We start from the raw sequence: 144179 nt of genomic DNA on the forward strand, positions 1-144179 counted from the left end.
GGATCGTGATTCGTGTCGGACTCCGCGATTGCCAGGTGGAAAGCTCGTCCACATGGACAATGACATGGAAATGATCTGGCACATACGTCTTTTATATAGCTTTGACTGTTCTATGGGACCTATCGAGTGTCGACCATACCGACCAGGATTCGGGAAAAATCACATACAAAATTCCCTATAGGATATATCATTCAAAATAACCGGCATGTTTTGCATTTTAACTCTGTTTTCTTAAATTTTCCAAGTGGGTTTTCGCCTTTTCCTCTCTTTTAATTGGTTTTTCAACCACGAACATAGATACCACTAAACTAGACCCCATTGCCATTTTAAGAGTATGACAACATCCAAAAGGACAACTTTAGGGTGCGTACGAGCCTTTAGCTTATGAAGCGTGCATACAGGATAATGCTTACAAAGTTAGCAAGATATCATGTCTTCGTCAGCCCCCCCTTGCCAACGCCTTCAGCTCCCATGGAAGGCAGGGCTTGCAATCACAAAAGAAGGGCTTCTTGGTAGGTGGATCAACGGAAGCAATCCATTTAGATGCAAATTTGTCTTCTTTTATGAGGTTTGCATCATTGTTCCTCTGCTTTGTTATACGAGGGTGTTACTCGGAGTGCTTTTCTTTAGGTATCTTGAATTCTATGTTCCCTATGCTTTTTTCAGACTCCTCGGTTTATCTATTCTTTTCGAATGCTTCAAACACACATGGGTGGCTTCTGCCGTCTTCTTGGTCCTTCTCTGTTCCATTCCGCTGGGTGCCTTCCATGTTCTCCATGTACCGCGTGGCCTTCTTTGTAGCGAATGTCAGGCCTAGGGTAAGGCCGGGCAAGTCAAGGGTGAGAGCAGACATGCACTACAGTGGGTCCCTATTATTAGCAAGACAGGGCCTTTATAGGGCACGGTTGGGTGGAAAGTGGCATGCTCTAGTCCCTAGTTCTTACATTCGTATCAGAGCTTAGGGGAGGGGGAAGCTACTGAGAAAAGAAGAGTTGCTACCTTGAATGGCTTAACATATGCCTGACGGGAACAAGGTGACTTCTTTGATTTTTTATCACTTAATATATTAAGCATAGATGATGCATATATGCAAGGTTGCCCAATAGTAAGGCAAGTTCAGACAAGACCTGTTGCTAGGAAAAGGCATTCAACAAGGCATACCATTAATTAAAATTTGAAGAAGTTGTCAAGCAAGTTTTCTACACTATAAGAGGAGTTGTCTATAACCGCTAGCATTGCCGCGGAAAAACATAGGAAAAAGGAGAGAGAAAAATTTGCATGAGCGGGAATAACCGCGGCTATGGACGCCGTGTCAAGAAGTGCGCAATGCGACTAGGAAAGCGTCGGGCCTCTGACTGTGAGGATTCGTAGCCAATTGAAGCAAGGCATTATAGATTATTTGAAGCCAAAAATACACTTAAAAAGAACAAAACTCCAGCCATGAAAGCTCCACTTTGAAAATGAGCCAAGATCAACTCAAAATTCTTATGTGTGTGAAGATTAGGTGTAGCCTCTCTCCCAATTGCACATATGCAGTGCTCATTTATGCTTTGACCCTTCGTCGTGACCATTTCATGGAAGCTTCAGTACTTCATTGGAGAAGACCAAGTAGTTATTTGAGGAGGGGAAACCCTAATTGGAGGCCTCATAGCCTCAACCATGTAGTGGAAGCAACACGGGACTGTAATAGCACCCTGTAAAGGAATGGCTATATCTCCTTGCTCATGTGCCCAAATGAGATGATTCTTGGCCCTAAAACTTTCCACACAACTTCAGCATCGATGACATCATCATTGATGTGGAATTTTGAGCTATTTGTAGGCTATTTTTGACCATTTTAAGGGCATTTCAATCATTTTTGCCAAAAAATACCTCTTTTTGTCCGTAGAAAGTCCAAACGAGCTAGGAAAAATCCCTAAATATATGGAAAAATCCCATTGGGCTCAAATTTCATGTTGAATGTCATTGTTTCACTTGGTAAGCACTTTGGACACGTCTTTTACACCCGCGCATGAAACCTTCTATTTTTTGCCGAGATTGTCCACATTGAACTTTCTAGGAAAAACGAGCGTGCCACTTCGAAACACTTGCATTTGTACACTTCTAAAGCAAAATAGGCATGCTTTAATGTGTTAAAACATGTGTCGATGCCACGTCCCCGGACTCGTCTACCCGACAAAGTATGTATACGCGTGCAATTACGACAACCGTTTCCCCATATATCACACTATGTACATCATAGCATTTGGTCCCACATAACAAAAGCATTGACAGTGAGGTAGATATTTTGATTTCACATTATGGATGTGCCATGGTACGACATCCACCCCCTCTAAATTTGCACATCCTTCGACATGTGCCACACATGTCTTTTGCAGGTTCAATCTTCATTTAAGTCAACATACATATCAATTTCGTCATCACTTGCAACGAAATCTAACGCATGATCCTCTCGTTCTTCATCCACATCCATAACAGTTTCATCAAAGCCTTCATTCTGACTTTCCTGTGAATCAAAGGGATCTGTATCACCTCTTCTTTTGAATAACTTGACTCTTTTCCCTGCGATGGCCGGAATCTTTATTTTTGTCCCATCTAGTTCATGCAAGGTGTAAGTCGCATTCCCATGTACATGTTGAACCACATAAGGACCAAAACATCTCTTTGAAAGCTTTCTTATTGTTGAATGTTGGTTGTCAAGACAACTGTCATACACCAACACTCAATCACCTTCCTCAATAGCTTTAGGTTTGAGCCTATGCCTCTTACCAAATCTGTCTTTATTCTTTAACCTTGCATCTTTCAATCGTGCTACTGCATTCTCAATATCTTGAGGCCTTATTTCTAACTATTGTATGCGCAAAGCAAGATGGTCTTCCCTACTCATTCCATCTTCCCAAGGCAAAACATTCCGTGTGTGAATTACATCCTCGATTGGCATTATATGTTTCTGACCATACATCAACTCAAAAGGCATATAACCAATAACTGAGATATGAGTTGTAAGATCAGCCCATAAAGCATACGGCAATAACCTAGGCCACTCTCCCACTTTACCTTTGCAGGCCTTAGCCAAAGATTTAATAATAGGAGGATGCTCATGCTCTGATTTACCATATCCCTCAGGATTATATGCAATAGTGAGAGCAAGCTGAATTCCCAACCTAGAGAAAAACTCCCTTTCTTTGTCAGCATCCAACTCACTCCTGTCCGCTGTTATTTTCCCAACACAGCCATAGCGGCTAATTAATAATCCAAAAGGAACTTACATATCCCTTCTGTGCTTTTTGGTCTTAGAGCACGATCTTCAATTTGGTTGGTTGAATCTTCCCGTGCAAGCACTAAGTATCTCATTTGCCATAAGCCTAATGGCATTGTAACTAAATCTACTACGCACTTATAATGCATGGCCAATGGGTAAGTAGGGTGCAACCCATCACTATGACGTTGTCAGGCAATTTTTGGATCAGTACAAAAGCCATAAATGATGCCAAAAAAACTTGCTGACCACCCTCATGTATATATGTACATAGTGCTTCCAGCTTTGAAAGTGTCCATGTAAAAAACCTTGTACAAAGGCTTGGTTTTGGTCAAGCTGTTGGTTGAGTTTTGGGTTGGTTGAGCATTCAAAAAATAGTTTTTAATGAGCATTCCTAGCCGTGCTTGATATCTTGCAAATCAGACTCCGACGTCATGGGTTACACGCACTAGAAGTGGATGGTTTTTCACTTAAAAAGTGGCGGTGGATGCACGTGGGAAGACGGCAAGTGGGCCGACTTGATGGTTTTTTTTAGCAATGGTATGTTTAGAAATTTCTGGAGTTAGCCGGGGTAATAAGCTCCAAGCCATGCTTTACGGCGCTATATTTGGTGGTCGGGGTCACCCGCTACGCCTCCGAGAAAATGGCTCAAGTTGGGGGCAGAACAGAAATTTCAGGTTTGGACATGGGGAAGGTGGGAGGATGGTGCTATGTGGCAATAGAATAACCCCACATGGGGGGGAGCATGTGAAAATTGGAGGGTATAAGGGGGGGAGTGGGTACCCCTAATGGTGTATCAAACGAGCTAATGCAGCTTCTTGGCCTTGCTTGTGAAGGATCGTGGACTTTGGGGGAGAGAGGGGGCGCCATTTTCAGTCCACACCAGCTGCCCAGGCGCCTGGCCACTTTTTTGGTCCACCGGACATTCCCTTTCCCCACTTGCCTTGGTCAAAAAGTGGCCGACAGTTCATTTTTTACCCAAAAAAGGCCAAAAATGGACCAATAAAAAGGTGCCTAAAGAGGGAAATGAAGTTGGCTAAGAAGAGAGAGAAAATCCCTTGGGATAAGAACCAAAAGAATCCCCCTTTAATAGCTGTATTTTCTTGCACATCCTTTTTTGCTAACAGAGACTTGTTTTTTGGAGCTTTTGAGAGACCTTCCATCTTCAAAAGCTTGTAACTTTCTCGTCGGTTATCAGAATCAAGCATATGGATGCTCTACGGAGATCCTCACAACACAAGATTCGTGTTCATGGTCTTGGTTTTCTAAAATTTTAGCCATGGTTTGAGTTAGAGCTGTTTCTCGCTCATGTTCACAGGTGTTCGACTTTGGTGGTTTCTACCGTCATACAAGGTTTCTTTCCAGCGGTGTGACTCGTGCAGAGCTATAGAGGCACTTGTTTTCCTTGTCGTTTGCATGCTAACATCATTTTGGTGCCCCCACTGAGGAGAAATCCTCGTGTGCTCTAATTTTTACGAAATTCGTATACCATGTAGACAGAAAATGTAAATGGGATGTAGGTCCTCATGGGCAAAAGCCTATGTATGTGCTATTTGTGGACAACAAGTGAGATGGTCGTTTAATTTGGATTGCAGCCTTTGTGAGGGTCGTGAGGTTTTGTGAAGCCGAGCACTGGGGGCCGGGTTACCTAGTGTGAGGTGGATTAGGTACTGGAGCGATCCATCGACATCCCTTGCAGTTTCGATGTCACATGTAAGTGTTTGTGTGGAAATCAAACATGGCAGGCGAGTTTCCTAAGTTTCATTGATTGCCTAGTGAAAATGCGCACTCTTTTATTGAGAATTTGGAAGTTACTTGCTTGCATCGGGGCATACAGGATCCGGCTATACTGTTACGGCTGTTGCAATACAGTTTACAGGATGAAGAAAAAGCTTGGCTACAAACTTATGGAGAGGCGGCACAGGCACAAACGCCAAGGATTGTGTTGGACTATAATTATGTGAAGCTGGCATTTTTGGCACAATACAGGAATGTCGAAGCACCTAATGAAGTTTGGCATGAGATTTTGGGCTACTCTCAGAGGGCTAATCAAAGTGTGGATGATTTTGTCATGCATTTTACCCGCCTTTGGGATAAATGGGCCCGAGCATTGGGAAATGAAAACCCTCCCGCCATGTTTAAAAAGGACCGTTTTGTGGCAACCTTGAAGGAGAGTTTGAAGTTTAAAGTTGAGTTGAAGCAGCCTACCACTTTTAAAGAAGCAGTTGTAATTGCCAAGGGGAAAGAATGGAAAGCTCAAAGACTTAACGAGTATGGAAGAGTGGTCCATGGACAGGTTAATGGTGGCCAAAATGAGAAAAGCCAAATAGAGGCTGGAGTTCAACCTATGCGACGGGCTGTAGAAGACTTAACGAGTATGGAAGAGTGGTCCATGGACAGGTTAATGGTGGCCAAAATGAGGAAAGCCAAATAGAGGCTGGAGTTCAACCTATGGAGTTCAACCTATGTGATAAGGCTTTAGACGCCATCCATTTGTCCTGGTCTTGTGCACTTTACCATCAATGTCTTGAAGTCTGTAAGAGCCATTTTTGAACTTTTTGGTGACCAAGAACGGGCCTTCCCATCGGAAAAGAAACTTTCCATCCTTACGAGTGTCGAAGCGATTGTCATATCGAAGCACTAGAGATCCCTTTTTGATGTCTTTGGATGATAGCTTTTTGTTGAACTTTTCTCTGCGCTTCTCTGCTTCTTGAGAATAGTGGTTGATGGCTTCTTCACGATCCAATTGCAGCCTCTCTAGATCCATGATCCTTTGATGTACTTTCTCCTTTTGAGAGCCTACCTGGCTACCCAATATTCGAAGACTTGTTAACTTCACTTCAATGGGCAAAAGCGCCTCCTTTCCATAAACCAAATGAAAGGGTGTGTACCCTAATGTGGTTTTGAAGGAGGTTCTATAGGCCCATAGAGCTCCATTCAGGTGTTTGTCCCAATCTTGGCGCCTGGCATGTACCTGTTTGGTGAGAATTTTGCAAATGATTCCATTTACTTTTTCCACCAAACCATTGCACTGAGGGTAGTAAGGAGTAGAGTGTTGATGCTGAATATTTAGCTTCTTCATGAGTTCTCCTACCAAGTCTGCTCTAAACCCTGGTCCTCTATCAGATAGTATTTCAAGAGGGGTGCCAAACCGGCAACAGATGTGGTCAAAGATGAACTGACTCACATCCTTAGCAGTAATTCTATTGGTCGGCATAGCCTCAGCCCATCTAGTCATGTAGTCTACTCCCATGATGATGTACTCTTTACCTGACTGAGTGCGTGGTAGAGGCCCTATGGCATCAATTCCCCACTTCTCAAAGGGCCCATATACCTTTATTGGGTTCTGAGGTTCATCTATGAGCCATCGTGGTCCTGCTTTCTGACATTCATCACATGTTTGACACCAGTATTTGACATCACGATGAAGACTTGGCCAAGTAAACCCAGCTTGTAGAACCTTTCTACTAGTGACGTCGTGTGCAAAGTGTCCTCCGCACATATCATCGTGACAAGCTTTTAAAATCTCTTCAATTTCACTCTTCAAAGGAACTCTCCTAAGCACACCATCCTTACCAAGACAATACAAGTCATCATGTACTATGCGATACCTGGTAGCCTTCCTAGCTAACCATCGCCTTTCCCCTGCATTCAAGTGTTTAGGAGCCTCTCCTTGCTCCAGAATGTGCATAATATCTTCCAAGTCCTCCTTGCCTTGCTGAAGTGGAAGTTTGATGGCCACTGCTCCCACTATTGACTCATTTAACTTTCATGATGCTAGGTGGTCTGCATCCTTGTTCTGGTCTCTTGGCACATGATGTATTTGTGCCTCCCTAAATCTCCTCATAAGAGCTTTTGCTTCTCTCATTTTAGTAGAGAGACGGGCATTTTTGCAAGCCCATGTACCTTGCATTTGCCTTACCAAAAGCATGGAGTCACCAAAAGCGTTTAATCTCTTAATTAAATTATCGAGGCACCAACAAAGGCCATGAATTAGAGCATGATATTCTGCTTCATTGTTGGAGTGGACATCTTCTAGAGTGATCCCTTCACCATGGATCCTCTCTCCCAATGGGGATAAGACCACGATGCCTGCAGCTGCCTTATCCTTGGTTCTCTTGTATGCTCCATCAAAGTAGAGGCTATAAGCATTGACCAAAACCTCTAGAGCTGGAGGTGGTGGAAGTTCCTTTCTCTTCAAATGGAAAACTTTTTCATAGCACTTGTTTGTTAAAATGTCGGCTAAGCATGCTCGAGTTGTTCTTTCAACCTGTATTGTATAATCAAACTCTTGAAGTCGCACCACCCACTTTGCTATTTTGTTAGAGATTTCCATATGTTGTAGTGCATAGGGAAACATATCCTCCACAGTGATAATTACAAACCTCTTCGGCAGCAAGTATGGCCGAAATTTGGTTACCGCAAACATGAGAGCTAACACTAGCTGTTCCATCAGGGTGTAGGCCTTCTCTGTGTTTTCCATGAGGCGGCTAGCAAAATACACAGGCCTCATAAAGGAGGTTTTTGGATCTTTTTGTAGGAGGGAAGCACCAATGGCTTCTTCTCCCACACTAGGGTTTACAAAGATTGTTTCTTCCCAACAAGGTTGGAGGATTACAGGGAGTGACCCTAACATTTTTTTAATCTCTCTAAAATGCCCTTCACTTTCTTCACTCCAAACAAGCGTCTCTTGACGAGTCAGCTGTTGTAGAGGAAATATCACTTGGGAGAGTAAGTGTATGAATCTACTCAAATATCTTAGCTTTTGCAAGAAGGAGATTAATTGTTTGATGGAAGTTGGGGAAGGTAGATTTAGCAATGTTTCTATCTTTTCAGGATCTACCTCGATTCCATCAATGGACACTACATGCCCTAATAGTGTAACCTTGCTTTCCCCAATGTGACATTTGTCCTTGTTTAGTTGTCCACCCAGCTTAGCTAAACGAGTAAATCCTTCATCAATCTTGCCGAGAAGCATACGTTTGGAGCTGTAAATACAAAAGTCATCTATGAAAACCCTTATGGACTTACCAAAGTAAGGTTGGAAGACCATGTTCATGAATCGTTGAAAGGTGGCTGGAGCGTTGGTGAGACCAAAAGGCATGACTCGAAATGCAAAACATCCCCATGGTGTGATGAAAGTAGTCTTTTTCTGGTCCTCCTCTGCAATGCGTATTTGAAAGTAGCCAGAGTAGCCATCACACACTGTGTATCTCTCATGGCCTGCTACTTCATTTAGAATCTCATCTTGAAATGGGAGAGGGAAGTGGTCCCTCTTTGTTGCAGCATTTAGTGGCTTGTAATCCACGCACACTCGCCATTTACCATTCTTCTTTGGCCTCACCACTACTGGGGAGACCCATTCTGAATCTTCTACTGGGTATATGAATCCTGCTTCTAAGAGTCTCTTCACCTCAGACAACAGTGCATTTTGTTGCACAACTCCTAATCTTCTTAGTTTTTGTACTACTGGCTTGCTCCCTTCTTTTAGATGGATATGATGCTTCACTGCAGTGACACCTGTAATGTGAGTGTAATCAGAAATAAACAATGATGCATGCTTCTTGAGAACATTTACATAACCCTCCTTTTCTTCTTCCTTTATATCCTTGGATAATATCTCCTCTAGGCTGGCATCCCACACATTCTCCATTTGGATCCTTGGGTTGTCTTCTGATGAGGTAGTTTCCTTTATGGTGACGCCCATGACTTCAAGAGTGCTATCACTCTCTTCACTTGAACTCTGTTCCTCGTCCATGGATGAGGAGCATCCACTTGAGCTCCACTCATCAACTGACGTCTCTAGTTCAAGGTTCTCTTGTCGCCCATTCAAGAGGTACATTCTGTCAAAAGCAATGAAGATGAATGTTCCTTTTAAAACCATCTCTAGAGGAGAAGGAGAGAGAGAGAGAGAGAGAGAGAGAGAGAGAGAGAGAGAGAGAGAGAGAGAGAGAGAGAGAGAGAGAGAGAGAGAGAGAGACTTTGGAGACTGCAAATGGAGTCTGCACAGGCTAATTGCAGGGACTTTGGAGACTGCAAATGGAGTCTGGACAAGCTAATTGCAGGCAGATCTCTCTCTCTCTCTCTCTCTCTCTCTCTCTCTCTCTCTCTCTCTCTCTCTCTCTCTCTCTCTCTCTCTCTGTGTGTGTGTGTGTGTGTGTGTGCGTGTGTAGCGAATGTCAGGCCTAGGGTAAGGCCGGGCAAGTCAAGGGTGAGAGCAGACATGCACTACAGTGGGTCCCTATTATTAGCAAGACAGGGCCTTTATAGGGCACGGTTGGGTGGAAAGTGGCATGCTCTAGTCCCTAGTTCTTACATTCGTATCAGAGCTTAGGGGAGGGGGAAGCTACTGAGAAAAGAAGATTTGCTACCTTGAATGGCTTAACATATGCCTGACGGGAACAAGGTGACTTATTTGATTTTTTATCACTTAATTAAGCATAGATGATGCATATATGCAAGGTTGCCCAATAGTAAGGCAAGTTCAGACAAGACCTGTTGCTAGGAAAAGGCATTCAACAAGGCATACCATTAATTAAAATTTGAAGAAGTTGTCAAGCAAGTTTTCTACACTATAAGAGGAGTTGTCTATAACCGCTAGCATTGCCGCGAAAAAACATAGGAAAAAGGAGAGAGAAAAATTTGCGTGAGCGGGAATAACCGCGGCTATGGACGCCGTGTCAAGAAGTGCGCAATGCGACTAGGAAAGCGTCGGGCCTCTGACTGTGAGGATTCGTAGCCAATTGAAGTAAGGCATAGATTATTTGAAGCCAAAAATACACTTAAAAAGAACAAAACTCCTGCCATGAAAGCTCCACTTTGAAAATGAGCCAAGATCAACTCGAAATTCTTATGTGTGTGAAGATTAGGTGTAGCCTCTCTCCCAATTGCACATATGCAGTGCTCATTTATGCTTTGACCCTTCGTCGTGACCATTTCATGGAAGCTTCAGTACTTCATTGGAGAAGACCAAGTAGTTATTTGAGGAGGGGAAACCCTAATTGGAGGCCTCATATATAGCCTCAACCATGTAGTGGAAGCAGCACGGGACTGCAATAGCACCTTGTAAAGGAATGGCTATATCTCCTTGCTCATGTGCCCAAATGAGCTCATTCTTGGCCCTAAAATTTTCCACACAACTTCAGCATCGATGACACCATCATTGATGTGGAATTTTGAGCTATTTGTAGGCTATTTTTGACCATTTTAAGGGCATTTCAATCATTTTTGCCAAAAAATACCTCTTTTTGTCCGTAAAAAGTCCAAACGAGCTAAAAAAAATCCCTAAATATATGGAAAAATCCCATTGGGCTCAAATTTCATGTTGAATCTCATTGTTTCACTTGGCAAGCACTTTGGACACGTCTTTTACACCCGTGCATGAAACCTTCTATTTTTTCCCGAGATTGTCCACATTGAACTTTCTAGGCAAAACGAGTGTGCCACTTCGAAACACTTGCATTTTTACACTTCTAAAGCAAAATAGGCATGCTTTAATGTGTTAAAACATGTGTCGGTGCCACGTCCCCAGACTCGTCTACCCGACAAAGTATGTATACGCGTGCAATTATGACAACCGTTTCCTCATATATCACACTATGTACATCATAGCATTTGGTCCCACATAACAAAAGCATTGACAGTGAGGTAGATATTTTGATTTCACATTATGGATGTGCCATGGTACGACATCCACCCCCTCTAAATTTTCACATCCTTCGGCATGTGCCACACATGTCTTTTGCAGGTTCAATCTTCATTTAAGTCAACATACATATCAATTTCGTCATCACTTGCAACGAAATCTAATGCATCATCCTCTCGTTCTTCATCCACATCCATAACAGTTTCATCAGAGCCTTCCTTCTGACTTTCCTGTGAATCAAAGGGATCTGTATCACCTCTTCTTTTGAATAACTTGACTCTTTTCCCTGCGATGGCCGGAATCTTTATTTTTGTCCCATCTAGTTCATGCAAGGTGTAAGTCGCATTCCCATGTACATGTTGAACCACATAAGGACCAAAACATCTCTTTGAAAGCTTTCTTATTGTTGAATGTTGGTTGTCAAGACTACTGTCATACACCAACACTCAATCACCTTCCTCAATAGCTTTAGGTTTGAGCCTATGCCTCTTACCAAATCTGTCTTTATTCTTTAACCTTGCATCTTTCAATCGTGCTACTGCATTCTCAATATCTTGAGGCCTTATTTCTAACTATTGTATGCGCAAAGCAAGATGGTCTTCCCTACTCATTCCATCTTCCCAAGGCAAAACATTCCGTGTGTGAATTACATCCTCGATTGGCATTATATGTTTCTGACCATACATCAACTCAAAAGGCATATAACCAATAACTGAGATATGAGTTGTAAGATCAGCCCATAAAGCATACGGCAATAACCTAGGCCACTCTCCCACTTTACCTTTGCAGGCCTTAGCCAAAGATTTAATAATAGGAGGATGCTCATGCTCTGATTTACCATATCCCTCAGGATTATATGCAATAGTGAGAGCAAGCTGAATTCCCAACCTAGAGAAAAACTCCCTTTCTTTGTCAGCATCCAATTCACTCCTGTCCGCTGTTATTTTCCCAACACAGCCATAGCGGCTAATTAATAATCCAAAAGGAACTTACATATCCCTTCTGTGCTTTTTGGTCTTAGAGCACGATCTTCAATTTGGTTGGTTGAATCTTCCCGTGCAAGCACTAAGTATCTCATTTGCCATAAGCCTAATGGCATTGTAACTAAATCTACTACGCACTTATAATGCATGGCCAATGGGTAAGTAGGGTGCAACCCATCACTATGACGTTGTCAGGCAATTTTTGGATCAGTACAAAAGCCATAAATGATGCCAAAAAAACTTGCTGACCACCCTCATGTATATATGTACATAGTGCTTCCAGCTTTGAAAGTGTCCATGTAAAAAACCTTGTACAAAGGCTTGGTTTTGGTCAAGCTGTTGGTTGAGTTTTGGGTTGGTTGAGCATTCAAAAAATAGTTTTTAATGAGCATTCCTAGCCGAGCTTGATATCTTGCAAATCAGACTCCGACGTCATGGGTTACATGCACTAGAAGTGGATGGTTTTTCACTTAAAAAGTGGCGGCGGATGCACGTGGGAAGACGGCAAGTGGGCCGACTTGATGGTTTTTTTTAGCAATGGTATGTTTAGAAATTTCTGGAGTTAGCCAGGGTAATAAGCTCCAAGCCATGCTTTACATCGCTATATTTGGTGGTCGGGGTCACCCGCTACGCCTCCGAGAAAATGGCTCAAGTTGGGGGCAGAACAGAAATTTGAGGTTTGGACATAGGGAAGGTGGGAGGATGGTGCCATGTGGCAATGGAATAACCCCACATGGGGGGGAGCATGTGAAAATTGGAGGGTATAAGGGGGGGAGTGGGTACCCCTAATGGTGTATCAAAGGAGCTAATGGAGCTTCTTGGCCATGCTTGTGAGGGCTTGTGGACTTTGGGGGAGAGAGGGGGCCATTTTTAGTCCACACCAGCTGCCCAGGCGCCTGGCCACTTTTTTGGTCCACCTGACATTCCCTTTCCCTACTTGCCTTGGTCAAAAAGTGGCCGACAGTTCATTTTTTACCCAAAAAAGGCCAAAAATGGACCAATAAAAAGGTGCCTAAAGAGGGAAATGAAGTTGTCTAAGAAGAGAGAGAAAATACCTTGGGATAAGAACCAAAAGAATCCCCATTTAATAGCTGTATTTTCTTGCACATCCTTTTTTGCTAACAGAGACTTGGTTTTTGGAGCTTTTGAGAGACCTTCCATATTCAAAAGCTTGTAACTTTCTCGTCGGTTATCAGAATCAAGCATATGGATTCTCTACGGAGATCCCCACAACACAAGCTTCCTGTTCATGGTCTTGGTTTTCTAAAATTTTAGCCATGGTTTGAGTTAGAGCTGTTTCTCGCTCATGTTCACAGGTGTTCGACTTTGGTGGTTTCTACCGTCATACAGGGTTTCTTTCCAGCAGTGTGACTCGTGCAGAGCTATAGAGGCACTTGTTTTCCTTGTCGTTTGCATGCTAACATCATTTTGGTGCCCCCACTGAGGAGAAATCCTCGTGTGCTCTAATTTTTACGAACTTCGTATACCATGCAGACAGAAAATGTAAATGGGATGTGGGTCCTTATGGACAACCGCCTATGTATGTGCTATTTGTGGACAGCAAGTGAGACGGTCATTTAATTTGGATTGCAGCCTTTGTGAGGGTCGTGAGGTTTTGTGAAGCCGAGCACTAGGGGCCGGGTTACCTAATGTGAGGTGGATTAGGTACTGGGGCGATCCATCGACATCCCTTGCAGTTTCGACGTCACATGTAAGTGTTTGTGTGGCAATCAAACATGGTAAACGAGTTTCCTAGGTTTCATTGATTGCTTAGTGAAAATGCGCACTCTTTTATTGAGAAATTGGAAGTTACTTGCTTGCATCGGGGCATACAGGATCCGGCTATACTGTTACGGCTGTTGCAATACAGTTTACAGGATGAAGCAAAAGCTTGGCTGCAAAATTATGGAGAGGCGGCACAGGCACAAACGCCAAGGATTGTGTTGGACTATAATTATGTGCAGCTGGCATTTTTGGCACAATACAGGAATGTCGAAGCACCTGATGAAGTTTGGCATGAGATTTTGGGCTACACTCAGAGGGCTAATCAAAGTGTGGATGATTTTGTCATGGATTCTACCCGCCTTTGGGATAAATGGGCCCGAGCATTGGGAAATGAAAACCCTCCCGCCATGTTTAAAAAGGACCGTTTTGTGGCAACCTTGAAGGAGAGTTTGAAGTTTAAAGTTGAGTTGAAGCAGCCTACCACTTTTGAAGAAGCAGTTGTAATTGCCAGGGGGAAAGAATGGAAAGCTCAAAGACTTAACGAGTATGGGAACCAAAGCGGTTCCCCGTGGGCGAGAGAGGGGGGGGGGGGGGGGGGGGGGGGTTAGGGGGAGCGATGGCGCAATAGGAGGGGCACAGGGAACCGCTTTGGTCCCACGGGGAACCGCTTTGGTCCTCTTGAGTAGGAGGAGCCCCCTACGCCAGCCTCCACCTCCGCTTCACCCTCGCCAGCCGCCCCACCTTCAGTTTTTCCCTCCTCCTCCTCATCCCCTCCCCCGCCCTCTGCTCCCGCCCACTCCCCACCTCGTCCCGCTGTCTCTGTCTACCCGCCCTGTTTCTCTTCTCCTCCGCCCCCCCCCCCCCCAAGCCCCTTCTTCCCCTCCTCCTGCTTCAGTACCACAGTCGACTCAGGAGACTGGTCCCTCGCTGGCGGCTAGGAGATCTCTTGGCAGCGCCTTTGCCACGAGTCGCCTAGTGAGAGAGGGTCAACCCTTCTTGCGGCCCCCTCTGCAGATTCAGACATCTTCCCTTGCAGCTATCCCTCGTGTTCTGATGAGCATTGACCTCCAACGCCGCTGGGATTTCTTCGATTACGGTTTCACTCGCTTTCTCAGCGATTCCGCAGCAAACCACGAGGCATCCTGCTTCAGGTTCCACGCTTTGTTCCTCACCGCTAGGGGGACAGAGGCCTTGGACTCAACAGTTGGTTTCTCCTTCCCCCTCTGTGGTAGGACCAAGATAGAGTGGTCCCTCGACTCAGTGGTGGGATGGTTGCATACACAGGTTCTCGAGTTCTCTCACCACATGGGAGAACTTGGAGTTACAGATTTGGTGCAAACTTTGTGGCCACTGGCCAAGTTTGTGGTGACACCCCCAGACTCAGCAAGATGTAGGCACATTGTGGTGAACTTTTTTGTTGATAGGCAGTGTTTGCCTTGCTATGTATACATTCATGAGGACACCTAGACAGAGGAGGTTGAGTTACACACGGCTCGCTCTGCTTGGGCTTAGGCCAGGCACTCGCTGCAGTCTCGCCTATCTAGAGGACGCTCGGATGCCGATTACTCCCCATCCAAGCCCGCCTCGAAGATAGCCCGTCTTGCTGCTGCGGCAGCATCTATTCTCTCTCGCTCCCCATGAGGATCGTCTCGTGGAACGTGCAGGGACTACGTGGGCCCCAGTTTTAGCGACAGCAGGGCCGATTGCGTGAGGAGCTTTAGCATTGCCTTGTGGGAGGAGAGATTGATCTCCTTATGCTTCAGGAGCACCATTTGTCTGAGAGCTGCATTCGGCGATGTGGTCAGATTTTGCGTGGACGTTATGATACCTTTTGGTCAGCTGCTTTTAGACCTGAAGGCATCCAAGGTGGGGTATGTATGACTATTGCGGACTAATTGTAGCAGGCCATTGTGGGCAGAGGGATTATTGTACCAGGTAGGGCTCAGTGGATTACTATGCAGGTTCAGGGTGGCCTTTAAGGCTTCCTGAACATCTAAACGCCCAATGTGGCGAGTGCTCATGCAGAGTTTTGGTCACAGATTGTTGAGTCTTTGCCACAGGTTGACCATTGGTGTGTAGGAGGGGACTTCAACATGTTGGAGGACCCTTTTGACAGGATCGGAGGCAGCCATGCTACTGTGCATGGAGTCGAGTTAGCAGCTTGGGAGAGGTTGTGTATGACTTTGAGGGTCTCGGATACATGGAAGCATTCTGGCTTTGTGAGGCCTCGAGAGAGTCTTGTCTTCTCTAGATCGGACCGCAGAGTGGAAGAAGTGAATCTATCGCGGTTAGATCCCTTCTACACTAGTGACCACTTCAGTGACTTGGGGGGATCAGTGGGCATCCTAGCAGGGACATCCTTCTCGGACCATGCACCAGTGATCCTCACAGTGGCAGACAGTCAGAGGAGTGGAAGCACGATGCCTCACATCCCAGAGCGGGTATTGTTGGACTTAGCACTCAGAGAGAGGGTAGAGGCTCTCTGGACAGAGGGCATGGACAGCCATGCTCTACATGCAGACAGAGTGTCCTTAGGCCTAGCTCAGCTAAGCCACTTTTTTCTCCAGGAGTCTATGGCTTGACGGGCTGCAGCGAGAGAGGAGGAGGAGCGTCTCAGACGAGGCATTGCTTCACTACAGAGGATGCAGGAGCAGCATCCAGACAGTCCATGGTTGGAGGAGCAGTTATAGCAGGCTGGACAGGAGCTTGCTTGCATGGAGGAGAGGCGCCATGAGTTTGCCTTTCACCGACAGGCTTCTCAGTGGACTCAGGTGGGTGACAGAGTGACCGGTGCTTTCTTTGAGACAGTGGGACCTCAGCACTTGCATGCCAAGGTTAATCAGTTGAGGAGACCCGATGGGTCAATTGTTTGTGAGCCCGAGGATATGCGTGCAGTTGCTACTGACTTTTACCGTGAGTTACTATCGGCTGAGCCCCAGTCAGAGAGACATGATGCATGCAGGGAGCAGGTTTGGGCACAGATGCCTTGTCTTGTGACTGAGGAGATGCGCCAAAGGCTAGAGATACCTCTTCAGCTTGAGGAGCTACTCACGGCTCTTAGGGCCCTCCCCCGTGGTAGCTATCCAAGTGAGGACAGGCTAACTCCCAGCTTCTTCTTGGAGTACTGGGACCTTCTTGGCCCAGATCTTTGTAGTGCCTTTCAGTACATTCTGCACATAGGAGTGATGCCAGATAGCATGAGTGAGGGCCTGATTTACCTCATTCCAAAGGAGGGTGGCTCCTTGGATGAGATTCGACAGTGGCGCCCCATCACCATCCTCAACTCAGCCTACAAAATTCTTGCCAAGGCTCTGAGTTTTAGGATTCAACCACTTTTGGAGAGCCTTATACATGGGACTCAGACAGGTTTTGTCAAGGAACGCAGTATCCTTGACAACATCTTCACTTTCTGGGAGGCTTCTGCCCTAGCACGACCCCTTGGGGAGGACCTTGTGATTCTTCTTCTCGATTTTGAGAAGGCATACGATAGAGTTGATTGAGACTTTCTAGATGGCAAGCTACGCAGGATGAGCTTCTCAGATGCTTGGATCAGAGGGGTGTCAGCTTTGTACATAAAGGCTCACAGTCAGGTGCTTTTGGCAGGAGGCAGAGGTGAGCGCTTCATGCTCACACGATCGGTCAGACAGGGATGTCCTCTTGCCCCCTTTCTCTTTCTGTTCTATGTGGAGGCGATGAGCAGATTTTTGGTGTCACAGCAGGTTGGTCTGAGGGGCTTAGCACTCCCTGCTGCTCAACAGCCTTCTGGACGCTGAGTTTGCCGATGACTCAGCCTGGTACTTAGAGGGCGAGGAGGCCAATTTACACAGATGTGATCAGGCTTTGGAGACCTCTGCTGTGCATCGGGCGCACTGATCAACTGGAGAAAGACAGTGGCTTTCTCGGTTGGCAATGCTCTTGTGCCAGATTGGATGCCAGGAGAGGGTTTCAGGTGGATTCCTCCAGGGACTGCAGTTCGCTACTTGGGTTGTCAGGTTGGTTTGGACTTGTCCCCCGAGCAGCAGATTGCTCTTGTTCTTGAGTCCATCAGGAGAAAGCTGTTACATTGGAGCTCAGCACGACTTTCGCTGGCTGGTAGAGTAGTAGTTGCCAACCAGGTGTTGTTGGCGACTATGTGGTACATCACTTCTTGCTGGATCTTCTCGAGTTCTTGTATCAGCCAGGTAGAGAGGCTGATCAGGAACTTCTTTTGGTCAGGTCGCAACACTCAGATTGCCTGAGCCAAGGTGTCTTGGTCGGTCATCACACTTCCTTGTTCTCAGGGAGGGCTTGGGATCATTGATCCAGCACAGCAGAGTAGATCCCTTCTTGGGAAGTTCGTCGTCAGAGGACTTCTTCCAAGCGAGGAGCCCTGGAAGGAGTTCTTACTGCAGAGGCTTCGTGCCAGGGTGCCTCAGTCAGGAGGCCCCTTGGTAACCTTCGACCAGATGGATATTTACAGAGTTGCGTAGACTTGGTTTGAGCAGGAGACTGGAGGACCGATTCACTGCGAGTTTGCTTCGATCTTGGGAGCTCTTACGGCGTGGCCTAGAGCAGAGACAGCCGACGTGCACGGAGGAGCGCCTACGGCAACCCCTCGTCTGGAACCCCATGGTTGTCACTCAGAGAGGCCACTTGGTTGTGAGTCCACCTCATGTTTCTTGGGGTCCCATGGCAACAGGTCCAGCGCGTTCTCCAGGTGACTGGCTAGAGTTCACAGGTTTGTCAGAGGAGGTGCAGGCTGTCTAGCTACTACAGGGTATGAGAGGGGTGTAGAGCATGTGTCAGAACATCTCAGAGTCAGTTCCAGCTGAGTGGCTCATGCCTCTCGAGCCAATAGCACCCCGGTGGATGGGAGCCTTCACACGACTGGATGTTCTCATTTCAGTCAGAGCTTGCTCAGAGACTGTCCCAGTGTTGTTCTTCGAGCTTCAGGGTGGGGGACGATTACAACGAGTTGCATTAGAGGCCCTGCAGGTAGTAGAGTGCTGTTTCTAGAGGATCGGAGTTGTGGGCATCTGTGGGAGGACTTGCGTCATAGACCCTGACCCAGCAGCTCTTGAGACAGGTAACTCAAGGCTATGGGCTTGGGAGTGTTGTCCACTGGCAGACAAGTACAGTGGGATTCTGGTGAGTGGCTATGGAGGGACCCCTTCTCTTCTGCAGACCGCCCAGGAGTCCCCTTCTTTCAGTACATTGTTCGGCTTGGACGTCATGTACTTGCAGCACAGAGAGAGGCCCGCCCCGCTGCAGCACGTCATTGGCAGGAGGAGGGCCTCACAGTCGAGTTCTTGGCAGCTTTTTGGCAGAGGCTGTGGGACTCACACAGAGCCACAACAGTAGGGAGCTGGCTTGTGCATAGTGGTCTCTCGGCGGCATGTGCAGCCTGTGACCAGTTGGTGGAGAGTCAGCGTCACTGTCTTTGGGATTGTCCCTCGGCCCAGCAGGTGTGGCTACGAGTTCTTCGGTTGATGCCTGCCCTCTCCACGGCTCGACAGGTCTAATGATTATGCCTTGGATATACGAGAGGATCCTGGTGCTGAACAAGAGAATCAAGCTTCAACATCAGGTGTTCATGTGGGTATTGTGCAAGTTGAGAATAAAGAGGCAGATATGATGCCATTGGGGAAGCGGGAAAGGGCACCAAATGGTGTTGTCCCTAGCAAGAAGAAAGGGAAGGAGAAAGAGGGTAAAGATGCAAAGACCAAGAAGAAAAGGAGACCTTGCAGGAAGTTTGAAGTAGCGGATTTTCCATTGGGAGAAGAGGATCTGATTGGGAGGAAAGTTAATTGTACTTTTGGACAGTTGATGAACATGGTACCCAAATTTAAGAGGCAGTGGAAGTCGTTAGTGAATCCTATTGAAAAAGAGCCGAAGCGTGGTCATGTCAGAGTGTTGTCTCTAGAAGAGTTACCCGACATCCGTCCTATGGTGAACGCTTGGCAGAAAAGTGTGGGCATGGGAGAGGCCTACATTGATGAAGGTGCGCAAGTTTGTGTGATCACATAGTCATGTGTCAAGAGACTTGGCTTGATCATGTCTGGAAGCTTTGGGTTCAGGATTCGACTAGCAAATCATGCCAAAGATAAGTGTTTGGGACTAGTCAAAGGTTTGGAGATTGATGTTTTTAATGTGAAAGTTATGGTGAACTTTCACGTTATGCCAGCAGGTTTAGGAGCTTTTCCTCTCATATTGGGACGACCTTGGTTAAGAGCTGTTGGTGCTGTACAAGATTGGGGCAAGGGCACAATCACTGTGTATAGCAAAAAGGGAGAGAAGAGGATGCTTGATATGATTACCAAACAGCCTCTGGCATTAGAAGAGGTGTCTGAAGATGATGAATCTGAAATCACCAGTGAGGGAAGTTCAGAGGATTTAGATATTAGTGCTACTTCGAGTTCCAGTGATGACGAGGGTGAAGTGTCCTTTTTGTTACTAAATGAAGAGGAGAAAGAAGATGGTGAAGTGTTGCAGATTTCAGAGGATAGAAATGCGTCAAGTCGATTGGAGCAGCTTGAAGAGTTAATGCAGCCCAAGCAGGAGCTATTAGTGAAGAAAGGACTTGTTCAAAATATGCTAAGTAAAGATTTGTCACCAAAAGAAAGGGTAGAATACTTGAAGATGCTGGACAAGTTTCCGAATATTTTCATTACATCATATCAGGGGTTTTGTTGGGGACCCAGTGAAGATTGACTTGATAGAAGGAGAAAAGCCAATGAGACAGAAACTAAGAAGAATGGGTAAGGAGCAAATGAATGATATAAAAGAAGAAGTGGATAAGCTTTTCAATGCAGGGTTTATTGTTCCAGTAGATAATGTTGAGTGGGTCAGCCCTGTAGTGGTCACTCCCAAGAAGGATGGGCGTTGGAGAGTTTGTGTTGATTATAAGCCGTTAAATGCAGTGACCAAAAAGGATCCTTACCCATTGCCTTTCATTGATCAACTCTTGGATACAGTGGCTGGTTTTGAAAGGTATAGCGTTTGTGATGGTTATTCAGGATACTTTCAGCTTATCCTTGCTCCTGAAGATCAGAAGAAGACTACTTTTATCACTCCATGGGGTTGTTTTTACTTTCTTTTCCTTCCCTTTGGGTTGACAAATGGGCATGGGGCTTTTGAGACAAAGGTAGATTGGGTTCTTACCCCATTCCTTGGGAAGTTTGTCAAAGGGTTCATAGATGATTTTTGTGTATACAGCTCACGCAAGGAGCATGTTCAAAAGCTTGAGATGACTTTTGCAAGGTATGATGAATGCGGGGGTCAGTTAAACCCTAAAAAATGTCATTTGGCACAGCCAAGGGTGAAGCTTCTTGGGCATATAATCTCTGAAAATGGAATTGAAGCAGATCCACGAAAAGTAGAAGCTTTGCTATTGCTGTCATCCCCAAAGGATACAAGACAATTGGCTACTTTCATTCAGAAGGTCAAATATCTGTCTCGTTTCATAAATTTGGCATGACAACTGTTGTATCCTTTGCAGTAAGTGGTAAAAAATGATCCTTTGGAGTGGACACGTGACTGTGAGTATGTTTTTGATAAAGTTAAAGAAGTGTTGAGCACCTTACCTGTTATGCAGGCCCCTGATTGGGAGAAGGAGTTTTATGTTAACCCGTCAGTTGGAGAAGATGCTATTGGGGCTATGTTGTTGCAAAGAGGGAAAGAGTCTCAGTATATGAAGCTTGTTTATTATGCTAGCAGGGTGAAAACTCCTCATGAAAGAGAGTACTCAGAGGTTGAATTGGTGATGATTAGCATGGTCTATGCTTGTAGACGGTTTAGACATTACTTGTTGCAGAAACCGTTCACCTTTATCACCAGTTTTTCATTGCTTCCTCAATTGTTTAATAACTCAAATATATCAAAGGCAGTGATGAAATGGGTTATTGAGCTGCAAGATTTCCAATTCACTTCTCTAGTGGAAGAGAGTACGTGGGCTACTTTGGCAGACTTACTCACTTATAAAGAGACTCCTGTTTTGGTTAAAGAGGAGGCGGTGAAAAGGAAAAAAATAGAAAACCTTGCTATATCAAATGCTTCACTTCTACATTTTGACGACTCTTATCGAAGAAGTCATGATGCTGCTTCTGGTGGGGTTGTTATTTATGATGCGCAGGGAAATCTTGTGAGGAAGCAAGGGTTAAAACTCAATGCAAAGAGTAATAATGAAGCGGAGTATATGGCTCTTGAAGGCGGGTTACACATTTGTCTACAATTGGCAATCAAACGTTTACAAATCAAAGGTGATGCATTGTTAGTGTAAAGCAGGTGTTGGGAGTATGGAAGAATAAGAATCCTAGACTGAAGAATCTATGCTTCAAAGTGAAATCACTACTCAAAAATTTTGAAGCATGGAGCTTGCAACATGTCAAAAGGACTCAAAATGAAGAAGCGCATGAGGCCGCACAAGCAATGACTACTTGTGTGTTTGTGTTGAAAGCGGATGCCCCTTTGCATCATGGAAGAGAGGCCCCCTGGATCCCACACGAAAACACTTGGCATTCCTTGCATCAAAAGATTAATCAATTTTACACCTGGTTCCCAAGGAAAACCTGTAGAGATGCCATATATCAACTTTGCATCAAAAAAATCATCAATTACTTTGGCATAGACCTGCATGTGCAAATATCTCTCCTTCTCCATAGCTGAGAGGTCTCCACTAATCATTTGTGTCATCAATTCCTGCTTCTTTGACAATTCAACCTTGGTTTGCATCAGCCCTTCCATCACTTCATAAGGCCCTTCACTTTCATCCTCAACTTCATTTGCAAATGCGACTAAGCCAGACTCATGGATTTCTTTGTCCATCAAAAGAAATGCAACCTCAGCATCCTCATCACTGCTAATAGTGCTATCACTGTCCTTATCAGACACTGTGGAGAAGTCTTCATCACTAGACCCATCTTCATCTTCATAAAGTTCTTCCAATCGTTTCCTTGTATCCATATTATATAGCTTCTTGGCACCTGTCTTTCTTTAGAGGCTAATCGTACCACGTCGCCAATCTTGAACAGCTCCAAGTGCACGTAACCATGGTCTGCCCAATATAATAGGATATGCTCCCAACCCCGCTCGCATCACATGAAAATCAACCACTGCCTTTGCATCATACGCCTCCACTTCTAAGCTCTTTACAACACCCAAACATTTTACTTTTTGATGGTTTACTAATCTGATCCAGAAACCTGACACCCCAGTCACTGTGAGACCCATCTTCTCAACGCATGAGTGTGCTATCACACATATTTGGGCTCCACCATACACATAACCTTGTCCCAAAATTTTTCTTTTGTGCCACACATCTACTATTGGACAAATGTCTGGTAGCTCATCCATCGCCAACACCTTCACTGAACCTCTCTCTGGTTCTTTCTCCATTGGGTTAACCATCCTCTTCCACTGTCTCTTTAGCTTAGGCACAATCTCTATAAGCTGCCCAAAAGTAACATCTGCCTTCCTACTTGTCAGATCCTCCCTAAAGTCATAGCTTAATTGCCCATCCCCTAGTGGAAAATCCGAAACATGAAACTTGCGACGAGCCCTCAGTTTCGTCTTGGCCTTGAAATCCTCGCCTTCATGGCTCTTTCCCTTCTTCTTCCTAGGACCTGGGGCACTTCTTCCTTCCTTTTCCTCCGCGGTCCTCTTCCCAATAGGCATCACTAATGTATCATCTAGCTTTGATGCCTTCTCCAAGGTGACTACACTTAGCACTTTTGTCTTTCCCTTTTCCTCCTGGGTTAATCCACTGGTTCCTTCATCTCCCTTAATTTCAATGCCATAATCATTTGACCTAGTTAGCACCTATCTTGGCAATGGATACATGTCTCCCTCCATCCTTGGTGGCTCATCACATTGCGGGCTGATGCGGCCCAACTCTCCACAATTATAACATGTGGGCGTCTGCCTCCAGAACCTACCATTGCTTTGTCCACCACCATTCCTGGGTCTTTCCTCACCTCCTCGCTGATTTGCAAACCTCCCTCGACCTCGATTGTTTCCCACTTGACCTAGCATGTTTAGGCTGAGATTCTTCATTAAATCTACCACTTGCCTCATGTTTTGCCTTAGCCCATCATCTTGCACTACTATAGTGACCATTGCTGGCATAACCTGAGGAGTAACAGAAACCACTAGTTCATGATGAACCCGACCTTGCAAAGAATCCATAGGTTGAAATTCAGACCTCATGGGCAAAGACTCAACCCCTAGCTGGCTCATTTTTCTCAGCTTCCACTCTTTGTTCCTTGCTACCTCTAGTGCATCTTCATATGTCCTAGGCTTCTTTAGCTCCACTCTCCAACGTATATTCTCCCAAAGACCAGCCAAGAACCTATCCTTCTTCATCATGTCAGGTGGGGGTACCTGTGGTGCTAAGGCCTTGCACATCCTCTCCCATGCCAATGAGAACTTACGTATGTATGCATCTACTGGCTCACCTTCCTTTTGCACTAAAGCCTGTACTTCTTGCCACACTTTGTCAGGATCTTCTATCTTCACAAACTCCACTTCCAATCCATGTCGTAGATTGTCCCAACTCAATCTTACAGGTGGATCAACCACACGCAACTCCTCTTCAAATGCTTTGGACCAAACTCGTGCATCACTCTTCAAACAGATTTGGAGAAGGCGTAACATCTACGTCGGGTCATGAATCTGGTTGCTAATGCAGGCAACCTCCATCTTTTCCAAAAAGTCTTCCACATCCTTATCACTTCTTCCATGAAACTCCGGATAAGAGAAAGCCATGGCTACCCAAGTTACAATGCTTTGAGAACCCCTTTGAACACACGTGCAAGAACCCAAAACTGTTACTGACTCAATTCCCAGAAACTTCAATGGAGCTCAACTTTAGATAAGGACACACATGCACATCAAAAGAGTTCTCATAGTTGATCATCGGAATTACAACAGGCAAAGGACATTCCAGGATCTCTCTTCATCTTCTTGGCCCGAACATAAAGACTATGCGCTGCTGGAAAAAAATCTTCCTAGACACATGAACATTTATCTGGATTCTTTGAGTAAAATGAAATGGAGTGAATTGAGGGCCATTTTGATCATCCATTAAAGCCAACCATGCAGCTCCCAAGAAGGCACACGTGACTTATCCTCTGATTGTGGAAAAATTTCAGCAACATAACAGCATAAATGGCTCAAAAGACCAAGAAACCAGCCATCATAACTTGGAAAATTTTTGATAGAGTTTCCCGAGAAGTAGAGCAGTGTGAACCCAGAATATAAACTGTATATGTATGCATAAACTGTCAGCAATAGAACCCGAGCATCAATTAGGAATCACTAGTTCATAGCCTATGGCAAGGTTACGAAAAGGGTGCTCCAGCTACCTGTATCACCGAAAGGATCTCCACATTTGAGAATCCCCCAGCTCAATAAAACCTCACGCTATCGACCCTCACACGAAGGCTAATGCAAATCGCGTATAGTCAAGTCTCAGAAATTACTATCTTCCAGACCAAGTCTCAGAAATGGATGGGACTGCCAAATAAAACCAAGTATGGTTCCACAAAGACATACAATGGCAGTTTCCGCAAGTAACGTACAATCTAGCAGACAATGCGCTCAAACAGGCGCCAAGTGATGCATACTCACAACAACTGCAAGTGACATCGCTGCTAGTATATCACTGTACTCCAGCTACCTGTACCTGTGTGAATCACCTGTACCTGTACCTATCCCTGTAACTTGTAACCTGTAACATGTAACCTGTAACCTGCAACCTGTAACCTGCAACCTGTAAGCCCGAATCTTGAAGCTTGAAGCCCGAATCTTGAAGCTTGAAGCTCGAAGCAGAAGGTACTTGAAGAAGATCCTCCATGGGGACGCCAAAAGAATGTGAGCGGGATGGAAACACACAGAACGCCTCTATAATGACCCGACACACACTCTTGGGAAGATACGCACACACACAATGGGGCACCACTCGGCTTACACAATCCACCTGGCCGAGACAGGGAACACACTGATGGAGTGAGAGGAGAGAGACTATCCACTTGCCCACTCCACACAGAAAGAGAGAGACACACACACACACCCAAAAGCTCAGCTCAAAAGAGGATAATTTCTGATGTTTAGTTACAATAGAGCTTGGGCCAACACCAATGGAGAAAATAGCTCACACAATATGGGTAAAATGTACCAGATACAATCACAAATTGGAGCAGAAGCTTCGCTCATAGGAGAAACTTACACAGCCAAAACAGCAGTAAGATAGTGAGGAATTTGGAAAAATGGACAGCGCCATTGCGTCCGAAACGGCCCAAAACCCCAGTCTACAATGTCAAAGTGCTCAAATCCTACCTCGGCCAAAAAAGCCTCCAAAAACCCCAAAAAACACAGTTGCGTCTGTTCCTCCTCTCTTCTCCACGTTTTTTCTGCTCTTATCTCTGGTTTTTCAGTTCCCACACTTAGCTTTATTAGTTGGGCACCCTTGACCTTTTAGATGACCTCAAACGGACCTTGAACAAGCCAAAAACTGACTCCGTAGTGCATAGTTGTCACCTTTTTGCATCCATCTGCACACCTGGCACTCAACTTTTTCCAATAATGCATCCTGCCACCACGTGAAGTGGCCCCAGAATATGGTCCTCATGATGACCTTTCTGCATAATTATCCACGTACTTCTCCACGTGCAAGTATTGGCCCCATTCGCCCTCCTGACGCTACTAGATGCCATCTGACGCACCTGCTTACCTCATGTCGTCGGCCCGCGGATAGCTTCCTCGAGAAGTTTTACACGCTACCAACTCCTCATTATTATAGAAAAAACACAGTGATACTGGTAATAGTGAAAATCGATGCACTATGTACATGCTGCCCTATCTGTACACATGTGGGCCCCACGTAACCACGTGGCTATGGAAAATGGGCAATCATTTATTCGATGCACCATGCATATGTATGTACATATGCGCAATCCCTTGCTCCAAAATACTCCTGACATAATTTGCCCATCCCCTAGCCTGTTAGAGCATTCATGCTCAGCAGCAGCAAAAAGAGATGCTCATTCCACCTAGATCCCACACGAAAACACTTGGCATTCCTTGCATCAAAAGCTTAATCAAGGTTCCACCTGGTTCCCAAGGAAAACCTGTAGAGATGCCATATATCAACTTTGCATCAAAAAAGTCATCAATTACTTTGGCATAGACCTGCATGTGCAAATATCTCTCCTTCTCCATAGCTGAGAGGTCTCCACTAATCATTTGTGTCATCAATTCCTACTTCTTTGACAATTCAACCTTGGTTTGCATCAGCCCTTCCATCACTTCATAAGGCCCTTCACTTTCATCCTCAACTTCATTTGCAAATGCGACTAAGCCAGACTCATGGCTTTCTTTGTCCATCAAAAGAAATGCAACCTTAGCATCCTCATCACTACTGGTAGTGCTATCACTGTCCTCATCAGACACTGTGGAGAAGTCTTCATCACTAGACCCATCTTCATCTTCATAAAGCTCTTCCAATCGTTTCGTTGTATCCATATTAGTATAGCTTCTTGGCACCTGTCTTTCGATAGAGGATAATCGTACCACGTCGCCAATCTTGAACAGCTCCCACTGCACATAACCATGGTTTGCCCATTATAATAGGATATTCTCCCAACATGGGGGGGAGCATGTGGAAATTGGAGGGTTTAAGGGGGGGAGTGGGTACCCCTAATGGTGTATCAAAGGAGCTAATGGAGCTTCTTGGCCTTGCTTGTGAGGGCTCGTGGATTTTGGGGGAGAGAGGGGGTGCCATTTTCAATCGACACCAGCTGCCCAGGTGCTTGGCTACTTTTTTGGTCCACCGGACATCCCCTTTCCCCACTTGGCTTGGTCAAAAAGTGGCCGACAGCTCATTTTTGACCCAAAAAAGGCCAAAAATGGACCAATAAAAAGGTGCCTAAAGAGGGAAATGAACTTGGCTAAGAAGAGAGAGAAAATCCCTTGGGATAAGAACCAAAAAAATCCCCCTTTAATAGCTGTATTTTCCTGCACATCCTTTTTTGCTAACAGAGACTTGTTCTCTAGAGCTTTTGAGAGACCTTCCATCTTCAAAAGCTTGTAACTTTCTCGCCGGTTATCAAAATCAAGCATATGGATGCTCTACGGATATCCTCACGACACAAGCTTCGTGTTCATAGTCTTGGTTTTCTAAAATTTTAGCCATGGTTTGAGTTAGAGCTGTTTCTCACTCATCTTCATAGGTGTTCAACTTTGGTGGTTTCTACCGTCATACAGGGTTTCTTTCCAACGATGTGACTCATGCAGAACTATATAGGCACTTGTTTTCCTTGTCATTTGCACGCTAACAAAATACATTTGAATACATTTGACAGGTTTCACAAGACTCCACAAAGTGAGATACATCTTTATACATGCCTTTACACCAAAAGTGCTCAATGAGCAACCAATCGATCACCTTGATATAGGTCCTCTGTAAATGACGCAAGTGTATTTGACAGGCAAACATGGTCACCCTTGGCATGAGAGATTCTATAGAAGTGTGTGCCTATATCATCACCCTCGACAACCATGTCTTGTTCACTTTCATACCAACCTCCTGAAAGGATATCTGCAACTGGATTATCTTTCCTTGCAATATGCTTAAATTCTAGTGAGTGGCATAAAATGATAACCATATTTTTGCAACATTTTTCAACCTACTCAACGTCCTCTTCCTCATATGTGTATATATTTTTCTACGCTATTAAGTTATCTAGAGTAAATTCCCCCTCTTCGTTTAACCTTTGTGGCGACACATACATTGTACTCTTCCCAAAAATGTCACCTTAGTCATATATTTATATTACCACCCTTTTCTTTTTTGCTTTGTAAATAAAAGTAAGCATACAATAACCAACTATCTACCCCCAAACTTTCTTACCTCTTGTGAATTAGTAGTAGAAAAATAATATATCCATCTTCTATCCCATATACATAAATTACCATGGAAATCAGCCCTCCACTTGTCTTTACCAAAGATTATGGTCCATCTCTACAAGTCTTCTATGCCCCCTACATAGGTGGCCCAATATCTCTTAAGAATATACATATAGTTTTTCTCCTTTCAAAAAGACTCCAATTGTATATTATTTTCACAAGAAAATAATATTGGGCCCTCCTCTATTTGTTTAAGCATCATACCCTTTTGAAAAAGCATGATACCCCTTGGATGCATACAAGCAAAGGGCCCATACAAGAAGACTTGGAAGCAAAAGGTTCCCTAGCCTAGTGTGGATCTTCCAAACAGAATTCCTTGGTGCATGGGCGTGACGAATAGTCCAAATTCATATCAAACATGTTGAGAAGGTCAAATTTGCCTTTTGAAGCATGTCATTCCGAGCTACAGGTAAAAAGTTATGGTCAAAATAGTGTAAATCTATCAGATTCGCAGCAAAAGGGAACTGTAAATCAAGTAAATCAAGAGAGTGAGATCTTATTTTTCCCCTACTCATCTTCTAGAAGAGAAATGAGTGTTCAAGGTCACTTGCATGTGATGGGACCAACCTAAAGATGCTTTCTAAATGCCAAGACAAACAAGTTGAGATACCCCGCAGGAGCCACCCGTAGGGCCTCATGGTGGGGCCCACCTACATTATGCACCCCTATGGAGCCTTCACGGTCTAAAATGATATTTTTGGTGAAAAAATAGTCCCTTTTATGTCCAATATATAATGAGTGTTCAAAGGACACTTAATTAGGGCTAATCACTCACCCTAATTAAGTGTAGCATAATCCCACTCCTACACAACTATAAATAGCCCCTCTGGAGAGACTCAATGACACACACCTATATTTTCAACTTCATGTTGTTTCTTCAACAATAGTAGAGAAAACCCCAACTCTCCCTCTTTCACATCCTCCCTCCTAACCCTCCTCTTTGGAGGAAGTGCAACTCTATCCTCCTCTCTTTCTATTCTACAATCTCTTACTCCATCAACCCAATAACATCATTTGTAGCACCTCAATAACTTGTAAATACATCATGATCTCTCTCATGGTTATGTTAGTGATCATTAAATCATCTTCAAAACTTTCAAGTGTCGCAATTTGTGATGGTTAGCCAGCGTCTATCCTCCCCTTAAAAGGTGTGCGAGAAATCAAGTAAGTGTTCTATTCTCAATTTACCATTGGTTTGTTTCTCCACACTTATTCAATTGGTCTAAAGGAATTTCTCACTCCAACTCTCTTTTGCTTCATTACATATGCATGTGGTTACCTCTCATGGTGATTTTATTTGTGTCACGGCATTGCATAGATGGAGATGAGCTCTCTATGCAAAGTGTGTTAGTTCGATGTAGGTGATTGTCTAGTGTATTTTTTGAGAGGCAGGTCTTGTGCGCATGATTTTTTGATGAGTCCTTGAGAGAAGAGGAGTTTGGATGTATCATGGGTATTCTTATGGGTAGAAGGTGAATGCTATTTCACAAATTGCATATTTACATTTGATGCACGGCATTGGGTTGCATAATCGTTGATGGTGTCAAGTGTCCAAAGTGTACATAGAGTAAGGGTTCTCAAAGTGTGTTGCTTGAGTGGGTGAGTGCAAATGTTATTTTGATTGGTTTCCTTCTCCACTCCCAAAAGAAGGTGGTGCCCCAAGTAGTGTGCGTACCTCTTTACGAACATTTTGTGAGGGTAGGCCCATTGGTTTGGGTTTAGAGGCCCCATTTCAAAAAGCTCGCCCTCATAAAAGTGGTGCCCCCACGGAGGAACATATTTCCAAGTTACCTTCAAATTTTTTAGTGATGAACAATGGAGTTCCCATCTATCCATTTCATTTTGCACAACACATTAGAGTAAATGTTCACATAGATAGAAAAATCTTTTTCTAGCAACGCATTGTTTTTATGTTTGGTGCAGAAAGACTTAGAGAAATACTGGCATCACCCAATCCAATTATACTTCCAATCATCAATTATGAAACTTCTTTTGATGTTCACATTTTCATTTTGTTTTAAAGGCAGGAACAAGGAGTGGTGAAGGGGTGCTCAAAGGCCATATGAAGGAACGAGGTCTTCAAACCAACAACGAGGAGTAGCACATGAATCACGATCAAAACAATGAACCTTTTAAGCCTATTGCTCGGCAATCCATTCATATAATCATTGCAACTAATTTTAGGTTTCAATCTATCATAAGGAGGATATTTGGATCCACTCGCCTCAATGAATCAATGCTTCAATTAATCCATTTATTCTACCTATGATAAAGTACGAATTAACAATGGATGTGTACATCTTCATTTTAATGTAATCAGATTTATAGTGTCAACAATCTTGTGCGGCCCGTAAGAGAAAAGTTTCTTTTAAAAAAAGAAATTTCAAAAAGTCTAAACAAAATGTCAAGTTCTTTTCCCACGTTCTATGCAAGAAGTGGGGAAGATGCGCAAGAGTTTCTTGACAACTTGGAGATGGCACATCTCATATCCGGGAGAGATGAAGAGGAAGTAAAGCTACGAACCTTCCCGTTGGTTCTAAAACCAGAAGCTAAAGCATGGTATGAGACCTTGCAACCCCAAATCAAGTCCAACTGGGAGAGACTGCGAGCAAGCTTCCTCTCCAAGTTCGGGCAAGGTGATACTTCTGAAGGACTATGGAAATGTCTTATTGGACATAAGCAGGTATCACTTGAAGACTATCCCTCTTATGAAGCAACTTTTGTCAATCTATGGGGTAGGTGGGAGGCTACATTAGAAAATCATGATGGTGCACCTAACTTTCTAAAAAAAGAGAGATTCATGGTTGGCTTGTATCCACTTTTAAAGGCTAAAGTAGAGCTAAAATTCCCATCCACCTTCGAAGAAGCACGTGAGGTAGCCATCATCAAGTTTAGAAAACTACACTTCCAAGCACATAGAGCAAGGGGTTTGAATGAAGTGAGTGAGAGGGAGTCTTCACAAACCACGGAAGCACCAATAAGGGCCCCTCTTGCACAATCTTCACAAATAGGAGATAACTCTCAACAAGAGGTTTTACAAAGGCTAACTCAACAGCTTGAGAACCTCACTCTGAATATAGTACAGGGCCTACCTCAAGAACGACAACCAAGAGAAGGGAATCGCAATCAACGAAGACAAGCTCAAGAGTTGCGATGTTGGAATTGCAATGAAATGGGCCATGGCATGTACAATTGTCCACATCCAAGGAGACTTCCGGGAGACATATATCCCCCCAAACTGCCTCCTCTCACTGTGCAGCAAGAACTAGCTCAAGGCCCACAAATCCTTCGTCGACCACCACCACCAGCAAATATACCTCCCGTCCCACATGAGGAGGAAGAAAGAGAAGTCAACATCATCAAGCTAGAAGAGGTAATAGATGAGCATACTCTAAACTTTGATGTTATGCCGACAGAAAAACGCACAAGAGCACATGATAAGGATGAAGACATGAGAAGTGAAGGAACAAATTCAGCCAGAAGGGACAAGAAGAAGAATTCAAAGATGGAAGAAGCTGAAAGTAGCAGGAAGAAAAGATCAAAGCGAAGGGAAATTGGTATCAACGACTTCCCATTGGGAAAGGAGCTAGAGCCCTACAACATCCTGGAGGATTTACAAACCCAAAAGCCAAACATTTCATGGCCTCAACTTCTACACCTATCAGCCAAAGTAAGAAGGCAATGGCCAAAGTTGGTAAGTACAAGAATTCCAAAAAAGAAAGCAAATTTTTCCATTAAGGTTGTGGCCTCAAAGCTACAAAAAGATGTGGAACCCATTGTGGATGCTTACATAAGGGGTAAAAAGGTGTCTAATGTATATGTTCATGGTGGAGCTCAAATGTGTGTGATCATGGAAAAATCAATGAACAGGTTAGGGCTTGAAATTACAAAGTCCTCTAATTGTCAAGCTAGGCTAGCCAACAACTCAAGTGTGAAGTGTTTGGGGATCATTGAAAATGTAAAAGTCTCTGTATGTAACATAGATGCACGAGTGGATATGTATGTCATGTCAGCTAAGGGGGAGGGCTATCCCATCATCCTAGGGAGGCCTTGGCTCATTGCTGTGAATGCAGATCAAAAATGGGGAAGTGGTCGTTTGATTCTTAAGAAGGGTCAACCGGTGGTGTATGATTGGAGAGAAGGAAAGCAACTAGATATCGACTATGAAACCACGGCAGATGAAGAGAGCGAGGAGGAGAGTCCTTACTCAAGTGATGAGGAAGCATCAACCAGTGCATCAACCAGTGAAGAGGAGTCTTCTTTGGAGGTAATGGGAATTGTATTCAACGCCAACACCCAAGATGTTTCTGTAGAAGAAAAGCCAACACACAATCACACGCGAGGGGATGAAAGATGCCACCACCTTGAAGAAGGATTTGAGAAGATGCTTGAAAAAGATCTAACTTGTGAGGAGAAGAGGTCCTACATCAATATGTTAAGGAGGTATCCCAATTTGTTTATCACTGACTACTCACAAATAAGAGGTGTAGATGTAATAGAGCATCGAATTGAATTGAAACCGGGGACCAAACCCGTGGCTCAAAAGTTACGGCGACTAGGATCTGTGCAACAAAAGGCTCTCCTACAAGAAGTGAATCGACTCTTGAAGGCTGGCTTCATCTATCCAGTATCCAACTCCGAATGGGTATCACGTATTTTAGTCACTCCCAAGAAGAATGGTAAGTGGAGGGTCTGCGTGGATTACAAACCCCTCAACGCTGTGACAAAGAGGGACCATTTACCTCTCCCTTTACAAGATGAAATTTTGAATGAAGTAGCAGGTCACGAATGCTACACTGTGTGTGATGGGTATTCAGGATATTTTCAAATTAGAATAGCATAAGAGGACCAACCAAAAACCACCTTCATCACACCTTGGGGATGTTTTGCATTCAGAGTAATGCCTTTTGGGCTCACCAATACTCCTAGCACCTTCATGAGATTCAAAAATATTTTTATTTCAGCCATTCTTTGGAAAATCTATAAGAGTCTTTATGGATGATTTTTGTATTTATAGTTGTAGATCACTTCACTGCCAAAAGGTTTAAGAGGGGCTTAAGAGCTCCATCAATTTGGGGGACAACTCAACCCAGAGAAGTGTCATATCGGTGAATCTCAGGTGGTTTTGCTAGGCCATGTGGTTTCTTCACAAGGAATTCAAGTGGATCCCTCTAAAGTAGAGGCCCTTTTGTCATTATCTCCACCAACAACAACTAAGGAGCTAATGACCTTCAACCACAAAGTGAGGTACATGTCTCGCTTCATCCATCTCCTAGCAGAAGCCATCGCCCCTTTGCATAGGTTGGCAAGCCAATCTACATTTGAATGGGGGAGGGAACATGCAAAATGTTTTGAGGAAGTGAAGGGCATTCTTAGGTCTCTCCCAATCCTAATGCCACCAGATCCAAAGGAGACCTACTATATCACTCCAAGTGTAGGTTTCGAAGCAATTGGTTTTGTTTTGATGCAAAAAGATCCTAAAACATCATACATGAGGCCGATCTATTTTGCAAGCAAGTTGATGACTCCGTCCGAGAAGGGATACACTGAAATGGAGAAAGTGGTCTTTGCAATCTTGTTTGCGGTAAGGAAGTTTCGATCATATCTTCTCCCTGTGCCATTTGTTTTTCTCACCTTAGAGCACAATCTACCATATGTAGTACAACACATGAGCCTCTCATCTAGAATAGCAAAGTGGGTGCTTGAACTCGAGGAATTTGAATACACTTTCCTTGTAGAAGATAGCACAAGAGCAGGACTTGCTGACATTCTCACCTACAAAGTGAGAGAAAGGGAAGGATCACGACTACAAAGAGAGGAAGGCTCAAAGCAGTTCAAAGTGAAGGAGATTGATAATGCCCATACTTTATGCTTTGATGGAGCTTATCAATGCCAACAAGACAAAGCAGCAGGGGGGATCATCATTTTAAACCCACAAAAGGAGGTAATGGTTAGAAAATGTATCACTCTACCCAATGTTCACTCTAACAATGAGGCTGAGTATGCTGCTCTAACCCTTGGGTTAGAAGAATGCAAAGAATTAGGCATACAAAGAATTATTATAAAAGGTGATTCTTTGCTAGTGGTGAGGCAAATCCAAGGGACTTGGAGGTGCAAGAATCGTACATTGTTTGAGTGGCTTAGTAGTGTAAGAGCTTTGATGAAGGGTTTTAAAGCAACACAGGTACAACACATTGTGAGAACTCATAACAAGGAAGCAGACTTACTCGCAAATGAAAAGCTTCAAATGGCGGTAGGAGGTGTGAAACTATATGAACCCAAATATCAAGGTCAAGAGGAGCTAAAAGACATTATCTTCTTTCTACAAGCAGGTGAGTGTCCCAAACACTTAGACAAGGTGCAAAGACATAGACTAGTTAAGAAGGCCACACCTTACCAGTTGATCGGGGATGATTTATATCACAAAGGGAAAGATTTGGTCTTGAGGAGAGTACTAGGTGTGCAAGAGATAGAGAAAATTCTTCTTTCATGTCATGATGATGTCTGTGGTGGTCACTTTTCTCAAGATATTACAAGTAGGAAGATTTTACAAGCAAGGTTTATTTGGCCGAGCTTACATCGTGATGTCCAATAATGGTGTAAGGCATGTAAGCCATGCCAAATTGCTGGGGATAGACGACTAACATATGAGCCTCGAGTCCCAATAATATCTTATGGCCCTTTTGAAAAGTGGGGTGTGGATGCAATAGGTCCCCTACCTCGTACTTCTACAGGGAAGGTTTTCATCATCATGGGTGTTGACTACATGACACGATGGGCGGAAGCAACAAGCACAACCCGAATCACAGCTGAAGAGGTATCAAAGTTTATTTTTGACCATATTTGTAGTAGGTTTGGAACACCCCTAGAAATCTTATCAGATCGAGGCCCAGGTTTTAGGACTGACCTTCTGAATGATCTCTTGAGGAGGTTAAAAGTGAAACACCTGCATTCCACACCCTACTATCCTCAATGCAATGGATTGGTGGAAAAAGTGAATGGAATGATATGTAAGATCATTTCTATGCAGGTTGTGGACCGGCCTAATGATTGGGATCGCCATTTGATGGCTGCTCTTTGGGCGTATAGGACATCTTTCAAGGTATCTACCCAGTTCACCCCTTTTCATCTAGTTTATGGACAGGAGGCACTTCTCCCCATTGAGGTAGAGCTCTCAAGCTTGCGCGTTCTTGCAAGAGTGGCAAAAAAACCAAAAGAGGTTCTACATGAAAGGATTTTAGATCTCCAACGACTTGAGCTAGATAGAGAAGAGTCCATTGATCACTACATCACCAAAGCGACAAGCCAAAGGGACAAAATCAACAAGAAGCTCAAGGGGAAAGGATTGAAGGACGGTATGTTGGTTCTTCGCTATGATAACCGACTTGATACTCGACTTGACAAAAAGTTTTTGCAAAGATGGGAGGGACCTTTCATGATAAAAACAAAGTTTGGGAATGGTAGTTACAGATTAGAAGATTTATCAGGAAAACTCCACAAGACCAGAGTCAATGGATGGAGATTAAAGCCCTACTTTCAACGTATCAATCCGTTGATAGGCAGTCATCTGCCTACATCGTCTAAGCTCCAAATTGGCATGGCTCCCTTCGGCTTGGCAAATTCTCCACCTATTTTTAAAGCTTTGATGTGCAAAGAAGAACCATCCTTGGAATCTGAACGTACCCAAGGCAACCCTCCCATCTCCGATTTATGGGATTGAGGTAATGAAAAGCAGGTCTACTCGAGTAAAAGAGTGCATGACACTCCTCCTATTGAAAAAAAAAAAGTAGAAAAGGAAAAATGACAAAAAAAAGAGAAAAAAAAGAAAGAAAAAAAGTAACACCGTCCTCCTAAAGATATGAATATCTTTAGGCTTGGGGGAGGGCTAATATGAGTGGCATAAAATGGTAACCATCTTTTTGCAACATTTTTCAGCCTACTCAACGTCCTCTTCCTCATATGTGTATATATTTTTCTACGCTATTAAGTTATCTAGAGTAAATTCCCCCTCTTCGTTTAACTTTTGTGGCGACACATACATTGTACTCTTCCCAAAAATGTCACCTTAGTCATATATTTATATTACCACCCTTTTCTTTTTTGCTTTGTAAATAAAAGTAAGCATACAATAACCAACTATCTACCCCCAAACTTTCTTACCTCTTGTGAATTAGTAGTAGAAAAATAATATATCCATCTTTCATCCCATATAGATAAATTACCATGGAAATCAGCTCTCCACTTGTCTTTACCAAAGATTATGGTCCATCTCTACAAGTCTTCTATGCCCCCTACATAGGTGGCCCAATATCTCTTTAGAATATACATATAGTTTTTCTCCTTTCAAAAAGACTCCAATTGTATATTATTTTCACAAGAAAATAATATTGGGCCCTCCTCTATTTGTTTAAGCATCATAGCCTTTTAAAAAAACATGATTCCCCTTGGATGCATACAAGCAAAGGGCCCATACAAGAAGACTTGGAAGCAAAAGGTTCCCTAGCCTAGTGTGGACCTTCCAAACAGAATTCCTTGGTGCATGGGCGTGACGAATAGTCCAAATTCATATCAAACATGTTGAGAAGGTCAAATTTGCCTTTTGAAGCATGTCATTCCGAGCTACAGGTAAAAAGTTATGGTCAAAATAGTGTAAATCTGTCAGATTCGCAGCAAAAGGGAACTGTAAATCAAGTAAATCAAGAGAGTGAGATCTTATTTTTCCCCTACTCATCTTCTAGAAGAGAAATGAGTGTTCAAGGTCACTTGCATGTGATGGGACTAACCTAAAGATGCTTTCTAAATGCCAAGACAGACAAGTTGAGATACCCCGCAAGAGCCACCCGTAGGGCCTCATGGTGGGGCCCACCTACATTATGCACCCCTATGGAGCCTTCATAGTCTAAAATGATATTTTTATTCAATGAGTGGTCAAAGGACACTTAATTAGGGCTAATCACTCACTCTAATTAAGTGTAGCATAATCCCACTCCTACACAACTATAAATAGCCCCCCTGGAGAGACTCAATGACACACACCTATATTTTCAACTTCATGTTGTTTCTTCAACAATAGTAGAGAAAACCCCAACTCTCCCTCTTTCACATCCTCCCTCCTAACCCTCCTCTTTGGAGGAAGTGCTACTCTATCCTCCACTCTTTCTATTCTACAATCTCTTACTCCATCAACCCAATAACATCATTTGTAGCACCTCAATAACTTGTAAATACATCATGATCTCTCTCATGGTTATGTTAGTGATCATTAAATCATCTTCAAAACTTTCAAGTGTCACAATTCGTGATGGTTAGCCAACGTTTGTCCTCCCCTTAAAAGGTGTGAGAGAAATCCACACTTATTCAATTGGTCTAAAGGAATTTCTCACTCCAAATCTCTTTTGCTTCATTACATATGCATGTGGTTACCTCTCATGGTGATTTTATTTGTGTCACGGCATTGCATAGATGGAGATGAGCTCTCTATGCAAAGTGTGTTAGTTCGATGTAGGTGATTCTCTTGTGTGTTTTTTGAGAGGCAGGTCTTGTGTGCATGATTTTTTGATGAGTCCTTGAGAGAAGAGGAGTTTGGATGTATCATGGGTATTCTTAGGGGAGAAGGTGAATGCTATTTCACAAATTGCATATTTACATTTGATGCACGGCATTGGGTTGCATAATCATTGATCGTGTCAAGTGTCCAAAGTGTACATAGAGTAAGGGTTCTCAAAGTGTGTTGCTTGAGTGGGTGAGTGCAAATGTTATTTTGATTGGTTTCCTTCTCCACTCCCAAAAGAAGGTGGTGCCCGAAGTAGTGTGCGTACCTCTTTATGAACATTTTGTGAGGGTAGGCCCATTGGTTTGGGTTTAGAGGCCCGATTTCAAAAAGCTCGCCCTCACTAGATTCAAGGACTTTATGTAGGCAATCCATCTCAACATAACAATGTCGGAGTTGAGCAGCTTGTGATCATGCCAAGAAGGGGTAGACAATCAGTCTCCACTATGACATTTGCTCATATCAAATACTCTTTGTCACATTTCAAAGCTGTGACTACTCCCCATAACTCTCTTTTTACCTGTGGATAGTTGCATTGACGAGCACTTGGGACTTTTTCTCCAAATGTCACCACATATCGCTTGCCATCATCATTGTCTTGCCGAATCGCCCATCCAATTCCTGTGGGGCTAGTATCCATTGTTACAATTACATATCTTCCACATTCATAGTTTGCTTTCCTCAAAGTTGGAGACATAATTAGCAATTTATTTAATTTTCTCATGGCATGTGTATGCATTTCTTCCCATTGAAACTTTTGTTTCTTTCTCAAAAGCTGATACAAAGGCTCTGCTACATGTGCATAATGCGGAATCCAAATAACATAAAACACGCATGCACCCAAGAACCTGCGAACCTCAGTGACATGTATACATTTCACTTTCATTCTCTTAATTACATCAATCTTTGCAGGACAAGGCCTTCTCTCATATGGCCCACACATATGTCCTACAATAAGAACTTCATTCACACCAAACACTGACTTTTGACCAGACAAGGTAAGGTTCGCCTCTTCCAACCTTGACAAGATATTATCACAATCATTGATATGGTTTGCCACATACTTGCGGCACCCCCTCGAGTCTAGAGCCACATCTATATCGCTTACATCACATCCTTTGATTGGAACATCATCAAGGAAAGGCATTGTAGTTTGCGGTATGAAGTCACGTAGGACTTTGTTCATACCATTCATCATATGTGCAACTGAATTAGTTGCCCCCTGAGGTAAGGTGCACATCCTTACTAAACCCAAGGGTGTCCTCATGGTAGTCAGGTCCGTGCTTTCCATTGCCCTTCCTGCAAAGGCCTCTGTGAACGCATCAACAATTGGCCTTATACCCACATTTCTAATTGTCACCTTATTTACAGGTTGCATATCATGAATAAAGCGGAAAGAACCATTTTTCTTCGGAACTGTGAACCACCTATTTGAATATGGAGCACAAGAAGGCTCCAAAATAACCATCTTAATCTTTTCATTAAGCAACTCAATGAGTTTTGGCAAATGAGCCTTTGGACAGGAATAGGCCTCAGGTTCCAAGGTACATGAGGGATAGTGAAGAACACCATAGGAGCCAGAGTGGATGGATCAACACACCCTATCTCATAGGGCTCAAATGCAAAAGCTTTTCCGTGTTTGGAAAGCATGCCTTCAAAGAATATCTTTTTAACTTTTGTCAAATTGTCCTCGCAACCAACCTTTAACTCCTTCAAAGAATCCCGTGTGAACTTGTGTCCAATCTTGCTTGGGTTACGAAGGCTAGATTGCAAAGCAACTTGCTCCATATTATTTGTGCAATCTTTTGGTAGAGGTAATGCCACTGGTTTCACTTTCTTTACCACAGACTTATACTTAGTCTCCACTCGTACCTCAACACATTCAGCATTTTTGAAATCCTCAATGACCTTGTACATTTCTATTGAGCATACTTTCATGACCTCACTTCTCATACGCAAATTGCAATCCACTAAAGACTCCAAGTCTTGCATAGTACCCACAAACAAACACTCATCAAACACACTTGCAATGCATTCACCATCTTCTAGCAAAGCATTCATCTTCAAACCTCTTTGTACACTATTTACATGTTTTCGCTCACCCCGCTTTAAGTCCTCACACTTTGTAAAATCAATAGATCCATAGGTTGTTAATCCTACAAAACTTGTAAAAATTGTTTCCTTTGCATATACATCATGCAAGAACGTTTCTCTTCTTGTACAACTACAATCCCGCTCTACAATGGTACATGGCCAAAAGCCCTCATATCCCTGTAGTCCTTGAATCGTTTGTTTGTCTTTGGAAAGGGTTACTCTCTAATACTTTCACAATTCCTTTCATGGTCCACACAGATAGTAAGGAACTGTACTGCATGCTTCCCATCCCTACTCCTTATCCTTACATAAGGTGACCCATCATCCATCACCTTGGTTTCCATGTGAGTAGCAGTGATGTATGGCCGCCCAAGGCTAAGAGGGTATGTAGACATCTCCTGTACAAAGAAATTTTGGTCATCTTTCACATCCCCTATAGTCACCTTTACATTTGGACAAGCTCTGTTCAACTCCCCCGATGAGTTGTTTGCTGCACGAATCATCCATCCATGATTTATATCGATCAGCCATTTTCCTTTTTGATAAAGACTCTTTGACATGATGTTAATTTCCAACCCATGATCTATCAACGCAATGTATGGCTCTTCTAAGTCTCCCACTTTTACCAAGATTTCAGTAGTTGCTCTTGCCCAGTGACTCTTTAGTAGTAGCTGTTATGAGTGGTCTCCACTTTATCTTCATCATCCAAGAAGCGAACGTGTTTTACTCCTCCCCTAGTCTTGTCGCATCCAACAACAGTTTCTTCACCTTGCTCGCCATAGACCTGTACACCCTATGCATTTAAAGTCTCTTCTTCACCCTGTACATGGATAGATTCAGTAAGAGACTCCCACTTCCTCTTTATGATATCAATTTTTTCCTCGTGGAATTCTCGCTTTGCTATACCAAGGACCTCACCCAAGGTAAATTCCACCTTACTGTTTAGAATCCTCTCTTCCAAAACCTTTTTGAGATCTGTTGATGCCTCTATAGCAGATTGGAGTTTGTAGGTCGGACACTTTGATTTGGATTTTGTTGCATCCTTCTTTTTTTCTCTAGAGACTTCTTGCATAGGCACTTCGGGGATAGGCATATGTTGCGGGGAAGGTGATCTAGGAGGCACTGTGTCATTTCTACCTCCACTCCTTGTGGCCCGCTTTGAAGGCCCTTCATCCCCATTCTCGCGCCTACGTTTCTCTTCAACAATGGCCTCATTTGCTTGACATTTGGCAATGTATGCATGCACCGACAAAGAGTCCACAAAGTCATTCCAACCTATTTCAAGCCAAATGCAATCTCCAGCTTCATGTAAAACCTCTGTAGTCATTTTACCCTTCATAGCAAACTCTATAGCGCATGGTCATAACTCTCCAATACCACTAGATTCCTCTTCTATAACTTGGACTAATCCTTTTTTCTTAATAGGATCCATATTCAACCCATAGGTGGCTGCCTCAACCATTGAGATGGCATGGCTAGGAGCCATGTCCTCACCTTTTCCAAAGTTTGTCCCCAAGAGATTACCTATTTCAGTTAAGTGAATTTTCCATCTTTAAAGAAAACAAGCTCCTTTGTCAAAGCGTCTTTAAAACTTTCACAATCCCTCCTTCCATGGTCAGTACTATCACACCATATGCATCTATGTACAAAGCCTTTTCCGTTTTGAGGTCTTTGCCCTGTAGATTGTCCTGAAGGTTTTCCCTTTTCTTCTAGCCTTGTAATCTTTAACTTGAGTTCTTGCATTCCCTTGACAATATCATCTAGAATGGACTTGTCACTCTTTGAAACCACAATAACAAGCTTTATGGGACTCTGAGGAACACTTGGGACTTGAGTAGGGTTGACTATCATCTTGTCTCTTCGTCGTCGTCGTTTAGTTAATAGTGAAATGGCATCTTCAACTTTATTCCAATTAGTCTTTAAGACTTGTTCTGCATCCTTATCCTCAAGTAGTAGCTCTAACTTCTGTTGAATCTCTTTACCTGTGGCTTGCAAAAAGAGCTCTGTCTTCTCTGATTTTAAGGTAGCATTGTCAGTCCTTGAAAGTTGATGTATTACTGTCCTTTTCTCTCTCATGTAAACATCATTCTACTCTCAAAAACAATCTGACAAACACTCTGACATTCACAGAATTCCGACATTGCTACAAACTTCAGTACCGACTGATTGCAAACATACTTTGGAAAGACTTGCTACTTCCTTTATGCATTTAGAATACTGCATTGATGAGCCCTGTATCGGTGCCATTAGGGTTGGCGCTACTCCAAAGAGTCCAACAGAGTGGAGTTTGGTGAAGTTTTTGCAATGGTTTGAGAGTGGACTTTTGTGGCTGGAGTTTTTGGGTTTTTGATGGTTTTTATTGTATATTTTGGTCACCATCAAGCATGATTTCAAGTGTGGATCACCTCGACTCACCTTGTAGTGTCTGTGGGCAGGCAAGGGCTTGTAGGTCGAGGCATTTGGAGTTTGAATTGAGCTTGTGGATAGAGTTTTTAGGGAGATTTTGAGTGGTGGTGTGTGTGGGTTGGAATTCAAGTAAATTCCTTGTGTGGTGTTGAGTTGTATGGGTGTGTGAGTGTGCGCATACGTCTTTTGCTCCATCATCCTTTGGCGATCCCGCTAGGGAGTGGAAATTTGCCGGTTGTGAACCTAGGTGAAGCGGTTTTGCTGTGAAGTTCGAGCTTCATTGAAGAAAATTGTTGGTTTGCTTGAGGTGCAAGACTTCAATTTTTGTAGAGTTACTCACGCAAGGGAGAAGCGACTCCGAAGAGATGGCTTATAGTCGGCCATTGTTCACAGGGAAGGAGGATGTGAAGGACTGGATTCCAGACTTTGAATGGCATACACTTGGTATGCACATTGCGAATGACAAAGAAAAGCTTCATGTATTTTCTCTTGCGCTCAAAGGAGAAGCTCGGGAGTGGTTTGAAGGTTTAGAGGAAGACAAAAAGCAAACATGGGAGCAGGTGAAGTTGGCAATTTTTGACAGGTTCGGAAAGAAACTAATCACAACAGAAGCGACAACCAAATTGAGAGGTTTGCAACAAGATGTTCATGCTAACTTTAAAGAGTTTTTGCAACACTTCAAAGGACTTTGGGTTCAATTAGAGGCGGCATCCCAAGTACCTTCTGGTAATTTCTTTAAAGTGCGACAGTTTATGGATTGTCTCCATCCAAGTGTGAGGGAGAAGGTTGATCAAGAGGAGCTTGCTACATTTGAAAGAGCTGTGGAAATTGCCGAAGCCAAGAGTAAGAAGATCAAGAGAAGGTGGGAGCAAGCCCTGACACATACTGAGCCAGTTGTGGTGCAACCAATGGTCCCTGTGACAACGGATGATAGAGTGGAGAGAGTGGTTCAAGGTTCAGATCCCGTTACATCTCGGGTTTTGCATGATCTTGCTGGTCAGTTGCAAGAATTAAGGATTAACATAATGAATAGGAACCAAAGAGAGGAGCGGCCAGCTGGGAGAGGTAGGGGACGAAGGCTACAAGGAAGATGCTACAATTGTGATGAAGAGGGTAACTACACCCTTGATTGTCCTGAACCACCAAGAGAGAGAGGAGGGATATACCCCTTATATGGACGTGGTTGAGGAAGAATAGAAGAAAATCATTAAGAGCGGGCACTAGAAGCACCACCGCCGCAAAAACCACCACAACCGTTGCCTGTGTTAAAGAATATGTCCATTGTGCTATGGGCGGCCGGACACTGACTATACTATGTTGTAAATATACTTCGGATAATAGTTCAAAGTGAAGAAGAGAAGAGCAGCTCGTTGAATGGCTGCTGCAGGGTAACGATTGTGTGTGTGTGGTCTCGATGTGTGTTGGTGTGTGTGCGTAGTCTTCTTTTTTACCTTCTCCATCACCTGCGCACTCTACAAGTGGTATCATAGCTAAGTTTGAGGAGCTACAGTCAATACACAGGTTTCCACAGCTCTGGAAAACAGCAAAAAAGAGAGGTTTTTTGATCATAACTCCCTCACCCGAACTCGGAATACAGTGATCCAGGAGCTTATCTTTATGTTTTTGGGCATTCCGGACGCATTGGCATGCTTAGATTTGCCAAAATCTTCAATTTTTTGCAGCAAACAGCCAATTCACACAAGCATAGGAGATGTCCAGTTTTGCACTTGGCATTAGATTTACAGGTTACAGGTGAAGAATTTAGCATTTACACAGGTTTTGGAGAGCGACATAGAGCTTTTGCATCATGATATTGTGTTATCGAAGATTATGTTTGGTTGTTGTGGGTCCGTTATGGACAGCCGCCTATGTAAGAAAGGTTGTGAGAAGAAGTTGAGGCGGTTATATTGTCAGATTGAGTACTTTGTGGTTATGTATGGATATGCGGTCAATGTATTTTGGAAAACTGCAACCTTTGTGAGGGTCGAGTGAGGTTTTTTGAAGCCTTGCCTTGGGAGCTTTGGTACCTTGGCAAGGTGGATTAGGTACTGGAGCGAACCCCCGACTGGCCCCGCGAAAGACCTCATATGTCGTTTACGACTATGGGAAGAAAATGGATGTATGGATATGTGGTACAGGACAGCGTATGGATTGCATTTGCATACAGGTCCATGTGGACATTGTTTTAGAGTATTTATGCATAGTATTGAGTCAGTCTGTGGCAAAGTGAGTCAGTGGATTTTCCCCTTGGCAGTGAGAGATTTTCTATCAGTGTTTATGAGCACTTTGGTTGAGATTGTCACTTGAGATATTGTCCAAATGCAAACGAAACTCTGCCGAAATTTTGTCAAAAATCCTTTGGAAGAAATTGAGAGAGTGAAGATGGCAAAAAGTTCAACTCAAGTCACACAGATTGTTAGAGAGAAGCTGACCAGAGAGAACTACAACATATGGTCTTACAGGATGGAGAAATTTATCATGGCCAAAGGTTTATGGGATTATATTATAGGTGAACAAGAGTGTCCGGAAGTTGGTTTGGAACCAAATAAAGAGAATGTTGAAGCACATAAAACATGGCAAGCAGGAGTAGAAGCTTACAAGAAGTGGATCAAGAATTCAAGGAAAGTGATGCATTGGATTTCACTATGTATTAGTGACTTCTTTATACCACATGTGAAGAAGGCTCAATCTCCAAAGGAAGCATGGGAGATACTAGCAAGAATGAACAGCTCCAATACAGAACCACAAAAATTTCACTTGAAGCAAAGGTTACATTGTGTATGGCGAGGAAATAGATCCATATCAGATTATGTGACAGAGATAAAGCAAATACAGGAAGATCTTGCGAGTATTAATGTTGAAGTTCCAGATGATGACTTAGTTTCAGTGACATTGAATGGTTTGGGACCGGAATACAAGTCATTGGATACATCTATATCTGTTCGAGGACACATGCCTGATTTTGAAGAGTTAGTAAACCTTTGTTTGCAAGAAGAGGTGAAGTTAGGCAATTCAGGACCTTCTACATCAAATACCAATTCCAGAGATCAGGTTTTTTACTCTAGAGGTCGTGGAAACAATAGAGGTGGAAGAGGAAACTATGGTCATGGAAACAATGCTGGAAGAGGTCAATGGAAAAACCAAAAAAGTCAAAGTTACAATGATTATAGCCAAAGAGGCAGGGGGAAAGCACGAACTCGTGGACGTGGAGGTGGACGATTTGTACATCCTCAAAAGAGATGGATATTGTAACAGATGTGGTATTTATGGTCACTTTGAAAGAGAATGTTACACAAGGCTAAATCAAAATCGTGATCGTGGTGGAAGAGGCCGAGGTTATGGCAGACATGGAGGAAACTTTGCTAGATACAATCCTCATGATCAAAATATATACGACAATAGATCGAGTGGACATTTATTTCCTATGAAGCATGTTGTTGGAAGCATGGTGGAGCCACATCATACAGATGATTTGTATTTAGATAGTGGTGCCACAAATCATATGACATATCATGGTGAATGGTTTGACAGAAAAGTAAAATTAGAAGAAGATGAGTTTGTCGCTACAGGTGATGATACTATGCATCGGATTACACATGTTGGTTCAGTTCCATTGCTAGAAAAAGACGGGACCTACAACACATTGGGAGATGTTCTATATGTGCCTTCAATCACAAAGAATTTAGCATCAGTTGGACAAATGACAGATCAAGGGTTGCAAGTCCGTTTTAATCGTTATGGGTGCTTCATAGAGGAGTTTCACAAAGGCAGACCAGGCAAGATATTGGCACGTGGAAGAAAGAAAGGTCGCTTGTTCTCATTGGAAGCTGGAGATCCATGTTTACACAGTGGTATGTATGCAAACAAATCAGCCACTCAAGATAATTGGGCAGAGTTATGGCATAAGAGGATTTGTCATGTCATATGTCATGTTTACATAGTGGTAGCATATGCAATCAAATCAAATTGTACGTGGATTACCAAAGTTTGGCAGATTGAATTTTGATCATGTTTGTGAAGCTTGTCAATTTGAAAAGCAATCTCGTTTACCATTTCCAAAGAGGGGGAGAATTAGCCAAAGTCCTTTGGAAATTGTTCATTCAAATATTTGGGGACCTTGTGATCATGCTACACCAAATGGTTGTCGATATTTTATCAAATTTACGGATGATTACAGCAGAATGACATGGGTTTACTTTCTAAAGGCAAAGTCAGAGGCATTTGAGGTATTCTTGGAGTTCAAAGTTATGGTTGAGAAAGAGAATGGTTGTCAAATTAAATGCCTACGTACAGATGGAGGGGGAGAGTACATGTCACACAGTTTTGATGATTACTTACGTGAAAAAGGCATAAGAAGACAGATTACACCACAACAAAATGGAGTTGCTGAGAGAAAGAATAGAGTCATAGCAGAGATTGCAAGAGCCATGATGAATGAGATGAATATGCCATTAACATATTGGGATGAAGCAGTTCATACAGCAGTACACATTATGAATCGAATACCAACAGCTGCCATTCATGAAATTTCACCTTATGAGAGACTTTATGGGATCAAGCCAACAGTTTCCTACATGAAAGTTTTTGGATGTGTTTGCTATGTTCATGTGCCAAATGAAGCAAGAAAGAAGATGGAGCCAAAGGCAGTGAAGTGTATATTCTTGGGCTACCCAGTTGAAAACAAAGGTTACAAGTGCTATGATCCTACGACAAGAAAAGTTTAGGTCAGTAGAGATGTCAGATTTTGTGAGCATGCACCATGGTATAAACCAAAGCCAGTGATGATAGAAGATGAGTATGAAGAGAAAGAGAATGTGCATCATGTTGTTGATAAGCCAAGACCATCAACAAGAACTATTTCAGGACCACATATGGTAGAGGAGAGTACAGGAAGTGTCAACCCATGGAGCGGTCATTTGCGAGATAAGAAGCAAGACGCGAAAGGCAAGAAGAAAATGGTTGAAGAGAGTTCTGGAGATGAAAGCCTCAATGAAGATCATGATTTACCACATTTGAGGACACCTGACAGTAAGCATATTGAGAAATATGTACCCCCATATGCAAGAGTTGAAGAGAAGAGTGCACCATAGTTGAGAAGATCACAGAGGGTGTGTTATCCAGTTGATAGATTGACATACAACGGTTACATGCGTACACATTATGCATATATGGTTTCACGTGTGCAACATAAAGAGCCTACATGTTTTCAAGAGGCAATTGGAAAATCAGAATGGGAGTCAGCTATGGATGATGAGATGGATCTCTTGTGAAGAATGACACTTGGGATTTGGTTCGCTTGCCAAGTGGAAAGAAAGAAATTGGTTCAAAATGGGTATACAAAGTCAAGTGCAACTCAGATGGTAGTGTGGAAAGATACAAAGCGAGGCTTGTTGCTAAAGGTTATGCAAAAACAAAAGTTCTTGATTATGATGAGACATTTAGTCCAGTTGCAAAGATGAAAACAGTCAGATTGGTGATAGCAATGGCAAGTATGTTTGGTTGGAAGTTACGGTAAATGGATGTGGATAATGCATTCTTGAATGGTGACTTGGAAGAAGAAGTTTATATGATACAACCAGAGGGTTATCAACACCCAGAGTTTCCATATTATGTATGTAAGTTGAAGAAAGCATTGTATGGTTTGAAGCAAGCATCTAGAGCTTGGTATGAAAAGATAACCAGATTCTTGAAGAATATTGGATTTAAACAGTCTACTGCTGATAACTCATTGTTTTTGAAGCATGTTGATGGAGAGATCGTCGTTATTTTTATCTATGTTGATGACTTGATTCGCACTGGAAGTCATGATGAGAAAATTTTGCATGTCAAGAATAGTTTGTTGAGAGAATTCAACATGAAGAACCTTGGTGAGTTGAGATATTTCTTGGGAATTGAAATTGTCAATACATTATCAAGAATTTGGATGATACAAAGACAATACGCATTGGATATGCTGGAGAAGTATGGAATGACAGCGTGCAAACTGGTTGATACACCTCTTGATCAAAATGTGAAGTTGTTTGATGATGGACATTACATTGAGGATGTCACTATGTATCGCAAGATGGTTGGAAGCCTTATTTACTTGACAATAAGAAGGCCAAATTTGAGTTATGCAGTGGGTGTTGTGAGTCAATTCATGCAAAAGCCATGTAAAAGTCATCTTGATGCAGTGAGATGGATTATGAGATATGTGAAAGCCACTGTCAGTTATGGAATGTTTTATGAAAAGAATGGGAAGCTTTGTCTTGATGGTTACACAGATGCAGATTAGGCCGGAGATTTTATGGATAGAAGATCTACAAGTGGTTATGCATTTTCCATTGGCAATGGTATGATAAGTTGGAGTAGCAAGAAGCAATCAACTGTAGAATTATCAAGTACAGAAGCTGAATATCGTGGAGCAGCTTTGGCAGCATGTGAAGAGTCATGGTTGAGAGTACTTATGGTAGACTTTGGTTTTGACTATCTTGGTAGTGTCATTATATATTGTGACAATATTAGCAGCATCATGTTGGCAAAGAATCCAGTTTACCATGCTCGCACTAAACACATCGAGGTACATTATCACTTCATTAGAGAAAAAGTTTTGGCAAATGAGATTGATTTGGTGTATGTGAAGACAAATGATCAAGTTGCGGATATATTCACAAAAGCTCTTGGAAAGGAGAAGTTTTTCTACTTTCATGAAGCATTGGGAATCCATCATATGCAAGCTCACTCTGAGCTTGAGGGGGAGTGTTAAAGAATATGTCCATTGCGCTATGGGCGGCCAGACATTGACTATACTATGTTGTAAATATACTTTGGATAATAGTTCAAAGTGAAGAAGAGAAGAGCAGCTCGTTGAATGGCTGTTGCAGGGTAACGATTGTGTGTGTGTGTGTCTTGATGTGTGTTGGTGTGTGTGCGTAGTCTTCTTTTCTACCTTCTCCATCACCTGCGCACTCTACAGCCTGGAAATGGAGAAGGTAGGTCTATTAACATCATTACCCTTGAGCATCAAGATGTGGATGTTTTGTCCAATAAGAGATCTAGGCATGATAGGGGGAAAGAGACAGAAGAAGAGAGGGAAACAAGAGCAAGGAAAGGAAAGGCTAAGGTAGAAGACAAACCAGAAAGTAGCAAGAGGGGGCGATGAAGGAAAACTGGTCCAAAGAACTACCTCCTTGGCCAAGGTGTTGAAGACTATGATATTGTCGACGGCATACAAAATCAAAAGGCAAATATATCTTTTGGTCAGTTGGGGTCTTTGAACGCTAAATTGAGGAGGCAGTGGACCAAGTGTGTGAGTACGCAGCTTCCTTCCAAGAAGGAAAAGCGTCAAAGCATGGTGTCATCTTTAAGGGTTGGTCACCCAGTGGATATGATGCGAATAGTTGAAGCTATGCTGGGAAAGAAGACGGAACTGAAAGCACATGTGGATGGTGGTGCCCAGGTGTGTGTCATGACCGAGGCTATCATGAAGGAAGCATGCGTTAAGATGTTAGTGAATGCTTTGATCTGTATGAGGATGGCCAACCACAAAAAGGCAAGGTGTCTTGGAATAGCTGAAGATGTGAAGATAAAAGTCTTGGGGATTGAGTGCTTGGTTGATTGCTACGTGATGCAAGCGGGTGAGAATGCGTATCCAATCATTTTAGGGAGGCCATGGCTTATAACCCTTGGTGCTAAGCAGGATTGGGGCACGGGCTTGATCACCATCCCGGACAAAGAGAAAGGAAGTACTATTGTCTACAACATGAAGACACACGGGAGCCGTACACAGCCCCTAGTGGAGATGCAAGATACGGATTCTACAGAAACCACGTCATATGATAGTGATGCTTCATCTACATCATCAGAAGAAAGTGTAGAGGAAGGCTTGATGCAATTATGTCCTGATCTTTTTGGGATAAGTGTTGAAAAGGAAGCATCGATGCATGATGTGAAGGTCAAGGAGGAGAAGGATAGTCCAAAAGCAATTGTAGAGCCTGCCAAAGTGAATGTAAGGAGCATGCTAGGAGAGGACTTGACAAAAAAAGAAAAAAAAGAGTATGAAGACATGTTCAAGGAATTTCCAAAGCTATTCGCCACTAAATATACAGAGTTGCAAGGAGCTAAAGGTGTCGAGCATAGAATCAATCTAAAAGAAGCCAAGCCAAAGGTTCAAAAGCTTAGGAGGTTGTGGGTCATTCATGAAGAGGTGACGAATCTTTTGGAAGCAGATTTCATCTTTCGAGTGGAGGAGTCTGAATGGGTCTCTCCAGTTGTTATGGTGCCCAAGAAGAACGGAAGATTTAAGGTATGTGTTGATTTCAAACCTTTGAATGTTGCCACAAAAAGAAATCATTATCCACTACCCTTCGTAGATGAGATCCTCAATCAGGTTACAGGTCATGAACATTATTCAATCATGGATGGATTTTTTGGCTACTTTTAGACCTTGATAGCGATTGAAAATCGATTGAAGAAGACCTTCATAACTCCTTGGGGTTGTTTTGAATGCCTTTTGGGCTAGTTAATGCATATGCTACCTTCCAAGGATGGATGAATAGAGTGTTTGGTCCCTACTTGGGTAAGTTCATTCATGTTTTCATGGATGACATTGGGTGTTATAGCTTGAGGGTCACACATTTGGAGAAGTTGAGGTTGAGTTTTGAAAGGCTTCAACAAGAGGGTGGGCAACTCAACCCAAAGAAGTGTAAGTTTGCTCATGCCAGAGTCTATTTTCTAGGACATGTGGTTTCCCAAAATGGAATAGAAGCTGACCTAGAGAAAGTTAAGGCTTTATTGCTTATGGATCCACCCAGTAACACAAAGTATTTGGCATCATTTGTGCATAAGCTCAGGTACTTGTCAGGATTTTTTTGGATGCTATGTCAGTATGTGTATCCTCTCCAAAAATTGAGTCAAAGAGTTCAAGGGTTTGAGTGGAATGAAAACATGCAACAGGCTTTTGATGGTATCAAGGAGTTATTGTGTGCTTTACCAACAGTGAGTCCTCACGACTTGCAGTCGATTTTCTATGTATCTATTAGTGTGGGTTCAATAGCTTTTGGGTCGGTTCTCTTACAAAAGCAAGGAAGGAACTTCAAGCCAGTTTATTTTGAGAGCAAGATGAAGAATGTAAGCGAGTTCTCCTATACGTAAATGGAACAGTGGGTATTCGTCTTGGTTCTTGCTTGTCGGAGGTTCAAAACCTATTTGTTGCCCCAAAAGTTCTATGTGCTCACCACATCGAGTCTTTTGCCGGATGTAGTACAACATTTGAAGCCTAGCAAGTGCATCTTAAAGTGGACTTTGGAGCTTCAAGAGCATGAGTTTGAGTTTAAAGTGGATCATTCTGTTAAAGTTCACTTGGCAGACATAGTGGTACATAAGGGGGGCAAGCTTCCATCTTACCCAAGGGTTGACAAGGATGATCATGAAGAGGAAGTAGATATTACAGATGCGTATGCAATGATGTTTGATGGTGCATACAGGAAAGTTCTTTAAAAGGCAAGTGGTGGGGTAGTCATTGAGGCAATATTTTTCATGCATGGGAACCCCCCATATATTTTTGCCCTTTTACCAAAATATTTCCTATTATATAAGTTACTTTTGATTTTTCTTCCCTTTTTCACAAAAGGTTTAGCCTTTATTAAATAAATAAGACTTATGCTAATCAATCACAATGTAGCATAAATAAGTAAGCTTTCTTTGTTGATATCTCTTTTGACCTTAAATATTAAATATATATATTCTAAATTACATTATATACTTTAGTATTTACTCATATATTTTTCATGTATATATACTATTCCACCCTACCAAATATTTTATTCACTAGTTTTCATTTTCAAACCTCAACCCCACTTTCAAATTTCAATAATACCTCCATCTAGATGATTGCCAATCTTTTCAAAACCCTAGGTCATGTTTTCATACACATGAAGGAGCTTACACTTGAAGGCAAGAGAGAAGTCCACTCAAAGGGGACCACCAAAAGACCTTTGCAACCACAAATAATACATTATTTGGCTGAATTTTTTAAGTAGATAAGAACCCCAAATCTGAAGGAGCGTTCAACATGAAAGATGTAGCTCGTGATCTCAACTTTTAGCTCAATTTGTTTCAGAATTTTTGGAGTTATGAACACGGAGATATGATTTTTGTAGTGGAACCCAGTTTTCTCGTGTAATGGTGACACAGGCCATCCCCAATTTTCTTCCCTCTAGAATGGCTATGGTTCTACAAGTCTTCAAGCATGATTACAAGAGACAAGGCTCTTTTACTGCGGTCTTGGCAAGTCTAGAGTGATTCTATCACCATTTTTGGAGGATCCATCCTCATCAACAACTATCCACCTTTGACAATCTCTCTTTTAAATTTCTTACCTCTCTCTTCTCTCCCTAATAAGCTTATGTCTAGCCAAAGCTAGACTATTGTAAATATCTCCTATCCTCTACATCCTACCCACATTCTCTCATCTTCTCTCTCTATTGACTATGGTATTTTAAATAATGAGGAGACAAGATGTGAGCCACGTATAGTCACATGCACCCCATTTTCCTAGTCACCAAAGTGGGATACTCACCTCAAATAGAAATATTGCTAAATCCTCCCCTCCTTACCTATATAAGGAGGCCATGAGAGTTCACTTTTTTTTTTTTAAAAAAAAAAAAACACACACACACACACACCTATCCATACACCCTCTTGTGCTACATGCTTGTAGCATGAACCCTAATCACATAATCACAACACCATCATCATCACCATCACCATGCACAAAAGATGAGCACCACATCTCCACACCACTTGTAATTAAGGGTTGAAGACACAATTTCAAGAAGAAGAAGGGTGGACACACTCATGATATTCCTCGCCATCAACTCCCATCTCTCCATTATGCCTCCTACGATCTTGTCCCCTTCTCATTTTCTTGCCATACGTTACCTATTGTATTCATCTTTTGCAAGCAATCAACACACTCCATATTGGTGCCATACTTTGTGTCACTTTGGATACATCTCATTGTGAGTATGGTATATGCTTGTTCCTTGCCTTTTTTTTTCTGCTTATGTAAAGGTGTGCGGATTCGCCACCATACATACACACACTCTCTCTCTCTCCCTCTCATATTCCTATCATCTTGCTACTTCCATCTTGAGGTGCGCGGATTCGCCACCTCTTGTATGATAAGTGAGCATACTCGCAAGTTTCCACTTCCTCATTATCTTCCTTACTAGCATGCACGAGTAGCAAGCCCATTCTCACTCATTCACCACTCCTCTCACCTTATTCTCTGACCACCCCATTCCACATTTGGGCGTGGATCTTGAATTTTTTTTCCATGGCATGCTTCATTGTGTATATGTATGCGTCCTAGCCGCATATCTTGCTAGGTGGTGCCTCTATTGTGTATCCCCCATGATGAGGCCATTGTGCATAGTCTTTGTGTAGAGGCCACTGGGTCTATTTTTCACTTCCGCCTCTCATCATTAATAACCCAAAAGGCGATGTAATCTTTTCTAGAGATTACGATCTCGATGAAGCTGAAAGTAACAATGAGGCCAAGTATCTCACGCTTCTCCTTGGGTTGAAGCTGTGTGTTGAGTTTGGATTGAAAAGGGTCATTGCAAAGGGGGATGCGTTACTAGTCATGAATCATTTGCTTGGTTTGTGGAATGTTAAGAAATACAATGTGAAGAAGTGGTTTTATGGCATCAAGAAGCTTTTTCATGAGTTTGAGAAGATACAGTTTAAGCATGTTCCTCGTAAGCAGAATAAAGAAGCTGATGAGTTGGCTAGAGACAGGCTAGGGACAAGTTGGATGCCTTGGTAGCTCCTTTAATGGTCAAGGAAGCCTTGTATGCAGGAAGGGAATCATTACAAGATGTAGAAGTATTTCTTGGTAAAGGGAAATGTCCAGAGGGCATGTCAAAGGTTCGGCTTAAGAGAATAGTTGCAAAAGCAAGAAACTACACATTGGTATGGGAGGATCTCATGCTTTATGGCAAGGATAGCATTTTGAGAAAAGTGTCGTACAAAGAAGAGACGGGCTTGATTTGAGAGCACTGCCCTGAAGAAACAAGCCATCAAGGCAAGGATCAGGTTGTCTTTTGTGTTTTGAGAGCAGGTTACTGTTGGCCCTCTATGATGAGAGCTGCTTATTTTTGGTGCAAGTCATGCCATGAATGCCAAGTGTTTGCAAATCGGACGCTTTTGCTGATCCTCAAAAAGCTATAATGTCTTTTGATGCATTTGCAAAATCGGGAGTAAATGTTGTAGGTCCAATGCCGAGGACAAACAATGGCAAAAGGTATATCCTTGTGGATGTGGACTATTTGACAAAATGGGTGGCGGCAAGAGCAGTAAAAGATGTAACAGCAGGAAGAGTGGCCTCTTTTTTATATGAACAGGTGTGTTGCAGGTTTGGAGCTCCTATGATTATCATTTCTGATCGTGGACTAGGGTTTAGGGGAAAACTTGTTGCTGCTCTCATGGAGAAATTGAAAATTTAGCATAGGCAATCTTCTCCTTACTACCCACAATGCAATGGATTGGTTGAGAATTGCAATGGTCAAATTGTGAAGATGCTATCAAAGTATACTAGAGAGCATCCTAAAGAGTGGGACTTGGACTTGGAAAAGTGTTTGTGGGTTTATAGAACTGCGTATAGAGTGTCAACACAGTTTACACCATATGATCTTGTTTATGGAAAAGAAGCTCTTATGCCCATACAAGTGCTTGGATGCCTTGAAGTTGTTGTGTAGAATGCAAGGTGAGCATAATGACAAGCTGCAAGAAAGAATTCTTTCTCTAGAGTTGCTGATAATGAATAGAGAGAAATCCAGTGATTATTATCTTCAACAAGCAGAGACAAGGATGGAGAAAATGAATAAGAGGCTGCCAGAGAAAGAGATCAAAGAAGAAGATTTGGTGATGAAGTACGATTCTCGTTTGGATTTTACTTTAGAAGAAGTTGAGGGACAAATGGTTGGGTCCATACAGAGTAAAGCATGTATTTTCTAATGGCACCTATGAGTTGAAAAAATTGTGTGGTGAATGTTTGCGCTACAGAATAAATGGTTATAGATTGAAGAAATATTTTGCGAGGGATGTGGTTCCAGATGCAAATAGTCTCTTGGTTGAGCATAAATGCTCTACCTAGAGGGTGGGCAATGATGATAGACCGCATTTGGCGTGTACAAAGTAGCGTTTATATGCATGGTCATATGTACAAAAGGATGTAAATACATGCATTAGGGAGCTTTTCAAAGTGGTTTCAAGTTCGAAAAAAGATGCAACGTGTACATATTGTGAATAGTCAGGTTCGCGCGCCAGCAGTCGGACACATGTACATGCCCGTATAGGATATCGGGGCCTTGGATATGGTTCTAGGTGGATTATTTTGGTTCTCGAGAATGTTTTTGAGCTTTCTAGAATTTAAATAATGCAAGCAACAAGTATGGGTACTCTCATCCCGCTCAAGAAGTTTGGGACATGCAGTAACTATCTATTTATGGTGCCTGATTTGCAGTGATGTGTGCACCGCCCTAGAAGTGGTCAAAAATAGAATGTGGGGATGTGGAAATTTTATTTGGGTATCAAGTATCAAGCGTGAAAAATTTGGTGAATTTTGGAGTCCGTTTGGGGTTTTTCCCGTGAAAAATGCCCGTTGGGGGTCAAAATTGGGCCAAAAAGGTTAAAAAAGGTTTGAAATGGCTTCAAATTGCCACATCACTCATGGTGCCGTGATGGTTCAGGCTGAGGGAGAAATTTTGGAGAGCAATATCAACACTTTCACCCCTCTGTGTGTGGGAGGGAGCAGGGTTCCTACAGGTGGTCTAGTGCAGTCCCCTTGCGTTCGAGTCCTGTTTTTGAGTGTGTGGAGGAGTGAATGAGAGCTTTCTCTCTTCAATTTTGCACTTGGGAGATTCTATGGAAGTTTTGAGGTTTCCATGGATCTGTGTGTGCAAGGAATTGAGGGAAGAAGGTGCGGCTTTTTGCAAGACTATGTTACCCTGTATCGGTGCCATTAGGGTTGGCGCTACTCCAAAGAGTCCAACAGAGTGGAGTTTGGTGAAGCTTTTGCAATGGTTTGAGAGTGGCCTTTTGTGGCTGGATTTTTTGTGTTTTTGATGGTTTTTCTTGTATATTTTTTTCACCACATCAAACGTGATTTCAAGTGTTGATCACCAAGACTCACCTTGTAGTGTCTGCAGGCAGGCAAGGGCTTGTAGGTCGAGGAATTTGGAGTTTGAATTGAGCTTGTGGGTAGATTTTTCAGGGAGATTTTGAGTGGTGGTGTGTGTGGGTTGGAATTCAAGTAAATTCCTTGTGTGGTGTTGAGTTGTCTGGGTGTGTGAGTGTGCGCACGACGTCTTTTGCTCCATCAACGTGTAAAGCATATGAGAAACCATTCAAACTCTCCGTCAAGTTTGAAATTTGAAATTGACGGTGAATTTGAAATACCTGTAATTAGTTGCCGTGAACTTTCTTGCCACCGTCACTTATGCTTTGTAGGAATCAAAGATGGTGATGGTGTTAAATACTGCTGTATGGTTGGGCTTGAACATTTTTTTCATTTCTGCAATGCCCCAAGTCGCCACTACCGCCCTCTCGTGCTACCTGCACACCTCTAGTAAGAAGCAACAGTAGCCCTCGTTGCATCTATAGTAGCAGTAACAGCCTGTGCACCTCTTGCAAGAAGCAGCAATAGCCCGCGTCGTAGACCCCCCGACGCCTACAACAACACCAACAAGAGGAGCAGAAGTAGGCTCCCTCTGGATCTGTTAATGATCATGTAGATGTATCTGCCACTGTAGCATCACAGAACTTGTGCCACTACTGTTTGTCATGCCTAGATTTGTAGTGGTTGGAAACATTGACAAGCTATGGCATGATGTTGTCGATGGCATTGTCACAGATCATAAACCAGAGGGCACCTTGGGAGGAGGGAGAATGGCTCGAAGGAGTATGCGAGCCAGCTATAGTCGACCTTGTTGGTTTTCTTAATGTCGGCCACTAAGAGTATTCACCCCAACCGCGTTCTTGTACTCGCGCCATGCCACTCTGTCAGCATGTGTTGGTATCATCAACACCGTTAGCAGCACCAAAAAATCACTAACAACTGCCCACGACCCTGTCAACCCTACGATATTGTAGTTCATTGTAGCTTTGAGACAAGCTGGAGCTTTCTATTGTGCGTAGGTCAGAAAAACAACATTGACATGAGGTGTCTCTGACTGCCAAGTCTGCCTCTGAGTCTCCAACTAGTAGCCACCCACACCTTGCTTGACCACTACAGTTTGGCACAAATTGGCGTCGCCCTACCATGCACGTCAAAGTAGCGGTATATGGAGATGTACTATCAAAGTTCAACTGCCAAGGCTCCCATCTATTATACATGGCTTGACCATGTTTGGTTAGAGATTTAAACAAACTAGTACGCCTTCGCCCCCCCCCCCCCCCTGTCTCTCTCTCTCTCTCTCTCTCTCTCTCTCTCACACACACACACACACACACACACACACACACACACACAACGCACTCAACTGCATGCCACATTGCCGAAAGTGGTCGGCTTTAAACAAATACACCAGCCCAGTATTTTGTGTCTTCTTACTATTCGCACCCCTCTTATTACTATTTTGTGTCCTCTTACTATTGGCACCCCTTTTTCAGCCACAATTTTGACTCCAAACAGCATGGTGGCTCAAACTTCCATCCCTTGGAGGTGGAAGGAAGAGGTAGTAAACAAAGCAAAAGGGTTAAGTCTCCATGAAAAATATCTAGAGGTTTTACACCTAAAATTGAGCCTAATTGAATCCCTTTTCCATATGAGAAAACTTTACAAGGCTCGAACCTATGTTTGAGCCTCCAACCTTTGAGTTGGAAAGTAGGTGTAAAGAAAAACTAAAAGGGCTAAGTTTGCATGCAAAATAGTTCACAACCCTTTTTCAGCCACAATTTTGACTCCAAATAGCATGGAGGCTCAAACTTAAGTTCGAGCCCCATCCCTTGGAGGTGGAAAAAAGAGGTAGTAAACCAACCAAAAGGGTTAAGTATCCATGCAAAAGATCTAGAGGTTTACACCTAAAATTGAGCCTAGATCCCTTTTCTGGATGGGAAAACTCTACAAGGCTTGAACATAAGTTTGAGCCTCCAACCTTTTGAGTTGGAAAGTATGTGTAGAGAAAAACCAAAACAGTTAAGTTTGCATGAAAAATAAATCACACCCCTTTTTCAGCCACAATTTTGACTTCAAATAGAATGGAGGCTCAAAGTTAATTTTGAGTCCCATCCCTTGGATGTGGAAATAAGAGGTAGTAGAAAAACCAAAAGGGTTAAGTCTCCATGCAAAAGATCTAGAGAGTTACACCTAAAATTGAGCCTAGATCTCTTTTGTGGAGGGGAAAACACAACAAGGCTCAAACCTAAGTTCGAGCTTCCAACCATTCAAGCTGGAAAGCAAGTGTAGAGAAAAACCAAAAGGGTTAAGCTTGCATGCAAAATAGTTCACACCCCTTCTTAAGCCCCACATTTTCAACTCCAAATAGCATGGAGGCTCAAACTTAAGTTCGAGCCCCATCCCTTGGAGGTGGAAAGAAGAGGTAGTAAACAAATCAAAAGGGTTAAGTCTTCATGCAAAAGGTCTAGAGGTTTACACCTAAAATTGAGCCTAGATCACTTTTGCGGATACTACAAGGCTTGAACCTAAGTTCGAGCCTCCAACCTTTTGAGTTGGAAAGTAGGTGTAGAGAAAAACCAAAAGGGTTAAGTTTGCGTGCAAATAGTTCACATGTTTATATGTGAAAGTAAGCCACAATCCCTTTTGTGGAGGAGAAAGTACTATATTGAGGCTCTTCCACCCCTTCTAGTTGTGAGAAAGAGAAGAAAATATTTGCATCTCCAGTCGAGGAAAACATTAAGAGGCTTGAACTCAAGTTTTGAGCCTCCACCACTAGTAGGTGGATAGAAGGGCTAGAAAAACATAGGAAGCCTAAATGCAATAATAAACCTCAATCTCTTTTGGGGCAGGAAATACTATGAGGCTTGAATTCAAGTTGGGATCAAACCTCCACCACTTGGAGAAGGGGTAATTAAAAAAAAACTACAAGGTTTGAATTTCCATGCAAAATCTCAAGAGTCTTAGATGAAAGAATGAGCACTAATCCCTTCCGAGGAAGAAACTTGGTAAGTGCTAACAAGGAGTGGAGAAATGTGAGGGGTTGAGTATCCATGCAAATTTTCAAGTATCTTAAATGCCTTTTGCATGTAGAAACAAGGGGAGGCTGAAACTTAACTTTGAGCCTTTGTCTAGGTGGGAAAACTTAACTTTAAGCCTTTGTCTTGGTGGGAAAACCATCAAGCTTAAACTTAAGTTTGAGCCTCCTGCCCTTCTGAGGGGGAAAAAGGATTGGAAAAAACGTAGAATGGTTGAAAGTTCATGCTTCCATAGTGCTAATTCTTACTTGTGCTGACAATGAAAGCATGTTTTTTTCTTATGAACATTTAGTTGGAGTCTAAATGAAAACTTGCTACCTTGCATGGGTGTTGTGAGGGTTTTATAAATTATAGTGATAAATCAATGTCTTAAGAAATTAATTTTTTAATTTATCACAAGATAGTTTGAGTATAAGGCTGAGTTCTAATCATGACACTTTCTCTCCTGCAGTGTCACTATGCTTATAGATATGCTTGGTTTAGCAATAAGGTAAGAAATTATAGCATTGTTTACTAGCCTTTATGTGATAATTGCCAATTAACACACTTCTTTGTTCCAAATTAATTTTGATGTCCACAAAATCTCAGCTACATTGAATTGCAGAGTGTTTTTTTCCATATTGATGGGTGAGGAAAACTCAACATTGAGGTCTTGATGTCTTGCACATGCATGAGGAGGATGGTTTCTGAAGAATTTTGAAATGAAGATGTGAAAAAAGGTGTTAAGACAAAACAAATATGAATTGTGAAATTCTATCGTGGATTCATCCTCCCATCGCAGGTCCTATTCTCTCGTACCTAACAATTTTGATGATTCATTATAATGTTTTATTCTCTCTCTTATGTATTTTGATGACTTCTTTGTAGCTTAATGTTGTATAACTAGGAGCATCAAGAGGACTAGATTTTGTTATTAGTAAAGAATGAATTCTTGTTGGGGGAGATTTGTCTCACTTCAGTGTCCAGTGAGTACTGTGAACCCTATGTAAGCCTATATAATCCATGAAAGACCTAAATAAAGCTCTCTTTTCATTTTCTCCTACCATGTAACCTTATCCTCTGCTCTCCTTCTCTCTTGTTTCTTATGTTTTTTCACGTCGTTCTAGAGATGGCATTGCTTTGACTCCACCCACCACGCACCTACCATCGCCATCGCAACCCTACAGCAGTATTAGAGCAGGAGTGCTCCAAGGCGGCATCTCTATGTGTGATAGCATATCAAAAAGACACTCCTAGCTATGGTAGGTGCATGGTGGGTGGAGTCGAAGCTCCAAGTCCGCATCTCTATGTGTAATAGCATATCAAAACGCCACTCCTGGCTATGGTAACAAGAGGTGCCGGTGTTGGAGCCCCACAAGGCATCCTTGGTTGGCTAAGGTGGGCAAAGCCTAGGCACCGTAGACAATGTTCTAGAATGCTATAGGGAGTGAAGCAGAGTGCAGAAGACCAACGAGAGAAACATATCAAAACACTGCCTTATTGTTCAAACATAGGTCAAGTGGCATATGAAAACATTTTTGTTTATGATTTAGTTTTTTCCAAGAATCAAAAAAATCAAGTAGTACAGGAGCATTTCTTTCATAATTTTTGCAACATATTAATAAGGTACATTATCGATCCTCAACTAATGAAATAATCTTGAGGCACTAGAGAGGTGATAGGGTCGACACTTGTCGTAGCATTTTGAGATGCCATCTGGCAGTCTTCAAAGGAATCTGTAAAGCAACAATAAGGATAACTCCTTCTTGTAGCATTTCAGAATGTTGTTCCCTGGTTATTCCACAGTGGTGGTAGTGCCCTTGATTGTTATATCGGTAGTATTGAAGATTGTTTGCATATCAAGTTTGAACTAATGAATGATGCACCTTTTTGTGGAGAATCCATATCCATCAAAATTTTCTTACTGACTACTATGATCTCACTCCAATTACTTACCACAACATCAACATTTGTGGAGTCCAAAAGATTGTTTTATGTTCTATGTTATAATTTTGTTATATTTTTTGACAGTTTCTTTTTTGTCCAAATAAATTTGTATGGAACTAGACACTACCCCGGCTAAGAGAATAAGAGGCAAGTGGCAAGACCTTCCCTTGTGTACTCTATATTCACTTATCTCTGGGTTTAAACACTGCCCTAGCATCTTCAACTAGAGGTAAGACCTACTCATTGTCTGTGCTCAATTTGTGTCCTTAAAAAACACTCATTTGTGTACGGAAGCATGTGTGTCACACCTTGTGTGTAGGAGTTCCATGCAGTTATCCTTTTGTGTGTGTGTGTGTGTGTGTGTGTGTGTGTGTAGGCTTGTATTTGCAATTGTGTGAGGGGAGGTTTTGTGTGCCCATACCTAGCTTTTGTGTCTAGGGAAAGGAAATTGTTTACCTGTATCCTCTTTTGTGTTTGAGGCGAGGCTATTGTGTGAGTGCTACAAAGCTCAAGGGGAGGATAGTTTGGTGAGCTTTGTCTTACCCCAATGTCTATTGAGTGTGAAACATTCACACTATGTAAGCTTTTGTAAGGAATGAAAAACCTAAACAATCCTCTCTTTTCACTTTATCCAATCGTGTAATCGTATCCTCTACTCCCCTTCTCTCTTGTTCTCTTATGATGTTACACGCCCTTCTAGTCATGGAATTGTTGTGGCTGGACCCACCATAGCCATCATAGCCCTACACTTGTCAATATTTAATAATTATTAACATAAATATGATATTTTGTTATAATCAATATGTGTACTACATAAGAAGGAAAATTTAATGTGCCACAAACATTCTATTTGAATTCATTGTATATACTCAAGGGATTCGAAGCTGTCGCGGGAAGCGTGTGCGAGTGCAAGTGTGAGAGCAGTGAGAGAGACCTACTGCTGGGTGGAGTGCACAACAACGTTATCCTTTTGCAGCTCCTTATTCTTTTGTATTAAGAAATAAGTGTATACATGGGTTAAGTTAGTACATGGGTTAGTAGTAAGTGGGATGTCCGACCAGTTGGCTTGAATCCCAATAGGATTCACTTTATGTAAACCAACCATATCACATGCACTCGCAAAAAAATTTAAATATTTTATGAGTAGATTTTTAGATATATAAACCTCTCGCTTTTCCTATGTAATATATCCGAGACTCCTTTAATTGGTGCCCTTTTGTATTCAAAAAATATGAAGGCATTGTTGTTCAGTTTCCCTTTTTTTTGGTGTTGAGAAATCATGTGTTTATGGGTAAACACCTCCCCCCCCCCCCCCCAGGCTAGCTTGTGGCCCTCTTTCCCAAGTTTATGATTTTCTCCTTTGTATTTTTTTTGAAGTGTTGTTCATGGTTTTTCATGTGAAGTTAGCCAAACCAAAATGGGGGCTCTTTTGCTAATACATTATCCATGTTCAAGAGTTTCTCATTGGAAGTTGCTTAATGGGAAAACTCACAATTGTGAGTAGACTATATTAATATAGAAAAAAAATTACAAGTTAATGTCATGCTCATGCCGAGACATAATAGCTTCCCTGGGTCATCATTACATCGGTTGATAGGGGAGCCACCCCATGGCAAGTGATGTTCCACTTATCAAAGTTAATTTGTTTCTAGAAGTCGATGACCTCTTCTATACTTTCTTGGAGTATCTTTGTGAATTTAGATATTTCCAATGTGTTGTCGAATATCAGGATCATTCTTTGCCTTCCAAACAAGACAAAAATAGTAGTATCTCACAACTTGCATGACTATGAGTAATGCTGACACTTGAACACCTTCCCTCCCAAGAATAGGTCATTCCGAAGAATCCTAATGATGGCTCTTATTCTTATTCTTGCTTGTGAAGTTAGAAACTCTAATCGTGGCATTTGCTTGCACTTTGACATTCGTGCTATTAGGTCTCCCCAATCTCGAAAAAATAAGTCTTCCAAGACATAATAACCGCCTAAGTGAAGGGTGAGGTTAGGAAATGAAAAGATAGATGGAGGCGAATTAGATCTCCCCAATCTCAAAAAAATAAAAAGTCTGTCAAAACATATTAAGTGCCTAAGTGAAGTGTGAGGTTAGGAAATGCAAAAAAAGATGGAGGAGAAAAGTCAAAAGACAAATGGAAGTGGGAAGTCAAAAGACCTTTTGTGTCTATATAAAGAGGTGGTTTACTTCACATTGTATATTTATGTTTCTCTTCTACTTGTGTTTTTCTTCTACTTAGAATTTTCTTATCTTTAAAGTGGTCTCTCTCTCTCTCTCTCTCTCTCTCTCTCTCTCTCTCTCTCTCGCAAAGTTGTATCTCTCCTTCTCATGTCCAACTGATATTGTTGCAAATCTACATGCTTCGTCATTGTTAGTTGATGTATGTATAGACTAGCACATCATTTTTGTTGTTATTGAGAGAATCTTTAAATTAAGAATCCCTTTTAATATTTTGAAGCCATTAGGAATACCTTTTAATTTTTTGTTGTTATATAAAGACTATGAATAATAACATAGTATGGTTGTACTTTGATAGTCTTGGTTGTATACTTGATGTTAGTATAGCCATAAATAGAAGCTAGATCTTTTTAACATGCATCCATAGGACTTTCATCCTATTTTTTGTTGGGTCTTGATTCTCTCTTATGGTTTGTATTACTTGTTGAATGGAGCATTGCAAAAACTATGTTGGTAAGAATGTCACTATTATTTCTCGATTAAGTTGAATTTGGAGTTTCAAATACAAGCCACTAAAAGTGCTTTTTTCTAATCTAAATTGAGTGGTCTAAAAAAAATTCAACATTATACGCAAAATTCTATCAAGGATTGAAAATTTCAAGGTGAATAACTTTGAAAAGCTTATAAATTAAAAACAAATTCTATTCACTATAAAGCGTGCTATTGCATTATTGATGCTTCAAAGGAGCCAGAATGACTAAGATTGCATCTAATATTTTTAAAGTGGGACTTGAATAAATCCAAATTTCCTAAATTGGTCTTTTTTGGTTGTTGTAATCAAGGCACTCTCTGGCTTAGGCCATTTTCATTAGGGCCACAAACGACTCAAAAAGGGTTGTGTAAGGAATTGGTAAATTACTAATTAGCAGAGCCGTTTATGGTCAAAACGGCTCCAAATTTGACCGTTTTGGTCATTTAAAGCATATCTACACAATCTAAAGCGTATCTAGGTACATATCTCTAAATATTCAAAAATATATTGTTTTCTTCATATTCCTTTGTGGCTCACCTCAAAATTTGTTTTCATTTACTTCACTTGGCGGCAAATAGTTGTTTCCACTCTTGAATCACTCAATCTCTCTTTTTTCTCTCACCTTTCGCGAGCTTTATCTCTTTTTCTCTGATGCACCTTGTTCTGCTGCTACGTTATTTCCATTATACTTTTTGCTCCTTCATTACTTACAATGACTAATACATCTTCCATTAGTGATAACCGCAAGTTTCACTTGAACATTAAGCTAAGCCAGGAATATGCTACTATGCGGAGTGTCTATCAAAGACCAGTTACAACTGCAAATGAAGCACAAAAAATTTGCAATGAGGGAAAGAAACGCATTGATATATGGACAGATGGGAGCTTGTATCCACCAGATCCTAGCACTGGAAGGTATCTATCTTTTTACACACCTCATGATTTGATGAGATTTGTTGGTGATGGGGTTGACGGCTTACTAGGCTATAGTTCTAGGTTATCTCATTTACACATTGATCATACACATTACATTCAATATCTCAAAACTGTTTTGTCTTCAAATGCAACAAGAATTTTAGAACTTGAAAACCAAATAGCATCTCTAAAACAAGAAAATCACCAGCTTCGGACTTTAAAAGAAACTCCAATAGGATTAAGAGCACAAGTAAAACAAATAAGAGATGTAGTAAACTTAACAGAAGGTTCTGGACAAAGAAAAAAAAGATTAAAGATTATTGGAGAACATGTGACTAGTCTTTTAAGATTTGATATGTCCAATGTTCAAGAAAGGGTGAGAATTTTGAATGAGGTAATGAAAAAAAGTGATATTCTGAAACTTTTGAAACTTCCTAAAAATCAAACTCAGAAGAAATTGGTATTTCAAAATTTACTAAAAGATATGGGTTTGTTGGTCCAACCTTCTCAAATGCAAGAAGTTTGTGACACAGTGGGGGTGAGTAGAAGGGGTTATAGGGCCATCTCTAAAACCTGGTTTCAGGTTTTAAAGTGTTACAAGATTAAAGCTTTTGGGTTGCCCAGGCCTCACAATGTTGGAAAAGTTAGAACTCTGTTAAACGAAGAAATACTCGAACATTTTGGAGAGTACTATCATATAGAAGGAACGATGCCATATGAAAAACAAAAAAATATATATTCTTTTGAGTATAATGTTTTTAATATAATTTGGATGAGTATAAAAAATATTCAATCTGCTATGGTGAGATACTATAATATGCAAGAAGTAGATTGTGAAGGAAAACTTATATTTGTTATGAAATTGGATGAAGCTCAAATTCAGAAAGGTAAAAAAATGGAAAGAGTATCCATATCCATTAAGAATAGAGCATTGGACTATAGCCAGGGTAAGCTTGATTCCCCATACCACAAAACTCAATCAGAAATGGAGCTTTGGTGGATCGGAGTAGATCAAATACCAGTAGAAAATCACGATACATTGAAATGACTCTTTTTGCAGACCGATATCCCTTCTGTTATACAGGACCAAAATGCAAGTGAAAAACTCTGTGTAGATGGCATGGGTGACTTTTTTGTAGAATGGCACTTGAGTGCCGACCTAAAAGCATTAACACTAGAATGGTAACCTAACAGGACATAAAAGTGTCCTTTCAGGGTTTTGGGAAAAAATTCCAAAACCATAGTAGATCCACTCATTTTGAAAAATCCTTTCATGAGCTTATAGTTCAATAACTACTACATATGGAAAAAATGATAAACTTGTAAATTTGATCATACCTTGGTCACTACAAGCCTCCAAAGTTGATGGACCAGTGCATTTTGCCCAAAACAGCAATTTCTTACGGTTGATCGCATATAAATAAGAGTGGGGATTTTTGTAGGACATGAGATAAAATGCGCCTTTAACTTCAATGGGCTGGTGACCAAAACATATGGTTTATTTTACCTCACTAATTTTTTTTGGGCAAAAAAATAGGTACAAAAAAGTTGCATTTTTGCCATTCTGCGGACCTATCATCAAAGTTTCTATAGTCACACTCAATACAGATACTATATACATGTTTTCTTAGTTCCCTTTGGGCCTTTGGATTCAAAAGGAGCCGTGGAGCATGTCAAAAGGATAATGGATCTCTTAAAATTGGAACCTTGGGGGCAATGATAAAGTGCTAAATACAACAAACATGAAAAAACTAGGTTTAGCATTATGACCTCTAGAAACTACTCAATATCTACCCAAGTTTGTAGTTTATGATTAGATATGGTTACTACCTACAAAATACACACAATTGGCCTAAGAAACTAGCAATATTGAGAAAGTTATACTTGCTACCCTAAAATGTATCGTATTCTTCACCAATCAAAAAACTCAACCATCATCATATACTATGCTATATAGCATATTAGGTCCCCCAAAACTCAAGGAAGATTATATTTATGTTATACATTACACTTACACAATCAAAATTGAATTTGGATATCAAGAAAGCCACCAAAAAACCCATAAAAGTGCTAATTTTGGCCAAAAAACAGGATTATGCAATTCTTGTAAATTGGTCATAACTTTCAATTTTAACACTTAGCTCTCCCTACAAGCATCAAAACATATTGAGAACTATGAAGGCCTAACCTCTAGCCATCTAAACCTCACAGACATGAAGTTTAGAGTGGTATAGTTGCGAAAAATTGGAAAAAAGCCAAAAACAAAACCCGTTTTTTCACACAGATTAGGTTCAAAAATGTTGTGCAAGAGTAAGGTTGATGGTGAGATCGATACTCCAAAAAAAATGCTAATATTTTTTCAGCTCATAAGGAAACTTTGTGGATATATATCACCTAGAAATTCATTTTCATACTCTTCAAATAATTCAAGCAAAATGGTCACTTAACAGGACACAAAAGTGTCCAAGGACATAAAAGTGTCTTGTTACCATTCTAGTGTTAAAGTGCATGTTCGGTGTATGTGGAGGTGACAATACCAAGTATCTATGTCTATATTGCATGGCAAGCACTGGAACAAAAGGATGGCTTGCAGAACACGAGGTTGAAAAACCACCATCGAGAAATAGTGTGAACGTCATCGACTACCCATCGTCTTCTATGATTGGGGATCCAATTCTAACAATAGATTTAAAAAATGTACATATATGTACAATGCATGCAGAGATTAGAATCTTGGACAAATTGCTTCAAGTCCATCTTTATTATACATATTCTATTAAGCCAACTAAACTTGCAGACGAGTGCATAGAAAAATGCGAGGCTTTTCTCTCTCAAATGGGTTTTCATGGTGGTCAAGTGCATCTAAAAGAAGATCCTACTCTTTCAAAAGGAACGGGTAATGTTTTGCAAGATGTTTCAATGGGTGGAGCAAAAGCCAGAATATTTTTGAGTAACCATGACAACAAACAAGTTGATGCTATGTGGAACTATTGGAAGGATATCTGTGTAATAACAACCAATGTCAAAAGTAGACCAGATGTAGCCAACAAACACATGGAAGTGTGGAAGAAGCTCGACAATGTTTTGAAAGTTTTGAGACAACAAGTTAGCTATGATACTTATGCAGATGACTTTAAAAAGACAATAAAGCTTTGAATAACTGCTATTACAGATTCTTGGGGAGCAAAAGACATCACATATTACTTGGTGACTATTCAATTACTTTCTAAAGTCTAGATAGTATTTTACATTGCATCCTATTGATTTCAACTAACTTTTTTAAAAAAAAGCATATTCTATACCTACATGGACCATATTTTGCAAAACAAGGACCCCTTGCAACATGGAATACTCAGGGAATGGAAAAATCTCACTATTAAGCGAGGACTTCTTTTTTCAAATGTATGAGAAAGGGAGGGGGACAAAGAAGGAGCAATGCACTAAAGGAATTATTCAATTGGTTCTATAGGAGGCAATTACAATGGATGAGATCAAACAACCATGCTGCTCAACCACAGATGGAGATTAAGGCTTCACTTGGAAACTTTGTACCGAATCTTTCTAAAGAGATCCAAATTCAAAAAAGATATTTTGGTGCAAAAAAATGTCAAATTTTCATCAATTTTTGATTTTTTTCATACCTCTAGGCATGTCACCCCTATATCTCAAAAACTTTCATCTTTTTTAGCCCCCAAGAAGGTTGACATTTGTCTCCTCAACTGCTGTTGCATATCTAGAGTAGCAAAGAAAGTATCCTGCTCTTGAGGCATTGAATCTTGCAACATATCCAAGTACTCTAAGTGTTGTTGCTCTCTCAAGTATCATGATCTTGTTTGCATTGATTTGAAGGGGAGTGTACCCTAAAAACCATGACAATATCTTCAGGGCAAAAATTGGCAACTCAGGATCTTCAGAATACTGCATGTGAAAAGCATAGAAGGTGGCACTATCCAATGTAGGCATTTAGTGCATGAGAGAGGAGGCATCCCTTCTTGAAGATCCCTCTATTGCTTTCCCTCTCAAGCCTTTAAATAAAATTGTATTTTTCAAGGACTTCAATCTGTAAAACAAGACATAATGAGTAATTAAAACAAACTTGAAAAAAAAGAAAGATTTCAAAAGGGAGATCGAGGTGAGACTAAATCTACCTTTTGCAACTCGTCTTCGGCAATGACTTTTTCTTGAAGAAGATTGCATGATCCGGTCATCTCTCTTATGTCAACTTCCTTTCCAAAAAATTTTAGCTTAAAGTCTCTGCCAAAAGATTGGATACCAAGATCAACAAGTCTCTTCTCAAAATCCTCATCTTTGAGGGAACGTTTCTCCTCTTCCACTCTTCTCATGCATAGAGCAAGTGCATCAGGAGCAGGCAGAAAATATTTATTAGATGTCTGAAGATCAAGTGCCAAAAACTCCTCTTTTGACTCTTCTTCTGTGTCAATAAAATCTTTGGCCATCTCAGAAGCTTCAGAAATGGTTGCAATACAGTAGTCCTCCCTCATGTTAAGCAGACATTGGATATGATGGAGAGGGATATACTCTTTTCCATTGATATAGAAGTAGAGAAGGTTTGGAATAGTAAGGGAAGCTTCAGACACCTCTACCTCATTTGTTGGCTCATCAATGACAGTACTACCTCTAAATTGAGCCACATCAAAATTTGCACTCTCTTGCTCCTCAGCTACAACATCAACTTCCTCCTCTTCTAGAATTTCACTTTTCTCAAGATTCAAAACTATGGAAACATTTTTATTCGTTACCTCTTCATCTGTATCTTTCACTTCATGACCTTTGCCTTGCATGTCAACTTTAAGGAACAAAAAAAAAAAGAAAGGCAACTTCTTTTGGAACAAGGTTGCAAGGCTTTGAATGTAATTGACAACAAATGGTAGGTGGACAAACAAAGGAAGTTTTCTTAGAAAATCTTCCAAACCTCCTTGTTACTTTGCCTTTCTCAATTGAGTTGGTAGTAAATTCGGTTAGATGGAAATAAGTCTTGCCATCTAAAACCAAACACTTGCTTTCAACCGCCTCTTCAAACTCTTTGAATTCTTCTGACAAAAAGTCCTTCAAATTGTCTAGCAAAACTGAAACATTAAACAAAGGGTTGAATATTTCATATGCTTTGGTGTACACTTCCATGTCACCACCATCCATCACAGCAACCAGTAGCTTCTCACTTGGACTCTCCTCCAAAAGCTCCTCCCGACCTTCGTTCATGGTAGAGAAAAAATCAAACCGGTGAAGCGAGCTAGGCACAGGGTTCAAAGGTCGACAAGTACACGCCAAAGTGATGGAGAGAGCGATAAGGGGGTAGGGTTCCATGATGTGCAAAGTGCTCCGGTTAGGCACAGGGTGAAGGTGTCACGAAAAGCACACCGAAAATATGGAGAGCAAGCCAAACAAAGTGATAGGGGAGGGCGCGCCAAAAAGATGGAGCAGCCCAAACGAAGCGATAGGGGGGGTGTTCCAAGATGTGCAAACTGCTCCGATCACGTCGTGTGGAAGCTATCTAGTGGAGCCCAGTAGAAGCCCGCCAGTAGAAGCCCGAACCACACGATACAGGCCCCACCTAGAGTTTGCAAATGGGTACCGTCGCGTCTTGCGAGACGAAGGGACCTTGAGAGACCAAAGCGATGTGTAGCACTAGTGGAATTTCTCGTGTCGTGTGGGAGAAGTAAAAGTATAACACCAATAAAAATCGAGATCAAGCTTTATATAAGGTGCAAAAAATTACCGTTATGGACACATGTCAGCCATGCACACGTGGCACGTGGCATGCTTCCAATGGTTGTCGTACGGACTGTCGTGTATATAAAGCTCTCTCACGTGCTCATTTTTCACCTTCCCCCAAACCACACATTCGCCTCGTGTCTTACCTCCTAAATGACCCACACATCCCCTTTGTGCAAGTCTTATCTCTTTCTTCCATCGACCCGTGCTACCCCTCCTCGCCCAATTCTTTGCACTTCCGGGTTGTTTCTTATTCCTAACCCGTACGACGCGATATGGGCAAGTGCTAGACAGTGTGTGGCCAAGCTATCGCGTCATGCGTTTGTCCTTTCTTGATTCATTGCCAAGGTCAACAGCTTCACATACGACGTGACTCGGACATGTTCTAGAATGTGGGTGACCCGGCTATCGCGTCATGTAGGTGTCCTTCATTGATTCATTGCCAAGGTCAACAGCTTCACATACAACACGATCTGGACATGTTCTAGAATGTGGGTGACCCGGCTATCACGTCATGCAAGTGTCCTTCCTTGATTCATTGCCAAGGTCAACAGCTTCACATACGATGCGATATGGACTTGTTCTAGAGTGTGGGTGACCCGGCTATCACATCGTGCAGGTGTCCCTCCATGATTCCCAACCAAGATCATTAGCTTCACATATGACGCGATACGGACAGCTTGTAGACTGTGGGTGGCCCAGCTATCGCGTCGTGCGGTGTTTGTACTTTTTGACCCAAATGGAAAAGACGAAGCAGACTGCAAGAAAAGTCTACCAAGCCCCAAATAATCCAGAAAAAGATGATTTAGATAAATAAGATCCAGAGAAACCACCACCTCCACAACCTCGTTAGAGGCCCACTGCTAGAAAAAGGTTGAATTATCAAGTCAAATCTTTAAGAGAAATAAGAAAAGCAGAAAAATCTACTTGTCTCTACTGATTCCAAAGCTACCTTTCATGAGAGTTGTCAAAGAGATATCCGATAGACTTGTGAGCATGATGAATATCAAAACTTTTGTCTCAGTAAGGTCGCAATCTCAAGCTTTGATGTGCCTTCAAGAAGCTGTCGAGGATTTTCTCATAGACTTTATGAATGATAGCTACATTGCAGTTGCATTTGCTCACATGGTCACACTTATGAGCAAAGATTTTGTGCTTGTGTCAAGGCTGAGGTACAAGTTTGATAAGGCTCTTGAGATTATTCCTAGTGAGGATCTTAAAGCCTTCCAAATTTTAAATATCCCTCCTTCCAGGCAGCAAAAAGATTCAGGGGTTGTCATTGAGGATGTTACACATGAGTATGAGACAAGAAAGGCCTAGGATATCAAAGCAGGAAAGGAGGTTGAGAGGGAGCAAGACATGATATTCGAGGATGCTATCCTTAAAGAGCAAGCAAAAATTTTAAGAGCATCCAACTCTCTTCTTTATGAAAAAGTTACATGCCAAATGGTGGTGGATGTCTCCTTGTTTGGAGATAATGAGGTGTACTTGGACATATTCCCTCAAGACACAAGTATGCTTGTAAATCCCAACATTGAGCTTGGTGACACTGTGCTCTTTATCTGTCTTAGGTATGTGTTGATTCTTTCCTAATTATTAGTGCATGTGCAAGGCAGGCACAAGGGCCTCATTGGGGAGTGTGTTTTCTTTTTCAGGTGTCTTATGAGGGATCTTCTAGAGGCTCTAGCTATGCAAATTTCCATACTTGACCCTCTAGTGACACAGTGCCTTTTTAACAAGCAAGGAAGTCTTTCAAGTTTTTTAAAGATTTTAACATGCTGACCTGCAATTACATAATATACCCCTATGTTGAAGGGTAAATCTTAACTCCTTACATGTTATTTTTAACATTTTGTGGTATTCCTAGCTAATTGTTATTTTTTGTAGACGACATTGGAGTCTTATTATCTTCAATCTTTTGGAGAAAGATATTATATTTATGAATTCATTGTCAAGTATCCATGGGAGAAGTAAACTGTAAGTATGAAGTATGATCTATGCTTGATGGCCCATTGTTTTCTATTAGTAGCTTTTTGATTCAATGTCTTCTTGCAGTGCTGCCAAACTTATTGTTGGTCACCTGAGTACCACAAATAAGGATTGCAATATAGAAGGTTTCAAGTACTACAATCAAAAAGTGCCTTTACAAACAGACTCAACATCTTGTGGATGGAGGGTGCTTGCCAATGCATGGAGATATCTTGAGTCAAGGTGCAGGATGACTACAATCACTGTAGGTGTGTGGCTCATGTATTTATTTTGATTTCTTAACTATGTATGTATGTACTCATGTCCTTTAATTCCTTTTTCTATTTGTTTCAGTTGCATGACTATCTAGAGTCTTGGGTCACGTGGGTGAGACAGAAGATCCACTCAAAGGAAAACCTTTCTACCTCACAATTTCCAACTACAACAAGAATCCATAATAGTAAACCAAGCTCTATAAAATACACTCAAAGGAAAACCTTTCTACCTCACAATTTCCAACTACAACAACAATCCATAATAGTAAACCAAGCTCTATAAAAGAACCAAAAACACAACCATGCAAGAGTAGTGTTGACAAAATAAATATACCTTTCATTCATTAGATCTGAGTGACTACAGGCTTTGAGAGTGTAATGACCACTCAAGAAACGATCAACTTCTCACTATGCATTATGCATGAGCATGTTAACTTGTCATGCTTTTTCATGTCCTGGACAATTCTAACTAGCACAATTTTCACATATGCTAACTAGTACAATAACTTGAGCTACACCTCCAAGATCTATGACATATGATATATCAATAGAAAGCACTTGAAACAAGGAATCCAAATGTACAACCTCCGACAAATTTTGATATTATTTGTAAAAAAAATACTGGATGCCCAACTTTTCGAAGATGTGCTAACTGGAAACTGCTAACTAGCACAAAAAGCGCGACAGGTTAACATGCTTTCATCCTGCTGCAAGTGGAATACAAGTTCATCTTAACACTAGGTTTGTGTTTGGGCCATTCAAATTATAGTGTGCGTGTCAAATCCTAACACTAGTGTGTGCACGCACACACACACACAAAGATCTACCTCATGAGTCTTGAACTCTTGATGTGGTCCTCAAGAAACAAATTGTATGCTCTAAACTAAGATACCAAGTCACCAAAACCTATGTTGTAAAATCGATATGCCTCCTCTAACACTAGACATGGTAAGAGATTTATCACAACTACTCTTCAAGCTGATCAATATTGTCGCATCCCACTCAGCATGACCTAAGCCCTAACGGTTTCTCCACTCTAAATTTTAGGACAAGAATTCACATATGCCTCATCAATAATTTGTTTCACTATGGCATGTCCTCCTTCTTTTGTTCTAGTCCTCTTCTATAAAAAATGTGATGCATTACTGCTAGTAAAATGAGGTTCTTGGTAGGAGCACTTGAGGTTGACTAGAGCGAGATGTGGTAGACTTCGAAAATGGTTACTGTGCATATGTTTCATTTAGGTCTAGAAAATAGTTCAAATCTTTTACAAAGAGAGTTTGGAAACAACTTACTTAATTTCTTTCCCTGAGTTTTCAAAAGAAAAGCTAATTTTGTATATTTTTACATTAGCTTTCTCAAAATCCAAACACGATTCTTTTCCTCTTACTCTCAAGTGGAAATTTTTAGTTTCAAAGCGGCCTAATTGTATCTTGAGACACGTTTTTTCAAACCCCGTTTCAAACACTACTTGCAAGCAAAAATAATCAAAATTATATAAAACAACCCAAGTGTAGCATAATCACGTACAGGTTCTACTACAAGCTAGTTTATAATTACTCAACAAAATCTATTCAAATCCTCTTTGGTTGTGCTCACAAGGTCCTTTGTGGAGCATCACAAGAAAAACTCTGAAGCTCATAATTTGAACCTTGGCTATCCACTAGAGCTTGGGAGGCCTAACCACACCATCACAATTTCACACTGAAATCTCTGCGTATAATTCGGTTACATATTAAAAAGCTTTGCATGTGCAACCGCATAGCTGCACCTCCGCTTGTGCCACTACGCTCCCTCCTCCTCCCCTATCTCCTGCTACCATCTCTTGCCTATAATATACCCTCATGCCATCACCCTGTGACACCATCATTCATCCTCGTATGCATCTTAAGAGATTCTCTTTATATTCAAATTTTATTCAAAAGACACCCTATATTACAACCTATAACTTTAAAACCTTACGTCTGAATTTTAAATTCAAAGGTAATAATACATACAAAATTTAGTGTAAAAACCTTCAAATATATCCATGTACATCTAAAAAATTTCACATGGAGGTTTTTCTCACATCTTGGCAATGTTCATATAAAATTTAACATATTGTGTAAACCCATCTTCCATACGGAATGGAAGAAGAAACATTAATAGAAGACAATGTATGCAATGTTTGATAAATAAGGAGTTATGTTGTGCTTTCAAAAGTAGTGAAATTTGACATACATATAGAACTACAAAATAAAATAAATTATGAGCAACTTTCAAGTATAGGTATCAAGATGAATTGCTCGTTTATATTCAAGTTATACAATATAATTCCATTCCTTACACTTGTAAGTATATGTGATTTTTTCTTGAGGCAAATGATTGATTTATGCTTCTCATCTCAATTCAGATTTTCTTGAAATTTGAGCTTGACAATATCTGTAGTTCATCTCCTATTAACATTAATTGAAATCATTGTGTAGTTCATGATTGATTGAAATGCTTTTTATATACACACATTACCTACAGATGCTCCCTTGCCCGCATGCGAGCAACAATCTTTTGATGCACATGCTTGCATGGTCGTTTCCAAAGATGCTCAACAATCAGCGGCCCATTTTCCAAGTACTGTGTTAGGCCCCATAATTATAGAAGCTTTCCTTGAGACCCACACCCTTTTCTCATAAGCGGCTCTTTGATCTCTTGTGAGTCATCACTTAAAACGTATTTGTTTGCTTTGTTTTGAGGATGTGTTTGTGGCTCTAGCCCCTTTCAATGGCTGTAATGTGGAAATTTGTAGCTTTTTTGGTGTTGCTTTTCATCTAAACTTGCCCACGTCTACTTTAGTAGCATTTGTAGTAAGGTTGAGTAGAGACAATGTATATCACGTCTACTTTAGTACCATTTGTAGCAAGGTTCAGTAGAGACAATGTATATCACCATGATCCCTTTTTTGTGAAAGTTTCTGCTAGTAGCCCAATTATCTTTCCTGACACTTGTAATGAAATCACACTTCATAGAGATATGTTTGACTATCCGGGATGCCCAAGTACTTGTAAGGCAATCTACATTATTTCCTTGTGTACACACATAAAAAGAATGCAAATACCAAATGAGGGTGCAGCATGCCGTATATATGCACATATGAATTTAGTTTATAAAGGACGTTGGTTATATATGCATATGTGAGTGTGCATACATAATTGTTGAGGCAAATACACTTTTGATCAAAGACCAATATCTATTTAATCCAAGATTTTCCTTTACATGGTCAAATTGGATCAGGTCATCTTGTGGCGGTCTGGAATCTGGGTCCTGGCCTTTTGTTTTGAAGATATTTGGCTCAAATATTTTAGCATTGGGTTGTCTGCCTCCGATTATAAATGAACATGATATGATACCCTATCATCAATCTAAAGGGTTGGCCTGCTAGCGTAAGTTTAAAGGATCTCGTCAATCTGGAGGGTTGGCCAGCTAGCGTAAGTTTAAAGGATTGGGAGACGGAGAAGAAGTTGTTGTAAGCGGACACAATATGCCATGTTGGCAATGGCACCGATGGAAGTAATTCCTCTTGAGTTTCTAACCTCACAACAACCCGGTAAAAAAGTTCCTCCCACAGAAAAATGGCCAAAAACAATAAAAGACCAGATACTTCTATCTTGGAAGAAGAAAAACTCATCACATTTTCAACACCCAGATTATGGAGCTGAAATAGACCACAAACAACATCTTATCATCAGATAAGAGATTACCGTTTTCTAGCCATCTAGATCAAGGCAAGCAAATATCTTAGTATTGATCCCCGGTAAAGGGCCTGACTCCCGAGTAATTATTCCACCTGCTTCACGGACAGCCTCGGCACTCTTATAAACATAGTCATTTCCAATCGCAGCCTGGCCAAAGATGACAAAAAATAAGGGTAACAGCCAACAATATGACAAAAAATACTAAATAATGGCAACAAAGAGGCTACTTGAGCATATGCATTCCCCTTTTCATATTCAGACACCCCATAGTTGTAAGTCAGCTCCATAACAGTGGACTTGTCCTCTGGTCCATATCCAAGCATTGCAGTCGCGTACTATTATCAAAAATGAAGAAAGAGAAATTAATCTCACATTCACATCACAGTACCAAATGTAGAGCCTATTTTCCTATCATTATATAGACACCAACCTGCCAAACGATTACAAAATCGAATTATCTAGAGAACACAAAGGCATACATAACCCATTCATCCATGCCCCAAATAAAAACCAAACTCTGCTCTAAGAAGATCAATGGAAGAACATCTATACTCTCAGGTTCAAATGCAAGTATACAAACTGCATATCAAGAAAAAAAACTATCCCACATTCCTGGCATTTTCATTGAAACAAGCACCCACAAAAGACAGAAGACAATAACATTAAAAATGCTAGATGAACCACTACAGAAGCACCCCCACATCTTGGCAGTTTGATTGAAAGAAGCACTGAAAGAACTTCCAGTAAACACACAAAACATAAAGCAATAAAAAAGAAAACATGCTAGAAGTTCAAACCTTGTAATCAAGATTATCTATTTTTCTAAGAAGTTGCATTCCATAGGCCTACAAAATCCAGAAAGGAGCTTAGCTTTAACCGTTATTACTAGCACAGTCTTTACTCCAAGTAGATAAAACTATAAACCTTTTCATAAAACTTGATAGAATGATCAAGGTCCCCAACTCTTAGCATGACTTGACAGAGAGGCTGTAGGGTGGGGCCTCTCTATATCAACTCAAATTTGTAGCCATCTAGATCTTCAACAAACGCAATTACAATACTTCCTCCTTTGACCGAACCTGCTTCTCGAGAAACCTTACCACCCTTGGCCTTCACAAGCTCTACAGTTTTGTAGACTTAAATAGCTCCATCAACATAAGAGTATCAGATGCAATGACATTCTTCATGTAACTAACTGGGGCATCTTTTCAATCATATTATTCTTAAATCACAAATCTTGATAAGTCAACCCACATCTTCAACTGCAATACCAAAATGGTTGAAACCGGACCTGCTCCTAAATCGTATTTATCAACGTCGTAGTTTGCAGAGGAACCATGGCAATCAATGAGCACGGGGTGAAGGAAGTCTTATATTAAAGAGTACTCATCAAATGGTAAGGCTTACTGTAAGTCAACTCCACAACAAAATGAGTATCTTCTAGAACATAGCCAAGAAAAGCATCGGTGTATTTCTCTTATGGAATATCTCGCTTCCACAAAAGCTTCATGCCAAGACATTCTATGTAAAACCTGTGCATTCATATGAAAATGTGTCAGTTCATAAGCTACAAGCCTTCATTTTAATACTACAAACAAAAGTTTGCTCACTTGATTGTTTTTTCTAGGTCGCCCACTCTATATACAACATGAAGAAACCTCCTGTTGTCGCTCACGGCAGTATCAAAACCAGCCATGTTTGCTAGTATCCTCCGATGAGTGCAGTTATTAAATCTCTGCATGCTTTTTTATGCCAAGCTTGACAGAATATACCATGTTGGCAATGGCGCCCATGGAAGAAATTTCTCTTGCGTTTCTAACATCACAACAACCCGGCACTGGTGCTTCTTCCTCTACCGAGCTCTTCAAGCAGCGATGATGTTAAATCCAAGGGTAATTAATTCTCGCTCCGCCTGTTGGTGGCGTTTTTAGCTCATTCAACCAGGCAAAAACGTGCCAATCTGAAGCAATTGAGACAATATGCATGAGCAATTATAAGCCCGCTTCTCATCCGCATTGTTTGACAAGATAGTATATCTCATAGATTTAGCTAGTATTTTTCGTATCTTGAGCTCACTGTCCGTCTGCGTGCACGCGGACGAACAGTGAGCTCAAACTATGAAAAATAGTTTGTAATACATATTGTCACAGAGTGGGTGTAGATTCACATGAGTGGGGAAAATCGTCTCTAGGCTTAGCCTTGAGCTAGTTGGAAATTCAAGAAAATAGATTGAGAAGGGACGGGAAAAATTTCAAAAAATGGAGCACTTTTATGTCATAAAAAGAAAAATCAGGCAGGCGGTTGAGCACGCAATCCGTCTGCGCACGCGGACGGATTGTGTGCTCAACCACCTATCTTGCTATTTTTTCATGGCATAAAAGCGCTCCATTTATAAAAGAAAAATTCATATAAAACTATATTTTTCATAAATTTGCATATTCCTCTATGTGTAGATAGTTTGCATGCTCATTGCCCTTGTCTATTATTCTAGAAAATACAGCTATTGGAAGGCTATAAGAGGCAACACAAAATATTGGATGTATAAGAGACGACTTGATGCTTGAGATCACCCAATAGGGGAGGACCCCTTTTTTTAAGCAGAATAATAGGAGATCTTTGGTGTGGGTTTGAAATAAAAAGAAAGATGATGATAGGTAGCTACGGGAAGGCGACATGGGAGTCGTGTGCATGTCTCTAGGGGGAGGTCAAAGCCCGAGTCAATAGGCATTGGTCACAACGAGCGAGCCAAGGTCAAAATCCAAGGGGGGAGGAGGTGACTGAGTTTGGAGATAGATCTCTCTTGCGCTCTCTCTCTCTCTCTCTCACAAACATCTGCACATGCCACAAAATCCTTGCTATGTGTGTGTGTGTGTGCGTGTGTGTGCCATGTGGTTGTTCTTGATGAAAGGGGCATGCTCATTGGGAGGAATGTGTGTCTCACGCTGCCTGGGAGAAATGTGATAGGTTGTGGTAGAACCGGTAGGAACCATCGTCGCTTGTGAGGGGCTATCGAACAACATGCCGGTAGGAGATGGGTGGTGCAAGGAAGATGGCAATAAGCAAGGGATGGGCTTAATTGGACTGCAAAAGGGAGGAGACACTAAAATTTGAGAAGATTCCTACTGATAAAATTGAAATCGACCAAGTCAGTAATTGCTTTTTGTGACACACACATCCATTTTACTAGGGTCTCATGAGAGAGAGAGAGAGAGAGAGAGAGAGAGAGAGAACCAAACCAGATTACTTACACATGATAAATGTGTTTGGGAGGAAATTGTTATGTAGGATGACAAGGAAAATGGCCTTGAGCTCAGTAGAAAGGTAGGTTTCCAACCCTTTTTTCTACCACTAGAGGATCAAACAGTTTCACATGCACAAGAACAAAGGCTAGTTTGTTTGATAACATTAATTTCTCTCAAGTTGATAATTGTTTTTTTAAAACTAAATATGCTCTTGCTACCTGCCTTCATGTTTAAGTTGTTGGCTGTAGTATAGTAGGAATGCTTGAAGTGAAAAGATCAATCAAGCAAAGGAGGTTGCATGCTTTTCCCTACTACCCTTTGCAATTGGTTCACATCCACTTGTATCTTTACATCTTTGTCTCACCTATAATGAAAATGATCGAACACAATTGGAAAGAATTTTTTCAACTCATTAAACGGATCCTATGGAAAAATAACACAAAAAACACAACTGGATGGTATTGGGGTGAAAGGGGAATAGGTGGTAATACCCAAGGACCTACGGGGCATTTGGATCTTGAACCGAGAACTACACACAAATTAATCCATGTGTGCAAAGCTAGTAGTATCCTTATCAAATCAAAACCTAGAAGTTTAAGAAATCCTCCAAAGTTACTTTGCACCTAGAGCAAAGTGTTTGTGCCAATCCCTTTCATAGGAATAATATTCATAGTGCGGATGGGTCCCACAACACCTTCAAAGGGATTATCTCTATTGAGCTTGTCCATTTTACTTTCCAAATGTTGGTTATACTTTTTAAGAACTTCTCTTTTGACCAATTAACCCTCCACAATTTGGTGAGTAAATGATAATTTCTAAGACTCTATTGCTCAGTATACTGCCTTTCATTTCAGATTCAAATTATGTTGCACGACCAATTAGTCCACATCCTTTGAACAGTAGTTGCCATCAATCTAGAAATGTGCCAGCTTGGAGATTCCTTTGTTACTCACCAAGCTCCCTCCAAAAGGTATTTAAGGATCCTCCTCATAGCTTGGAGAGCCAAGGGACCAATGTAAGATGGGGCACTTGAAGTATTTTAAGGTCTCTCTCCATTCTAGTGATGATACCACTTTGCTGCTTTTTTTGAGTATCCCTCCCATGCAAACCCCCTTGCTTTCAAAAATTATTTCTTGGAGCTAGAATTCTCTCATGCACTTTAGCCTCCTTGAGACAAGGGTTCTCCTTTGTCAACCATATCCCAATCGATCACGAGCCCATCTAATTAAAGATCGCTCTTCCTCACAGGGTCAATTTGCAGATGGGCACAAAGGACATAGAAACACAAATGGCGAGATACAACTATCTGAACCTTTGTGTATTTGGGAGAATCTCTATGGTAGCTTAGTTCAATGATATCATGCTTGAAAGAACTAAGTTTATATATTTAATAGTGTCAAGAGTAGAGACAATTGTGCACGTTAAAGAATGGAAACATGCACTACATCAACTAATTGGGTGGTTCCCTCTAGGGGGGAAACAGACTGCTTCCTTTGGCTAAAGCTTCTAGATAACTATAAACATGATCTTTTTTTTATGAATTGTACACCACCTTTTTAGAAGTGTTGTCCCCTTAAGGCACTTGTAGTGCTTAAGGCTCGTTGTTGATTATGTGTTGAGTTAATATAACATCTTCACTAACAATTGTTAGTATGGATTTAAAAAAAGAAGCTGTTGATAGCCGCAATGAGAATGACATTTCATGCCACTCTAGCAATTGATGGTTTTGATCACTTGATGTAGTTCTAAGATAATTATAAATAAAACATTGAATACATACATAGTGGAATAGAACAGGAATGACAAGATAAATAATCCATTATATCCATTATTTCACGCATATGGAAAGAGATGTATACATGTAAGACATGGACTTAGGACTTTAGTTCAAAAATCTTAGGCTTTGACTTTGTATCTTTTTTATGTATTGTCCTAGCTAGTAAATTCTCACATAATTTTATACTTTGTATGGTGGGGTGGTTTGCCCCTTCTAGCCATCTAACAAAGAATAAGAACACACCAACAAAAAAGAAATGTCAAAAAATTGCTACAAAGTATTTGAAACTAGCCTAAATCAATTAAGCTTTAATGGGCTAGTAGCAATCATAAAATAAATTTGTTTTAACTTTTCCTTTTTACCTCGATAAAGAAATACTCTAGAATGTAAATATTTGCTATCATTTAGAATACCTCAAATATCTACCACAATAAGCCATTTGCAATCAAGTCTAAGGGCCCCTCCAAATGAGAAAGCCATTTGCCTTCAACTAGCTAGATGATGTCTTTTCTCATGTCCTTTGCCCTTCAAAATGGATAAAGACTCATCTTCAATTGCATCCATAGTGATTTTGGGTGGTAAATCTTGAGAATGGAATGCCAATCTTTCTCCATACCTATCTCCTCAATCTATTTGTGTGCATATCTCTAGACACTTGTCACCCCTTGTTTGTTACCTTAACATGATAGATCTCCATTTCTTGCTTTCCTTACCTACATGAGAATTTATTTCCTCAATTTGTTGTCTTTATAGGTGAAATATGTGCTTTGTAACCGACCTATGCTGCATATTATGGATGCAAAAACAAAAAATATTAATGATGATGACTCGACCCTAGATGATTATGTTTCCTCTAAAGAGATGGTTGTGTTAGTACATAGACAATTTTTCTCTTTGCAAACAAGGTCACTATCAAGTCAAGGCTTCTTTGGAATTTTGTGCTCAATGCCATGCTAAACACTTGATCTCACATCGTATGTAGATTCTAAAGAAAATGCTCTTATTATTGGGTATGTTGTGAGCGGGATGAAAACACACACAACGCCTCTATAATGACCCAACGCACACTCTTGGGAAGATACGCACACACACCATGGGGAACCACTCGGCTTACACAACCCACCTTGCCGAGACAGGGAACACACCGATGGAGTGAGAGGAGAGAGACTGCCCACTTGCCAACACCCCACACAGAGAGAGAGAGAGAGAGACACACACACACACCCAAAAAAACTCAGCTCAAAAGAGGATAATTTATGATGTTTAGATGCAATTGAGCTTGGGCCAACACCAATGGGGAAAATAGCTCACACAATATGGGTAAAATATGCCAGATACAATCACAAATTAGAGCAGAATCTTCACTCAGAGGAGAAACTTACACAGCGAAAATAGTAGAAGAAGAGTGAGAAATTTGGAAAAATGTATAGCACCATCACATCTGGAACGGCCCAAAACCCCAGTCTACAATGTCAAAGTGCTCAAATCCGACCTCGGATGAGCAGTTTACGGTCAAAATAGGCTCCAAAAACAGCAAAAACACAGTTGCGGTTGTTCCTCCTCTTCTCTCCACTTTTTTTCTGGTCTTCTCTCTGGTTTTTTAGTTCCCACGTTTAGCTTTATTACTTGGGCACCTTTGGCCTTTTAGTTGACCTCAAACGGACCCCAAACAGGCCAAAAACTGGCCTCGTAGTGCATAGTTGTCACCCTTTTGCATCATCCGCACACCTGGCACTCAGCTTTTTCCAATAATGCATCCTGCCACCACGTGAAGTGGCCCCAAAATATGGTCCTCATGATGACCTTTCTGCATAATTATCACAAGAAAACACCCACATTGTGTACGTACTTATCCACGTGCAAGTATTGACCCCATTCTTCCTCCTAACGCCACTAGATGCCATCTGACGCACCTGCTTACCTCATGTCGTCGGCCCACAGATAGCTTCCTCGATAATTTTTACGTGCTATCAACTCCTCATTATTATAGAAAAACACACTGGTACTGGTGATAGTGAAAATAGATGCACTATATGCATGTTGTCCTACCTGTACACATGTGGGCCCCACGTAACCACCTGGCTTTGAAAAATGGGAAATCCTTTATTTGATGCACCATGCATGTGTATGTACATATGTGCAATCCCTTGCTCCAAAAAACTCCTGACATAATTTGCCCATCCCCTAGCCTGCTAGATCATTCATGATCAGCCAGCAGCAAACAGAGATATGAGACTCGCCGCATCACAGGTCTCCTCATCCCCCACATACATTACTTGTTGCAGACAGCTCATCTTGCTCCACCATCATTAACATGGCATGATATAATTTAACACGCAATCCATTTACCCTTGACTTATGTAAAATTCCATCTAGGTTAGCCAACTGATATGTACCATTTGAAAAACACTCCACTACCTTGAAAGGGCCTTCTACTTAATTTGAAACTTCTTTTGGAAGGTGTTGTCCAGCTTATTGTTGTAGCGCAAAATCAAGTCATGCTTCTTGATACCCTTACTCTTGACCTTTTCATTTATCTTTGCCAAAGCCTTATCCTGCATTTGCCCATAATGTTCCAATACACTCATCCTATCCAGTTGAATCTCTTGTAACTGTAAGAGCCTCTCTTTGAACGCATCACTAGGTGGCCCAAGAAACTTCTCTAACATCTTGACAGCAAGCAACTCTACTTCCACAGGCAAGAGTGCTTCCTTTCCATACACCAAACGAAATGGAGTAAACCCTGTACCTGTCTTCACCGAAGTATGGTAAGCCCATAATGCACTAGGAAATTCCAAATCCCAATTCTTTCCTTGATGCTTTGTCACTTTCGAAAGAATTTGTACCAACTCACCATTGAATCTTTCATTCAAGCCATTACATTGCGGGTAATAAGGAGTGGTATGCTAGTGCCTAATCTTCATCTTTGCGCATAAAAAGTCTAGCAGTTTAGCTCTAAATCCTGGCCCTTTATCTGAAAGTAGCTCTAGTGGCACCCCAAACTTGCAACATATTTTACCATACACAAATTTTTCCACATCTGATAGGTAACGGGCCTATTGCATCAATTCTCCACTTTTTAAACACATCGAATGCCAAAATGGTTTTTCGTAGCTTTGGCTTCAACACTCTCTTCCCGAATGCTTGACACCTATTGCAAGACCTACACCAATGGTGAACATCCTTGTGCAAACTAGGCCATACATACCCCTCTTGCAAGATCTTATGCAAGGTGATCTTTAGAGAAAAATGGCCACCACATGTGCCTTCATGATTCTCTTACAACACTCTATAAAGATCCTCCTGCCAAGGTACACGTATCAGCACAAGATCATCCCCTTTCATGTACAAGACATCACCAATTAGTTTGTACCTGTATTCTCTACACACAAAACCATACTTCTTAGACTTCTGAATGTCCTTTGGAATGATTCCTATTAGCAAAAACTCCTCTTCTTGAGCCAAACTTTCCCTGCCATGATAAAGAGGTAAATTTATCCTCAACGCAAATAGCTCCCCAATCATGCTTTGAGCTGCTTCATGTGCCTCTCCATTTAGAGCATGTTCAATGTGTCTGATGCTCTATGCTTCAAACTTTTTTAACAGGCCTTTAGTTCTGAAACACATTTCCTTCAATGAGGTGTTCTTGCTCTTCCACACACCCAGCACTTGCTTCACAACTAACAAGGCGTCACCTTTTATGCTCAACCTTCTAATCCCATGTTTCAAACAAATGTGTAATCCGGCTTCCAATGTAGAATATTCAGCCTCATTGTTACTATGCGCATCCAATTTGAACCCTCTCTTACATACTAGCTTCCCCTCTGGATCATAAAGTGCTATATCCCCTGAAGCCGCATCATGGCTCTTTTTGTATGAGCCATCGAACAACAACACATGTGCTTTGCTGATTTGTGGCACTTCTTCAACTACCTTTCTCACCACCTCTTCCTTAACAAGAAGGGTATTCTCCTTGTAAGTCAAAAAACCAGCTAGGGTAGCTCTTGTACTGTCTTCCACTAGAAAAGAGAACTCGAACTCTTGCAGCTCAATTACCCATTTCTTGACCACATTTGACATGTTAGTGCCATTAATTAACTATGGCAAAATTAAAAAAAGGTATATTGTGGCCTCTTTGTGTGTAAATATTTCATTATATATATGGCCTAAATATAGGGATTTTTATAATTATTTTGATATTTTATTTAAATATTTATACCTAGGTGTGTTTTTTATTAAACTTATGTATGCCTTCTTTCATCCTCTTGCACCATAAGTTTATTTTTTGCCAATGTGTACATACTCTAACCTCATATTTTTCTTTTATACAAATCACCCCCACATTTTCACCCTCACCCTCGTGAAAACAAAAAAATTGATTTCTACTTTCTTAGTCATGTTTATTATATTATTTTCATCTACTTGCATACCTTTTCCTCTTTCACCCAAAATAATACAAAGAGGGACCATATCATATGATTCCAATATCTTTCCATATCCATAATTCCTCCATATTATTTTTATTTTTTTATGCTCATTATTCTAACACCATGTGCTCATTGAGCTAAAATCCATGAATAGTCCATAAACTAGTCCAACCATGTATATATTGCTTTATTCACCAATCATCCTCCTCCATGCATGTGTAAAGGGAAAATTGGATGCTTTGTATTATGATATGACAAAGGAGGGGCTCACTCTTGGATACATTGTACAAATTCAACAAAGGAGGGGGCCACTAAAAGACTTTTGCAGGCATAAAATATAGGCTTTTTGGTGAGAATTTTGGCACCTATCTCCGCTCGGAATTTCAAGAAGTAGTCAACAGAGAAAATGTAGCCCACGGTCTGAATAATCACCTCAATTTTTTCTTGATTTTTGGAGCTACCAGCGGTGAGATAGGATTTTTTGAGTGGACCCCAGTCTGCCCACTTTTCTCACAAAGTAACCCATAGTCTTCTCTCACCTCCTTTCCCACTTCCACACACATACACTCATTCCTCTCCATCCCTCACTCAAACCTGCAACTTTCATGGCTTACTTTATCTTCTTCACCATTTCCATCTGTCCTTACTCCATAGCTCAAAAGATTATCATCTCTACACACATATAGCTCAATTTCTCTCTCTAGAATCAAATTCATATTACCATAACCTCTTCATCCTTTCATAAAAGGCGAAAAAATCAGCAAATAACCAAGCTCAAGCCCTACAAAAGGAGGAGTTTGATCATGAATAATTCCACTTCCCCATGGTCACAAGAACTGCACTGACAAAGTTCTACAACCGCTTCATTCACTCGAGGAGAAGGTGGAAATTTTAATTTACATCTTGTGGTTTCCACCAAATTGTGTATATTCTCATCCTTCTCTTACTTTTTATCATTATATAAATCATATAATGCACCTTGAGTACCTATGCCATGTAATTTTACCCCATTCTACTAACTTCAAACTACTAACACTAACTGCTAACCCTTTTGTTTGTAAATTGCACCCACTCTACTCTACCGTGGAGTAGGCAACCTCACACAAAAAATCACTCACCTCTCTAGAATCTTCTCTATTTCACCTCAATAATTCTCTCCTCTTGAGACCACATCCATGTGACTCAAGAGGCAAGAGAGCCCCACTCTCATAAGAATATATAAAAATTTTCATAAACATGGTTTTCTATGAAAATGTTGATTAGGTATCCTAATTAGGGATCTCCTCACCTATAAATAGAGCCCTACTACCTTTGTAAATGGTAGGATCCCTACACTATTGCTCACTACTTCGAGCGTGCCATACACCATCTTAGTTTTAGGGAGTGAGAGTGAGCTCTCTATGCACCATTACATGTGGTGTATAGGAAAGCTTCTTTGAGCTAGTTGTAACGTTGCAAGGCAATGAGTGATTCATAACTTCCAATCAAAGTTGTACCTACTCTTGTGCATCAATTTAATCAATAAGTTGGGTGCAAATCGCGGGTCAAAACTCTCTTGAGTCTCTCCAATTCACGCTTGGCAACCTCATCTCGTTTGGTTTAAGGTGACGCGTTTTCATTTTGAGATTCTTTTGTAGTATCTTCTTGTATGTGACTCAAGAGCTCTTGTGTTTGTTTTTGTTGCTTGGGAAGACATTATAAGAGGGTTGTATGGTGAGAGGTCTCCCATAACTCTAAGATAATGTGTAGATTGCAACATCATCAAACTTAATCGTGTCTCTTGACTCTCCTCCAAGCTGTTCATACACCCACGTCAATCATTAAAATTGAAGCTAAATTCTTGCACAAATATCTCTCTCTGTTTTGTGTGTGTGTGTGTGTGTGTTTGGTGTGTTTATTTGTTGCATTTAAATTAGTGATAGTGTACCCTTCCTTCTCGCTTGTATTGCTAAGGGATTCTCCTCTTTTGCGTCCTAGTTCGCTCTCTAACTAGGTGGTGTCCCTATCTTGTTTGGGTTTGGTTGTGGGTTGGTTGTTGTGTTGTGCTTGTGGTTGCCCCAGCCCCAATTGAGTAGCACGGGAGCCTTGAGGGGTGTTTAGAGGTCTCCTCTCTTGTTGCCCGCCGCGGACTGCCTCAATATATTTGTGGATAGATACACAATTCACTTTCATATTTTCACATTGTATAGGGGCTTGGGTTTTTCCCTTGAACTCCCCAAAGATTTTTTCATCCAAAGCTAGAGAACTTTGTTTGAGTGGGGGTGTTGGAGCTATATATGGCTCTCTCTACTCAACATGGTTTCACCTTTATATTTGTATCTTCTCCTCAATATGAATAAGTCTTTGGGAATGTACATGGTGTGTCTCTTGTTGCATCTCTCTCTCTTTCTCTCTACATCTCAACACTTAAGTGGCTAATTGTAATTAAGCGACTAGTCCAAAGCGGTAAGCTACGTTCGGTTGACATGCCAACATTGATTTGCACTAAGTGGTCAATATAACAACGCTGATTTGCAAAATGCATGAAGCTAATCAAAGTTAATTTAGTACCTAACACAAAAACCTAACCAAAAACATCATAAACATTTACAACACCTACCACACGTCACAATTCAAAAAACAACATAGTTTATTATTTTTCAAATTAATTTTCATAAAAATAATAAAAATAATTTCAAAATGATCTAAACCAAAATAAATCTCTTTTTTAATGATCACATTTCATTATCTTCATTTTTTAATGATGATGTTTTAATTAATAGAATTTCTAAAACAGCGAAATAATTTATTTATTTTTTAAATTCTCTTCTTGAAAGTGTGTGTGTGTGTGCATGCGCATAGTGTGTTTAGATTGTTGATAGAATATTGTGCATTTTTCTTTATTTGCATGAATGTTTATGTTCATGTGTGTGTGTGTGTGTGTGTGTGTGTGTGTGTGTGTGTGTGCAAGAGAAGAGAATGATAGAGCACTCACACGTGGCCTATTTGAGCAAGAAGCACTCAAACAAATGTTGCCAAACCTACCCAAAAAAACACACGCACACTCTGTTACTCACACTCACACAAAAGTGAAGAAATCTACCACGAACCTTGAAAAGAAGCTTACCTTTTTTTATGGTGGGAGCATGTGAGTGGAGATCTTGAGTCCGAGACAGCCCTACGCATCACCAAATCTACAGTAAGTGAGGAGGTCGAGAGCAAGGCAGGAGATGAGAAATGAGACAAAAATGTGCAAGAAGAACCTGTAGCTTCTATTTTTTCCAAGTCTCGTCACTGCAAGCATTGGCAGAGGTGTTGGAATCAGCATCTAAGCATGCGTCAAAATAGGCATCTAAAGAGGCATCAAAATGCATACCAAGGTCGGAGTCAAAATTTCAAATTTAATTTTTTTAAAAATTGGTTCTCCCTCCAGATTTACCTATGCCCACCACCACTAATGTCAGTAATTTGACATCTATATTTAGGCAATCTCTTGTAGTGGTCCTTCTCGACTCCTTTCTCTTGGGTGCCTCCCCTGTTTTCCATGTACCACATGATATGGATAGGATGGCTCCCTTTGTGGCAGGTTAATACAGACTACTTTGGCTAGAGTGGCTCACTCTATAGCCAAGTTTCTGTCTATGTTGAGAGATAGGCTCCCTTTGTAGCCAAGTTATATTGTGATACCATCACTAGAGTCTAGCATGGTGGACATTTATATTTCTAATTGAGATGGTAATATATCTACCTTACTTGTGAGTATTTTGACACACATTGCTCTCTCCCTCTCTCTTGCTCAATGCAATAGTTAATTTCTATCAAGAATTTTGATGCAAAGAATAAAAACTCACCAAAGGCTCAATGATTTCTAGGTGGGACGCTCATCCAGATGGCCAATGACATGGCATTGAGCTAGCAGATATTTCATTTATACAATTTTGACTTCTCCATAGGCCCATTGATTTTATATATTATACATTAAACTAGATTTTATTCGAAGAGAATGACAAAAAGGAAAATTTTAGGGTTGTGACGAGTGTGTAGCTAATACAGTGCAGGGAGTGGGTAAAGCTTATGAATTTCCACCCTCCTTGCTAATGCATTGAGTTCGCATTGATGGGGTTAAGTGGGGAAAGGCTTCTATTATAGGTGTGTCTCTCACAGAGCAAACCATTGTTTGGTAGCCTCCGTGACATCATTATGTTTTATGATTATTAAATCAAGAATCACAAAAAGCATCAACAAGCTCCTTTGATCTCTCTCTCTCTCTACCCCTCTCTCTCTCCCCCCTATCTTCCACCTTTAGTGTTAGCTGGTCGCCACGATGAAAGGTCTGTAGCATAGCGATCTGGCAGTAACATAATGTCAATACTCAGGGAAGTGACTCCGATGGGGCACGGAGACTCTTTGAGGTGATCAATCTTAAGATGTGAACCTTAACAAGCAAACACACCAACTCAATAAGCAAAACCAGCACTCAATGATTGCCTATGTCCTTTCTCACAACTCTATCTCATCACACCATTTTGGCACTCAAACGGACTCAAAATGCAACAAAACTTTAGGAGGAGGTCTAGGACACCTAGTGACACAATCCTACAAAGTTTGGTTGCAATCCAACAAGGTACCAAAATCACAATCTATCATGAAAGAGGTCCTAAAAATTACAACATAACTATTCTGAAAGGTCGCCCTATGGTCTAGAAACACTCTCCTATGGTCAAAACGACTAAAAACAATTATTTAAGCACTCAAATTTGCAATTAAGGCTCACACATACGCATTCATGAACCTCAACAAAACTGACAATGCTTACACTTGAATGAAAGAGCATGGAAAGAGGAACACAATGCAAGTTTCAAAATTAAAAATTGATTACCCAATCATTAGTTGCGATGATTACAAGTTGGAGCAACTTTGTAGCTTGAGCGTACGTTTTTAGAGCTCCCTTCTTCTCTATAGATAAGCCTTCTTTCACATTAAAATTATTGACCTCTATACCTAGGACATTCTAAATGGCCACTAGCCAGTTTACATAGACCTTTATAATTGTCGTGATACAATTACAACTCAGGGAATTTACCTGCTACTCTAGAATCAGGATTTACATAGAGTACCACTACACTAGCTCAACAAAATAATAAACTAAAAATGTGGTGTCTGGCTATGTGGATGCTCATTTGGTTAGTCCTCAAACATTCCCCCCTTCCTAGCTCATGTCATCCCTTGACATGACCTTTTCCAGTCTTGTCATAGGGTAGTCTTCGCCATGTTATTGATATGTGATTTGATCTTTTATTTTTTAGGAAACTTTTCTTCTTGTTAAGAATTCACCTCTTTGTTGCCAATCTTAGCCACCGTAAAGATGGATGTTGATGTGTCTGAGCTTATAGAACTGATCCTCTTTGTGGCACTTTATGATGGATTTTCCCACTGCAATTTGAGTTTTCCGCAATAGGTAGCCAATGTTGAAGCATTGTGTAAGCTACGTATGGTTGTTGTGGATAGATCACTTGCTGAATTTTGTGTTGCTTGTCATTGTAGGCGAGTTTTTAACTTGTAATTTTTTATGGAGCTTTGTTACTTGTGATAAGCATGTCGTGATTTACAAATTTATCTCCAAGTAGTTGATGTTTGATTTGGGTAGCCATTTCCTTATTGTTGATGTAGAAGGAATATATACAAGAAGTTGATGATGAGGGTTACTAGATTAGGGTCCTAAGACCTGGATGACCAAAGAAAAATAACCCGGTGGGAAAAAAGTGCCTTTGGTATACGCTCTTATTGGAGTTGAACAATTCCACTTGATGTTCACAAGGGAGAAAGACGGAGATGAGAGATGAGAGAGGGAGAGATAGAGAGCGAGACGACTCCAAATCTACAAACCACAAAGTGTATATAGAGCACACAATGAGTACACATATATAGTGGGGACTCCTAGCTATATATAGCATAGGGGTTGGTATATATAACTCCAACACCACCACTCAAATAGAAGTCCCTAACTGTGGATGGAAAACCCCTTGGGGTTACAAGGGAAAACCCACAACACCATATACATGCACTCTTATATTAACAATTATCAAAGTTTATAAAATTAATTTTTTGGGAGCTACATCACTCCATAATATACCATGTGTACTTTCAAGCATCTTTGGAAGTTTAATAACCCTATGTAAACAATTGAACTGATGCAAATACTTTAATATCTTTGAGCAGTTTCAATGTCTTTGTGTCCCTCTACATGCTGCTTGACGTGACTTTTATAAACATTAACTCAAGAAACATATCATAATGTGAAGGTTAGAAATAATCAATCCTTAAAGACGGTGTCAGGCATTTTTTGGATGAGTACAAAAGCCATAAATGATGCCAAAAAAACTTGCTGACCACCCTCATGTATATATGTACATAGTGCTTCCAGCTTTGAAAGTGTCCGTGTAAAAAACCTTGTACAAAGGATTGGTTTTGGTCAAGCTGTTGGTCGCGTTTTGAGTTGGTCGAGCTTTCAAAAAATAGTTTTTAATGAGAATTCCTAGCCGTGCTTGATAGCTTGCAAATCGGACTCCGACCTCATGAGTTACACGCACTCGAAGTGGATGGTTTTTCACTTAAAAAGTGGCGGCGGATGCACGTGGGAAGACGGCAAGTGGGCCGACTTGATGTTTTTTTTAGCAATGATATGTTTAGAAATTTTTGGAGTTAGCCAGGGTAATAATTTCCAAGCCATGCTTTACAGCGCTATATTTGGTGGTCGGGGTCACCCGCTACGCCTCCGAGAAAATGGCTCAAGTTGGGGGCAAAACAGAAATTTCAGGTTTGGACATGGGGAAGTTGGGGAAGGTGGGAGGATGGTGCCATGTGGCAATAGAATAACCCCACATGGGGGGCAGCATGTGAAAATTGGAGGGTATAAGGGGGGGAGTGGGTACCCCTAATGGTGTATGAAAGGAGCTAATGGAGCTTCTTGGCCTTGCTTGTGAGGGCTCGTGGACTTTGGGGGAGACAGGGGGTGCTATTTTTTGTCCACACCAGCTGCCCAAGCGCCTGGCCACTTTTTTGGTCCACCGGACATCCCCTTTCCCCACTTGCCTTAGTCAAAAAGTGGCCGACAGCTCATTTTTGACCCAAAAAAGGCCAAAAATGGACCAATAAAAAGGTGCCTAAAGAGGAAATGAAGTCAGCTAAGAAGAGAGAGAAAATCCCTTGGGATAAGAACCAAAAAAATCCCCCTTTAATAGCTGTAAGTTCCTACACATCCTTTTTTACTAACAGAGACTTGTTTTTTGGAGCTTTTGACAAACCTTCCATCTTCAGAAGCTTGTAACTTTCTCGTCGGTTATCAGAACCAAGCATATGGATGCTTTATGGATATCCTCACGAAACAAGCTTTGTGTTCATGGTCTTGGTTTTCTAAAATTTTAGCCATGGTTTGAGTTCGAGTTGTTTCTCGCTCATCTTCACATGTGTTTGACTTTGGTGGTTTCTACCATCATACACGGTTTCTTTCCAATGGTGTGACTCGTGCAGAGCTATAGAGGCACTTTTTTGCCTTTTCGTTTGCATGCTAACATCGTTTTGGTGCCCCCACTGAGGACAAATCCTCATGTGCTCTAATTTTTACGAAATTCGTATACCATGCAGACAGAAAATAAAAAAAGGGATGTTGGTCCTTATGGACAACCGCCTATGTATGTGCTATTTGTGGACAGCAAGTGAGGCGGTCGTTTAATTTGGATTGCAGCCTTTGTTAGAGTCATGAGGTTTTGTGAAGCCGAGCACTGAGGGCCAGGTTACCCAGTGTGAGGTGGATTAGGTACTGGGGCGATCCATCGACATCCCTTGCAGTTTTGATGTCACATGTAAGTGTTTGTGTGGCAATCAAACATGGCAGACGAGTTTCCTAAGTTTCATGGATTGCCTAGTGAAAATGCGCACTCTTTTATTGAGAAATTGGAAGTTACTTGCTTGCTGCGGGGCATACAGGATCCAGCTATACTGTTACGGCTGTTGCAATACAGTTTACAGGATGAAGCAAAAGCTTGGCTACAAAATTATGGAGAGGCGGCACAGGCACAAACACCAGGGATTGTGCTGGACTATAATCATGTGAAGCTGGAATTTTTGGCATAATACAGGAATGTCGAAGCACCTGATGAAGTTTGGCATGAGATTGGGCTACACTCAGAGGGCTAATCAAAGTGTGGATGATTTTGTCATGAATTTTACCCGCCTTTGGGATAAATGGGCCCGAGCATTGGGAAATGAAACCCCTCCCGCCATGTTAAAAAGGACCGTTTTGTGGAAACCTTGAAGGAGATTTTGAAGTTTAAAGTTGAGTTGAACCGGCCTACCACTTTTGAAGAAGCAGCTGTAACTGCCAGGGGAAAAGAATGGAAAGCTCAAAGACTGAACGAGTATGGGAGAGTGGTCCATGGACAGGTTAATGGTGGCCAAAATGAGGAGAGGTAAGCAGAGGCTGGAGTTCAACCTATGCGAAGGGCTGTAGACACTGAGCAATTTCAGCGTAATATGCAAGACATCATGACCATGATGCAGGAGTTACGGCTCAATGTCCTTGGTAGTGGTCTTGGTCGTGGTGGTGGTAGAGGGGTGGCCGAGCCATATGAAGCTCAAGCTAATGCCAATACGGGTCGTGGACAAGGTGCTCCTCAGCTAGCAAGAAGGTTTATCCCTACTTGTTATAATTGTGGTGAAATGGGACATATCAGCACTCATTGTACAAATCCAAAGAGGATGGGAGGTGATATTTATCCACTTCCCCAGCAGGTTTGTGACAGATCTAATGATTATGCCTCGGATATACGAGAGGATCGTGGTGCTGAACAAGAGAATCAAGCTTCAACATCAGGTGGTCACATGGGTATTGTGCAAGTTGAGAATAAAGAGGCAGATATGATGCCATTGGGAGCGGGAAAGGGCACCAAATAGTGATGGCCCTAGCAAGAAGAAAAGGAAGGAGAAAGAGGGTGAAGATGCAAAGACCAAGAAGAAAAGGAGACCTCGCAGGAAGTTTGAAGTAGCGGATTTGCCATTGGGAGAAGGTCATACGAGGGTGAAGTGTCCTTTTTGTTACTAAATGAAGAGGAGAAAGAAGATGGTGAAGTGCTGCAGATTTCAGAGGATATAAATGCGTCAAGTCGATTGGAGCAGCTTGAAGAGTTAATGCAGCCCAAGCAGGAGCTATCAGTGAAGAAAGGACTTGTTCAAAATATGCTAAGTACAGATTTGTCACAAAAAGAAAAGGCAGAATACCTGAAGATGCTGGACAAGTTTTCGAATCTTTTCATTACATCATATCAAGAAATAAGGGGTTTTGTTGGGGACCCACTGAAGATTGAGTTGATAGAAGGAGCAAAGCTAGTGAGACAGAAACTAAGAAGAATGGGTATGGAGCAAATGAATGCTTTAAAAGAAGAAGTGGATAAGCTTTTGAATGCAGGGTTTATTGTTCCAATAGATAATGCTGAGTGGGTCAGCCCTGTAGTGGTCACTCCCAAGAAGGATGGGCGTTGGAGAGTTTGTGTTGATTATGAGCTATTAAATGCAGTGACCAAAAGGATCCTTACCCATTGCCTTTCATTGATCAACTCTTGGATACAGTGGCTGGTTTTGAAAGGTATAGATTCTGTGATGGTTATTCAGGATACTTTCGGCTTATCCTTGCTCCTGAAGTTCAGAAGAAGACTATTTTTATCACTCCATGGGGTTGTTTTTACTTTCTTTGCCTTCCCTTTGGGTTGACAAATGGGCCTGGGGCTTTTTAGAGAAAGGTAGATTGGGTTCTTACCCCATTCCTTGGGAAGTTTGTCAAAGGGTTCATAGATGATTTTTGTGTGTACAGCTCACGCAAGGAGCATGTTCAAAAGCTTGAGATGACTTTTGCAAGGTATGATGAATGCGGGGGTCAGTTAAATCCTTAAAAATGTCATTTGGCACAGCCAAGGGTGAAGCTTCTTGGGCATATTATCTCTGAAAATGGAATTGAAGCAGATCCAGGGAAAGTAGAAGCTTTGCTATTGTTGTCATCCCCAAAGGATACAAGACAATTGTCTACTTTCATTCAGAAGGTCAAATATCTGTCTCAATTCATACCTTTGGCATCACAACTGTTGTATCCTTTGCAGCAAGTGGTAAAAAATGATCCTTTGGAGTGGACACGTGACTGTGAGGATATTTTTGACAAAGTTATAGAAGTGCTGAGCACCTTACGTGTTATGCAGGCCCCTGATTGGGAGAAGGAGTTTTATGTTAACCCGTCAGTTGGAGAAGATATTATTGGGGCTATTTTGTTGCAAAGAGGGAAAGAGTCTCAGTATATGAAGCCTGTTTATTATGCTAGCAGGGTTAAAACTCCTCATGAAAGAGAGTACTCAGAGGTTGAATTGGTGATGATTAGCATGGTCTATGCATGTAGACGGTTTAGACATTACTTGTTGCAGAAACCGTTCACCTTTCTCACCAGTTTTTCATTGCTTCCTCAATTGTTCAATAACTCAAATATATCAAAGGGAGTGATGAAATGGGTTATTGAGCTGCAAGAGTTCCAATTCACTTTTCTAGTGGAAGAGAGTACTCGGGCTACTTTGGTAGACTTACTCACTTATAAAGAGACTCCTGTTTTGGTTAAAGAGAAAGTGGTGCAAAGGGAAAAAAATAGAAACCCTAGCTATATCAAATGCTTCACTTCTACATTTTGATGGCTCTTATCGAAGAATTTATGATGCTGCTTCTGGTGGGGTTGTTATTTATGATGCGCAGGGAAATCTTGTGAGGAAGCAAGGGTTAAAACTCAATGCAAAGAGTAATAATGAAGCGGAGTATATGGCTCTTGAAGGCGGGTTACACATTTGTCTACAATTGGGAATCAAACGTTTACAAATCAAAGGTGATGCATTGTTAGTGGTAAAGCAGGTGTTGGGAGTATGGAAGAATAAGAATCATAGACTGAAGAATCTATGCTTCAAAGTGAAATCACTACTCAAAAAGTTTGAAGCATGGAGCTTGCAGCATGTCGAAAGGACTCAAAATGAAGAAGCGCATGAGGCCGCACAAGCAATGATTACTTGTGTGTTTGTGTTGAAAGCGGATGCCCCTTTGTATCATGGAAGAGAGGTGTTATCAAAAGAGGTGGATTTCTTATTGACCGGTCTCTTGCCTGAAGATTTTCCTTCATCTAAAAAGTATGCTTTTATGAGAAGAGCAAGGAAGTACAAAATGATTGGTGATATGCTTTACATGAAAGGAAGTGATCTCGTATTGCGTCATGTACCTTGGAAGGAGGAGATTTACAAAATTTTAGAAGAAAACCATGAAGGGTCTTGCGGAGGTCATTTTGCTATGAAGATTATGCTTCACAAGATCTTGCAAGAAGGCTATGTTTGGCCTAGTATTCAACGGGATGTCAATCACTGGTGTAAATCTTGCTTGGCTTGTCAAAAGATGGGAAAAAGGGTTCTTAAACCTGAGCTGCGAAAGACAATCCTGGCTAATGAGGTGTTTGAAAAATGGGGCCTCGATGCTATTGGGCCATTATCCACTTTAAGTAAGAGGAATGTGTATATTTTGATAGCAGTGAATTATTTATCACATTGGGCAGAGGCCAAGGCTGTCAAACAAATTACCAGCAAGGAGATGGGAAAATTTGTGTACGAGCACATATGCTGCAAGTTTGGGGTGCCATTGGAGTTGCTGTCTGACAGAGGGCCAGGGTTTAGAGGTGAAATGTTCGATTTCTTATGCAAGAATCTTGGCATAGAGCATAAATACAACACCCCTTATTATCCGCAGTGCAATGGACTTAATGAGAGGTTTAATGGAGAATTGGTGAAGATTCTGACAAAAATGACCTTAACACATGCCAAAACTTGGGACTCAGAATTGCCTTGTGCGTTATGGGCATATAGAACGGCAATAAAAACTAGCACGGGATTCTCACCATATCACTTGGTTTATGGCAAAGAAGCCTTGATGCCTATTGAAGTGGAAATCCCTGCACTCAAGTTTTTTTCATTGCAAGATGAAGAGCAACAAGATGCTTGGCAACAAAGATTATTGGATTTACAATGCCTGCAGCTAGACAGGCTTTTGGCCTTGGATTACTATCAAGAAATATGTAAAAAGGCCCAGAAAAGAGCTAATGAATGCATGAAAGATAAGGGAATTGAGAAAAGAGATCTTGTTTTGCGATACAATAGTAAATTGGACCACACTTTCCAAAAGAAGTTTCAGATCAAGTGGGAGGGTCCTTTTACCGTTGTAAACAAGTTTGATAATGGGACATATCAACTGGCTGATTTAGATGGTACACTACATAGCTACAGTGTTAATGGTTATAGACTTAAGAAGTATTTAGCATGGTTGATGACTATTGTGACAGATGAGATGTTATCAATGGAAACAAAGAGTGTATATGCGCCACAAAAGGTGGATGAGGTTTATGGGCCGGGGATAAGCTACATCAATTGTTCATCTTGGGGACCTCTGCTTGTCATGAATGATCAAGCATGCTAGGGGGGGTTGACAAGTTATGTCAGGCATTTTTTGGATGAGTACAAAAGCCATAAATGATGCCAAAAAAACTTGCTGAACACCCTCATGTATATATGTACATAGTGCTTCCAACTTTGAAAGTGTCCGTGTAAAAAACCGTGTACAAAGGCTTGGTTTTGGTCAAGCGGTTGGTTGAGTTTTGGGTTGGTAGAGCTTTCAAAAAATAGTTTTTAATGATCATTCCTAGCCGTGCTTGATAGCTTGCAAATCAGACTCCGACATCATGAGGTACACACACTCGAAGTAGATGCTTTTTCACTTAAAAAGTGGCGGCGGATGCACGTGGGAAGACGGCAAGTGGACCGACTTGATGGTTTTTTTTAGCAATGGTATGTTTAGAAATTTCTAGAGTTAGCCGGGGTAATAAGCTCCAAGCCATGCTTTACAGCGCTATATTTGGTGGTCGTGGTCACCCGCTACGCCTCCGAGAAAATGGCTCAAGTTGGGGGCAAAACAGAAATTTCAGGTTTGGACATGGGGAAGTTGGGGAAGGTGGGAGGATGGTGCCATGTGGTAATGGAATAACCCCACATGGGGGGGAGCATGTGAAAATTGGAGGGTATAAGGGGGGGAGTGGTTACCCCTAATGGTGTATCAAAGGAGCTAATGGAGCTTCTTGGCCTTGCTTGTGAGGGCTCGTGGACTTTGAGGGAGAGAGGGGGTGCCATTTTCAGTCCACACCAGGTGCCTGGCCACTTTTTTAGTCCACCGGACATCCCCTTTCCCCACTTGCCTTGGTCAAAAAGTGGCCGACAGCTCATTTTTGACCCAAAAAAGGCCAAAAATGGACCAATAAAAAGGTGCCTAAAGAGGAAATGAAGTCGGCTAAGAAGAGAGAGAAAATCCCTTGGGATAAGAACCAAAAAAATCCCCCTTTAATAGCTGTATTTTCTTGCACATCCTTTTTGCCAACAGAGACTTGTTTTTTTGAGCTTTTGAGAGACCTTCCATCTTCAAAAGCTTGTAACTTTCTCGTCGGTTATCAGAATCAAGCATATGGATGCTCTACGGAGATCCTCACGACACAAGATTTGTGTTCATGGTCTTGGTTTTCTAAAATTTTAGCCATGGTTTGAGTTCGAGCTATTTCTCGCTCATCTTCACAGGTGTTCGACTTTGGTGATTTCTTCTGTCATACAGGGTTTCTTTCCAACGGTGTGACTCGTGAAGAGTTATAGAGGCACTTGTTTTCCTTTTCATTTGCACACTAACAACGTTTCATGACATCACTCTAGAGACGACAAAGAAAAAAATAATGATACCACAGGTACATATAACAAGAATGCAATACATGTGTGCACATAAATACAAGCCGGCACACAAATACTATGAAACACTAGTGATGCATAGTCAGAACTTCTAAATTCTGATGACAACCATAGCACCAATGACGACGAGTGTGCATTAAGATGATAACAACCATAACACCATGACAACGAGGTGCAATAAGATGATAACAACCATAGCACCATGATGAGGGTGCAATAAGAGGATAACAATAATAGCACCAATCAAGATGACGATAACATGCTCCCAAGTACGCATAAACTTTGTCACATTTCTCATCCTTGATGCCGAGAATATCTTCACTTGGAATATGACAAAATAAACATAATACCAATGGTAAGTACGAGGCACCGAGCTCTCAAGCACACAAACATAACACCAATGGTGAGTAGTATGAGGCACCGAGCTCTCAATTACACATACAAGATCTTTGTCAGATCCATCATCTATCACATCATCGAGGAAAGTATTAGTAAAATCATGATGTTAAATTATCGATTGACCAAATATAAGTGATAACTCCACCAATGATGATGCAACAACCATATAATCAAGATTTGAAACAGATAGCTCTATCTATACATGAGTTGGCTCACGAGTGCTAAATATGGGACACTATCTTTGGACTATTATGATGCTATCTTTGGACTGTTATGATGCTATCTTTGGATTGTAATGACGACAGTGCTCAACAGAGTTTCCTTGAACTAAAGGAATGTTGCCAGCCTTGGTGAGTCTCATGCTAAAGTTAGTTGCAATGATCCCTAAATATCCATTTAATACTTATGAGAAAAGCTATATATAAATACAACATACTGGTGATGTAATCAAAGCCAAAAAAGTAACTTGTGCTATACCAAGAAATATGGCAGCGGTATTTACAACCAAACTCTTGAATAACATTATACCTTAATTCTTAAAATAGCATAAAATAGCAAAAAAAAAACCAATGTTTCACGATGTGTTGCTGATTAGGGCCGACGGTTGTAGCCGGCGTTGTGAGGCATCGTAGCTCACATCACTCTGATGTCTCTGTTTTGTGCCGAGGCAAACCTCGCAGCCTTCTGCAAATTGTCTCCCTATATGCATGCAACTCGAGGCTTATAAACTCAAGGTTAATAATAAAAAAACACACACAAAATTAGTCATGCGATATCCCTTCATTTGTGTGGATTGACGGATGAGAGGACTCGATTCTGAATGTAGGTTGCGGTAGCTATGACTTCTTCCCAGAATGTAATAGGAAGTCGAGTGAGGGCTAGCATTGAGGGGGCAGCTTCGACTAAAGTGCGATTCTTGCGCTCGGCGACTCCATTTTGCTGGGGGTGATCTGGAATTGTAAATTCCCATCGAATGCCATTTGATACACAATATTGTTGAAACTCGTTGCTTTTGTATTCCCCACCATTGTCTGTCCTTAGTGCCATGATTTTGTGATCCAGTTGTGTCTCCACTACAACTTTGAAAGCCTGAAATTTTATAAATGTTGCAGCTTTATCTACCAAGAAATAGACATGAGTATACCTTGTATAGTCGTCGATGAAGATTAGGAAGTATTTGTTGCCAGTGAGTGATTGTGTCTACATTGGGCCGCACAAATCCGAGTGGATAAGCTCAAGAGGTTGAGTTGTATGGGATTTGGACCTTGGAAACTTGAAATGCTTAGCTTTGCACAATATGCATGCTTCACAAAATGTAATTGATGTAATTGTGGTTGGAAAACCTACCACTAGCCCCTTCTGCTGCATATCTTTGAGCACTTGTTGCGAGACATGCCCTAGCCTATAGTGCCAAGTAAGTGTCTCCTCTTGATTAGGAGAATTGATGACTGTTTAAAGTGCTTTGGCTTGGACTTTGCTAGAGCCGAGAGGATACAAGCGTCCTTCCTTGGGGCAAGATATAGAGAAAGGCTGTAATTTGTGTTAATTGTATGCAGAATGCACTTATAATGCATTAAAGAAATTGTAATGCCCTTTGAGGTGAGCTCTCCTACTGAGATCAGATTCTGCTTTAGACCAAGTACATAGTATACCTTGTCTAAGTGAGCTATAGTAGTGCCATTTGGTAGGGTATTGGCAACAATGCCATATCCTTTAGTATGTTGAATGTTGATATCCCCCATGAGGACTTCAAGTGGGTGTTGAAGAGGAGTGTAGTGTGTAAGCCAATCAAAATGATATGTCATGTGATGTGTAGCCCAGTGTCTACATACCAAATAGAAGAGTTGTGATGTGGCTTAGAGGAGCTGAAGCTTGCAGCAAAACGTTGTATAGAAGTAGGGTGTATATCACCATCATAGCTTGAAATATTGGTGAAATGAGCATGAGATTTGTGATGATATCCTCCATTTGCTTTATGTCCGTTGAATCCTCCATGATTACCACCATGATGCTTGGTTTTGGACCTGTAGTCCTTGGCAATGTGTCCGAACTTCTTGCAATTGTGGCATTGAACTTGACCATAAGGCGCATTTCTAGGGCGGTTAGAACCACCTTTATGCAACTGCCTTGAATTTTTGTAATGGTGGTTAGGACCACCTTTTCTGAAATTGATATGAGTGGCTAGAGCCATTGGAGTAGATCCATTAAACTGGTCTCTCAAAGCTTCTTCCTGATGGATTTTGGATACAAGGCCTTGCAATTGCATTTGGGACAGGGCTTGAGTAGTAACAAAGGCTCTCCAGCTTGCGGGTAAAGCTGCCAGTAGAAGCATACATTGAAATTTCTCTAAAATCTCCATTCCAGAGATGAGAACTTCATCTAACAGTGGCTGCCAATTGTCAAGAAACTTGACTGCAGATTGGCCTTCTTGCATAGTATTTTTCACAAGCCTCTTGATCAGGGAGACTTGATAAACAAGATCAGTGTGCTCATAGTTGTTGTTGAAGAACTCCCAAATAGCCTTAGAGGTGGATAGATTCCACACCATTTGGACTTGCCTATCCTCACAATGGAGTATAATCTCCATTTGAGCCGTAATGTCCCTTGAATCCCATGCCGAGTGTAGCTCCATGTCGGAGGCGTACTCGTCTTCACTTGGTCTTATTTTATCTCCAGAAAAAATCTTCCAGAGGCCAAGTTTCTTCAAATATATATAGCTCCATTCTCAACTTCCACACATTGTAATTATTCCCATTGATCTTGTCAATGGTGAAGTACCTTGACTTGGTGGTTGCAACCATAGGTGACGAGGCGCTAGTCATGCTAGCAGAGTAAACCTTGGAAGTGAGAGATGGGCGTAAAATAGGCCATTGCTTCGAGAGAAGGCTCTTAGAGTACTTAGGAGCTCAAGTTCTGAAGCTCTGATACCTTGTGAACTTGAGTGATATATAGAAGATAGAGTGAGAGAGTAGAGAAGGAGAGAATAGACAGAGAGATGGAGGTAGAGAAGAGAGAGAGGTGTGAGAGAGAAGGGAAGGGGGAGTTGACACCAAGTAGAGGGGGAAATTCGAATTTGAATTGCATACAACAACTATTGTCTAACAGTACAGAGAGGAGTTAATTTTATAGGCTTGGATAAGCAATCTAGCTATTGTAGGGATAAGGTGTATGTGGTGAGGTTTGAACTCCACTTAGGTGTAAAGTGCATTGCACTTTCCACAAATTATATTGTTGTCATCAATACATATAAAGAGGGATACCGGCAAGAATCTTGCATGAGCTGATGAGAGTTTGCAGCAACGAGGAGACCTTATTTCTCACTACGCCATAATTAGCACTCATCGATGATCGCCCTATCACCCCTTCCTCCTTGCATGGCCGTTGCCGTCCACTCTCATATGGTGGCTGATTCCACCCTCGGTTGACAATCCTCCTCTTTTTTGGCTTCCCACAAGCTCATCTGTGTGGGACGCTCTGCGTGCACTCAAGCTTCTGGTCGATTATGTGAGCGAGAGAAATATTGGATGGCCCAACTTTGAAAAGCAAACAATGCCAACTAAGGCTAAGCCAACTAGTAGAGATCGAAACGATAAGCAACATATAGTGAAATCTATATATGGCTAGCACTCTTCCGCTGCACAATTTTGAAAAGCAAGAAACTTTATGATTCTATATATGGCCAACATGCTTTTGTTGCACAACTCTGGAAAGAAAGAAACTTTATGGGCTAGCACGCTTCTGCTACACAGCTTTAAAAAGCAAACAACACCAAATCGGGCTGAGCTGACAAGCATAATGTAAGTTTGAGTTGGAGCAGAGGTAGGTGTTACAACGCTATCTAACAAAATTGACAAAACTGACTGAGTCGTCTGCATGCCACACATGTATCTACTCTATCAATGCTATCACATCATATTTAAGCCACTACTCTTCCTATTCTCCTTAGTCAAAGCATTGATTTATTTTTGGAGCTATATATACCAACTCCTAGCTATCTATAGCATAGGGGTTGGTATATATAGCTCATACCAACCCCTATGCTATATATAGCTCCAACATTTACATCTTTTAGTCTCTACACTTAACTACAAATAGAATTGGATAATACTTTTCATCCTATTCTCTCGACGCTTAACCACAAACAAAATTGGGAAAAACTTACCATCATAATGATTGCGTTTGCATGTCAATCTTTCAATTGCGCTTGCATCCAAAACGCCAGCTGTTTTTTTTTTTTAAACATTAACATAGCAAGAAACACAAATACAAAGCTTCTTGAATCAGCTTAATAAAGAGAAAATCATGAGAAAACTTATATTTCATGTTTATGCTCTCCATAGCTCTGATGCCATCTTGACAAGGGAGGAAGACAATAAATATAGTCATAGCCCCAATCTTGTACCATTTTGAGTTGACGCATGAATGGTCTACCCAATGTGATATCCAATTTTTTGCTCTTGTCAAAATTCATTATGGCAAAGGTATGCTCATACTCAATGCCACACTAGGATACAATGATTTGTTCTAGCATTCCAATTACTCTCTCCATGTATCCATTTGCTAATTGTAGTTTCATTCGAGTTTTTCTTAGAGCAGGCTTTCCCCATTTGCAATGGAAATTCCCACCCTACTATCTAATATCGCAACCATATTTATTCCTTTGTACTCAAGTGGTCAGTGGTGTTTCCTTCATTGCCTTTGCAGTAATCACCCACCTTATTCACTCGTATTGGTGTTGTCTGTGGTTTCTTAGGCAAACTTTCATGTGTGTTTTCACTTGCAAATTGGTCATGTGAAGGGATTTTCAACTCCATCTTTTCATGTTGTCTTCCCAGTTGGCCCCGTAGATGCGGTCTTTTTAGCAACTCTGAGAGAGAAAGTATGCATTGTATAGGAGAAGACATCAATTCATGCAAGATCTTGGTATCCATCATTTTTGTTGTGGTTTTCCATTGAGAAGGTACCATTTTAACCTCAAATTTTGTCTCGAGTTCTCCTATGAAAGATGGCAAAGTCTGTAGAGAGTGTGGTTTGCTCTCTTCAGATGCAACAGACCCGACATCCCCATATATAGATCGTATATATCCCGTGGGAAAATTTCATAATCCATGTTTATCTCGGAGATAGGTGCTGATTGTAAAGTAGCACTACCATCTTTTTGGTTTCTGATCGATTCCCATAAAGATTGAGGCCACGGTTCTTCTACCTCCAGAATTGACATCACTGCTTGTGAGCCCACCACATCTATGGTATTGGCTACTTTCCTTGTATCTAAAGTGCCTCAACTTTGGTTGTTCCTGGTCTCTGTTTACAATACCTTGGTTCTCCGTTTCCTTTATTTTTTTTGCGGATTAGCACCTCCATTTTTGGAGCATCATTTGGAACATGTGGCTGCATAAGAGCTTGGGCCGTCCGGATGAGCTCCTTAGACATTTGCAACCTCTCTTTTTCATACTCTCGATGAGGATACATCAGCCATCTATGATCTTGGGTTTGATTGGGTTTTAGCCTAAAGACTCCTTGTGATGTGCTCTAGCTATGGTGCAAGTTTGGTATCAATCTGTGACAGAGGAACATAGATCTCGATCCATGTATCTCTGTGTCAGATGGTAATGAAACTTGACTCGCAGCTTGCCCTTGGTCCACTAATCCCTATTGTATGGTTTTTATGTGATTTGGATTACTTTAGGTCAAGCAAAAGTCAATTCTTAGGTCTGTTCTAGGGTTTTCACCTTAAACTGTTTTTTTCTCTTTTGATCCACTTTTTTAACTTTTTTGCCAATGCTTCTTTGGGTACTTTTGTTCACAATGGTCTCTATTATAGGCTGATAAAGTTTCTGTTCAAAATCTTCTCAGGGGGTACATGGATCGCGATCCATATTCCACCACTTTTGGATCTGAACTTTGGTGTGTTGATAGATTGTGATGTTTGTAGCTTGCTCCACAAAGAATTTATGGTTTTGGATTAGTTTTACCCTACCAAAATTGACTTCTGTAATTTGTTGTGACAGTTAGGAGAATGTTCTGTTTTTGGCTCTTTTGACCACTTTTTGCAACTTTTTTGCATATAGTTCTTTTGTAAAAGTTGTATTAAAGGATACCAGCTACCTACTTCTCAAATTTGAGTCAATAATTTTTTATGAGTTACATGGATCGCGATCCATTTTTCATCACATCTAAACACCAAATTTGGTATGATGATTACTTTAGTGTCAGTTATCTACTCCACCACATCTTTTTGAATTTGGACAACTTTTTTCCAATTAAAAGTGAGTTTTTATGTCTGCCTTGTAGTTTTGGGATATTTGGTAAAATTTTGATATTTTCATCAACTTTTTTTATTTTTTTTCTTTCCTCCTTTTGGGCAAATTTATTCCACTAGTTATCAGGGATGTACTTGTCAAATATCAACCCCAAATGTCAAAAGGTACATGGATCGCGATCCATGTTTGACAACATTTTTTCATGAATTTCTTCTGCTGATTCTCTATGCCCTATAGAAGCCAAATCGCAACCCTTTTTGAATTTGGATCTCAAAAAGTTAAAAAACCCCAAATTTTGTGTCTGGAATATCTATTTTGTTGTTTTTGCCCTATAAGCCAATTTTGATGTGATTTTTGAGTTTTACTTTCAAGCAAACTTGATGAGAGCAATGTCCCACTAAAGTACATTATAACTGATTACTTTCTTGCAAATTTGGTCTCTCGGGTACATGGATCACGATCCATGTTTCTCCACAAAATTTGGCCAAACTTTTTAGATTGCTTCTAGATAGACTAATGATTCCCTTGATCTACAAAGTTTGAATTTGGATCCCTTCTGAGGTCTCTACCATCAAATTTTTCAAATTTTAGAGTTATGGTTATTTTTGTTAGGAAATAAGACGTAGCTAAATAGATAATTGAGTAGATTACTTAATGGAGAGAGATAGATTTACATACACGAGATTATAGAGTAGAGAGAGAGAGAGAGAGAGAGAGAGAGAGAGTACACACGATATACGTGGTTCACCCAATGTGGGCTACATCCACGGGAAAGCAGCCACTCAATGGCTTTAGTACTTCAAAACAAGAAGTAGTTTACAAAGGGATTATACCCTTAATGGAGCTCCTGCCTTGCTTCACTCTCACCACCTCACACTCACCTTGTTGCATCAACTTCACACTATAAAATGTGTGTAGAAATGGCCTCCTTTTATAGGCCAAAAGGGCTGCCCTCTCTAATGAGAGATAGCCATGTGTAGCCGCCCTTGTGCGAATAAGTCCAAATCGGACCCTCCAATCCGCCCATGTGTGGCCACCCTTGAGAAGTCAAGTCCGCTTTTGAATTCGGCCACAGGCCACCGGCCATTGACTTCCGACCACAGGCCACCGGCCATTGACTTCCGACCACCGGCCATCGGCCATTGACTACCGGCCACCGGCCAACCGACCGGTTGTTTTCTGACCACTTTCCGGCCGCCGTCCGGCCATAATATTCCGGCGAAAAAAAGTCTCGGGGGCGGAGAGGCCTTTAAAGTTGCCCCTGATTCTTGTCCGTGAAAATTTTGGTTTCCGGTGAGTGATTTTCCTTCACGCACGATGCTTCTCCTCATAATGGGGGCCTTACAAATGTACGCTTTTACCACAGAAAATTACAAGGGTAAATCAGGCTCCATACTTAACAATCTCCCACTTGGAGACTGATCTCCAAACCAAACCTGTGACTGCTTTCCATTCTGGCTTCTTATCCTTGAATGCCGATTGAAGATGAGCAAAAGCTCAACTTCTCCTTGTTGACCACCTTTGTAAACATGTCTACAGGATTTTCACTTGTATGCACCTTTCCTAGCTTTAGTTGTCCCTCTTCCAAAAGAGTGCGTATGAAGTGATATCTCACCTCAATGTGCTTTGTCCTTGAATGAAAGGCCGATTTCTTTGCAAGATGGATAGCGCTTTGGCTATCACTGTACAAGACACAATTGTCTTGTTTGAATCCAAGCTCTTCTAAGAATATGTGAAGCCACAGAATTTCTTTGCTTGCCTCCGTCATTGCTACATACTCTGCTTCCGTGGTAGAAAGTGAAACCACTTTCTGCAGCTTTGAAGCCTAGCTTACTGTTGTGCCTCCAACCGTGAACACATAGCCAGTAGTGCTCCTTCGAGTATCTTTGTCACCTACTATATCTGCATCAGCATACCCTTCTAGAAAAATATCAGTTCCTCCAAAATACAAAGCATTTGTTGTTGTCCCCTTTAGATACCTAAGTATCCACTTCACAGCTTGCCAATGCTCTTTACCTGGGTTGTCCATGAACCTACTCACAACTCCCACTGCATGTGCAATGTCTGGCCTTGTCCAGACCATAGCATACATTAGAGAACCTACCGCTGCAGCATATGGAACTTTAGACATATAGGCTATCTCCTCTTGTGTATTTGGACACATATCCTTCGTTAGTTTAAAATGACCAGCCAAAGGTGTAGAAACTGGTTTTTCATTTTGCATTGCAAACCTTTCTAGTACCTTCTTGATGTAATCTTCTTGAGATAGCTTTATTGTCTTCTTCGTCCTGTCCCTTGATATTTTCATACCAAGTATCCTCTTTGCAGCACCTAAATCTTTCATTGAAAAAGATTTGGATAGCTCCTCTTTTAGGTCTTTGATGTCCTGCATGTTAGCACTTGCAATCAACATGTCATCAACATACAACATTAGGATGATGAATTTCCCATCTCCCAAATTCTTCGTGTAGACGCAGTGATCCGAGTTGCATCTTGTGAATCCATGATCCAACATCCATCGATCAAACTTCAAGTACCATTGTCTTGATGCTTGCTTTAAACCATACAAGCTCTTCTTTAATCTGCAAACCATTGTCTCCTTACCTTTTACTTCATACCCCTTTGGTTGAAGCATGTAGATTTCCTCCTCTAAGTCACCGTGAGGGAATGCCGTATTTACATCCATTTGCTCGAGATTTAGATCATGAGCAGCCACAAGGCTTAAGACAAGCCTAATTGAGTTCATTTTTACAACAGGAGAAAATATTTCATTGAAGTCAATACCTTTCTTTTGAGAAAAACCTTTTACCACAAGCCTAAACTTGTACCTTTTCTTCCCACCTTCTTCTTCCTTTAGCTTGTACACCCATTTGTTTTGAAGTGCCTGCTTACCTTTAGGCAACTCAACCAACTCCCATGTTTGGTTGCGATGTAGTGAGTCCATCTCCACTTGCATGCTCTTCGTCCATTCTTCTTTGGATTCATGTTGCATAGCTTCTTCATATGATTCCGGCTCTCCAGAATCTGAGATCAAGAGATGGTTGAAGGAAGGAACAAACCTTTCTGGAGGTCTACTTGCTCTTGTAGATCTTCGGGGAATAGGTTGAGGCTCCTCATTTGGTTGACGTTGTTGCACATTGTCACCGTTTGCAGTCCTTGATTCTTCACCGTCCTCAAGCTCCATGAACTCATCACCTGTTTCTTTTGTTTGTTTTCTTTCCAAGTAATCTTTGTACATATTTTGTTCGTTAAAAATTACATCCCTACTCCTTAATATTTTACCATCTTCAGGATTCCATAGGCGATACCCAAAGTCTCCTTCTCCATAGCCAATGAAGAAACACTTTTTGGACTTTGCATCTAACTTTGATCTTAGGCTTCTATCTATGTGCATGAAAGCCTCACACCCAAACACTTTGAGAAATGCATAATTCACCGGTTTACCTGTCCATGCCTCTTCTGGAACTCCCCCATCCAATGCCGTTGAGGGTGACCGATTGATTAAGTACACAGACGTACTTACAGCTTCCGCCCAAAGATCAAGCGATAGGCCTGCATGTAGCCGCATGCTTCGTGCTCGTTCCATGATTGTCCTGTTCATCCTTTCCGAAATCCCATTTTGTTGAAGTGTCCTTGGGGTTGTCCTTTGCCTCCGAATGCCATTGCTAGCACAAAAGCTTTCAAAAGCTTGGCTGCAATATTCGCCTCCATTGTCGGATCTGAGGCATTTAACCTTGGTACCTGTTTCATTCTCCACAAAGGCTTTCCACCTTTGAAATATGGAAAATACATCGGATTTATTCTTCATGACATAAACCCATGTTTTTCTAGTCACATCATCTATGAATGTTACATAGTACAATGAGCCACCAAGTGATGGTGTACTTGCAGGACCCCAAACATCAGAATGAACCAACTCAAGTTTTTTATTTTTTCTTTCATTTCCTGATTTTTGAAATTTTACCCTCTTTTGTTTACCATAAACACAATCTTCACAGAACTCTAAGTCCACTTCTTTCAAACCTGGTAGAAGCTTCTTTGTTTGAAGGATTTGCATTCCTTTGGCACTCATATGCCCAAGTCGGTAGTGCCACACCGCACTGTCAACTTCTGTAGTTGCTGCACAAGCTGAAGGTTGCGTGCTAACAGTACACAAGTAAAGTGTACCGACGTTTTCACCCTTGGCAACCACCAAAGATCCCTTTGAGATCTTCCACCGTTTGTTTCCGAATGCAATGTTGTGACCTTCATCATCCAATTGTCCTGTAGAGATCAAATTTTTGCGAAGAGAAGGAACATGCCTAACATCTTTAAGCTTCCATTCATTTCCGTTAGCAGTTTTGACAGAAACTGTACCTTTGCCGACAATCTCACAAGCTTCATCATCTCCCAAGTATACATACCCAAAATTACCTTTGGTGTAGTCTTGGAAATGTTGCTTGTGTGGTGTCGCATGGAATGAAGCCCTGGAATATACTATCCAGGAATTAGACACATTGTCTAATGAGAGAATTAGAGCATCTTGCTCTACTTTACCTGCCACATTGGCCTCCGATGTTGGCTTGTTGTCTTGAGACTCTGTTTCCTTCTTCTTCTTGGACCAGCAATCCTTCTTGACGTGGCCCTTCTTGCTGCAGTTCCAGCATTCAAGAACTGACTTTGTGCGTGACTTGCTCCGCCTTGAGCGATCACGACCCTTTTGGTTTTTAAACCTCTCCTTAAGCCTTCCTCTTGTTTCCACTGATAGTGCAGCACTTGATGATTCTCCTGTGCTTCTCCTTCGCATTTCCTCGCTTAGGAGAACACCCACAACATCATCAAACTTAAGAGTATTTGTGCCAGAGATAGAATTACTTACAGCCATCACAAGGCTGTACCAACTATCCGGTAAAGATGATAGTATAAGGAGAGCTCGCACTTCGTCATCGAAATTGATTTTCACTGATCGAAGTTGACTTATGTTTGTGTTAAAGTCATTTAGGTGTTCTGCAACTGAACCATTCTCTGCCATCTTTAGATTGAACAAGCGCTTCATAAGAAATACCTTATTGGATGCCGATGGTTTCTCGTAGAAGTTGTCAAGTGACTTCATCAAGTCCTCCGTGGTCTTCATCTCCGAAACATTGAAGGCCACCATTGACGCCAAGCTTAACCGGATTGTTCCCAGTGCCTTTCGATCAAGGACAATCCATGCTTCATCTGCCATTGTTGCGGGCTTCTTCGCAAGACTGCCTAGTGGCAAATAGAGGTCCTTCTGGTAGAGATAGTCTTCAATCTACATCTTACAATGTTGGTAGTTTTTGCCGTTGAACTTCTCAATCTTGAGCTTCCCTTCCTCCGCCATAACTCCCACTCAATTCAAGGAATCCTTTCCTTGAGATAATTTAGCTATGAGCAAACCTTGCTCTGATACCAGTTGTTAGGAAATAAGACGTAGCTAAATAGATAATTGAGTAGATTACTTAATGGAAAGAGATAGATTTACATACACGAGATTATAGAGTAGAGAGAGAGAGAGAGATTACACACGATATACGTGGTTCACCCAATGTGGGCTACGTCCACGGGAAAGCAGCCACTCAATGGCTTTAGTACTTCAAAACAAGAAGTAGTTTACAAAGGGATTATACCCTTAATGGAGCTCCCGCCTTGCTTCACTCTCACCACCTCACACTCACCTTGTTGCATCAACTTCACACTATAAAATGTGTGTAGAAATGGCCTCCTTTTATAGGCCAAAAGGGCTGCCCTCTCTAATGAGAGATAGTCATGTGTAGCCGCCCTTGTGCGAATAAGTCTAAATCGGACTTTCCAATCCGCCCATGTGTGGCTGCCCTTGAGAAGTCAAGTCCGCTTTTGAATTCGGCCATTGGCCACCGGCCATGGACTTCCGACCACAGGCCACCGGCCATTGACTTCCGACCACCGGCCATCGGCCATTGACTACCGGCCACCGGCCAACCGACCAGTTGTTTTCCGACCACTTTCCTGCCGTCGTCCGGACATAATATTCCGGCGAAAAGGAATATTCCGGCGAAAAAAAGTCTCGGGGGAGGAGGCCCCCGAGGCCTTTAAAGTTGCCCCTGATTCTTGTCCGTGAAAATTTTGGTTTCCGGTGAGTGATTTTCCTTCACGCACGATGGCTTCTCCTCATAATGGGGGCCTTACAAATGTACGCTTTTACCACAGAAATTTACAAGGGTAAATCAGGCTCCATACTTAACAATTTTGTCCAAAATATGATTTCACCCTGTTTTCCCTCAATCTTTTATCACAAATTTGATGGTTGTAGTTGTTATTTATTCTACTCCTAATTACTGAAATGAAACATGAAACCAAAACAAACAAAACGGTACAAAATAAAGTCTAAATGAAAACGGAACAACGCTCTGAAAGCCTATGGAAAATTGAGGAATGAAATGATTTTGGCTATGTCACTCTCCACCCCTTTACTTCTCAAGAATAAATCTAGCAATTCCTTGACTTCTAGACTCTACCAAGCACTAAACCCAGTGTCTAGCTGCTTCACTGCTAAGGTATAAATGGAATGGAAGACAAATCTTCAAAAAAGAATTCTCTAAATACGCACTAGTTCACTCGCCATCTAAGGATCATATCCTCGAAACGGCCCCAATGTTAGCAAGTCGTCGGGATGGACATCTATAGCATAGCAATCTGGCACTAACATAATGTCAATACTAAGGAAAGTGACTCGGATGGGGCACGAAGACTCTTTGAGGCGGTCAATCTCAAGATGTGAATCTTGACAAGAAAACACACCAACTCAACAAGCAAACCAACACTCAATGATCAGGGAAATCACACCATTCTGGCACTCAAAAGGACTTGAAATGCAACAAAACTTTCGGAGGAGGTCTAGGACACCTAGAAACACAATCCTACCAAGTTTGGTCACAATTCAACAAGGTACCAAAATCACGATCCATCATGGAAAAGGTCCTGAAAATTGCAACAAAACTATCCAAAAAGGTCTCCATATGGTATAGGAACACTTTTTTAGGGTCAAAACGACTAAAAACAATGATTTAAGCACTCAAATCTGCAATTAAGGCTCACAAATGCGTTGTTGTGAACCTCAACAAAATTGACAATGCTTACACCTGAGTGAAAGAGCATGCAAAGAGGAACACAATGCAAGTTTCAAAACTAAAAATGGACTACCCAATCATTAGTTGTGATGATTACAAGTTGGAGCAGCTTCTTAGCTTGAGCGTACATTTTTAGAGCTCCCTTCTTCTGTAAAGATAAGCCTTCTTTCACATTAAAGTTATTGAACTTTATACCTAGGACATTCTAAATGGCCAGTGGCCGGTTTACATGGACCTTTATAATTGTCATGACAGAATGACAACTTAGGGAATTGGACTGCTACTCTAGAATCAGGATTTACATAGAGTATCACTATACTAAATCGGCAAAATAGTAAACTACAAATGTGGTGTCGGGCTACGTTTTCGATACCAGGTGGACGCCCGTTCGGTCAATCCTCAAACACTTACATTATATCATTTAAAATATTGACAAGAATTGCAAACTTTACATGATGGTTTTGCAATCTTCTCGTATGTGATGATATCATTTATGATTCTATGCTTGATAAGATTCCAAGGGAAAGAATTTTTGAAGTACATCTGATTTTCAAAGGTGGCTAAATTCCTAGTAGACTAGATGATAAAAAACAAAATTGAGAGAGACATCAAACAAAATGACATAGCAATGTCTCAAGAATTAAATGTACCAATAGCTATCTGTAACTTGGTGAGATTCATGTTCATGCTTTCATCTAGAGAAAAGAGGTACTTTTCAACAACATGTGCGGGTTGTTGCAGGCTAGTTTGAATAGACTGGCTCATTCTATAGCCAAGTTTTCATCTATATTGAGAGAGTGGATGCCTTTGTAGCGAGATGGTAATATATCTATCTCACTTGTTGTGAGTATTCTGACACACATTTCTCTTTGTTTCTCTCTCTCTCTCTCTCTTGCAAATCTCACAGCACATGAGATGTTGTATCAATAATAAAAACCCATTACATGAACACCATTCTCAATTCAATCCATGACCACATACATTCCAAAGGAAACTAATAATCAAATGGAACAACAACCCCATATCCATCAAATTGTCAACGGTGAGAGTTACCCAATTCCACTCATCTAGATTTTCCAATCCCAAAAATAGTGTTCCTGCTATCTTGGACAATCTCTGTGTAGCTGGCTCCCTAGAGATCATGAGCAAGTACTGGACCGTTCCTGGCCTTCCAAATATGGTGGAAGATGTTTAATCTCAGTACTTGAGTACATATCAAAACTGGTTGGCTTTTCATCTCTTTCCCTCCAAGGACTTTATCATTCTTGGAAAACCCTGTATCATTCTTGGAAAAGCAAATCTTCTATGTCCTTTGGATCCATTTGTATACCTTACTTGCCAAGCCTCTAATCTCAAACATCTATTGGAGCCAATACCTCAAGCTAAAATCTTGCCACCTCTTGGCAATGCCCCCATAACACCTTCCATAGAAATATCTTCATTGACAGTGGTGTAACTGGGGGTTTTGTATGTTCTTTGTAGACGCTAGCCATTGATTCTTTGGCCATTCTTTGCCCCACCATTGGTTTAGAGGGGAAAACTAATATCCCTTTAATATAAGACCTAGGTATATTCCCTTTGTGTGTGGTTTGAGAAACTGGCTACTTGGTGGCCATTGCTAACAAGATTGTCACTCAAAGGTGGGTATGCTTAGCAGCATTAAGAGATTTCCCAGCCTTTCAAAATCTCTACTAATCAAAAACCTTTCCATGCCATTAAGGTGAAATTAGGCAGCCATGGTGAGGTCTTCCTCTTTTCAATTCAGGATGATGATGTCCCACAAGTGGGTCAAATGCTAGAGTCCTTTGTTATTCAACCTTCTTAAAATGTCTTTCCACTAGGGGTTCAAAAGTATCCTAGCATGTTTGGAGAGAAAAGGGGACCAGAGTGTTGTAGAGTTTTGTAAGCATCCAATAGTATCTTCCCCACCCCAAGACCTCCAGTACTTTGTTTTACTTGTGCACCCTATCACCCATTGTACCACTCATCCTCAAGTTGGTCCATTGAGGGGCAAGCAGTTTTTCATAAACCTCAATCCCCCCCTCCCCTTCAGAGTAGAGCTTTGCCTCGTCCATCATATCATAGGTCTTAATAGCCCATGCCTAGTCTTGCTCGACAATTGAGACCAAAAAGTTGGCACAAAGGGCCGTCCTAGACCACCTTGCTCTACTGGTCTAGAGACTACGTCCCATTTCGCCCATTGCCAAGGTGTCAAGGTTGTGGTGTTTTTTTTCCATAAAAATGTTTTAATCGGTTTCAATAATTATTTCAAATTACATTTGGCTATTTTAAGGATCTAGATAGTAAAGGGATTGTAAGGGATCATGAAGGAGTTGGTCACTTTAACCCGACTAGGGAATGATAGAAGCACAGACTCCCATCTTCTCATCCTCCTCCTCATCTTTTCTAATACCAGCTAGAATCTTTGTTTGTGTGTGAAGCCCCACCCCAAAGGGCTCCCAAATGGCAAAAAATCTTACCTTTCAAGACAATCTCCCCTATCCAAAAATATGGGTCAAATGAGTCGTGCTCCACCATATAAATCAGCCTTAATTTTTAATATTACACTTAAACATTGACGCAAGAGAAAAAATCTGCACAATTTCAAGAGAATTTTGCACTACTTGGGGATAGGCTTTTAAAGAACATGAGTGATTCCTCTGTGAATAAATTTGCCAAAGTTGCTTGCTTTTGAGTAGGGCCAACCCTTGTATCTCCACTTTCGCAACACAATCTTCAAGCATATTAATTAGCATGTGGGAGCCCAATGGTGAAAAACAAGGGAAAAGAGTGCATCCCTGTTTGTTTGATTTTTTGACTTCAAAAGAGTCCACAATTCTATCATTGAGCAGAAGCTTAGAGTGACTACCTTCTCCCAAAGTATGGACTAGCTTAGAGTGACTACCTTCTCCCAAAGTATGGACTAGCTTAGAGTGACTACCTTCTCCCAAAGTATGGACTAGCTACTAACAAAGCCAAGACTTGAAAGCTAAGCAATTTCATGACATCCTCTCTCTCTCTCTCTCTCTCTCTCTCTCTTTCTCTCTCTCTCTCTCTCTCTCTCTCTCTCTCTCTCTCTCTCTCTCTCTCTCTCTCTCTCTCTCTCTCTCTCTCTCTCTCTCTCTCTCTCTCTCTCTCTCTCTCTCTCTCTCTCTCTCTCTCTCTCTCTCTCTCTCTCTCTCTCGCTCTCTCTCTCCCCCCTTGGGCGAGGGGCCGCCCGGGGGGGGGGGGGGGGGGCATTAAGGTTAAGCTTTGCCCTGCTCTACTAGAGCTCTCATCCCATCACCCTGCAGCTCTGCCAACTCCTATTATGCATCGTGCACATCTCGTGAATCCTATTATGTCATGCTCTAGTCTTGGGCAACATTGCAGATTCAGATACAGCCAACTGGCCTCAATTGGGTTCAACAGCCAGCAAATTGTGTCTTTCGCCGCAGTTGACCTGTCCAATCATTCGGCTCCTTTTTTTTTGGGCTAGGTCATTTGACCTACTAGATCTTTTCCCTAGAGGCACCAGTTCTCACACACTTTTATGATGATGTCTACTCCTAGCACACCAGTTTTATGTGCACGCAAAAGTTTTCTTGTTGTGGAAGCTGCCCCGAGGAAGGACTCCTTTGCCTGTCAAGATGCCAGAATCTCATCTCATGAGACCCAAATCCAAGAGCTCATTCGGGAAAATGTAGCCGTCAAAAAATGCTGACACAAGCTCGAGGTCGCAAAGGAATAAGAGAACCAGACTCTCCTTACAAAAGCACAAGAGGTTAAAGCCTCCATTGCAGAGTCTGCCATGAAGGTCCAAAACGAAGTCCAAGAAGTCTTAGATGGCATCACACAGAAGGTCAGCATCTAGTTAAAGGCTGTCAGGACACGGGTCCTACGGGCACGACCCTACCCTAAAGGGGGGTCACGGACCCCGGCCACAGCCCAGCTAGCAGTGTGGACAGGGGACACTAGGGCTAAGAGCCTATAAGTATGGGCGGTTGGGTGGAGGATCCAGGTCTCTAGCTCCTGGGGTTCTTATATTGGTATCAGAGCTCAGGGGAGGGGAGAGCTATGGAGGAGGGGAAAGGACTCTCTATCTCTTTAGGTCTCTCTCTCTCGAATTCATTACGAGGCATGGCCTCTCTCTTGCTTCGGATTCTTTTCTCTCTCCCTCGTTTTCAGTAGCAGAACGTGCAGGGTTTGCATGTGGTGTGCAAGGCGGCCGAGCAAGAGGGCGGTGTCAAGGCACACTACGTGTGCAGGGACGCTTGCTAGGCGGTTTTTTGTTTGATGGCCAAGCAGATGGGTGAACAGCCGCTTGCATGAGGGAGGTGGGTGGTTTTGCCCTGCATGAAAACGGGCTGTGTGAAGCTTGTCGGGTTCGCCATGGCTCAGGGAACAGATTTCATCACAGGAGCGTCGCTTGGTTTGGTCTGCAGCACGAGTTCTCTCGTCCATAATCCCTGCGCAGCCTGCAGCGTGCTGCCATAGCCAGGGTTGCGATAATTTTTTCTTTCTTTCTTTCTTTCCAGTTCCGATTGGGGGCGCCCAAGGGGCTGCCCACCAGCAGGCTGTCCGTCCCACAAGCAGCCCAAGGATGGTACCCGAGGCTGCATGCAAGCCTCGAAGGGAGGCCAAGCTGGCAGGCCTGTTGTTCGGCTTGGCGAAGGGGCAAAGCTCCTAGACAAAGACGATAGTGTTGATCGAGTGGCGGCTATGTTTGCTGCGTACACAGACAAACACCATGCTCATCAGGTTGGTCTTTTCGTACTTCCAAGGATTTTCTTAATCCCTATGTGATGTTATTTTGCAAACTTATACATATCAAATTTCCAAGCGTTATCTTTGATGCAACGGCAAGGCCGGTGGCTAATTTGGCTCATGCACATTTGGCTCATGCGTGCAAAAGTTGTTTTGCATGGTTGGATCGTTGATCGGCATGGCCGATTTCAATGCGACTGGCAAGAGCCCTGAGTTTGGACTTGTAGAGAAGCAAGGCTTCTCTACCTATACAACATTTAACCACACTATGTGGTGATGCAAACACTAATGCTAGGGGTGGTGATTGTCATGCACAATGGCAATCAAACCTGGCAGGTAAGAGAATTACAGTTCTCACATAACAGTTCTCACATGATACCACATTGGTTGTGAAATGGGCAAGGCCCTTGACAGCATGAAGTTATTGCCTATGTGCTTCATAACTCTCGTATGCAATGGAATGAATGATCACGGCTATCATTCATAATGCCAAGCAAGTAGACTCTTTTTGATATGCTATCGATTGCTCATAACATTTATTGGCAATGAGGCCAGACATACTTATATGAAGCATGGCTTCTCCTGAGTACCTTAATGGAGCACGCTCATCACAGGTTACTTTTTGCTTCAAATACAGGGCCAAAAGCCAGTTTTTCAGCATCTCAAGGTGACAGGCATGGCATATTACTGGATTTGTTGAGGGCAGCAAGTTGTTCGGCATGGCATACTCCTTGTCACTGTTTTCTACAAGCCAACATAGGATGCTTGTCACACAATACTGGTTAATTTCACTTGAAATTGCTCGACAAGGTCGATTCTTTTTGTCATGCTATTTGCAGCCACATCAGTTGACTATTAGCACTACCCGATTTAGGTGAAGCACGGCTTCTCTTTATGCATCTTGCATAATGACTCACCACGTTTGGCATATGCTATGAGTATACAAACTTGGGAAGGCTTTGGCAAACGGTTTGCAGATTATTTTATTTCGTATACGACGGATGTATATGATACAAAAGGGCGAATATACATATGCGAAAACTCTCTCTCGCATGGAAGATTTGGCTATGAGCCACCTTTACGCGAGCTTTTCCTTTGGAATTTCATGACAAATGGTTGTAGAAACAACTACCAGGTTAGCCAAATCTAAGTTTTTCTTGTTTTTTTCTATGTTTACACTTTACTTGGCAATTACTATCATTGTGCAAAGCAAAGTGCTTTTGCAATTTTACATGAAGCAAGGCTTCTCCATTGTGCCCAAGTACTGCCCAATGACTTGGAGTCAAGGGCATTGTCACACAAGTTTGAGGAACTGGCAAAATAGGGAATATTAGCTCACACAATCCCTACCTGTTTGCATTGTGCAAGGCACTTATGATTTTGGTTCTCATGTTTGAGGCCATCACTCTCGGCAAGGTATGCTAGCGAGATAGACTTGATTGTACCGCTTCACGCATTGCACTTTCGCTATCACACTCGTAACTCTGTCAAGGACAGAATACGTGATGGATTGTTTCACCTGATTGTTGGTTACTGTCACCACACAACAACACTAAAAGGAACCTAAAATTTGGACTTAATTTACAGGCAAAGTGCCAATGCCTAAGTCATTTTCATACAAATACGACCCCTACAAGGAAGGTAGGTCAAGATGTGTAGAGTCTTTTTGCACTACCTGTTCTCAGTGCGACGCTCAAGTTGAGTTTTTGAAAATCTTCAACTCACGGTAGCTGATCTCTACAAGTAAGTATAGATGCATCAGAAAATTGAGACAGTATTGTTGTCCACAGGAGCTAGGCAATTCACTTGTGTGGATTTCGTGCTCTCTCTATAGCACTACGGAGTGTCTATGGACATAGTGTTTTGGGGTACGACCCGGCGGGTGACTGCTACATCATCCCATAGGCATTGAGGATCACAGTTGATCTGCCTTGAGGATCACAGTTTGATCTCTCCCAGTTAGACTTTCAAGGAAGAATTCCGCATTCTACCATGCAGTAGCAGACAAACTCAACTTTTCAAGTTGATTCCAATCAGTATGTACACGGTTAACTATGTTGGTTACCGTTAACTGCTACTTGAGCAGTTTCTTCGAAGGGTCTTACCAAGGGGTTTGACTACGTAGATTTTAACCAAAGGGGTTGGATTGTGAAGGCAAAACCCACCGTTCCCAGTGCAATATTGTTTGTTTGTTCAGGTAGGAGATGTGCTCCTCTCCATTTGCATACGAGTAAGTGAACATTACGTTCAAATCTACAGGTACGCATCTATTGATTTGGTGTTATTCCATTTTTTGTATGCTTTGCTTGGTTTTTTTTTTTTTTCAAGACGTATAAGCACGCTTGAATGTTATAGAGCCATGCCAAGGTCATGTCGTCACAAAGTATTTTGGACCAAGTGTTCAATCTACCTTTCTACCTTATGATGTTACGAACCTACTTGTAGGGTTTGATTTGGCACATGTTGTCACATGGGATACAACATGGTCTAGGAACTCAAGGAGTTCGGTTTAGCCAGTGTGGAGCATGATAATGAGGGTCCCTCTCACTCTTGTCGCAAAGTGTTATTAGTTACCTCCACACACAAGTACAGCTCATACTTGATGGATGTCACTTTTCCTGACATCCTTACTTGAGACATATTCCACACGTGGAGAATATGAGTCTATGGGACTGACACTGGTGCCCAATTCTTAATGATGTGTCGCGACGAAGTCCCTAGGTGCTGGTCGCATCCTTTCATTAGACCATTCGAAGCACACAGTATCAGGTACAATTTTAGTGGCCAAAAATTGTCGGGTACTAAGTACAGACTTGTTGTGATTACAAGTGCTGTGAAACCACCTTAACGGAGGGTTGTTTCTACATATAGAAAATTCTGCTACGTTCATGAGAATGTCTCATGGTTGGTACCTAGGTGTCATCGGGTTGTCACATTCTATTATGGTCCAACTTTTGCTGCGAAGTATGCTACGTTCATGTGAGGGTCTCATGGTTGGTTCCTAGGTGTGACCCGGTTGTCACATTCTATTATGGTCCAACTTTTGTTGCAAGATTTTCACATAAGTATAGTGGAAAGTCTCGTCATGTAATTGCAGTTCGGATATGTTTGTGTTAAATGCATGCACACTAGGTGTTATGGGCCCTAGTGTTTAACACAAATTTATTCGGAGCGGCATGCAAATTCATGGACTTTATTGTTTCTGTAATTTTTTGCACTGTCAGTGCAATTTCTCTTGCAGATTTAGTATGAGTTTACACCCTGCCATACAAGGTGATGGCTAAGTATGGGTGTTTGTGATTGGATGCTTGAAACTCCAATCTGCTTTCAACCTAGTTGGTTGTCTCCATTCCATATCGAGTCTATGGCTGGCTACTCAATGTTTGAGTCATGGTTTATCGTCAGTCGTGGAAGACTGTTTGTAAGTGGTTGGGGGAAGTACCTCACCCTTACTGTTGTTATTCATCCCGCGTAGGATGGGCAGCTTACAAGCATTCTATTTAGTGATAAAGGATATGCAAAGTGCATACGTTAGTAAACCATGCTAAAGGATATGCAAAGTGCATACGTTAGTAAACCATGCTAAAGGATATGCTAAGTGCATACATTAGCAAGAAGCGAAACAACTAGATCTGTTACCTTTCTGGTTTGGAGTTTGCTTCATATGATGAAAGGCATGTTACGGCTAGTTTTAGTCTCTGCCTGTTATTCTCAAGTTATCGACCTTAATCATCAGTTTTGATGGGGTTGGCTACTGGCAAGAAACCATAGCAAGTCAAGGACTTGGTTACTGTTGATGAGTATGTCAGCATAGTACTTTCATGGAAAGATAAGCCGAGGTTATATTGCACATTCAAGTACCTTCAGAAAGTCTGAAACCTGGGTATGCATTTAGACACCTCTTAGTTAGGATAACTTGTTTAACATACTCAAGTGAGTTTTAAATGGAGTCTTCACATTATGTTGGTTATGGGTCGGTTAACCAAGACGGTTGTACAGGGACAACAATGTGGAAAATCCAGATGGTATTCTTGATTTCATTGAACCTCCCAATGAACCGGCGGGTTCCGATTCAACAAACCGTTGGATCCATGAGGGATGCCACGTTGGATCCATGAGGGATGCCACGGTGGAAAACATTAGTGTTCTTATGAAGATACAACCACTTGTGTTTTCGAGGACAAAAACTCTTCCAAAGGGGGGAGTAATGTCACGACACAGGTACTACGGGCAGGGCCCTACCCTAAAGGGGGGTCACAGACCCCGGCCACGGGCCAGCTAGCAGTGTGGACAGGGGATCCTAGGGCTAAGAGCCTATAAGTATGGGCGGTTGGGTGGAGGATCCAGGTCTCTAGCTCCTGGGGTTCTTATAAAGGCTACCCTCCAAGAATGCCAGCTACAAGAATCCCTCGCTCTTAAAGTGAGTATTGGAGGGCTCCCATCACCATGGTGTACCATGGAGGACACTTTCAAAGAAGCGATCATCAAGCTCAATGACATCCTGAAGCCAATCACTATTGAGCCCAACACAGTCTCTTGGCTCAACGACACAAACAGACACTTGCCACCTGGGCAATGCACACTTACCTTCAAGGACAAAGGGGAGTGGTTGAGGATTTTACACCAATCTCGTCTCCTCAAGAGAACAAATTTTTGGATCGCTAGGGAGTTAATTACGAACCAACTCAAACTCAAAGCAAGAGAGCTCAAGAAAATGCATGACGCTCGTAAACAAGGAAAGTGGGCAGTCTATCGAGATGGGAAAGCTCTCATTCAAGATTTTTAAACTCTGAAGAAGACCCCGTTGCTACCTGCAACAGTAACCACTTAGGTTTTTTTCCCTTGTTTTTTCATTTTGTCCCCCTCCTCCCCATTTTAGGATACAGGGCTCATGTGCCCGTTTGTATGACCCCCTTAAAAGGTAGTACTCCCACGTCAAATATTTACACCAGCCAATTGAGTTGTACTAGTCATATGATGGAGCTACCTTTGTCATGTGTGTATTTGGTCCCATAGGTCATATTTGACATCCAAGAACGATAATCAATCTATCTATCTATCTATCTATCTATCTCTCAGAGATAGGGAAGCCAAAGGGCATGAGGAAGGAGAAAAAGAGGAGCAACAGGGAAGCACAGGACCAAGGAAAGAAGAAAGGAAGTCTGGAAAAAAGAGAGAGGAGGTATAAAGCCCCTTCTCTCTCATTTTCTTGATGGCACACACACAATTGTATAAGCGTGGAAAATGTGTTCCCGCACATCGTGAAACATAAGAATGGACTCCCCTTTTTCCCTTTCCTTTCCCCCATTTTTTCTCTCTCCCCCCTACTATGTTCTACAGTGCACGCAAGGCAATTGAAGGCTTGTAAACCCCTTGATGTGTGCGTGGGGACAAAACTCTCTACACCTAGTAGAGGGTGCTTAGATGGACCCAACTATGATAGAAGAGAGTGATTCCACCGAAGGTGATAGCCACTTTTTTGCATAAGATGCAAGATAGTGTGCTATCACCGAGCTCTAAGAGAGCAAGCAAGCTCAATAAGATCAAGGATGAAACCATGTATGAAAAGGTTCAGATGATGATTAGGGTTGAACTCAAACTCATGAGGATAGACATTGGAAAAGGACTTGTTAAATCCACAAATTGATTGTATAACTGCACAAAAGGATGGGGTCAAGTAGCACAAGTCCTCTAGAGAAAGTATTTATATCCAACAACCACTAACTTTACGTTTTGAAAATCAAAGATGGAGAAGCGTATGAATGAGAAGGATTCCCTGATTGAATAGCTCAAGAGAGAGTTGGAAGAGTGCAAAAGTAAAACACAAAAATCTAAAGATGAATAGCTCAAAGTGATCAAGGAGTTGAGCAATATCGAAGAGCAAGTAAAAACTCTTAAGGAGGAGGAGCAAAAAAAAACAAGGTAAGCTTCCTTGTGGGGATATAGGCTCTTCCAAACACAAAAGAAGCCAGACAAAGCGGAGAAGTGGATTGAGACCACAAAGAAAGGAAAATGAGGAACATCTACTAGGACAAACCGCATCTACCATCATTAACTTAACCTTGGAGGAGGATCAAAAGAGGAAGAGAGAGCTCTTCATGTGTGTGTCACTGGTCTCAAAGACACTAACAATGTGGAAGAAGAAGTTATGGAACTTCTTAAATGAATGAATATCCCTGAGCCTACCAACACTTGGGCTTGGAGAGTGGGCAATACAGGAAGGAAGAGAAGGATGGGAGAGGTAGTTCCAAAAAAAGAGAACTCATTATGCGCTTCCCTGCTTGGGAGGCTAGGAAGGATTTTTTAAAGAAAAGATCTACCCTCAAGAAGACCGGGATTTTCTTGGGGGATGATCTCACCCTAGCATAGATAGCACACATCAAAGAGAAGATGAGAAGATGTTGGAGATCAAGGCATCCAAAGAGAAAGGAACGATTTCTTTTTACAGAGGAGGGAGAGTAGTGATTCTAGAAAAAAGAAGAACATGACGGTGCAAGACCTATGGGACAAGTCTAAACTAGCAGCATGGAATTGTAATGGGTCATTGAAGCTTGATATGGGTGCCTTTGAGAATAGATTCAGAGGAAGATACATTATTTTCTACTCAAAGACACACCAGACTCTTGGTGGCACATTGTCTAGAGTGTCGGGGTATGAGTGGGAGACTACATGTAGACAAGAGGTGAGATCAGAGTATAGAGGATGTGGGTGAAGAGGTGTGGAAGTTTATTCATGGAGGAGTTGCAATCTCTCATTTGTATTGTCCATAGAGATGAGCATGCCAGGTATATGTGGGTCAAGGTGAGAGCGGAGAGTAGGATACCACTTTACATTGCAATATGCTATTTTCCACCAAGCACATCTCACTATGCATCCCCCAAGGGGTAGTCACCTTATATGATTTTGGATGAGGATGTAAGGGATTTCTCTAGCGATGGGAATTTTATCCTTTTGGGGTAAGGGTAGCTAGGCCACTCTCAATAGAAAGACTTCTATGATACCTCAGAGGAGATATTGAGAGAATTGTATGTTAGTGATATGGGTTTGGTCAAGAGTTTGCAGGATTAGGAGAGCTTGGGTTATGGGGGATATTTTATAGACATGGGAACTGCACATAGAGTGTCCATTTTGAATGGTCTACAAATGTTTATAGCAACGAGTGGGTTCACTTGTTTTACTCACAAACATGGGGCTAGCTCAATGGATTATGTTTTGGCACGACTGAGTTTAATACCCTCTATTCAAGATTACAATAGGGCCTAAGCCTATCGATGTAGCTGTAGATCATGCCCTTCTCACGTTTATCGTCTCTTTTCAATTCAACACAGCTTGATTGACACAAACATCCACACATACTCGATACAATTTTATGACATAGACTCATTTGGTCTACATGGATGACATATACATATGCTTAGCTACTAAGGAGCCAAGACTCGGATTAGAGGAGTTCACCCAGATACTAAGAAAAACATTACATGATGCAACAGCAGAGGCATACCCAAACAATCGAGTTGAGCATAGATGCCATTCTTGGAGCATGCCCCAGAACAATTGGTAGGATGAGGAGTGTAGAGAAACGAGAGCTACACTTCAGAGATAGGTGTCTTTTAGAGTCATTACTCATAGACAATCACAGATTTCCTTTCAATGGCTTCTACGACGGAAGAAGAGGGCTTATCTAGCTCAAGTAGAGAAGGAGTAATATAACCTATTTTTGATCCATGACTCAAGTGAGGCATGGAGATTCTTTCATGAGCACGCCTCCCCACCGGCTATCACATCCACTGAGAGTTGGGATGAGTATGCAAGATCTCTTTACATAGTTCAAGGACAACTGCCTCAACAAGACCCCCCAATGCCATGTCCATAGACAAGCTTTTTCTTTACCATTGAGATGGTGAAGAGAGCATATGATCATGATGGATTGGTAGAAGAGCACTCTATACATGCTCAAGATATGCTTGCAGAACTTCTTGCATTGATGTTCAACCGAGCCATGTGTGATGGTTTTCCTAATACTTGGATTATGTCAATTCTAATGCTTATTTTAGGGCAGGAGATCCAATGATTCCTGGGAACTATCACACCATTATAATTGGGCACACACTGGCCGGGTTATATACTTTTATTCTTGAGTAGCAATTGAGTAGATGGCCAGAGAGAGCAGGCATATGAGCATTAGGATAGGCAGGTTTCAAGAGATTTATTTCCACTCTTGATAACATTTTGACACTCAAAGTGAGGGATTTAATATTCATGTGATTATGTGAATTTTATTGTGACCACAACGTTTATACTCACATTCACATAATGAAAATTAACGTGATCACAATAACGTCGATAAGTGGTGATGTGTCAACCCACCGAAACCCCACCAAGGTATGTGTTTTACCTGATGAACTTACTAGGAAAATATGTGGAACCTAAACCGAGCGCATTAAGAAATGAAAATATCCCAGCGGGCTTACCAAATTGGTTGATTTCTATAAGTTTAGGAGAAGTCACATGAATATTTAATGTGATCATGTATTTTGAAACGTGATGATTGATTACTCAATGTTATTAACCTATTCACATGTTTATGATCACATTAATGAAATCCCTGTATGGAAGAGTTAAATCAAAGTGATATCACTTCAAATCTTTTTATTTTCTTTTATTCAATTGCATAAAATTTAAGATAAATAATCAAACAATAATTTTTTTAATGAGTCTCCTAAGAGTTACATGATATTGTTATAGATTAAAGTGCATCATCGCATCATATGATATACAATGTTTTACTTGAAGAAAGAGATTTCTATCCATTATAATTTATAGATATTTAAATACCATGGCTTTGATGATTCAAAAGAATTATGATTGCAGATATTGAAGATCTATACTTTTAATCATTTGTTTTATATTTGAGAACCAATGTCAAAGAATTATGTTTAGATAAATTTTTTTGTTCTTTACATGTGGAGATCAAAGAGTTATGTTTTAATAATTGATTTGGATAATGATCAATTTATAATCTTCAAACGATGTCAGAGTTCATGCTTTTATAGTTCATATCATTTCTCTTCTCTATAAACATCAACTAGTATGATTTTGATGGTTTATTAATGAGTTATATTCTGATGATTTGTTTTCTCTTTTGATTGTAAACATCAAAGAGCTACGACTTTAATAATTTGGTTATCATCGATAACTCATGTCAAATTGTTACGATTTTTTTATTTGTTTTATTTCTTACATATAGATATAAGAAGTTACAATTTTGATGATTCATCAAAAAAGTACATTTTCACAACTTATTTTTAACTCCAACATCAAAGATTTGTGGTTTTTACTTGCAATGAGTTTTTATGGTCGTTCGTTACTAAGATAGGTATTCTTCTATGGAGTTGTTTCATGATGCCATGGTACATTTTTATGATGATTACAAATCATTCGTATTGATCGTTTGTTATTGAGATGGTTATTATTCCCTATATTTTTTTCCATGATACCATAATGAGTTTTCGTATCTATTATAAATCGTTCGTACTAATTGTTTATTACTGAGATGATTATTTTTCCATGGAGTTATTCCATGATTCCATAATACATTTTCATGATTATAAGTCATTTGTATTGATTGTTTCTTACTAAGATAATTATTATTTTTATGATAAGAAGCCATTCTACTAATCATGCAATATTGAGATTGTTATTTTTTCATGATATCATGATGATTAAATTTTATAATTTTATAGTGAAGAGAGCATATGCATATTATGTTGGAGTTATATATCACTCACTCTACTCAACTTGGTGTCACCTATATATATGTATCTTTTCCTCGATATGAATCACTATTTGGGATTGTACATGGTGTGTCTCTTGTCTTGTCTCTCTTCCTCTCTCTCTCTCTCTCTCACTTTCTCTCTACATCTCAGCAGAGCGAGAATGATCACGCAACGATTCAAGTCATTGTGACAAAACAAATTAATTATGTGTATGCGGTTTTCTTGTAAGATTCATAATTTTCCCAGATTTTATTTTTTGAGAATTGATTCTTGTTAAGCATGATTTGTTCGTCTACTTGCACTCTTTGATTTGAGTACTTGATTTGCAGGAAACAGATTTTGTTGCAAAAATTTATGTTGTTTTTATTGCAATCGAGCTTGACGCAAGTTTCGTCTTCGTGAAACGTTCACGGTCATTTTTCTAATTTAAGTATCACTATTTATTGTCAAATTTAGTGTTTAACTATTTATATTGTGGCTGTCAATCTTGCTTCGAGATCACTCTATTTTTGAGGAATATTTTATTATTGACATCTCCTTTCACCTGCTTTTTGGGATCCATCTCTCATCATCTTTGGACTTTTGGATATTGAAAAGCATGATTGTGCAAGATTCACTTCAAGCCTCTATTCTCACCTCACTGTTCGACACCAAAGCTCCAAGGTAGTTGGGCATTTTTCAAAGACAACCTTTGAGAGGGTGGCACTAATGTCCTTCTTTAGCACCCCTGCTTTATGTAAGAGCTTTCTTATGGTGGGAACAGTGCCAAGGAGGAACATCATTGCCCACAAAGAAACAAGGATCATAGCCCTTGCGGCACAGATCCAAGAGTTGATTGAGGAGAATGAGAGACTCAAACAACAAGTGTTGATAGCCGTTTTTTGGCTCTCCATAATTGCCATAGTAAGTTACTCCACCCTACCAAATTCACCCAAACGCTATGGCTATCCCTACCATTTCACTGTAAATAGGCGTGTGTGAGTTAGGGGGCTTTTCCCATATCTTCTTAAAATCCTCAGCTAGCTAGTCACTGGGCTAGTTGAGTCAAAAAAATAAATAAAATCAAAAAAATAAAATATATTATGGCCCATTTTTGTGTAAATATTGCATTATATATATGGCCTAAATATAGGGATTTTTATAATTATTCTGGTATTTTATTTAAATATTTATACTTAGGTGTGTGTTTTATTAAACCTGTGTATGCCTTCTTTCATCCTCTTACACCATAAGTATATTTTGCCAATGTGTACATACTCTAACCTCATATTTTTCTTTTATACGAATCACCCCCACATTTTCACCCTCACCCTCGTGAAAACAAAAAAATTGATTTCTACTCATTGGTCACGTTTATTATATTATTTACTTGCATACCTTTTTCTCTTTCACCCAAAATAATACAAAGAGGGACCATATCATATGATTGCAATATCTTTCCATATCCATAATTCCTCCATATTTTTATTATTATTTTTACTCATTATTCTAACACCATGTGCTCATTGAGCTAAAGTCCATGAATAGTCCATACACTAGTCCCACCATGTATATATTTCTTTATTCACCAATAATCCTCCTCCATGCATGGGTCAAGGGAAACTTGGATGCTTTGTATTATGATATGACAAAGGAGGGGCTCACTCTTGGATGCATTGTACAAATTCAACAAAGGAGGGGGCCACTAAAAGACTTTTGTAGGCATAAAAACAGGCTTTTTGGTGAGAATTTTGGCACCTATCTGCACTTCGAATTTGGAGTGGTTGTCAAAAGAGAAAATGTAGCCCACTCTTTGAATAATCACCTCAAATGTTTGCATGATTTTTGGAGCAACCACCGGTGAGCTATGATTTTTTGAGTGGACCCCAATCTGCCCACTTTTCTCACAAGTAGCCCATAGTCTTCTCTCACCTCTTTCCACACTTCCACACACACACACACATTCCTCTCAATCCCTCACTCAAACCTGCACCTTCAATGGTTTCTCTCACCTTCTTCACCATTAACCTCCCCTCTTACTTCCATAGCTCTCATATGAGCTCTCCATGTACATACACCATCTGTATGCCTCTCTTTATTATTTCCAAAGTACAATTCCATCTTACTCCTTATATATATACATACATTCATCATGTGTACCATGCTTAACCTCTGCAAATCAAGAGATATCATCAACGGAATTACCATTTTCATCACGATAATCAACCTTGGCGGCGGTGGCATAAAGAAGGGAAGACGAAGAAGAAGATTGATAGTCATTTAGAGAACCTACACAAGTAAGTCCAAAACTTCTTCAAGCTTCACCATTACAAGGATTTTCTCACTTCATTCAACCATCTTACTTCAACCATTCTACCCATTGTAAATATATCATTAACTTTCTAGTGATTACTAACACTAACCACTAACATACTAACACAAAATAGCCATTGACCTAACCATAAAAGACACCTCACCTCAAGACATGTGTATAGTAACTCTCTCTCTCTCTCTCTCTCTCTCTCTCCTTACTTACTTTCACCTTATCTACCATCAATAATGCTCTCTTTTGAGCCCACACCCATGACTCAAGCAGACAAAGAAGGCCCGCAATGTTTTGATATTCAAAAAAATCATTATCCTGATTTGTTAGCTTGTAAATTAGGATTTCCAATAATCTTAATGAGGGGTCTCCAACCTATAAATAGGCCCCTCTCCTTCTTGTAAAACAACCTCCAACATCTCACATAGCACCCCAACACTCTATGCGTGAGGAGAGACTTAGGTGTAGCAACCACTTGTGAGCTTCACTCTTGGTGTGAGAGAAGCCTTCAAGCTACACATTGCAAGTGAGAGAGTGTGAGTTCCTCAAATCTCAAAACCACTATTGTATATGCTCCTTCATCATCAATAAATTGAGGTTTGATGCATCAAAGGCGTGATTCGATGTTCAAATCTTCGTCCTTCCATTTGTGCAATACGGTTTGGTGAATTCAGGGTGACTTGTGTATTTTGAGTTTCTATCGGTTGATCTTGATTTTAGAAAGTGTTTTAGTGTGTTTTTCATTGCCAATTTTGTGTCCATTGTAAGAGGTTATTGTGGTGAGAGGTCTCCCACACCCTAAGACAGTGTGTGTGTGTGTTTTGACAATGATTAGCAATCACTAAGCATTGAGTGAGTTTTTGTACAAGCTCTACGATAGCATCATAACAAACCATCTCCATTTGCAAGTCACAAATAAGGTATTACGCAAGATCCATTTCTCTCTCTCTTCCCTTTTCTCTAGTTCTCTCTGGTACATTTTGTGTGTGTCTTGGTGTGAGGTTGCTTGTGTGTGTTGTGTGGTGCATCTTCTTGGTTGTACCAAAATCTCTCTTGCGTCCTAGTTCGCATACCATAACTAGGTGGTGCCCCTATCTTGTTCTGGTTTGGCTGTGGGTTTGTTGTTTTGTTGTGCTTGTGGTTGCCCCAGCCCCAATTGAGCAGCACGGGAGCCTTGAGGGGTGTTTAGAGGTCGCCTCTCTTGTTGCCCGCCCCGGACCGCCTCAATTTTGGTGCCCCCACGGAGGACGAGCGGTTGTGTTAGCATACACAAGGTAAGTCTTCAAAAACTAGTTTTGTTTACATGAAAAATCCACCACCTCCTAATCCTGCCCATGCAATTCAATTTCATCAGTTTCATTGGGTGCAAGGGATTAGGATAAATGTTCACATTGATAGAAAAATCTTTTTTCAACAACGTATTGTATTCCTCATTGGTGCCGAAGCATTAAGAGATATTCTACAATCTCCAAATCCTATTATACTCCCACTTGTAGACTATAATGTCTCTTTTGATGTACATGTGTTTATCTTGTTTTAGCTAGGGTAATGAATCAAGAGGACTTGTATCGTACATTCATTCCTTTGGCTAGACAAGACGTGCATGTAATAGTTGGCACAAAGTTACAATTTCAACGTGTTTTCCGTCGTATGTTTGAACCTAGGCAAGTAGCGGCTATCAATGCCTCAGTCAATCCGTTCATTTTGCCATTGATTCGCTATGATCTAAGCTTTGACGTTTATATTTTCATTCTACTTTGAAATTTTATTTTGCAACACAAAAAATAAAAAAAGAAAAAGAAATTTTTGAGTAAAACCAGCAACATGGATACAACTAGGCAAATGAGTGGTTACCCCTTGTTCTTTGGAGAGCCTCGGGAGGATGCAGAATTATTTTTAGCAAATTTCAAAATGTCTTGCCGTATCAAGAGGATAGTAACTGATCGGGAACGTGTAGAAATTTTTGAGGTAGTCCTTAGGAAAGATGCTAGCACTTGGTTTGACTCTTTGCCTGAGGAAGTTAAGGGAAATTACATGGAAGTGTTGAATCGTTTCAAGAAATACTTCTTTGATCCCCAAAACACTCAAAAGCTATGGCAAGATATTGTTTCTCATAAGCAAAAAGACTTAGATGACTACTACTTGTACAAGCAAGAGTTTCTACGTCTTTGGGCTGTATGGGTGAGAAATGTTGCTAACCCTGGTGATGGTGCACAGTTCCTAAAGAAGGAGAGGTTCATAGCCGGACTCTTACCTGACCTTAAGGTAAAAGTTGAGGCCGGTGCACCTTCTACCTTTGATGCAACTGAAACTAGGGCTGCTGAGAAATATAGGAAACTCAAGTGCTTAAGGGGAGAGGTTCCAATAGAAGGTCTGAGACCCAAAGGTAAGTCACAAGCATCAACATCTAGGGAGCTTCCTGAGGTAGCGGCGGAAGTGATTGAGAAGTTAAATGAATCTTTAAGCAGCCTGTCAATTCACCTTGCACAAGCTGTAGGTCCAAAGGGACAAGCAAAGAAGTCTGAAGAGCGAGATCCACAACCTAGGAGAGTCTTACAATGTTGGAATTGCAGAGAGTCTGGACATGGGATGTATAATTGTCCTTGGCCCTGTGGGGAGCCAGGGAGACCTAACTTGAATCACCGAGTGATGAATGCACGTGAAGGAACTAGTCAGCAACCACGGCTTCTACAAAGGCCAAATGGAGCAAGACCACCTCCACAAGGAGTAGAAGGAGTTCCACCTTTGCCAGATCCAAATGTGCATGTGGTAGAGGTGACAAACTCAAATGAGGTTGACATGGAAGCAAATGGAATTAAGCGTGGCCGAGGGAAAGGTAAGGAGAAAGAAGGGGTTACATCACAAAGTGACCATGGACAAGAAAAGAAGGCAAAGGAGACCAAGGAAACCAAGAGGGCGCGGCGTCGTATTAACCTCCAAGACTTTCCTCTTGGACATGGTATGGCTCCATACAACTTGTTGGAAGACATGAGAGGTAAGGGTCCTGATATCTCATGGCCTCAGTTTCTTGCATTATGCCCACAAGTTAGGAGGGATTTAACGAAGGCAGTTAGCACTAGGAGAAAGATAAAAGAGAGTGTTCCTATTGTAAAAATTGCACATGCTGAAATAAATGAGGATATTACACCTGTGCTAGATTGTTACATCAAAGGAAGATTGGTTAGCCACATATGGGATATTTTCCATGTGCCATTCTCTTTCTAGCTAACCGATCTCTTATAGGAAGAGCCCCTCTCAAAATCCTCCACAAGAAAATATTGTTCTTGGATCTTACAAATGAGCACCATACATGGTTGAGTTTTGTGGCCACCAATTTTTATCCAAATTAGACTGCCAAATCCTATTACATTTGACCTCAATTTGAGATTGTGGAAGCAACTACAAGTAGGATATTTTGGTTGGGTAAGTCAACCAATTAGAAAAAGTATCTCGTAGTGTCCAATCTCTAAAACTTTTGAGTCTGGTCAACACCTTGATTACATGGAACCTTAAGATTATTGACATGTGCACATAATTAACCCCATGAAATTATGGGCTCGTTTCCCAGCCTAATCTTCTCTTGGCCACCATAAAAGCAACAAGGTGGCTATTAGAGTTGGTTATTTAATTGATTGAGCTTAAACCTCTTTTAAAGAGGGTTGAAGATTTTTTGCCCAAAAAACAGCAAGTGGTTTTTTAAAAACAAAACTCTAAAAGCAAGATTCGTCCCCTAAGGTATTACCAATATATGTGGCTCTACCATACCATATATCAATAAAGAACTAACTTTTTTCCATCATTGAGCGAGCACATTCGTAGTAGATCCACATAATTTGTTGGGAGTGTCAGAGAACAATTTATCCCAAGCAGGCATGTCCCACACCCCATGAAAGTACACAACTGCCATATCCATCAAGGCCCACAACATTTGGACACAACAAGTATCTAATTCCAACATATGTTACAACATGGTGAAGCATATGTAGTCTAAGATTGAAGATCCCCAGTCCCCCCAAGTGAATAGGCATTGCCATCACTATAAGAGGACAAATTGAGAACTGCCTTTATTACCGCAGGTTAACAAATGAAAATGGAAAGATAAAAAATGCGGTTACGGTAATAGACACGGCAACAAGCACATCAATGATTTCTCACTAATAAGCGCGAAAATAGTTACAGGTATATACCTACAACTATTACCGTGTATATTGTTGTACCTATTACCGCGGATATTACCAGGCTACGATCATTCAAAAATAAAGGTGCTCATTTAGGCCACCCAACTTTGGGTGGCCTAAATGAGCACCTTTATTTTTTACTTGCATAAAACACATAAAACATCAATTGTTTTTTGGAAAAGTGCACAAAAAAAAAACAATAGAATTTCAATATATCTTACCTTAACAATTTAAAGTGCAAAATATCAACTATTTAAAAATGTTACAAATAAGATGAATAGTTTAGTTCATTTGTATATACATATGCTCATAACATTTTTCTTGTGCCCCATTGGGACTTTGAGAGAGGACTACAAATAATTTTCTATATGTCCAAGTCCTTCTCCTTCCCCTCCTCCTTGTCTATAGGCACGTACGTTTGATCACCCTGACTCTACATTAACCCAAACCAAATTAAACAAATTAACAACTCAAAAAAACTAATACAATATGATTTGTCTAAACTTATTGCATGTAGTGATCCAATCGTTAATTCAAATTACTCGCGAAAGATGTGATTTTTCTTCAGCAACCATCATCAAGTTTTGAATTTTGTTTGCCGCTCTTGCAACTTGACCATATCTCTGGTTGGTTGACCTAGAGTGATATTTTCCTAAGTTAGAAATAACAAAAGCAATTCATTAACTAAAACCTTTCGAATCACTGGTAACTTAGGTTTCAATTTAGCCAAACTTACATATTTGTCCTTCCAAGATGCATTGCCTCTTGAACCATAGTGTGTGGAAGTTTATCTAGGCCAAGCTTTGTGTTTTTGTTTGTAGGATGAGCTTGTTGCACCCTATTCTTGCATTGCCCACTCCCACTTTGCATTTTCCATGTTGCCTCTATGATAGCTCCTATTTGGATCTCTAACCTGGTTGGTCGATGCACATCGTATACTAGACTGCTTGTTTGTTTTAAGTGATTTAATGTAGTCCTCCAACGTGATGAAAAAAGCTCATTTTGGACATTTGAAATCTAGCATGCAACGCATCCTCGATGAAGCGTGCATGATCAGGCAATTGATATCTAAACTTTACAAAACAATTCTTATACATTGAGTGTATAAGAATCTAAATATGGCATCAAAATGCCCTGATCTATGGTGTACCAAAGTACACCTCCTCGCCATACTTTACACTATAGTATCACCCATGCATGTCTGGCATGGGTGCATCACTATCCTCACCCTCTACGTCTAAGGCGGCATGCTTTGAAATAGGGGACTTTGTCCCCCCCCCTCATACCACCACTACCAAAACAATCACAGACACATTAATCCCTTGCCACTTCGCCTCTCTGAGCGCTCGTTGCCCTGATATTAACGTTGAGGGGTGCTACCAGAAGAGGTGCATCGATGATGCTTTTGAAGTAGGAGTTAATGGAGTGGCATGGGCCCCTGCAATGGAAGGGGAATGGGACCCTGCGATGGAAGGGGAGTAGGGTGGTAAGAAGGGACCGTAGAAGGTGACACCATTAGTCCAAGGCTCTCAACATAAGGAGTCCCCCATGGCATGCTATAGTGAGAAAAAACCTAGACCGTAATCTGTTGTGGAGTGTAGTGGCCAAACAATCCCTCTATTGAATAGAGGTACTTGTCTTGTAAAGAGAGTGTCCGTTGTAGGTCTAGCTCTACCAGTGGTGGAGTAACCTAGGTAGATGGATTGGCACCTTCATATGTGTAGGAGGGCTAGGGCCCAAGCCTGCAAATAAAAAAAAGAAACCTACCCTCATGCTCACAAAAACCTACCTACATATAATTTTGATTTCTTTCCTTGGACTTACTGTCTCAAGACTCGGGTCCACTAGAGGTGATGTCCACCCTTAATGGGAGTTCATTTGGACTGAACCAACAAAAAGAAGAATGTGATGGCTACTTCCCACTAGACATTATCTTTTTTGACATCTACATTACATGTTGATAAGTATCACGACCTAACGTTATATCTAATCTCCATACCGCTACATGTGTACATCCAATCTTCTCTTTACACCTAAACATATGTATACTTAAACCTTATCATACATATTCGTCTACCCATTTATATCTCTCCCTATATCTATGTCCTCTCTCTCACAAATACCATATGTGCTCCTACTTCTTGAGTCGCGATCTCTTCCAATTTAGGTTATGGGCATGGAAAGGGTTGTGGAGTACATGATAAAGATGCTTCAAAACCCCTCACATCACTTCCTACAATTGCATGGGAAGCAAGCAGAAAAGTTCAAAAGATGCACAAAAGCAAGATCTTGAGCACAGGATGGATGCAAGACATAAAGAAGTGGTGTGGGATATGGGATGCATTACACTTGCTACATGATGCTTCAATTGACTCCCAAGTGAATGAAGCTTTTCTACAATGCCAATGTATTACAGCTTGGGAAAAATCCGGTGGGTCACGCTTCATACATTAAACCACCCATATTGCCCCCAACTACAAAACCATGTTCTTTGTTGAAAGAGGAAACTGTACTCACACTTACATGCTTGAGTTTATCCCCCTATCGGCGATACACACTATCGTAGCCATTCGTCTTAGCTCCCATTTCCTTCGATGCAAGATAGGGCGTTGGGGCAATCGAGAAGAGTCAAATGGACTGTGCATATTATGCTCACTGCAAGCTCGAGAGTCTGAGTACCACACACTACTAGAGTGCTCAGCTTTTGGTTATAGCCGAACTTGCTTCTCTCACATTCTCACCCATAACTTAGACCTACACACTTTCCTCTACCAGCCATAGCGTGGGCTCTCCATTGTGACTCTCATCACCACAATTTTGGAGCATTGAGAGTCACTCATTATCCATGCACATACTACATCACATGTAACTTTGGTCCCATAGGTCATATTTGACCTCCAAGGACGATAATAAAATCTCTCTCTCTCTCTCTCTCTCTCTCTCTCTCTCTCTCTCTCACACACACACACACACACACACACACATGTATAGAGAGGGTAGAGAGGGTAGAAATAGATAGAGATTAAAGCTTCATTTACTACTTTTCTTAGCCTTCAAAAAGATGCACTCAAGTAACTATACCCTTGGTTTAGAATATTGTTTTATTGCAAAGAGTAGTTGAGCTGGTTTAACTGTGCTAAGTTGACACCGGTTCCTATGGAGCTTCTTAATAGCTCAATAATGGTTAAGTTGTAGGCAAGTCCAAAAAGACTCCATTATCAAGACAATAGTTCTCAATGGTGTCCCCCAAACCCTATAAATTAAACAGGCTTGACAACCAAGATAATATATCCCATTCCCATTTACCCTACTGCAATGAACACCTCCAACCTTTCATAGATTAAAGGAGTGCATCTGGTCTTAGGTAGAGAAGAAAGAAACATAAGCTCTAAATCACTAACTATCGATCTCTACACTCTCTTTATAGAGACATAGAGAGATGTAAGCCAAGGGAAATAGAGTAAAGAGAGAGCAATAGGAGATTGCGCACTCCTATTGCTCTCTCTCTCTCTCTCTCTCTCTCTCTCTCTCTCTCTCTCTCTCTCTCTCACACACACACACCCTCTCTTTCTCTACTTTCTCCATTCTCTCTTTATATACACATTGTGGGTGGGATGGAAACACACACAACGCCTCCATAATGACCCGACACACACTCTTGGAAGGATATACACACACACACACTATGGGGCACCACTCGGCTTATACAACCCACCTAGCCGAGAAAGGGAACACACCGATGGAGTGAGAGGAGAGAGACTACCCATTTACCCACTCCACACAGAGAGAGAGACACACACACACACACCCAAAAAACTCAGCTCAAAAGAGGATAATTTCTGATGTTTATATACAATTGAGCTTGGGCCAACACCAATGGGACAAACAGCTCACACAATATGGGTAAATAAGCCAGATACAATCACAAACTGGAGCAGAAGCTTTGCTTATAGGAGAAACTTACACAGCCAAAACAATAGAAAAATAGTGAGGAATTTGGCAAAATGGACAGCTCCATCACATCCGGAACGGCCCAAAACCCCATTCTACAATGTCAAAGTGCTCAAATCCGACCTCGGATGAGCAGTTTAAGGCCAAAACAGGCTCCAAAATGAGCAAAAACATAGTTGCGGCTGTTCCTCCTCTCTTCTCCACATTTTTTCTGGTCTTCTCTCTGGTTTTTCAGTTCCCACACTTAGATTTATTACTTGGGCACCCTTGGCCTTTTAGTTGACCTCAAACGGACCCCGAACAGGCCAAAAACTGACCTCGTAGTACAGAGTTGTCACCTTTTTGCATCATCCGCACACATGGCACTCAGCTTTTTCCAATAATGCGTCTCGCAACCACGTGAAGTGGCCCCAAAATATGGTCCTCATGATGACCTTTCTTCATAATTATCACAAGAAAACATTCACGTTGTGCCCGTACTTCTCCACGTGCAAGTACTTCTCCACGTTGTGCCCGTACTTCTCCACATGAAGTACAGACCCCATTCGACCTCCTGAAGCCACTAGATGCCATCTGACGCATCTGCTTACCTCATGTCTTCGGCCCGCGAATATCTTCCTTGAGAATTTTTACACGCTACCAACTCCTCATTATTATAGAAAAAACACACTAGTACTGGTAATAGTGAAAATCGACGCACTATGTACACCTTGTCCTACCTGTACACATGTGGGCCCCACGTAACCACCTGGCTCTCGAAAATGGGCAATCCTTTATTCGATGCACCATGCATGTATATGTACATATGCACAATCCCTTGCTCCTAAAAACTCCTGACATAATTTGCCCATCCCCTAGCTTGCTAGATCATTCATGATCAGCAGCAGAAAAAAGCGATATGAGACTCGCGGCATCACAAGTCTCCTCATCCTTCACCAACACTTCTTGATCCACAGACAGCTCATCTTGCTCGACCATCATTAACTTGGCATGATACAATTTAAGACGCAATCCATTTACCCTTGACTTATGTAGAACCCCATCCAGGTTAGCCAACTGATATGTACCATTTCAGAATGTCTTCTTGTTGTCATCAATATGGCATCACCAAACATGCCTTCATAAATCTTTTATTGTCACCAAGTTTGTCTTCATGAAATCAATTCTTTGATCAATCCTACATAGATCATAGACTCAAAAAAAACATAGTAATGAAATTTTTTAGCATCATTATTAAAATAATTACGTTCACAATGCCATAACAGATGGTTTGTGATGCCACTCTTTTGACAACATATATACGCACGACAACATATGTGTACATAAATTATGAACGTAAAAGTACAAGATGCATGATTACGTAATGCAAATGACATGTGTATACTATATAAAACAATATTTATCAACATAGTGATATCAATGAATATATATCATCAAAGTATTAACAAAAAATCATCATTGTATCAATAAAAATAAATGTAAATAAGTAATCATGGTATCAATGAGAAGCATCATGATATCACCGAGAATAATCACGGTATCAATGAAACAACATCATGGTATCACCGAGAATAACCATGGTATCAATGAAACAACATCATGGTATCACCGAGAATAATCATTGTATCAATGAAACAACATCATGGTATCACCAAGAATAACCATGGTATCAACGAAACAACATCATGATATCACCGAGAATAACCATGGTATCAACGAAACAACATCATGTATCACCGAGAATAACCATGGTATCAACGAAATATCATCATGGTATCACCGAGAATACCCATGGTATCAATGAAACAACATCATGGTATCGTCGAGAATAACCATGGTATGAACGAAATATCATCATGAAATATCACCACTGGCTATCTTAAGTGCCTAAATACATTAACCCTTGGAATCCTTTTGCCTTGCCATATAAGCTTGTGAACTGGTTCACAAAAACATCAATTAGTTGTGATTTACCTAGATTCAAATGGAGTCCATCAGCCAGTGAGTACAACCTAAGATATGACATGTGTTTTCCTATATTTACATTCTCTATATGCAGTAGGAGTGTTATAGTATCATCAACAAAAGCCAAAGCCTGTACATGTTCAAATCCCACCTTCAGTCCTTTGAGGTTTCCATTTTCAGCTTGAGCATATAGAAAGCAAAACAGAGGATGGAGAGCAGCACCAAACAGAAGAGGATTGAGAGGGCATCCTTGCCTAATAGATCTTCCAACTTCAATGCAAGGTGAGAGTTTCCCATTTAATATGACCCTAGAAGTAGCCCCTAGTCCCAACAATTCAATGCAGTTAGATATTCTATGTCCAAAGCCCATTTTACTCATCACTCAAACAATGAAATCCCAAATTACTCAGTCCAAAGCTTTGGCAAAGTCTATCTGGAGCAACACTACCTTTTGATTGCATTTAGGAGCAACTTCTATCTCCACCATAGCTATGATAGTGTAACAGACTTGGACACTCCAAGTGAAGAATCAACCGCAACAGCACCAAATAACCACTTCAAAACAATTCACAGATCACAATAGATTTGCACTGGCCCGGCGGAGTTCCGTGCCTAGAGATATTGGCCCCAAAGATTGGCGTCCCTTTCGGTATTTCTTTTTGTATTAATCAATCATCAAAGTACAAGAGAGCGGTTAGGGTTTCACTCTCAAACTCTGCGTCCAGATGCTCTGAGAAGTGAGGCCCTCACCATTAATTTAAAGGTTACAAGGGATACCCAAAAGTAGAGCCCCAAAAGCTTTTAAAATAAAAAGCATCAGTTCTCTCTCTCTCTTAGAGAGTCTTTTCTCCTTTTTTATTAAAAAAAAGCAAAATTCGTGTCGCTCATCATTTTCCCCAAAAAAAAAAATCAGCCTCCGCAATTTCCAGAAATGAGGGTTTCTGACAAAAATTAGGGTTTGCAAGAATTTTAGGGTTTTTGGCAGAAATTAGGGTTTCTGCTGTCTGCCATGTCATCACTTTGTGACATACCCCCCTCTTGAAAGCATTGTAATCGACCGCGATTACGCCTGCAAAATCGACAAAAGCCATAAACCGTCTTAGCAGACACTGACTGTTAGTACCTACGTACTAGGAATACACATCTAGCACATGTACAAAATCGACAGTCACATCACACGACATCACCAGACATCACAAGACATCACATGACATTCAACATTCATTCGGATCTTAGACCATGATTTCTCGGCAATGTAGCTAGCAATCACATCTAGGTCCAATCGGGACCTCATCGATGTCCGATTGACTAACCCCTATTGCAACCATGTCTATTCGAGATCAATCAGACCAAAATGTTGCAGTCATTTCGGCTATCAGTTCCTGCACTCACAAGAAGTCAAGAACAATTTAGTATCATTATCAGGAATTCCATTTCATAAAGTCATCCAGCACAATACTGTCAGCTCTCAGTTTCCCTGAAGCTCAAAGAGATATCAATGACTTTAGTATCAAAATCGAGACATCTGTTGAAAAAGGAGCGGAGTAACTCCCCTCTTGTGCATCCCACTGCACCAGATCTTCGGCCAAGCTGAGTTTTTGGGTTCCGTTTGGAGTAGACTATGCTAAACCAAAACATCGAGGTAAAGTTTCACAATCCGAGGAGTATCTGCTAGGTCCTCCTCCTCCATCCACTTCGCATCAAATTCAGGAAAGTTCTTGAACTAAACCAAGAACCGCCTTCGGACTTTACCTTTCTTCATATCCTTATGTGCCAAAATCTGTTCAGGAACAAGGATCTCCTCGTTTTCTTCCACTGCGGGTTGCTCATCAGGCTCCCCATCATCAAGCACATCACCCTTAACAGGGTTCAAGAGACTCACATGCAATGCATTGTGAATCCTCCAAGTATCTGGCAGTTTCAATCGGAAGGAGACATCATTTATCTTTTCAGTAATCTGGAAAGGTCCGTAGTATCACATACTAAGCTTTGGAAAAAGCCTCTCCTTTCCCTTTTTCTTTCTTAGGCGTGCCTTCTCAAAAGTAAGAGCACCCAATCATCCTCCTTCAGTTTCAAGTCACGACGATGGCGATCCACTGCCTTTTCCTGTCGTTCTTGAGACTTCTGCAAAGTCTCGCGAAACTTGGCAAAATCCGTATCCAAATCTCGCGAATATTCATCCGCTTCCAATATCTAATCTTTTGTGCTCAGGAAGGATGGAACCTTCACAACACTTTCAACAATCTCACATGGCGTCTTCCCCGTCGAAGAGTGTATCGTGTTACTGTAGCCAAATTCCACCAAAGATAGGTTATTTTCCCATTGAGTCTTCTGATCGGAGATACAAGACTTCAATAAATCTAAAATCATTGAATTGGCAATCTCAAATTTCCCATTGTGAGCGGGATGAAAATACACACAGTGCCTCTATAACGACCCGACACACACTCTTGGGAAGATACACACACACACACACACACACACACACACTATGGGGCACCACTCGGCTTAGACAACACACCTGGCCGAGACAGGGAACACACCTTTGGAGTGAGAGGAGAGAGACTATCCACTTGCCCACTCCACACAGACACACACACACACACCCAAAAAACTCAACTCAAAAGAGGATAATTTTTTATGTTTAGATACAATTGAGCTTGGGCCAACACCAATGGGGCAAATAGCTCACACAATATGGGTAAAATAAGCCAGATACAATCACAAACTAGAGCAGAAACTTCGCTCATAGGAGAAACTTACACAGAAAAACAGCAGGAAAAGAGTGATAAATTTGGAAAAATGGACAGCACCATCGCGTCCGGAATGGCCCAAAACCCCAGTCTACAATGTCAAAGTGCTCAAATCCGACCTCGGATGAGCAGTTTACGGCCAAAACAGGCTCCAAAATGGGCAAAAACACAGTTGCGGCTGTTCCTCCTCTCTCCTCCACGTTTTTCCTGGTCTTCTCTCTATTTTTCAGTTCCCACACTTAGCTTTATTAGTTGGTCACACTTGGCCTTTTAGATGACCTCAAACGGACCCCGAACAGGCCAAAAACTGACCTCGCAGTGCATAGTTGTCACCTTTTTGCATCATCCGCACACCTGGCACTCATTTCTTTTCAATAATGCATCCCGCCACCACGTGAAGTGGTCCT

At 41.2% G+C, this 144179-nt stretch overlaps 1 pseudogene; it reads right to left on the minus strand.

The window, feature by feature from the left end:
* Nucleotides 1-77076: 77076 nt before the first annotated feature.
* Nucleotides 77077-78760, minus strand: LOC147429176 (putative lactoylglutathione lyase, chloroplastic; annotated as a pseudogene).
* Between the last annotated feature and the right edge of the window lie 65419 nt (nucleotides 78761-144179).

The sequence above is a fragment of the Adiantum capillus-veneris genome, chromosome 22 (assembly GCF_014529385.1).
Source record: "Adiantum capillus-veneris isolate H3 chromosome 22, ASM1452938v2, whole genome shotgun sequence".
NCBI classification, from domain to species: Eukaryota; Viridiplantae; Streptophyta; class Polypodiopsida; order Polypodiales; family Pteridaceae; genus Adiantum; species Adiantum capillus-veneris.